This window comes from Heterodontus francisci, chromosome 7 (genome assembly GCF_036365525.1).
Source record: "Heterodontus francisci isolate sHetFra1 chromosome 7, sHetFra1.hap1, whole genome shotgun sequence".
Taxonomy (NCBI): Eukaryota; Metazoa; Chordata; class Chondrichthyes; order Heterodontiformes; family Heterodontidae; genus Heterodontus; species Heterodontus francisci.
Window position 1 is genome coordinate 47,505,810 of NC_090377.1, and position 144,179 is coordinate 47,649,988.

The following is a 144,179-nucleotide window of genomic DNA, read 5'->3' on the forward strand; positions in this document are numbered from 1 at the left end:
CTGACTGAGAAACAAGTACTAGCGTTAAGTTGACTGACATTATTAGGCACAATGTTAAGTCATTATGCATCAGCCAGCAGTGATTAGAATGATCAGAAACAGGAAATGGTAAAGCAAATGCACAGATCCAGATTCTTTTGAAACAATGTAGAGAAGTTGAAGAATGTTAGATAAAATATAACTAACTAGCCAATATTAAATCACAACTTTTCTTCAAAGGCACAGTCATTTCACAAAAAAGCAGCGCATGATAAAAGTCTTTATAAAAACTTTACATATGGGCACATTTCCCATCTGTGACAATTCAGATGCCATAGGTTACCCAGTGCAAAATTCTGCATCATAATATAATAAAGGCAGTGTACAGAAAAAACTCCAAGATCAGAAAATGCTAGAGTCACAATAGTAATTAACCTTTGAATGAACTTACCCAATTAGATTTTGCAGCTGTAAAGCAACACCAACATTTTGGCGGGAAAACATGCTCCTGCCACATAAGTGTACCCTTTGACTTACTACAAGCAGCAGCACAGGTGACTTGAAAACATCATTTCAGTTTTAGTAGTCAAGAACTTTGTAATTTGAAGTCCAGGAGACATTTTATCATTTTTATTACACGAGATTGGTTTACAACTGTAATACAATATGATCTACACAAACCCATTGCATCATTGACAAACAAATCTGTTAACTTTTCATTTGATCAAATTACACTTGAACAAAAGGTGAAGAAAATGCATTCAGTTCTATGCTCCCATTCCTTTAGTTTTTATTGGACAATAAACTCAGGCTATTCACTGGAAGAACATAGCAAGTCCACTTTTGGATCCTTGGTGAATTCATTCAGGAAGCCCCTTTTGCTCTCATTTTGGTCAATAACATTTCATTTTTACGACATTCCTGCAGATTAAAAGCAAATTAAACATTAGAACTACTCTGCTAGAAAGGAAATGCATGATTTTATATTTACAGAATTAGACAGCTTGAAAAGCAATTGTTTGAAACTGATGGTCAAAAACTACCATTTTGTGAGTAGCATAATAATCAAGAATTGTGTAAGATTAAATACTGCAGTGCCCTAACACTGATTGGAACATGGCGGTAGTCAGGTGATAGCAAACATGCTTGTTAAAATTAATTTTTCACTTATTTTCCAAACATTCCCCTTTCACCTCCCCATGACACACTTATAATTTACCAAGGTATTTTGTTCATTCTGCACAGCCTTTGATCCCTCATAGGCCTCTAACTCCATTTTCTCTCACCAAGACCCAACTGGAATTTCAGTTCAAACTCTGCACTACTTCCTTTTCAGCTACTGGCTCAGCCCCACTCAACTGTCTCAATGCAGCTAGCCTCTCCAGTCCCACCTGAATCAGAAGGTGGGTGGATGGGGAGTTTATAAAATGGTATTAAATTGTTTGCATTGTTTTGTGTATTCATCAATCACTTTTTTTGGTTTTGGGTGACAATTTATTTAGGACACCTGTAATTTAAGTTAGTAATTTGTAATGATTTATTATGCAATTTACTTAAATTTAGAATATTCCATTAATTTTGCTGACCATTACGACCCACAGATCAAATTATTCTGCGCTAAACAGTCACTATTTCTCCTGCAACTACCACGAACCCACACTTCTGGCCAAACCATCACTGTATATCCAAGCCCTACTTTCCCCTGTACTAAAGATGCGCTCGGGTCTGCAAATGAAATCCGACCGGAGCCCGACCTGGCCAGAGTCCTTTGATTTATTCCTGCGCCTGGCCCGACCACCAGAATAAAGTTGATTATATTAAAAGAGGTTGTGCTCTACCTTGGATGGAATCGCTCACTGCAGACTAGTGCGGAGTGTTTCCCGCCTTGACGTTCTGGCCGTCACTATGGCCAACCCGACCCGAACGCCGGACCCAGAAGAGCGACCCGACCCCAAAACGTCATTGGGTCCTGTCGGGTTTGGGTCAGGTAGCCATGCTCTACCCTGTACCTCCCATGTTTGAGTTCCTTGTTCCAGCCACCCTACTCTCAGACTTGGAGCCCACTCTCCACACTATACCAGTTTACATCCAACCTACCCTGGTAACCAAGATACATCTCATTCCCAGTGAGAGAAAAAAGGGTGGGAAGAAAGGGCAGACAGAAAAATCTACAGGAAACAATGAGATTAAATGAAGGGAGAGCGAGAAGTTGTAAATTAAAAATACAGAAGCTAAAATGAAGACAAAATAACAAAGGAAGAAGTGAAAAGACAGGTTAGGAATAGACTTAATTTTTGTCAGTGAGGAATGCTATAATGTCATTTTAGTGCTTTTAAATTAAAGCATTCTTCTGATTCCATGTAATTATTGAAATAGTTACCCCTATAATTTATGCAAATAGCCATTACAGGATTATCACTGAAGATTTGACCAAGGCTGATTTAGATTTCTACAATATGTTCCCCTTGTTCCTTTGGTCAATCACCCACTTGGAGGTGAAGTAATCAGGTCTTAGACGGGCTGGGTGACCGAGTGCTTTGGTTTTATCTCAATGTCCCTTCCAGATGGTACAACAGCGTTTAGTTTACCATACAAGAACCCCTGGGCACAGACCTGTGCCTACTGCTCTACCATTGCACAGCAGTGCAGCAAAATACCGTTTAACTAGGATTTGTACTACTAAAATACATTTGAAGCATGCTAAAAGCTTGTATTGATAGGCCCCAAAATATTCTGTCACCCCCACCTCCTCATTTATACTTTCCTCCTCATAATTCCCAAAACATAGCACTTAAAATTACATGCATAATTACAGATTATGTCCTAAAATTTTTTTTATATTATACAAGGTGATACAATGCATTACCTCTTTAAATTCTTTGACAGTTTTGAAGTACAGACGCTGTTTCTCCAGAAGTTCAAGGTACTCATCATTCAGCTGGTCACGTCTCATTTTGTTTTCTTGCTTTTTCTTCTCCAACTTGGATGAGGGGAGGAAAGAAAGAGGACAAAAAAGAAGAATTTTAAAATCATCAGTCACTAACGAGTAATGTGGATGTTTCACAACATTTATGTCTACATCAAATAAATATGAATATTAAGAATGTAAAGAACATGCTGCTTTACATTTTTGGTTGTTGGAGGTGATGTATTTTGGATAAGATGTTAAATAAAAGGCTAGCCTCTGTTCGCTGGATAAAGATCTTATAACACTATTTGAAGAGCAAGGAATTCTCCCAGTCTCCTGGCCAATATCTGTGCCTCAAACGCCATTACCAAACACGTTAACTGGTTATTCATCATTTGCTGTTTGTAGGATCTTGCCATGTGCAAACTGGCTGCCTCATTAACCTACATAGCATCACTGCTGGCACTTGAATACTCATGTTTCTTCTACCAAAAAGGCAGAGAACTCTGATTAGAAGCCTAAAGTAAAACGGCAGCTCAGTAACGTCATTGCAGCCCGACACTAAGGATCAGCAAATCCTTTTATGCTGGGCTGCAAGACTTGAAACCCACAGACAGCACAGCCTCCCAGTCCTTCCTGTCCTCGATCATGGAGGTCTTAGAAAACAGTATGCAGGGGAGTTGGGACAAACTGCTAACTCTGGACGCACTGAAAGACCGTCAGGTCCTTTGAGACAAGTAAAACTCCCGGAAGCAACTGCTTACCGGCTGGGTTGTATTCGACCTCATGGAGCTGGATCGACCCAGACCTGCTGGAAGTGTATAAGAGTATGCTTCTGGTTGGTGATGTCTCAGAATCCATGAAGAAAGGCATCATCATCCACATCTACAAACAGAAGGGGGAATAGGGAGGAAACAAGAATTTGGCAGCCCATTTCACTGCTCAACATGGACTACAAAATTCTGTCCAAGGTAATTGCCAATTGGGTCAAGTCTGCTCTGGAACTGATGATTTACCCAAAAGCCTGGCTCGGATATAAAATTAAAACCCAACCACAGCTAACTGGGCCAGAGTCCTTCAATTTTTTTTCATGCCCGACCCGAAAATATCAAACATGTTATTAGTACAGAAAAAAAAATCACGTCAAAATATAGTGTCTTGCAGATCCCCACCTGCTAAGAGCGAGGCATATTAATTTTGTCATATGAACATTGATTTTAAATTGTTGCTGGAGTGTAGAAATGACTTGTTTGAAGATCACCAGACACTGGGCTGGAAGGATATTTGCATACTAAGACGCTGCTTGTGGAGACAAAGGACTATCCCTGCTCCAATTAACCCAAATGGATTTTGATCACCAGACATCGAAGGTGTAAGGAAGCGCATTCCAGAGACTGCTAAGGTAATACAATTCGCAAACCTCACAGGGGAGGCTGTTCCAAATGAGGAGCTAGTCACATGGCTAACCTGCTGGGCAACCTGGGGTTTTTTGAATTGTGCCACAAAGAAAGGCAGAAGGCAGTGCGCAACTGAAGCTGGAACAAGGAAGCCTCTCTCGCTTTCTCCCAAGCCACTGGACCCACCGAAGACACGTAAACCTCAAGAGAGAACAGACTCCCACATCAGAACAAGTTGAAGCGTGAACTGGGCCCCAACGAATTGGCACGATTTACCAGCAACCAAAGACTCCCATTGAACTTAAAGGACTGTAACTACCAGATATTGCCTCACACTTTTCCCGTTTATTCCTTCTACTTTTTCTGTCCGTGTGTTTATCACGTATGCATGCTAGCGTGGTCACATTGCATATTCGTAGTTGTTAACCGGATTAGAGTTTAAGATTAATACACTTCTACCTTTCTTGTTTAAATCTAAGGAAACCGGTTTGATTTCTTTGCCTTACAATTGGAGTGGTGAACAAGAACTCACTAAGGGGGAGCTAAAAACAGTGTTTTAAAATTAAATCTGGTTACGGTTAAACCAGGCAAAGACAGAGGGAACCCCTAGACCCCTTCTCACCTGGTCGTAACAGATTAAAAAGAAAACAATACAAAATAAAACCTGACCACAGCCAACCCGAACCCGACCTCGAATGCTGGACACCGAATATAGACCCAACCCGAACCAGACACATGTAGTCGGGTTCGGATCGGGTAGCCAGACTTTAATTCACCCCGATCAGACAGGAAGACTGCAGCATTGTGCTACTCAGGGATACAATCACCTATGTTCGGGGCAGAGGTTGGGCACCTGCCTCAAAAGCTTGAATCAGGAGAAGGTGCCTTTGACAGGATACTTACATGATGAACTTACTCTTCAAAATGGGGTTTGGGGAGGGAATCTGCAATTGGATCCTGCTGCCGTACACAATCAGTAGCACAGTTTCAATGGGTGGGAACCAGTAAGTTTTTTGATCACATCTGGAGTCAGACAGGGCTGTCCTCACTCCTATCTTGTTCGTGTGCTGTACCAACCCTTTTGCTGAGTCCATCAGGAAGGATCCAGGTAAAAGGAGGGCGACAATCCCAGGGAACGGAGGCACTCAAGTCAAAGCCTCCCTGTCTGTGGATAATGCCACCGTCTTCTGCTTAGATCTGCTGTTGGCTCGCAGACTAATGAGTGTCTGCAACCAGTCTGAACTGGCTTCAGAAGCCAAAGTAGATCGCAAAGTAAAGAGCGAGACCACATTCTTGAGGAACTGGGACAACCAATCCTTTGTCCCCTTCACTATCAGGTCAGACTGCATGAAGCTGCTGGGGAATTGGCATGGAGGGGCAAGGGCATGCACCAAAAACTGGAATGAACATATAGCCATGGTGAACCAGAAACTGGGCATGTGGACCTTTGTGTGCAGCTGCATCAAGCTGTGTGTAGACCCATGGCAGGCAAACATCAAGCATCACTACACACTGAGGTAGTATCTGTCCCCAGTGTTGTGAAGGATGGGTCTGGCACAGAACACTCCATTCAGCTGGACCATGCCATGCCACCTGTCCCTCGTGGAAACGTTTGTACAGAAAAACACCTATGACCACAAGTCCAACAGGCAGTAGTCTGCAAGCAACTCCCGAGGCTCTGTGGGAAAAGGAGATGGTGGATCCTGTTGGATGGTTCACTGAGCAGACTGTCAGTCATTTGGCAGAATGCCTCATCACCAGAACTTTTCAAACTAGAACCAAGACAGTTTGGCTTTTGATGAAAAGAGCCCTCCCAGTCAGATCCTTCTTGTACACCTGGAGTCTCACCGCCTCCTCATGCTGTCCTCGAGGCGATTGTGGTGGGGAAGAGGCCATTGCCCACCTCCTTCTGGAATGTGCCTTTGCAGAGCAAGTCTGGAAAGTGATGTAGTGTTTTTTGTTGAGGTTCATCCTGAGCAGCTCTGTAACACAAGAGTGCTCTATGAGCTGTTCCCAGGGACGCACATCGAAACAGCAACTGCTGCTGAAGGACCTACAACTAGGTGAAGGATGCTCTTTGGTCTGCCCAATATCTGCTGGTCTTCCAGTTCAGAGCTGTCTATGACCAAGTGTTTCAGACTGGCACATTTCAAGATCCAGGCCTGCATACTAAGGGACGTGTTAATGCTTGGGGCAGCCACTGCAAAGGCTCAATGGGGAAAGGCCCCTCCCCGCCACAGTATACGGAGGGGCTGAAACCCGTGTAAACCCCCTCAGACTATATGCACCAGAGCATGTTTGACATGAAATGCAAATGTCCAGTGTAAATACAAGCTGCAATGGCAAGTGTAGTGAGGAATCTCATGTACTGTATTGAAAAGAAACTGATCTGTACAGAACTTTATGTAATGTCAAATTTGAACTGTTATGTAATGTACTTCTATAAATTTAGGAATAAAGGATATTGTTGGAAAAATCCAGCACTTCAGAAAGTAATTACTTGGTGATGAAGCACTTTGGGACATTGATAATAAAGCATATATAAAATGCAAACTTTCTTCCTTTCCAACAACTATTTTCAAGTTTTCAAAAACAAACCTATAATTTATAGAACTGTCGAAAAAAAAAGTTTCATATACTCCTTAAGTTGCATCTTGTTGGAGTCAAATATTCTGTAGAGTTATAGTGTTTTGTTTATGTGAAGGACTAATCTTGTTAGTTTAAAATACAGTCTCTGCTCTGCACTGGAGTTTTGGCTCATGACCTATATCCCTGCCTTTAACATTCTTAAAATCTTTGTCAATTGTACCATGACACCCCACTCTAAATGACTTTGGTTTCCCCCTTTTCCTTTCATCTCACTTTCCAACACTCTCAATTAAAATTATGTTGACCAATAGTTTCACAGTTATCCTGCCAAATCCAATATATCTGAATTAAATGGATTATTACCTTCATACGATTCTGCTTAATACCTTCCACAATCTGTTCCATCTGGCGCAAGAACTGATCTCGAGCAGCAGTAGTGGACATAGCTCTGAAACATATTTCAAGATACAAGTTTACTAGAACATTCCACAGTGCAAAACTAGAAACAAATCAGATCCCATAAGCAGGTTATATTTTGTTAGTGCTAATTTGACATTATTACAACCAGGTGAGAAAGGGGCCTAGGAGTTCCCTCTCAGCCTTTGCCTGGCTTAACCGTAACAGGGTGTAATTTTTAAAAACACTGTTTTTAGCTCCCCCTAAGTAAACCCTTGTTCACTGCTTTCCAATTGCAAGTCAAATAAATCAGACAGGTTTTCTTAGATTCAAACAAGAAAGGTGGAAGTTTATTAACCTTAACTCTAATTCGGTTAACTACAAATACACAACGCGACCATGGTAGCATGCATATGTGATAAACACACGCAGATAGAGACAGAAAAGTAGATAGAATAAAAGGGGAAAAGTTTGAGGCAATAGCTGGGATTTATTTACTGTCCTTTGAGTTCAATGCAGAGATTTTGATTGCAGGTACGTCTTGCCGTTTCATTGGGGCCCAGTGCACGCTTTAAAACTTGTTTCGATGTAGGAGTCTTCTCGCGAGGTTTAAGTGACTTCAGTGGATCCGGAGATTCGAGAGAGAGAGCGAGCTAGACAGGAGAGAAGCTCTCTTCTTCCAAGTTCAGTTGCAATCTGACCCAAACTGTGCTGTGAGCAGTTCAAACAAAAACCTGGGCCAGCATGTTATTCATGTCATAGAGTCAGAGTTATACAGCGCAGAAACAGGCCCTTCGGCCCATCATGTCTGTGCCGGCCATCAAGCACCTATCTATTCTAATTCCTTTTTCCAGCACTTGGCCCATAGCCTTGTATGCTATGGTGTTTCAAGTGCTCATCTAAATACTACTTAAATGTTGTCAGGGTTCCTGTCTTTATCACCTCTTCAGGCAGTGCGTTCCAGATTCCAACCACCCTCTGGGCGAAAAGTTTTTCCCTCCTGCCCTTTACCTTAAATCTATGCCCCCTGGTTATTGACCCCTCCGCTAAGAGAAAATGTTTCTTCCTATCTAACCTATCAATGCCCCTCAATTTTGTATACCTCAATCGTTTCACCCCCTCAGCCTCCTCTGTTCTAAGGAAACAACCCTAGCTGTTCTAACAAACTCCTGCATGTGGATTTTCCATCTTATCAGACACTCTGAAATGCTGGCTTTCTTACACATTCAATGTCTGGTGATCAAAATCCATTTGGATTAATTGGATTAGAGAGCCATTCTATTGTCTCTATGCACTATCTTAGATGCAAATGTTTTCCAACCACTGTTGATCTCTTTAGCAAGTCACTTCTTCCTTCCAGCAACAGTTTAAAATTAATGTTCATATGACAAAATTAATATGCCTCATTCATGGCAAGTGGGGTCTTCATGACAACATACTTCCGTGTTGAAAGGGAAAGAATTAAGGTATATTCTTAGCCATCCTTCTCCGAATGCATATTTTATTCTCCACCCATCATTGGATTTGGTTTGTGCAGCCGAAGAACATAGGCACATAAGAGTCAGAGTTATCACATCGTGTCTGTGCCGGCCATCAAGTACCTATCTATTTTAATCCCATTTTCCATGATGCCCATCTTCCTGCATTGGTAATAACAAACACCAAACTCACAAAGACATTATCCTACAGCTTCTCCAAATTATGGTATATTCCTTATGTTTAGATCAGAAATATTCCAAAGGCAGAATACATATGTTAAGAAAGAATTTTAGATTTCAAGAGGGGCAGAAAAAGCTGAGTGACAATGATGAAGACCACAGCCAATACTTTCTTCACATTCTTCCAAACACACAAGAAAGCAAACTGTGTTAAAAGACCAAAGAGAAAGAGATCAGGAGTGGTACAAAGTACAGTATGGAAATTAAGGGTGATGATTGTACAGCACTGGCATGACCAAGTTTGCAAGTCTTAGTCCTTGCAATTATTCCATTGTTGAGAAAGATATAACTAAATGAAAAGAATGCCCCACTTACAGCCACAAGTCAAAGGGGATCAACTTTATCACATTGATGATTAATTGGATCATTCTTCTGATTCAAAATTGATACAAGCTCAAATGCCCAATTAAAAGAACCCATGTACACCTTACATGCACTAATCATGTATGAAAACTTCATTATTTTGATGATCTTATAGGATTTTGCATTTGATTATAAAAATGCATATGGAGGACATTTTAATGGAGGATAAACAACTGCAAGATATCTAAGAACTATAAAATAATTTCCCTAATTAGGACATACTAATATGGGCAAGATACCAGTTTAAAATGCTTGTGTTTTTAGAAACAAATTTCTTTAAAGCTTGCATACAGTGGGCACATAGGAAGCACATAGCCCAAGCAGGCCTGCTGACCATAGACAAAAAGATGCTGCTGAATTATGTGGCGTGATTAATAAATGAACATTTATAGTCTCAGTGAAGGTACAAACACTGGGTGTGACTAACTCTGTCCCTCCCCAGTGTACATTTAAACAATATATCCAAATTGCATGGTACTTACTGTTGAAAGTTATCATGAATTGAATTCAACAGGTTAACCTGGCAACAAAAAGCTGAATTAGTCCTTTGGAAAAGCATTGATAAAATATTCAGTGCTCATAGTTTGATTTTTGATTTTGATATACAGCACTGAAACAGGCCCTTCGGCCCACCGAGTCTGTGCCGACCATTAACCACCCATTTATACTAATCCTACACTAATCCCACATCCTCACCTGTCCCTATATTCCCCTACCACCTACCTATACTAGTGACAATTTATAATGGCCAATTTACCTATCATCCTGCAAGTCTTTTGGCTGTGGGAGGAAACCGGAGCACCCGGAGGAAACACACGCAGACACAGGGAGAACTTGCAAACTCCACACAGGCAGTACCCAGAATTGAACTCGGGTCGCTGGAGCTGTGAGGCTGTGGTGCTAACCACTGCGCCACCCGTCTACTAAAGTTCTACTAAAGCTTTAGTCCTATCCAAAACATTTTACTCTACTCAGACATTTTATATCTTGCAATAAACATGCTTACATATTAATATCAAAAACATTGGTTTAGCCAATGCTCATTAAAATACTCAGGAAGTGAGGTGTTTATTAAATAGCCTGTCAGTCCATTCAAGTGTTCGGGACTGTTCACAGACCTGCAAATGTTGCAAAACAAAAACATAACATTGCACTAATGCAAATCTCAATATTTTTCTGTAAAAATATTAGTTTTCATATTTCCATAATTAAAAAGCATGCATTTGCAGTTGTGATAAATGAGCAACTTTAACAAGCTATAAATATAATGGGATGTTAGGCTATTGGGTCCAGTACACCAGAGGAAAGTGCCATTGTTCATAAAAGTATCATCTTCCAAAAATTAGCTTTCCTCACACAAGGGTTAGTGCACCAAAGTAAAGGCCTGCTCGGGTATGCAATTAAAACCCGCCCCAGGCCCGACCCGACCACATCCAACCCAAACCCAGGCCAGAGTCCTTTGATTTTTTCCCACGCCCCAACCGACTACTGGAATAAAGTTAATTATATCAAAGAGGTTGCGCCAAAAGGTAGCACTGTGTCTGACCCGACCTGATCCCGAATGCCAGAGCTGGAAGAGAGACCCGACCTGACCCCGACATGTTGTCGGGTCTGATCGGGTCGGGTAGCCATGCTCTGCACCAAAGAGTTTAATCACAGAAACCTACTGCACACAAGGAGGCCATTTGGCCCATTCACTGTGTGTTGGCTCTTAAGAGTGGTTGTGCTTGGTTCCACACCCATGCTTGCGTCTGTAACTAAGTTCCTCATCAAGTGCTTGCTCAACTTGTTTAAAATTTGTGGAACCAGCTTCCACCTTTTCAGGCAGTGTTCTAGATCCTGACAAGTCAGTGAAAACAATTCTCATCTCCCCTCTACATTTTTCGCCGATGATTTAAAATTTGTGACCTCTGGTTATTGAACCACTTGCCAGTTAAAATAGAGTAGATAGAGAAAAAAAAAACATTAAAACCGCTCATCCTCTTGAAAATCTCTTCGGTCACCTCTACCCTCCTCTGTTCCAAGGAGAATAGTCTTAACTTTTCTAACTTCATCTCATAACTGAAGTTCCTCATCCCTGGTAACATCCTGATAAACCTCCTCTGTACTCCAAGACCTTGACATTTTTCCTGACATGTGCCGCCCAGATTTGTCTACAAATTCCCAGCTGAGGTCTAACCAGTGATTTATGAATTTCTAGCATGATAATTTTGCTTTTATAATCCATTCCACTATTTATAAACCCAAGTAACCCATATGCATTTTGAACCTCATCAACTTGCCCTGCCATCTTGAAAGGATTTGTGTGAATGGACAAAGTTTCTCTGCTCATCTACACTTTTCAAAATCATGCCAGTTATTAGTATAGAGTCTTTCCATATTGGTCCTCCCAAAATGCAACACTTCACCCTCTTACACATTGACCTGCATCCACCATGTTTCTGCCCATTTCACCATCCTGAAGTCTATAACAACCCTCATCATGATCTACTTTGACAAGTTAAATCATCTGCAAACTTTATAATTCTGCTCGTGTCAAGGTTATTTATAAAAAAATTGAGTAATTGGCCCAAAAGTGACTCTTGGGAAACCACTGCAAACCATCTCCCAGTCTGAAAAACATCCATCCACCACCATGCTTTGCTTCCAGTCACTGAACAAATTCTGTATCCATATCACCACTTTCTCTAATTCCATGGGCTTCCATCTTCTTACCAAGCCTCCTGTGTGGTACTTTGTTCAATACCTTCCAAATGTCCATACATACACAAGATCTACTACACTACCTTGATCAGCCTTTCCGGTTACCTCAAAGGATTCAATTAACTTTGTCAGATACAATTTGCCTTTAACAAATTCATGCTCTCCTTGATTCACCTATGCCTTTCCAACTGAAAGTTTATTTTTTCCCTGATAAAAATTTCTAATAACTTCCCACCACCGATGTTAGGCTGACTGGCCTGTAGTTTCTTGGATTAACACTTTCCCTTTCTTGAATAGCGGGCCATTAGCAACCTTCTAGTTTTCCGGCACTACTCCTGTATCTAATGAGGATTGAAAGATTGTGACCAATGCCTCTGCTATTTCAACCTTTGCTTCTGTTAACAACGTAGGATGCATTCCATCCAGACCAGGTGACTTACCAATTTTCAGTAACCCTAACTTTTTAGTACATCTTCTCTATTACTATCCTATCCATAAATTCTCACACCTCTTTTGGTGTAACCTTCACAGCACCTGTTTCCTTTGTGAAGTCAGATGCAAAGTACTCATTTAATACTTTAGTTATATCTTCTGTCTATACATGAAGACTTTGCTTTGAATCCTCAATAGGTAAAACCTTTCCCTTAGTTAACTGCTTAAATTTATGCTTTATGGTTCAATTTAATATTGCCTGCTAATCTTCTTGTAACTTCTTTGCCTACTGTATTAAGTTTCTCAATTGTCTCCTGTACTTTTCATAATCTTCCTGGTTATTAATTGAATCTTGCACCTGGCATTCATAAGCCTTCTTTTCTGTTTTATTAACCTTCCATTTTCTGCGTCTTCCAGGGGGCATTAGCTTTGGACTCTTTTTCCTTCAATGGAATATGCTTAATCTGTAGTAAAACTTTCCTTCTAAATGCGTTCCATTGCTCAGTTACCACTTTACCCTGCAATTGTCTTTTCCAACCTACATGCATTAAGTTCCTCCTCAAAAATCACCGAAATTAGCTGTTTCCACTTCAGCATTTTTACCTTTGATATTTTCGGATCTGTGCACTCTAAGCCAAATTTTGTTGTGGCCACTGTTTGCTAGTTGATTAATGTTCAATTTAGATTTAAATGGCATCTGGAAAATTGGCAAGATTTATTTGAGGGAATCTGATCAATCTAATTTACAATAATTACCATTTCACTAGCTTACACAACCAAACTTCGGACTCATTAAAATCTAATTTATGATGAGAAGGCGGAGAGGTGATTTGATAGAGGTATTCAAAATCATGAGGGGTCTGGACAGAGTTGAGAGAGAGAAACTGTTCCCACTCATGAAAGGATCAAGAACAAGAGGGCACAGATTTAAAGTATTTGTTAAGAGAAGCAAACGTGACATGAGGAAAAACCTTTTCACGCAGCGAGTGGCTAAGGTCTCGAATGCACTTCCAGAGAACGCGGTGGAGGCAGGTTCAATCGAAGCACTCAAAAGGCACTTGGACAGTGACATATAAAGGAAGAATGTGCAGAGTTATGGGGAGAAGGCAAGGGAATGGAACTGAGGGAATTGCTCTTTCAGAGAGCCAGTGTGGAGACAATGTTCTCCACTGTAATGATTCTGCGATGAAAGCAAAATCAAAAAGTAAAGGATCTCACATTATTGGTACAATTAGAACTATTTCTCAAAAAGAGAATTAATTGTCTTTGCATTTATTTCCAATTAAAATGGTGCATCACTATATTTTTGTTGTAAAAGAACCTTTAGGGATGAGTGACCAAATGATAGAATTTTACATTATGTTTAAAAATGAGGTAGTTCAATCTGAAGCCAGGGTGTTAAATTTGAACACAGGAAATTATGAAGCTATGGAGGGGTAAATTGGCCGAGGTGGATTGGGAAAATACATTAGAAGGTATGACAGTGCATAGACAATGAATAGTCTTTAAATAATTATTACATTGTTTACAGCAACTATACATTCCTTCAAAGCACAAAAATCCCAAAAGTAAAGGCAGTCAATCATGGCTTACAAAGGAAGTTAAGGATTGTATATAATTAAAAGAAAAGGCCTATAAAGTTGCCAGAAATAGTAGTAAACCCGAGGATTGGGAGTTTAAGAATACAGTAAAAGGAGGACCGAGAATCTAAAAGGAAAATAGAATATGAATGTAAACAAGCAAAAAACAAAAACAGACTGTAAAAGCTTCTTATAGGTATGTAAAAAGGGAACATTTGGCCAAGACAAATGTGGGTCCATACAGGCAGAGTCAGGAGAATTTATAATGGGGAAGAGAGAAATGGTAGAGAAGCTAAATTACTTTGTGTCTGTCTTCACTGAGGAAGATAGAAGAAATCTCCCAGAATTAGAGATCCAAGGGATTGGGAGAATGAGGAATTGAAGGACATTAGTATTAGTAGAGAGGTTGTACTGGAAAAAATAATGGGGTGGAAGGTTGATAAGTCCCCAAGACTTATTGGTTCTATTGTAGCTATGGAGATAGTGGATGCATTGGTGATCATCGTCCAAAATTCTATAGATTCTGGGACGGTTCCTGCGGATTGGAAGGTACCAAATGTCACCCCACTATTTGAGAAGGGAGAGGGAAAGAAAACGGGGAACTACAGACCTTACATCAGTAATCGGGAAAATGTTAGAATCTATTCTAAAGGATGTTATAAATGGACACTTCGAAAATAGTGATCTGATTGGGCAAAGTCAACATGGATTTATGAATGGGAAATCATGTTTGACGAACCTGTTGGAGTTCTTTGAGGATGTTATTGACAGACTGAAAGGGGAGTTGGTGGACATAGTATACTTGGATTTTCAGAAGGCTTTGATAAAGACCCCCACAGGAGGTTGGTTAGCAAAATTAAAGCACATGGGATAGGAGGTATTACATTGGTATGGATTAAGGATTGGTTAACAGGCAGAAAACAGGAGTAGGAATAAACAGGTCATTGTCGCGTTGGCAGGCTGTGACAAGTGGGGTACCGCAAGGATCAGTACTTGGGCCCCAGCTGTTCACATTTCTATCAATAATGTGGATGTGGGGGCCAAATGTAATATTTTCAAGTTGGTGGATGACACAAAACTAAGTGGGAATGTGTGTTGTGAGGAAGATGCAAAGCAGCTTCAAAGGGGATTTGGACAGACTTTGTGAATGAGCAAGAACGTGGCAGATGGAATATAATGTGGAAAAATGCGAGGTTATCCATTTTGGTAGGAGGAAGAGTTGTGCAGAGTATTTCTTAAATGGTAAGAGATTAGAAAGATATACAAAAGGGGCCTGGGTGCCCAAGTCAATAAGTTACTGAAAGCCAACATGCAGATGCAACAAGCAATTAAGACTAATGGTATGTTAGCCTTCATCACAAGAGGATTTGAGTACAGGAGTAGTGAAGTCTTGCTTTAATTGTACAGAACCTTGGTTAGACTGCACCTGAAGTACTGTGTGCAGTTTTGATCGCCTTACCTTAGGCAGGATATTTATTACCACAGAGGGAGTGCAATGAAGGTTCACCAGACTTGTTCCCGGGATGGCAGGACTGTTCTATGAAAATAGATTGGGGACACTGGGCCTGTATTTTCTAGAGTTTCGAAGAATAGGTGGTGATCTCATTGAAACCCACAAAATACTTAAAAGGGATAGACAGGGTACATGCAGGTAAGACATTTCTCCTGGTTGGGGAGTCTAGAACCAGTGGACACAATTTCAAAATAAGGGGGAGCCACTTAGGACAAAGATGAGGAGAAATTTCTTTACTCAGAGGGTTGTGAATCTTTGGAATTCTCTACCCGAGGGCTGTAGAAGCTCAGTCATTGAGTATGTTTAAAGCAGAGATTGACAGATTTCTAAATACAAATGACAAAGGGATATGGGGATACGGTGGGAAAAAGGCACTGAAGTCAATGATCAATGATGATCATACTGATCGGCAGAGCAGGCTCGATGGGCTGCAAGGAACACAGGAGCAGGAGTGGGCCAATGTTCACTTTATTAAAAAGTTTTTTTGGGCTTCAAAAATACTCAACTATAGGCAGACTTCTTTGTCAAGTTATCTTTTATTGTTTGAAGGAATTCTCTTTTCTAGTTACAAACATTCATAGGAAACTATGGTGTTTTAATGTTTGGTCTGTGACCTTCCATCAGCTCTGCTTCTCTGCACAGATGCTGCCAGACCTGAATATTTCCAGCACTTTGTTTTCATTCATAGAAAACTAATTTGCTATCTCTCAACAGCTTTAGGTGAAACCACCACTTGCTCTCGTTACATATAATTTACACACACATGGTCAAATTCATCACCTCTGCTTGACTGACTAAAATTTCCAGTTATGTATGCATGTGTGTGAGACAGCAAGCAATACAAATACAAAAAGGGCTGCATCACAAAAAAAGATGTAGACATAAAAAAAACCTAATTCAGGTTCAATTATGAACATTTCAACTACTTGAATTGTTGAATTAATTTTCCTAAATTCATGGGATTTCCTCCCCACCGTCCTACTCGGAGGAGGGGGTAAAGGGATGAATGGAGTATTGAAAACTCCATAATTTAACATTCCAGTGACTTAGTTGGTAAACGTAGCACTTGTATGCTACTGAGCAACTTGGATCAGAAGGTCCAAGTTGATGCCTGATCTTGGAAAGGTATCAGTTCGGCACGACAACTGAGCTTAGCATCACTGGACCAAGAAGGGGAATTAAAAAAGGCCAGTTAGGATTTCTGTAACTGATGGCTATCCACGTTAGAAAGTGTACATGATTGGATGCTGAACAAGGACAGGAATGGATTCAGCGGTGATGGCTACAAGTCTGCCAAAACACATTGTCAGGCAAGTTGATGTACCATAGAACTAGCAGTGTTTCAGGTGATGAATGAAAATTGGATGGGGTGGGAAAAGAGAACATATAGTAACTATGATCATATACTGTCTTACCCAGTTAATTAACATCTTATTTTTCCTTAATTGTCTGTCATGCAGAGAGGTAACCTGCTTCCCAGCTTTGGGGGAGATAGGAATTTCCATGCGGGCTTGTGTACATATTTCACTTGGTGATATTAGATGTCTTCTGCATATGTAACCATAATTTGGCAATTTTTGTGTTCATGGCATGTGGGTGTCGTTAGCAAGGCCAGCATTTATTGCCCATTCTTAATTGCCCTGGAGAAGGAGGGGGGTGAGCCATCTTCTTGAACCATGGCAGTCCATTGGTGTAGGTACAACCACAATGTTGTTAAGGAGGGAGGTTCCAGTATTTGACGCAGTGATAGCGAAGGAACAATGATTTATTTTCAAGTCAGGATAGAGGGTGACTTGGAGGGGAACTTGCGGGTGTTGCCATGCACCAAGGCCCTTGTATTTCAAAGTGGTAGAGGTCATGGGTTTGGTCGGTCCTGCCAAAGGAGACTTGGTGAGTTGCTGCACTGGATCTTTTAGATTGTACACACTGTTGCCTCTATGCTCTTGCGGAAGAGAATGTGGTGCCAATTAGAAGGATGCAATTCCACACCCCCCCCCACCATAACTTACCCTCAAACTAACCAAAATACCAGTTTTTGTTTTCAGTTCTGAAGGGCACAGACTCAAAACATTGTTTTTACAGATTTTGACTTCTGAGCATTTCCATCCCAATGTCTAGCTTTTGCAGTTTTAAAAAAAATTTTATGAATAGTTTGCAGAAACTTTGAATTAGCTTTGGATGAGCCTATTTGCCACAATTATTTCAAGTGTTAAAAATTAAGCTAGGATATAAACCAAAAGGTTGGCTTTGATTTCCTTACCTCTTTTTCCAAATACACTTTTTTATCATCAAGTGTATTATAGAGTGTGAAGAATTGTTTTGTTTCCTTGTGAGTTGCTGCAACTGCAGTAGAACATATGGATGTCAGTAGTAGCTTAAAGGCTAATCGAGTCAAACTCTACACTTCAGAGGAAGTCACAATAGACTCAAAAGATCTAAGTGTTAAATGCATACAACTATAAAAATTTAATCTACAATTGGGGTACTTTTAACATGTTACAGGAAATTTTCACTTAAAAAATATAGAAAGCAATGTTAAAGTTAAGTAGGCAAGAGTCAGGGGATAGATCAATGCTACAAAAATACTAAATTAACATTTATTCCGTTTTAAATCTTACATAAAGCATTTGAAACAAACCAACTGAATTTTAGAATTGCTGGAAGTAGAGACATGCTGTCGAAGCTTTTCGTCTTGCACTCATCAGGACAATACGCAAGAATAACCAAAGGGAAAACAACAACTTACACTGCATGAGAAGAGAGTGCTGATTGGTTGGCAAGTGAACTCTGATTGGTAGAGACATTGCCATAAAGAATGCACCAGTTTACTGTGACAGTTAACTGCCAAGTTTTGTTTGAAATTTAAACCTGTAGGGCCCTGTTTGCAGACAGAACATGTACACACATTGCGCCTGTTTCAGCTGAACAAAATAAGTGACCGCCATTCGCTGGTTCATTCCTCAGGGCAATGTCTTGACCATAGTCAAGCTGCCTGGTTTAAATTTCAAATAAAGCTTAGCAGTTAACTATCACCGTAAACTGGTGCATTCTTTATGGCAACGTCTCTGCCAGAGTTCACTTGCCAACCAATCAGCACTCTCTTCTCATGCAGTACAAGTTGTTGTTTTCCCTTAAATTGGTTATTCTTGCGTATTGTCGTGATGAGTGCAAGACAAAAAGCTTCAACATGTCTCTATTTTCAGCAATTCTCAAGTTCTGTACTACCAAATGACTATTCGACAACTGAATTTTCTTTAAAAAGCAACTAAGGTTGTACTGCTCAATTATTATTTTTTTTTTTTTATTAGGATGAACAGGCTTTTACACCCACCTCTTTACTCTACAACCTTTTCACCTCTTTTCCTCTCCCCATCTAAACTCATCTCTTCTATGAGACTCATGACCTGCTCCCTTGACCACTGCCCTCCCAACCCCTACTCCAGTTTCTGACCAAACATCTTCCCCTCTGTCCCACCACCATCCTCCACCTTTCGTCGTGAATTGGCTTTGCTCCATAGCTTTCAAAAAACATAACTTACTTTCAATGCCCCCTCCCCACCATCTTCTCCAAATACCCCGTAATCTTCAACCGTTCCTTTCTTTCTCAAGCTATGGAATATTGCTGCCTTGCAACTACACTCCCATCTTTTTATTTTGAGGTCCTCCAAATCAGATGCCTGCCCTTCGTGTAGTACAGAAACCAGATTGGTAAAATTCAACAGTACCTTCTGTGACTACAACCATAATACAGAGAGCTTTCATTGTCCTGGACCCCTTGGCTGTCTTCAAATAGTAGTAAATCGCTCCATCCTTTTTTGAACATCTCTCCACTACAGTCCAACACCAAAGCACTGCTCCTTCCCAGTTCCATTTCTAACTGCCATTCCAAAGAAACTACACTTTCTCAAATAGTGTCCCCTTGAAAGATCACCTATGATATACCCCAGTGTTCCGGTCTTGACTCCTTCTTGCAGGTTTCTGACCTGCTTGCATCTCAGCTGGATTCAAAGCTAGTGCTTCTGAGATAGATTTTTGAAGCCCATAGCACTGCAACTGGGAGTTAAAAACAATGTTTACAATAATTTGCATTTCCATAAGTACACATGCGCAAAGAGATGTAAAGCCCTCCAAGACATCTCTATGCATTTTTCTAACATTGTCATGTGCAAGTTATTGCAAATTTTTATTTTTTTAATCATTAGTTGTTGGGTACTGCCGTGCACTGGCCCTCAGCACTTACAAGAGCTAATGGACATATATGCATGCCCGTTAATGGACCTCTGGTCATTTGGAAATGATGCACATTATTCTAAGAGGTTAAAAATGTGGTAGGTTAAATACACACCTTGATTGTAAAGCTCAACAAATCGTCTCTGATATTGGGTCAATTCCGCCCTGCTTGGTACTTCGTCAATTTTTCTTTGCAGAACAGCAATTTCTCTATTTCGGCGGGCCTGAAAGCAAGATACATTTGTAAACTACCTTGGTTTCCAAAACCTCAAAACTAGATACCCCATACAGCAACTCAGTATACTTCCATCGATTTTCTATTTTAAACAGTGCTTTCATGCTTGCACTGACAGATATCAATGCTAAGTGATGGAAAACTTAAAAAGTAATCCAGCAGTCTACTTTATTGAATTCCTAAAATGTTCATCCTGAATCCTTTGATTATACATCCAAACTTTAAAACCCCAATTTGGAACTCAAACTTTGAGATATCATTCAAGGTTAATATTAGTTTTGGCAGATACCAAAGTTTATGATAGCATTCAAATGCCCCAGGATCCAACAATTGGTCAGTTCAACAGCTGGATCCTTGAGTCAATCAAATCTACTTTGTACAGTTGGCGAATGCTGTAATTATTTAAAAAGGACCATACAGTGAAGCTTCTCGTAGTGAATTGCTCCAATTTAGGAAGAACCAACATCACAATTTTTGGTCACTGTTGAGATAAAACATGAAACAGAGCCTGGTAAGTGAAAGAGGAATGAGAACTTGTTTTATGCTGTATTCCTCAAGAATCACCATTCATCTCTGCTTTTTCTGGGATAATGCTGTGTATAAATAGATGCTGTATTTACATACAGTGGTCTCTGCATTTCAAAATTATTCACTGTGTATGAAGCACAGATGTTTGAGACATGCAATTCAAAATCTGTATTTTTTGACTCCCTTACAATACACCTCCCCTGCTTGGTAACAGGTATGCTGAAGATGAAAGTTTCACTTCAACCATCATAGCTAAATGGATGACATGGAAAATCTTTAAGTTATTATAGAATAACGGAGTGTATTGTTAAAGGGATTGTTAATTTAACTACCAAATGGTCAATGCCAAGAACAAAAATAAACTGAAAACAATTGTGCTCTGGGACAGAAAATTGGTCAACTATCAAATCAGGGATGAAGTAAAGAAAATTTCTTGCTAGATGTGATGCAATCAGCCAAATAAATATCTACAGGAGGGGAAGATCTTGGTTAGTTTTCATAAGTTAGGTCTTACAATATAAGTAATATTTGTAGTAGCAGAATGTGCTAAATTAGTTTATACAAATTAAAATTTTTTGGGGGGGGTGAAAGAAAGATTATGGTACAAAGTGTTATCCCATGTAGGAATTGAGAAAACAGAATAATTTATGGGACATATACATATTTAATCAATTACCAGCTCGAAAGAGAGTAGCTATTTTTGGTGTCTTAGCCACAGAACTGCACTGCAAACAAGCAACTCCATAATCAGCATCTAGGCACAAAAGGTCTTTAGTTTTGGATACTGATGTGCATTTGGAAAGTATGGTTTCTCAGTTTGTGCATTTTCAGACTTTTTTTCAATCTATGGATTATATGCCAGTGAAATGCTTCTCTAATGAGAGCATTCAAAAGAAATGTACAGTAATAGATTGGAGATTTGTTTAACTACACTAATACTTGCTTTCAACTGTGATGTAGGCAAGAGTACTATATGCATAACTTGATTTTATCCAGATTATACAAACCAGACTAAAATGCTACACGTAAATTGGCTGCCACGTTTCCTACATTAGAGCAGTGACTACACTTCCAAAGTAGTTAATTGGCTGTAAAGTACTTTGGCCCAACCTGTGGTCATGAAAAACTGTGCACCAGTGGTGAGGAGGAAGTAGATGGTGAATGGAGTGGCAATCAAGGGGGCTGCTTTCGCCTGGATGGTGTCCACCTGCTGGACTGTTGTTGACACTGCACTCATCCAGGCAAGTGGAGAGTATTCAATCACTCTCCTGACATGTGCCTTGTAGATGGTGGAAAGGATTGGGAGTCAGGAGGAGAGTTACTTGCCACATAATACCCAGCATTTGATCTGCTGTTGTAACCACAGTGGGCTGGATTTTACATCCCCCCTGACGTCAGGGGTCATCGTCGGCGGAGCCAGAAAATGCCTCCAGCAAAGGCCGACCACAACGCTGGGAAGGCCCAGCCCCATACTGCCGGCGGCAGCATGGCCGCGTGGCAGTCCACCCTGCTGCTCAGCGACAGGAGCCAAATCTAAATATTTAAATAAATGTAAATTAATGAATAAATGTCATACCCGCTCCTGCCGTCCGTCCACCTCTGATATTAGGGCCGGTGGCCAGCACTCCCGCGCCTTCAGATCTCCATTCGGAGATCTGAGGCGGGACATTGGCGGTGGGGGGAGGGGGCAGAGCAGGTAAGTTTATCTGTGCGGGACGGTGGGGGGAGCGGTGTCAAACTCATCCGATTGGTTTAGGGGATGGTGGGAAGGGGTAAAGTGCATAGTTTGTGAACTTTGGACAGAGGAAGGTCAGATGCACAAGTATTTCCGGGGTGGGGGAGAAAAATGGGCAAGGAATGAATTATATGGTTATTGGGGGGGGGGGGGGGGGGGGGTGCGTAAGAGGGGCTAGAAACATTAATTTAATTTTTCCAAGTCAATTTCAAATCACTTTCTTTAAATATTACAATTGTAACAATAGGGCTTGAAGCCCTTTAAAAATGGCGTCGGCACCTGTGCAGTGACGCCTTATGCCATTGCCGGGGATAGACCGCACGCCCCTTCCATGTCATCGGGAGGGGCAGTCTACTCCAGCCATTTAAATGAGCTGCCATGTTTAATATCGCGGCAGCTCCACTAATGTTTACGGCCCCAATGTGTGTTGCTGGTCCAGTTATGTTCCTGATCAATGATGACTCCCAGGATGTTGATGGTGGGGGATTCAGCAACAGTATTGCTTTTGCATGTCAGGGTATGTGGTTAGATTCTCTCTTGTTGGAGGTGGTCATTGCCCACCACTTGTGTGGCACAAATATTACTTACCAACAACAGTCGTATTTTCTGTAGTTTTTCTCTGTCTCCTTTATACTGTTTCTCTATTAATTCATTGTGTTCCTAGTTAAAATTAAAACAGATTGCCTTAGAACAAATTAAACAAATCTGAACAGCTTTAATACACAGATCATCCTGACACACCGTACCCTGCAAATTACTTCAAAATCCTTTTCGCAATTCAAAGTATTAAAACTGCTAGAAGAAAATTGAGACCACTGAGGTATTCATTGTAGCAACAATCTACACATTTCCAGAACTAACAAGTCACCCTCATTATGTATAGAAATCATCCCATGGATTCCTTGTTTGGGGAATTGAATTCTACCCTCCTAGGGGAAACTTTTTTCCTTTTGAATCTGCTAACCAACAGAAAAGAATTTCAAAATATGCCAATGACACCAAATTTGGAGCTAGCAAAATGGGCACAGGTGGCAGATGGAATTTAATACTGAAAAGTGTGAGGTGATGCATTTTGGCAGAAGGAATTGGGAGAGGCTATACAGAATGTCACAATTCTGAAGAGTGTATAGGAACAGAGGGATTTGGGGGTGCACTGATCTTTGAAGGTGGCAGGACATATTGAGAGTGGTTAGCAAAACATACGGGATTTTAGGCTTCATAAATAGAGGCAGAGTACTGTTATGATGGTACTGCTATTTTCTGTTAAGTTTTTTTTTAAAAAGAGGACTCATTTTAGAATTATGGACATTGTTGTGTGCAAAAACGGAAAAAGGATTCCATGGATTTTTTTTTTAAAAAACTGGGTCACTGAAGGGACACAGAGGTCTTGTTTGAAAACAGGATTTGCTGGAAGTCACCTGTCTTCAGATAAACACCCAGCAGGGGGCTTTTTTGACCTGGGGAAGATATTTACAGAGAAGTGACAGGTCAAGATTTATAGGGATCAGGATACTTGACTCGAGATGTTTTTGGTTTCGCTTTGTACAGTGAATTGGGGTGTGAAGTGTTTTGAAAGTATTTTTTAGAAACCAGACAAGAGAGCAGTCACCCCAGCTCAGCCTTTCCCAACTCTGAGAAGCTCTTTGAAGTGAGTGTTAAGAAAGAAAAACTGATGCTGCATTCCTCCTGAAAGGCCTGCCAGAAACCTCTGATGCCACATTTCACCCGAAAAACCTGCCAAACTGATCTTCAAATTCGTCAGAAAAGAACTGTTCTAGAAAAATCCCAGTCCCTGTGTATTTGGGACGCCAAACCAAAAAAGGGACAGTGGCGCAGTGGTTAGCACCGCAGCCTCACAGCTCCAGCGATCCGGGTTCAATTCTGGGTACTGCCTGTGTGGAGTTTGCAAGTTCTCCCTGTGTCTGCGTGAGTTTCCTCCGGGTGCTCCGGTTTCCTCCCACAGCCAAAAAGACTTGCAGGTTGATAGGTAAATTGGCCATTAGAAATTGCCCCTAGTATAGGTAGGTGGTAGGGGAATATAGGGACAGGTGAGGATGTGATAGGAATATGGGATTAGTGTAGGATTAGTATAAATGGGTGGTTAATGGTCGGCACAGACTCGGTGGGCCGCAGGGCCTGTTTCAGTGCTGTATCTCTAAATCTAAAAAAAATCTAAATCTAACATCTTTCCATATATTCTCTATTTTCTTGAATAATTAGTAAGTATTTGGCCAAAGTACTCTTTTTTGTAAGAGTACTGAAAAAAAAAATCTCTATTATTCCCATAATTTCTTTCTTTTGGGCCTCCTTATCTCGAGAGACAATGGATACACGCCTGGAGGTGGTCAGTGGTTTGTGAAGCAGCGCCTGGAGTGGCTATAAAGGCCAATTCTGGAGTGACAGGCTCTTCCACAGGTGCTGCAGAGAAATTTGTTTGTTGGGGCTGTTGCACAGTTGGCTCTCCCCTTGCGCCTCTGTCTTTTTTCCTGCCAACTACTAAGTCTCTTCGACTCGCCACAATTTAGCCCTGTCTTTATGGCTGCCCGCCAGCTCTGGCGAATGCTGGCAACTGACTCCCACGACTTGTGATCAATGTCACACGATTTCATGTCGCGTTTGCAGACGTCTTTATAACGGAGACATGGACGGCCGGTGGGTCTGATACCAGTGGCGAGCTCGCTGTACAATGTGTCTTTGGGGATCCTGCCATCTTCCATGCGGCTCACATGGCCAAGCCATTTCCATAATAATAAATGCAAAATACTGCAGCTGCTGGAAATCTGAAATAAAAACAAGAAATGCTGGAGATACTCAGCAGGTCTGGCAGCATCTGTGGAGAGAGAAGCAGAGTTTACGTTTCAGGTTCCAATTCAGGGAGTTAGGCAGTAGACTAAAAAGCAGGACCTCTCTGGTTGTAATTTCTGGATTACTCCCAGTGCCACGTGCTAGCGAGTATAGAAATAGGAGAATAGCACAGATGAATGCATGGCTTAAGAGTTGGTGCAGGAGGGAGGGTTTTAGATTCCTGGACCACTGGGACTGTTTCTGGGGAAGGTGGGACCTGTATAAGCGGGACGGTCTACATCTGAACCAGAGGGGGACTAACATCCTTGCTGGCGGGTTTGCTAGTGCTGTTGGGGGGAGTTTAAACTAATTTGGCTGGGGAAGGAGATGCAGACTCCTAGCAGAATAGGAACACAGCTAAACACAGGAAAGCGAACAAGTCAGAGGGAATACAGCAGAAGTGAGTTTCAAGGGAGTAAGACCAGGATGGAAGGCCTCTACTTTAATGTCAGGAGTACTGCAGGTAAAACGGATGAGTTAAGGGTAATGATTGACACGTGGAATTGTGATATAGTAGCCATCACAGAGACATGGTTGAGGGAGGGGCAGGATTGGCAGCTCAATATCCCGGGATATAGAATCTTCAGGCGAGACAGAGGAGGGGGCATTGCAATATTAGTTAAAGAGTCAGTTACTGCAGTGAGGAGAGATGATATCTTGGAGGGGGCATCAAATGAAGCTTTATGGGTAGAGTTTAGAAATAAAAAAAGGGACAGCCATATTGCTAGGTGTTTATTGTAGACCCCCAGATAGTCAGCGGGAAATTGAGGAGCAAATGTGTGTGCAATTTGCAGAGGTGTGCAAAAATAGGATAATTATATTAGGTGATTTCAACTTTCCCAACATTAATTGGGATAGTCATCGTGTTAAGGGCTTAGATGGAGTGGGTTCTTAAAATGTATACAGGAGAACTTGTTAGCTCAATATGTAGAGGATCCAACAAGGGAGGGTGCAGTGCTGGACCTAATTCTGGGGAATGAAGCCAGACAGGTGGTTGATGTGTTGGTGGGGGAGCATTTTGGTGATAGCGACCACAACATGGTACAATTTAAGCTTGTTAAGGAGAAAGAAATAGACAAGTTGCAAAATAAAAAAAAAAAGGTTTTGGATTGGGGGAGAGCAAATTTTAGTAAAATAAGGCAAGATTTGGCCAAGGTAGACTGGAAAGAGTTACTTGTCGGGAAATCTATAGAACAGCAGTGGGGGGCATTCAAAAAGGAAATGGGGAGGGTACAGGCCCAACATGTTCCCTCTAGGGTAATAGGTAGGAGCAACAAGCCCAGAGAACCATGGATGACCAGAAACATTCAGGGTACAATGAGAAGGAAAAGAGGCATTTAGCAAATACAAAGAGAGCAAATCAACGGAAGCATTAGTGGAGTACAGAAAGTGTAGGATGGAATTTAAGAAAGCAATAAGGAGAGCAAAGAGGGGATATGAGAAAGCTCTGGCTGGCAAAAGTAGGGAAAATCCCAAGATATTCTATAAGTATATCAATGGGAAGAGGATAACCAGGGAAAGAGTAGGACCCATTAGGGACCAAGGGGGAAATTTGTAGGTGGAGCCAGAAGACATTGGTAGGGTATTGAACAAATATTTCACATCTGTCTTCACCCAAGAGAAAAAGAGGATGTAGATATGGAAGTTAGAGAGAGAGACTGTGAGGTTCTTGAGCAAATTGTCATAGGGAGTGACAAGGTATTGGAGGTTTTGGAAGGCTTAAAAGTGGACAAATCTCCAGGTCCGGACGATATGTGTCCCAGGATGCTGTGGGAGGTGAGGGTGGAGATTGCAGGGGCTCTGACCCTAATTTTTAATTCCTCTCTGGCCACGGGGGAGGTGCCAGAGGAATGGAGAACAGCGAACGTGGTCTCACTATTTAAGAAAGGTTGTAGAGATAAGCCAGGGAACTATAGACCAGTGAGTCTCAAGTCAGTAGTAGAAAAACTATTGGAGAAAATTCTGAAGGAGAGAATCTATCACCACTTGGAGAGGCTAAATTTGATTAGGAATAGTCAGCATGGCTTTGTCAGAGGGAGGTCATGCCTAACAAATTTGATTGAATTTTTTAAGCATGTGACCAGGTGTGTAGATGAGGGTAGTGCAGTTGATGTAGTTTACATGGATTTCAGCAAAGCCTTTGACAAGGTCCCACATGGGAGACTTATCAAGAAAGCAAATGCACATGGGATACAAGGTAACTTGATGAGGTGGATTCAAAATTGGCTTAGCTGTAGGAGACAAAGTGATGACAGATGGATGTTTTAGTGACTGGAAGCCAGTGTCCAGTGGCGTACCACAGGGATCAGTGCTGGGTTTGTCATTTATATAAACGACATAGATGACTATGTGGGGGGTAGGATCAGTAAGTTCGCGGATGACACAAAGATTGGCCGAGTGGTTAACAGCGAGATGGAGTGTCTTAGGTTACAGGAAGATATAGACAGAATGGTCAAATGGGCAGAAAAGTGGCAGATGGAATTTAACGCTGAAAAGTGTGAGGTGATACACTTTGGAAGGAGTAATGTGACATGGAAGTATTCAATGAATGGCCTGACACTGGGAAGTTCCGAGGAACAAAGGGACCTTGGCGTGTTTGTCCATAGATCTCTGAAGGCAGAAGGGCAGGTTAATAGGGTGGTGAAAAAAGCATATGGGACACTTGCCTTTATCAATCGAGGCATAGATTACAAAAGCAGGGAGGTCATGTTGGAGCTGTACAGAACTTTGGTAAGGCCACAGCTGGAGTACTGTGTGCAATTCTGGTCGCCACATTATAAGAAGGATGTGATTGCATTGGAGGGGGTGCAGAGGCGATTCACCAGGATGTTGCCTGGGATGGAACATTTAAGCTATGAAGAGAGGTTGGATAGGCTTGGGTTGTTTTCACTGGAGCAGAGAAGACTGAGGGGTGACCTGATCGAGGTGAACAAGATTATGAGGGGCATGGACAGGGTGGATAGGGAGCAGCTGTGCCCCTTAGTTGAAGGGTCAGTTACGAGGGGTCATAAGTTTAAGGTGAGAGGCGGGAGGTTTAAGGGGGATTTGAGGAAGAACTTTTTTTACCCAGAGGGTAGTGACAGTCTGGAATGCCCTGCCTGGGCGGGTTGCCTCACATCCTTTAAAAAGTACCTGAATGAGCACTTGGCACGTCATAACATTCAAGACTATGGGCCAAGTGCTGGCAAATAGGATTAAGTAGACAGGTCAGGTGTTTTAATACATCAGTGCAGACTCGATGGGCCTTTTCTGCACTGTATTATTCTGTGAAGAAGGGTCACTGACCTGAAACGTTAACTCTGCTACTCTATTATTTCCAGTTTATTGGGCTGGGTGTGTGTAGGGGACTAAAGTAAAAGGGAACTTTCATATTTCACTGTGTTAATGCTTTGCTTCGTTACTGGTTATGTGTTGTTTTATAATAAACTGACAATTTTGTTGTTTATTAAAGAAACCTGGTTGGTGTATTTTTTTCTGGGATAAAGGGTACATGATTGACCAAATTGGTAACTGGGACAAATTCAAATATATGTTGTGACCTGTGGAGAAGTGGAACTAGAAAGGACAGTGCACTCCTCCCACCATGGTCTTAGACATACAAAAGCAGGGAAGTTATGCTGAACCTCCATAAAGTTCTGGTTAGGCCCCAACTGGAATAGTGTGTCCAGTTCTGGTCACTGTAGTTTAGGAAGGATGCAAGGGCCCTTGAGAGGGTGCCCTCGAGATCTACCAGAATGGTTCTGGGGTGGGGGATTTTAGTTACAAGGTCAGGTTGGAAAAGCTGGGTTTGTTCTCCTTACAGCAAAGGAGATTGTGGAGAGATTTAATAGAGATGTACAAGATTATGACAGGCTTAGATAAGTTAGACAAGGAAAAACTGTTTCCATTAACTAGTGGTACAAGGACTAAGGGATGCAGGGGGAGAGATGCAGGGGGAATGTGAGCAAGAACTTTTTTAACCCAGTGGGTGGTAATGACCTGGAACTCACTGCCTCCAAGGGTGGTGGAAGCAGAGTCAATGATTTCATGATTTCAAAAGGAAATTGGATGTGCACTTGAAGGAAATAAACTTGCAGGACTACAGGGATTAAGCGGCGGCGTGGGACTGACTCGTTGTATCGTGGAGAACCGGCATGGATTCACTGGGCCGAATGGCCTCTATGCTGTAAATGACTGACTCTCAAAGTCTGCCAGGAGAAATGCCCATAACCAGTATATGACTATTAGAAATACAATTTAACTGGGAGAGGGGGAAATGTTGACTAGCACTTGGATCTCAATTCTTGCGCCAGTGATAAGGTATCAGGAATTTGAAGTAACCTGAAAACAAACTACAGAGGAGAATTAAACAATCCTGAATTGGCAGATTAGCATCAAGACCTCATTTACTTTATATTGGCGCTACTAATGAAATATAAGAAAAAAGTGTTTGTGTGGCTAACAACTGAAATCTGCCACAATACAACTGTGGAGATCAAAAGGTATTAACTTCAGGTTCTGATGGAGAATCGCTGGCCCAGTATTCTAATTGCCAAATCAACATGCAGCTAATGCATAGTTTGACCAAAGTGACCACTTTGGAGACTTTAATAGTTGAAGTTTAAGTGATATTAAACCTTTTGTCAGGAAAACACAATATGCCAAATGAAAAGTATTAATTCATCAGTTGGAAACTTACATTAGACTTTTAATTGAAAAAAAGTCCTGCAGTAACTTTTAAAAAAAAACTGGCAGCCAAGATGGCCACTGAAATTTGCATCTGAAATACCTCTGCACATAGATCAACTGCAGACACCAGTCTGAGAAGCCCTGGACCCAGAACATGTTGCTCCAAGTAATTGAATTACCTAGGATTGCTTCATTAGCACGACCGTCAAGGCCATCCTGACGCATTGACTTTGAAAAAGCAAACCACTCGTGGCGAAAAAAATTGCCATCCTGGAACCTGTGGAATTAATTCTGAACCTTACATCTCATTAAAAACAAAGGGGATTGAGACACCCATATGACCGTCTGTCCATCTCTGAAAAAACAGGAGTTCTGTTACACTTACAGAAGACAAGTACAAACTGAGACTGCAGCAGAGAAAGCTGCATGCTTCCTTTTCTCTCTCCCCAGAAAACATCAAGTCTGAAAACTGTCGGCAACTGTGGACCCCCCCCAAGCCTATAAATTGCTACAGCCAGCGACCAGGGGAAGACAGCCAACTAGAATTCTGCCTTCAAAAAAACCTTAGCAAAGCAGGCCACCCACAAAGTGCACTTTGACCAGTGAGGACTTCAATACAGCTTCAGCTGAGGACTATCGGATCATCCACTTCACAGACTGTGTCTTTAAGTTCAATTTATTCTGGACTTTAATCCAACCACCAATTGTGTGTGTGCAAGTTTCTCGTGTGAATGTGTAGCGTATTTCTTTTAGTATTTTTAAATCGGGGTTAGAGTGTTAAGTACAATAAACCTACCTCTTTCTTGGTTAAACTCAAGAAAACCTGTCTGATTGGTTCTTTCGTGATCACAGTAGAAGTAAAAAGGTAAAACACTCCGAGGTGGTAAGCACAATCACTGTTTAAAAGGAATAAACTCTGCTGTAGTCAAATAAGAGGAAGAGCAAGAGGGGAGCCCGAGACCCCCTCCTCACCTGGCCGTAACACTTTTAAAAATATTAGTTAGGCTCCAACTGGAGTATTATGGCCAATTCAAGACACCACACTTTATAGAAAGGATGTCAAGGCATTAGAGAGAGTGCAAAGGAGAATTAGAATGGTTCCAGAGACAAAATACTTCAATTATGAGGAAAGGGGAGAAACTGGGGTTGTTCTCCTTACAGCAGAAAAGATTCAGGAGAGATCTGATAGAAATCATGAAGAGCTTTAGTTGAGTAAATGAGAAGAAACCGTTTCCAGCGGTAGAATGGTCAGTAACCAGCAAAAGAACCACAGGTGTCATGAGGAAAATAAAATAAAAATGATCTGGAATGCATTGCCTTAAGGGGTGGTGGAAGCAGTATTAGTAAAAACTTTCAAAGGGGAATTGGATAAATATTTGAAAAGGGGAAAATTTGCAGGGATATGTGGAAAGAGCAAGCTAGCGGGACTAACTGGATAGCTCTTTCAGAGAGCTGGCACAGGTACAATGAGCCGAATAACCTCCCAGTATTGCATCATTCCATGACTCTATGATAGCAGATAAATTTAAATACTTTCATCCTTCCCATTTTTTGGATCAACATTAAACTAAGAACCCCCGCGTCTTTTCAGGTGGATGAAAAAGATCCCGTGCCTCTTTTCAAAGAAAAACAGGAGAGTTCTGCCGGTGTCTTGGATAAAATTTTTTCAATATCAAGATAGATCCAGCCATTGATAATTTATCTCATTGCTGTTAATGGGACCACACAGTCTGCCATGTTTCTACATAGCATTTCTAAAGTTCTTCACTGGTAGTGAAATGTTTGGAATGCCCCAAAGACGTGATTGTCTCTATATAAAGAGAAGTTAGCTCCTTACTTTTCTATTGTCTATTCTGATCAGTGGGAGGACCTTATGCTACAATGAAGGTAGAATAGCTACATTTTATCTTGTGCTTCTGTTAAAATGACATGCAAAGGATGTTCCCCAATGGTAGGGGAGTCCAGAACCAGGGGTCATAGTCTAAGGATACAGGGTTAAACCTTTCAGGACTGAGATGAGGAGAAATTTCTTCACCCAGAGTGTGGTGAGTCTGGAATTCGCTACCACAGAAAGCAGTTGAGGCCAAAACATTGTATGCTTTCAAGGAGGAGTTAGATATAGCTCTTGGGGCAAAAGGGATCAAAGGATATGGGGGGAGGGGGAAAGCGGGAACAGGTTACGGAGTTGGATGATCAGCCATGATCATAATAAATGGCGAAGCAGGCTCGAAGGGCCTACTCCTGCTCCTATTTTCTATGTTTCTATGAATAGGTTAGCATGACTGATATGAGGAAATGCATTTACAATGCCTTTTGACAAACTTTTCTCCATGTGAGGAAGAGAGCGATATACTGGAAGACAGCACTGAAGCATTTTAGACTCAGACCATTTTTGGATCTTCCAAGAAACTGAGTACAAAATGTTCATAATTAATTTGTAAGCAGGAAACACAGACCATGTTATCTGAGACAGAATATTTTGGGTATGGGGAGCTACTGGTTACGGTATGACTGAACAAATTAAAAAAATGAAACAAGCACATTATGATTTCTCAATGCTATATAGAGACAGTATGAAGATAAAATGCAATGATAAAACAGGGAAATGGAATTAGAATGAAATAGGATTAGTTTAGATAGCTCCAATTGAACAAGCAAAACAGATTAAATTACCATGTAGCCACCATGTGTAAATTCTGCAATTCTGTAGAAACACAACTGATTTCTTCAGTTTTTTCTACTGAAGGAGAAATACCATGAGGACAGTGTTCTTCAGAAGGGTTGATAAAGATGCTGCAACCTTCTAAAAATTCAATTACGCGCCATGTCAACTTCAGTACTCAATTATAGCATTGAGAAGTCATAACGTTTTACCCCGAGTGCTTGTTTCCTTTTTTCAATTTGTTCAGTCATAACATAACCAGTAGCTCCCCATACCCAAAATATTCTGACATCATGGAAAAGAAAATAGAAAAATCCAAATTGAACATCTCCATATTCTTATGCTCAGATTAGTACAGATAATCTGTTCAAGCCATAAATAATTTCTTAGTGCCACATACCTTTTCTTCAGCTTCCTCAGTCCCTGCTACACCCTTAAGGTTTTTTATAATCTGCTGCAAACGAGCCATTTCCTCCTGCAAACAAACAGCTCAAAAATCACAATGCAATCACCTGCAATCAAACTAAAAGTCCCTTCTTTTATTAAGTAGCCTTCTGTGACATAATAGCTAGACTGGTAATCTTAGCTAAATATTGAAATGTTATTCATATTTGCTAAAAATACAAATAAACCCATGTTAATAAAATTAAACTGTTGCAACCTGTGTCTCTTCTGTAACATATTGGCTCAGTAGTAGCTTTACTCACTAGTGGTTAGTAGGTTATGGGTTCAAGCCCCACTCCAGACAACCTTAGAGAGTGAAGATGAGTGTTTCAGTTTCTGAATAGTGGGCAGACATCCAGCAAGGCACTCATGTCAAATGGGAGTGGAACAACAACTCCTTCCTCACATCTAGTTGGTCCCCACAAGCGAGGCTACCGATATGGCCACAATGGGGAAAGAAAAAGGGGAAGTTTTGTTATGGAAGCAAGCAAGAGCATGATCCGCTGGACGTAAAAACAATGAAAGAAATGGATAGCCTCATCTGCAGCAAGGTGGAGAAGGCCTCAGCTGAAGAAATAGTACAGCTGTATAGCTGAACAGATGATCATAAACGCTGCTCAAACTTAGCATCTATTTCTCGCAAAAGAACATGAACAAGTTTGAGAATGAATGTTATATTCCTCACTTTTTGGCATCACAAGTGAACTTTACTAGAAATGTACAATGCACCGTGTGAGTTATAAATACAACAAATAAAAAAGCCAGACTTTAATAACTAAACTGTTTTCAAAGAACCATTAGTGCGGCAGGATATCCTTAATTAGACCTTTGAATCTTTAGACATTTGATACTGTTGATTAGATATTCTTGCATGCAAGGCTGCTGGAATCCTGTAGTTGCCACAGATAATTAATCTCGAGCAAGAAAATTCAGAGCTTGTAGCAAGTTGGCATTTTTTACAGTGCAATACTAAGTGATCTAGGCACACAGGTCTGAGAAAACAAAGATCAATTTTTAGATTAAAACAAAATATAAGTTGAGAGAGTCATTTGAACGATAAGCACAGTACTTGATACAGATGAGAGGTACTGAGCAGAATCACAGACCTGAAGCAACTGGAGGAATGGGACGGGGGAGGGGAAAAAAAAAAGGATTCCAGGTTTCCTGTAATACTGGAGCAAGACCAGTGGGATTGGGCCAAGATACACAATATATAAATATCAGCTTTTACAGTAAGCATCTTTAAAGGCCTCATCAGTTAAACCAATTTAAGGCTTTTGTTACGTCAATGACATGCTAAACAATATATAATCATACAAAACAAAATACTAAATATATAACATTTTTACCCTGCAATGATTCCTAAACTGTTGTTCCTGGTCCTTCAGACCTTCATTCATCGTGACCAATGCTCTCAACTTCTCCAGTATGCTAATTAGGAAACAGCGTTATATTAAATGAGTGCAAAAACAAAAACATTAAAATACTCTAGGTCAGCAAGAAAAAGAAAATGACAGCTCCTTGAATTTGAAATCACAGTTGTGGGTCTTGCAAACACAGCAATCCACAATAGCCTTTATCTGAATGAAAGGCTACCTAAAGTTATTTTAAGAAAACAAAAACATTAAATTTGTGTACTAAATTAGAACAGGAACGAGGAAAAAGGGGATATGTACCAACATTAGGCTTATTGTCTATAATTCCTGGTGTTCTATCACAATTTCTTCTTTGAAAGTTATATTATCCACTAAAACAGTGCAAGCTTTTCAGAACACAGATTATTAGGCAAAATTTATTTTGGAATATGCTGTGCATTTGTCACCTTATCTTCAAAAGGAACCAAGCCATATAGAAGACCAATAAGACCTCAGTTACAGTATGGTGTGCAGTACTGGGCTCCACAGTATAGCAGGATATTAAGGCTCTAGAGAAGGTACAACAGATTCACTAGCACGTTAAAATAGAAGCAAAAACAAAATACTGTGGATGCTGGAAATCAGAAATAAAAACAAAGTACTGGAAATACTCAGGTCTGGCAGCACCTATGGAGAAACAGAGTTAACGTTTCAGGTCAATGACCTTTCATCAGAACAGGCAAAGGTTAGAAATGTAATAGGTTTTAAGCAAGTGAGGGGGCGGGGGGGGGGGGGGGGGGGGGGGGGTGGTGGTGGTGGAAAAGAACAAAAAGGGAAGGTCTGAAATAGGGCTGGAGGGATTAAATGACAAAGATGTCATGAAAAAAAAAAGGCAAAAGAGTGATAATAGTTGTAGTAAAAGATAAAACATTGCCCAGAGAAAGTGGTAATGGCACAATAATGAACTGCTCTGTCCGAAAGCAAAAACATGAAAAACAAGTTTAAGACCAGAATTAAGAAATTATTTATCTCAACGTGGAGTCCAGAAGGCTGTGTAGTGCCTAATCGGAAGATGAGATGCTGTTCCTCGAGCTCCTGTTGAGCTTCACTGGAACACTGCAGCAGGCAGAGGACAGAAATGTGGCGTGAGAGCAAGGTGATGAATTAAAATTGCAAGCAACCGGAAGCTCGCGGTCATACTTGCGGACTGAGCAGAGGTGTTCCGCAAGTTGGTCACTTGATCTGTGTTTGGTATCCCCAATGTAGAGACAACCTCATTGTGAACAGCAAATACAGTATTACTAAAGTGAAAATACAAGTAAATTGTTGTTGCGGGCGAGGGCAAAGAGGGCGAGCAGAGAGAGAGAGAGAGGGAGAGAAGGGAGAGAGAGAGAGGGAGAGAAGGGAGAGAGATTGAGAGGGGGGGGGGAGAGAGATTGAGAGGGGGGGGAGAGAGATTGAGAGGGGGGGGGAGAGAGATTGAGAGGGGGGGGGAGAGAGATTGAGGGGGGGGGGGGAGAGAGATTGAGGGGGGGGGGGGAGAGAGATTGGGGGGGGGGGGGGGAGAGATTGAGGGGGGGGGGGAAGAGATTGAGGGGGGGGGGAAGAGATTGAGGGGGGGGGGGAAGAGATTGAGGGGGGGGGGGGGAAGAGATTGAGGGGGGGGGGGGGAAGAGATTGAGGGGGGGGGGGGAAGAGATTGAGGGGGGGGGGAAGAGATTGAGGGGGGGGGGAAGAGATTGAGGGGGGGGGGAAGAGATTGAGGGGGGGGGGAAGAGATTGAGGGGGGGGGGAAGAGATTGAGGGGGGGGGGGAAGAGATTGAGGGGGGGGGGAAGAGATTGAGGGGGGGGGGGAAGAGATTGAGGGGGGGGGGAAGAGATTGAGGGGGGGGGAAGAGATTGAGGGGGGGGGGGAAGAGATTGAGGGGGGGGGGGAAGAGATTGAGGGGGGGGGGGGAAGAGATTGAGGGGGGGGGGGAAGAGATTGAGGGGGGGGGGGGAAGAAGAGATTGAGGGGGGGGGCGGAGAAGAGATTGAGGGGGGGGGCGGAGAAGAGATTGAGGGGGGGGGGGGAGAAGAGATTGAGGGGGGGGGGGGAAGAGATTGAGGGGGGGGGGGGAAGAGATTGAGGGGGGGGGGGGGGAAGAGATTGAGGGGGGGGGGGGAAGAGATTGAGGGGGGGGGGGGAAGAGATTGAGGGGGGGGGGGAAGAGATTGAGGGGGGGGGGGAAGAGATTGAGGGGGGGGGGGGGGAAGAGATTGAGGGGGGGGGGGAAGAGATTGAGGGGGGGGGGGAAGAGATTGAGGGGGGGGGGGAAGAGATTGAGGGGGGGGGGGGAAGAGATTGAGGGGGGGGGGGGGAAGAGATTGAGGGGGGGGGGGGAAGAGATTGAGGGGGGGGGGGAAGAGATTGAGGGGGGGGGGGGGGAAGAGATTGAGGGGGGGGGGGGAAGAGATTGAGGGGGGGGGGAAGAGATTGAGGGGGGGGGGGAAGAGATTGAGAGGGGGGGGGGGAAGAGATTGAGAGGGGGGGGGGAAGAGATTGAGAGGGGGGGGGGAAGAGATTGAGAGGGGGGGGGGGAAGAGATTGAGAGGGGGGGGGGGAAGAGATTGAGAGGGGGGGGGGGGGGGAAGAGATTGAGAGGGGGGGGGGAAGAGATTGAGAGGGGGGGGGAGAGAGATTGAGAGATATAGAGAGAGAGAGAGAGAGAGGGGGGGCAGGCGTTGCAGCTCCTGTGATTGCATGGGAAGGTGCCAACGTGTTGGGGGTGATTCAGGAAACGGTCCTTAGGAACGCTGACAGATTCATTTGGTGGTGGCATCATACAGGAGGTGGCATAAACAGTGGAGGATGATCTTTTGGATGTGGAGGTTGGTGGGATGGAAAGTGAGGTTCTGGGAGGGAGGGAGAAGGGGCGAGGGTAGAAGTGCAGGAAATGGGTCAGACATGGTTGAGGGCCCTATGAACCACACTGGGGAGGAATCCTCAGCTGAGGAAAAAGGAAGACATATCAGAAGTGTTGTTGCAGAAGGTTGCGTCATCAGAACACCTGCCTTTTATTCCACGACATGTGTCATTTAATCTCTCCAGCCCCAACATAGGCCTTCCCTTTTGTTGTTCTTCCACCCCTCCTCCCTCCACTTGTTCAAAATTGATGACCTTTCATCAGAACTGTCGATGGCTAGAAATGTAATCGACTTGAAACGTTAACTTTTTCTCTCCAGATGCTGCCAGACCTGATTATTTCCAGCACTTATTTTTAGGATGTTGCCTGATACAAGTAAATACAAATATGAAGACAGACTTGAAAATCGACTTTTGTTCGAAAACTGATTGCAGAGCGATATGAATAGAAGTTTTTAAAATTGAGACAGGATGGGACAGGCTAGATAGATGCAGACTGTTTGCATAGATACAAGAAAGAGATTTAGAAGCAGGCAGAAGTATCTTCATACAATTTTGAGGCTATGAAATTCACTTCCAAGATTAATGTCAGACAGAAACCATGCCAACATTCAAAACTAAATTGAATAGCTGGAAGAAAAAGCGATTTGCTCATACGGACAGTAAATGCTGATACGGGCTGGTTGGGTCAATGGCTTGCTTGTGTTGTAATTTCTATGCAAGAATGATTCTGAAGACAAGTTATCATTTGAGAATAGAATTAGTTTGAGGAAAAAAATATCAAAGTACTCATTCTAATGAAATAATTTTATAGCTTAGTCTGCTTAATACTAGAGTACATGAATAGAAAATTAAATATCAATCATGATGATTAGACGAAATTCACCTTTCTCTAACAAAGTGGTGTACATATGAAATAGACAGATGGAACATTATAATTCTGCATCAACAACTTGCATTTATATAGCAAGATATAACATAACAAAATGCATCAAGGTGCATAAAATAATTTTGCTTCTATCTTTTAGAAGATAGATGCGTATGTGCTTAAGAGCAGAAATGATGTCCATGAGAATTGAAGACAGATAGTTGAATGTGACAGCTAATCAGAGTTCTGATGAAAGGTCATCAACCTGAAACGTCAAGTTTCTTTCCACAGGTGCTGCCTGACCTGTTCAATGTTTTCTAGCTTTCTGTTCTTATTTCCAGCATTCACAGTATTTTGCTTTCCAGATAATTGAATGCTCTGTAGAAACAAAATTCCTGAACTGCTAGGACTATGAAAATATACCAAACATTTCTCTTGCAATCTACAACCCATGTTTCTATTTTCTTACCTTTTACCATTCTCATTTATTTCCATGACTCCCATCTTATTTAACTATTATCCCCAGTGTCCCTGAAGTTATATTTATATTTAGCAACTGAAACACATTGTTAGCACTTGAAGACACCACTAGGCTTCTCTGTTATGTTACGTTACATGAACTCAAAATTATGGTCGACAGGAAAACAACTTAACTGTTTAGTTGCAAAATTTAAGACTAAAATTAATATTTTAAAATGAGACTATCACCTACCTGGAATCAGCTTGGGATTCTGTAGCTTCAACAGTAGATAACTCTTTATCCAATTTCTGCCCATAATTCACAACCTGTAAATAAAAATCCAAGGGAGACAATGATATAAAAACTAAATGCTCAAAAAGCAGATGCTGTAAGTTCTCAGGTCAGGCATATTTGTGAAGCGCGTTATGAAAGTACTTCAATTTTTTGTTTAATTTTGAGGACTTAGGTTTTAAAACTAAAAAAGGATTCCACAGATGCTGGACTTGTATTTTTTTTTTTAAAAAAAGGTCACTGCAAAACAGCCCTTACTGGTAGTCACCTGTCTTCAGATAATTACCCAGCAAGGATTGCTTTTTGACTTGGAGAAGATGTTTACCAAGAAGTGACAGGTCAAGAGGCTTGATTCTTGAGAATGTTTTTGGTTTCACTTTGGACAGAGTTGGAGTTTAAAAAAAAAATCAACCTGAAGGACAAAACCCCAGCTCAGCCTGTTGCATCTCTTCGAAAAGCTTACCAGTTTTTCCATCTCTGAGAAGCTCTTAGAAGCAAGTGTAGGAAAGAGAAACTGATGCTACATGCATCCTGAAAGGCCAGCTTGAAACCCTTGCCACATTTCTCCTGAGACACTGGAAAAACCTGTTGGAGAAATCTTCAATGCTGCCTGAATGAATTGCTCCAGAAAAGGATCCCAGTAACTACTGTCTACGCATATTTGGGACGCCAAACCACAAAAAGGGACAACTGACATCTTTCCATATCTTGTCTTTTTCTTCAAGAATTAGCAAGTATTTGGCCAAAATATTCCTTTTTGTCTTTTTTCTGAGAGAGTGTTCTAAAAAGAAAATCTCTTATTTCCAGTTAACTGGCCCAGGGAAGGTGTGCGCAAGAGCACAGGCTAAGGTAAAAGGGAACAATCATATTTCACTGTTAATGCTTTGTTACTGGTTATGTCTTGTTTTATAATAAGCTGATAATTTTGTTGTTTATTAAAGAAACCTGGTTGGTGTATTTTATTCTGGGATAAAGAGTCGAATCTATGATTGGCCATTTCAGTAACTGGGTAAACATTTCTATATATGTTGTTATCTGTGGAAAAGTGGAACTAGAAAAGACAGAGCACTCCTCCCACCTCAGTCGTAACGAGAGAGGACATTGAGCTGAAACCTTAAACTTTAGTTTTCACAGATGCTGCTTGACTTGAGTACTTATAGCATTGTTTTTATTTGTATATATAAACTTTATCTAGTCTATACAGCATTCCAGCTTAATATTTTATTTTTTGAAATATCAAATAGTGACAAATCAGTACATAAAACATTTTAAATCATCAGTTTCACAGCTGTAAAATATGTTACACACCATGGTATGAATTAAAAAAAAAACAAAACTTGAAAACAAGTTTTCAGTTTGGGCAATGGAAAGTCAAATTCTCTGCACTCCTTCCCAAAAGGCTACCAAAATCATAAGGCTCTAGTTATGATGAGAAACGAGAGAAACTGGGATTCTTCTCATTACAGCATAGAAGGATAAAAGAAATATGGTAGAGTTGTTTAAGAAGGATTTTGATAAGGTCAATAAACTATTTCTGGTCAGCAAGTTATGAGAGAACATAAACTTAAGATCCTTATGAACAGCGCAGTATGGAAGGGGAGAGAGAGCGCAGCTTTTAGAAGAGTATGGGATAGGGACTAAGTGTTTTTGTTTTAAGTGTGTGGGTATAGATGCGATATAATTTTTGAGAATAGGAGACCAACAAATTAGCTGCATGCTAACGTTTTTCTCCTAAAAACCTGCATTAGCCCTGGGTGACATTTTGCTAATTTCGATGAGTACATGAGATATCAATTGCAGATGTGCTAATTAGAAGAACTATTAAACATACAATTAAACTAAACTAATATAAAATTGGATTTGAATTCAAAAAGCAACAATTCCTTAAAAAAAGAGCAGCATGGGATATTTACCAGAATCCCTACATTATAATAGCAACTACACTTCAATAATACTTCCTTGGCTGTGAAGCGCTTAGCATGGTTGAAGTTTATGAAAGACAATATATAAAACAAGGTCTTTGTCTTTATAGCCTTTGTGGAGCATAAACAAAAATAGTACTAAACTGCAATTATGATAGCAGTTAGGGATACTAGAAGACTGAAAACAAACAAAAAGAACTTATATTTATATAGTGCCAAAAGTGCCTTACAGCCAATTATATACATCTTTCACTGGTGCAGGGAAATGGGGCAGCCAATTTGTACATAGCCAGGTACCACAAACAAAATCATAAATCAGACAGTACATTTTAATGTTATTGCTTGAGGGATAAATATTGGCCAGGACACCAGAAAGAACTCCTCTTCTCTGAATAGTGTTGTACATCCACCTCAGAAGACAGCCAGGGCCTGTTTTACATCTTGCCTGAAAAACAGCAACTCCAACAACATAGCACTCCATCCTCTGTGGGGAGACTATACTCCAAAAAGTAACTTTGGTGGCATTCAATTAATTTAATAAGCAACTAGACTTCTGAACTGAGATGACCCCGTTTGAGGCCAGAGCCATGTCACTGTGTGCTGTCCTATTGGAGGGAATCAGGTGTAGTCTGCTCTCAATATGTGGAATTCAGTACCAGTTAGCATTGTCTGATGTGAGCAGGTCCCTGCTGTTGGAAGCCCTTGCTGTTCAAAGCCTCCAGTACCAATTGATGCTAATATGTGATTAATTCAACTGGAACTCTTAGGTTTATTTGGTTCATCTATTTCCTTGTTTAATTTTAATCCAGACAATATGGATCAGTGAAGGGTACATCATGTGACAATACTCCAACTGGGCTACACTCTTGTGCTAAATGTAAAGTTACAATTTGTTCCTAAAACCCCATATTGTGCTATTGGTTTTATTTCTTAACACTATTTAAAGGAGCAAATGATTGGTCAATGACATTATCATATCAGCTGCAGCAATTGTGCTCTCTTGTCGACTTGTCCTTACTTACAAGGAAAACCCAAGCTCATTTAGTTAAATGATAAAGTTAATACTCCCATCAGTCTCATTTAATGTATTTCCATAGAGGCAAAAGATTTTACCCCCAAGTTTGGTAAAAAAAAAAAGGCCCTTTAACTGGAGAAACAAACTAGCACAATTCTTGGGGCTTTATATGACATGAAAGTAGACAACCATGTACAGCACTATTTAATACATGCAATAATTGTCATTTCCCAGAACCCATCAACTTCAGGGTGTGTGTGTTATATATAGGATGCAGAATGGAGAATCAATACTTTTTAAATATCAAAACATTTTGAATGTCAAGCCTGCAAAATAATTGAGAAAAATAGTCTTCAATAGTTTTAGAACTTTCATGATAATGATACAGTAATTGACTGCAACTTTGAGTTCCATTTGCCCAACAGAAATGTTAATAAAGTTAACATAGTATCCAAAATTCTTCAGTCTCTCCCCTTCACTTCCCCAGCCAGATTACCCACAAGGAGATTCTTTATTTGTAACCTTTGTTTTGGCAATCGTAGCTGTTTCCAGAAGTATTATCGTTAAATTTACCATTTATCTAAATGGGCTTAGTTTTTCCTAGGAACTAAGGACAAGTATGCAAAAGAGGGGAGATACATTTTGCTAGTTTGAATGGAGGAATGACAAAACAAGCTAATGGTACAATTTTTTTAAAAAGCTGTATGAACAGAGACCTGGGGGTATCTGTACACAAATCAATGAAGGTGGCAGGACAGGATAACAAAGCAGTTAATAAAGCATTAAAGATTCTTGGCTTTAAATAGAAGCATAGAATACAAAAGCCAGGAAGTTATCCTAAACCTACATAAAACACTAATTCAGCCTCAGCTGGAGTAGTATGTCTAATTTAGGGATTTGTCACTTAAAATGCAGTAATCTTACCTCCACCAGTTTCTTCTTTGCTTCCTCACATGTAGTCTGAATCTCACTATTTTTAACTTGAAGCTATTAAAGAAATGAGTATAAAAATTCATTTTCATTGCATCCATTTGGTCACCATCCATTTTTGATCTAGACAACATCCTGGCTTGGGCTAAGTGGCAAGTAACATTCACGCCACACAAGTGGCGGGTAATGACCAACTCAAATGAGAGAATCTAACCATTTCCCCTTAATGTTCAATGGCATTACCATCACTGAATCCCCACCATCAACATCCTGGGGGTGGTCACCATTGACCAGGAACTGAACTGGACCAGCCACTTAAATACTGTGGCTACAAAAGCAGGTCAGAGGCTGGGAATTCTGCGGTGAATAACTCACCTAACTCCCCAATGCCTGTCCACCATCTACAAGTTAGAAGTGCGATGGAATACTCTCCACTTACCTGGATGGGTGCAGCTCCGACAATGAAGCTCGACACCACCCAGGACAAAGCAGCCTGTTTGGCTGGCACCCCATCCATCACCTTCAACATTCACTCCCTCCACCACTGACGCACAGTGGCAGCAGTATGTACCATCTGCAAGATGCACTGCAACAATGCACCAAGGCTCCTTAGACAGCACCTTCCAAACCTGCGACCTCTACCAACTAGAAGGACAAGGACAGCAGATGCATGGGACCACAGCCTGCAAGTTGCCTTCCAAGCCACACAACATCCTGACTTGGAACTATACCATTCCTTCACTGTCGCTGGGTCAAAATCCTGGAACTCGCTTCTTAACAGCACTGTTGGTGTACCTACTCCACAAGGACTGCAGTGGTTCAAGGCAGCAGCTCACCACCACCTTCAAGGGCAATTAGGGATGGGCAATAAATGCTGGTATAGCCAGCGATGCCCACATCCCCGAACAAATAAATAAAAAAACTCCAGTAACACTAGGGTTAACAGCTCTGTTTTGAATGTCTGTAGTGAATGCACGCACAACTCATTTTAAGATGTCAACAGGCCTTGTGAAAAGTACCCAACATCTAACCTAATTTTGTGCCTTATACTGTGCTTTATACTTATGTCCCCTGGTTTACCCTAACCCACCTAGCTCACACAGTCTATACATTTGGACTATCTACTCCTTCCATTATTTTCAAGACCTAATTGTCCTGGCAACACACTCCGACACCCTCTTCACTTTCCCAACAGCCTTGCTGCATTGATCATGAAACTTCAATTACTCATTCAGTAGAATCCCAGGCCCTTCTCCAACTCAGCAGCCTTGAGCATACAATTCTGCTTAGAGTTGTACCCACTAAAGTGCATCATGTTATATTTGTCTATATTGATGAAATATTTACTAGACACTGGCCTATTTCTTCAATTGTATCTATCTTCAGCTGTCTGCAATCTATTCTACTACCTCCCCACCCAAGGTCCTTCTAACCACAGATATACCTTTGCTATTCACAAACTCACGAGAGCTCGCCAATGCCTCTGTCCAGATTGTTGACCAAGCTATGGTGAGTCTCGGCTAGTGACCACCCCACTTCCCATGCTGAGCTGACTTTATGTAGCTAGATTCATATCCAACCAAAAAATCAAAACTCAACTTTGTTTAGCAATGTTTTGCGCGGCATTTTTGGAACAGGTATTTTGGAATTCTAGACCAACAGTCAATTGGGCTATCAGCCACAAACTTTGATTCTACCGTTTAATGTGATACCTACTTCCCATTACACCCAAGTAATGGGTATGCCAGGACTTTTGCAGATCAACAATCGCAAAGTAGAAACCATCTTTCAGACCTTATCAAAATTTCACACTTGTCACTATTTCCCTAGATGCCTGCACAAATTCAATACATGTTGGGCAACCTCAAATGCCGAATAAAGCTCAGCTCAGTTGAGTCAAAGACCATCACCGAGAAAATTTACTTCCATCTCAAATTATGAGCCATCATTCCTACCTGAGGCTGTTGAAACCCTCATTCCTGCCTTTGTCACCTCCAGATTCAATTATTCCAATGTCATGCTGGGCTCCCGAGCTCCACCATTTATAAAATCCAACTCATTCAGACCTCTTCCATCTGCAACCTATTCAAGACAAACTCTTGCTCACCAATCTTCTCTTCCTTTCCTGATCTCTAATAGCTGCCCATCCTTCAATGCATGGACTTCAAAATCCTCACCCTGGTCTTAAAACCCTCCTCAGCCTTACTCCTTCCCATCTCTGAAATGTTCTTGCTTGCACATTCTGTGCTTTTCCTTCATTCTATGATTGATGGCAGAGCAATCGGGAGCATTCCCTAAATCTCCGACTTGCCACATCTCCTCCCATCTACTCCAATAGAGCTTTGTATCACATGGCCTAATTTTCATGCTATTCCTGCTCAAGTCTGATGCCAACTGTAAAACAATTGAATAATTTTATTACATTGAGGGAAAGGTACTATATAAAATATAATTAAGTGTTGAGTCTTACTTTATCCTGCTACAACATGTCAATTTAAATGGTTTTGATTTCTGAAAACACAAAAAAAAACTGATGCCAGAAAATAGAAAACCAACTAGATCCTCTGGTCAAGATACGTACACTTGCTTAATTTAAAACAATCCAAATTCTAATACACTTAATATGACCCAAAGCAGCTTCCGTAATCCTCACAGGACAGCAAACGTTATGAACCGAAATAGTGTTTTCAAAATACAGGAACATTTCATGCCAAGATTTCGTTCCAGAAACCTACCTCTTCCAATTGCTTCGATTTTTGTAAGATTTGCTTGTTTAGAGATGCAACTTGTCTTCGATGCTGCTGAGCAGCACCAAGCCGCTCAGGGCGATCCTCAGCTGAAAACTCAGATTGCTGCAATTATAAAAATTGCCACTTTACCTCAATACCCAATACCAATGACTACTTGCTGGTGAGGCACAGAAGAGCTGCATACATGCATTGAGACAACTATTGTCAAACGAAGTAACTATGACTAGAAGAATGGAACTGAAAGAAAACTGCCCCCCCCCACCCCCAATTCTGTAATCTCCTCCAGCACTACAACACTCAGGTATTTGTGCTCCTCCAATTCTGGTCTCGAGCACCCGATTTTAACCTCTCAACCATTTGTGGTCATGCCTTCAGCTGCCAGGGTCCCAAGCATCTCCACTGCTCTATCCCTCTTTAAGATGCTCCTTAAAACCTACCAAACCTTTGGTCATCTGCCCCAATATCACGTGTCAAATTTTGTCTGATAATGCTCCTGCGAGTCCCTTGGGGCATTTTACTATGCTGAAGGCACTATATAAATACAGATTGTTGCTGTTGATAGAGAAAATTTCAACTTCCCTGTTAGGGACCTTTGGTGAGGTATGTATTTTGCTTTGATTTCAGTCAGAAAGTAGACAGGAGTAAAATTAATTTCATTACAAAAGTTCAGTACCAGCTTGGTGATGGTTATTTTTCCTGGCTCAAATATATATCAACTGGCATCCGAAACTAGCCCAGAGTTTTAGATTTCTGGAGAGACAACTGAATGATACTTGTTGACTATGCAACAATGTGCAAAGGTCCAGAACTATGCAGACAAGTCCCTTTAGTGACATTAGCAGAGCAAGATCCAAATTCCCATCTACACCACCCACACCAATTTATTTTAGCGCAGTACCTTCCCAAACGTACAAGTGGTCAAGAGTGTGGGCCAGCTGAACAGTTAGCACATGACTGCAATCAAGAGGCAGCATGTAGTTGGGAAACACGCAGCTCAATTTGGAAATGTGGCACTATGGGACTTCTTGCATCTTTCTAGTATGTGATAGTGTAGTTAGATGTGGGAGTAAATGGAGAAGTTCATACATTACAGTGCTCCAGGCAATAATTTACTTAAACAAGAAACTATTGCACAAGTGCAACTTTTTATTTTCCACAGTAGATATCCTCCTCGCCAGACATGTCATGCAAAATTACTGTGTATTCAGCTGCTAGAAACTCAATTGAGACTGCCAAAACACATTTCACTTAGCACCTTGATAGGGCAGGCAGGCAGACTTCATTTCATTAATTTGGTTGACAAGAACTGTTCAATCATCAAACCCAGTCTACTCTTAGATTCATTTCATATTCAACTTCCCTCAAATTGCATACCCCAAGTGCTTAACTCCAATCGTGGAGTAAAATATCAGAATTATTTCTTGAGCTCCTCCACATCCTTAAAAGAAAAATCCTGCTACTTTATTACATGCTCCAGCACTTAAAACGCAAGCCGAAATTGTTAAAGTGCCATACTGTGGGGGTGTTGCATTCGCAGAAATGCTGTATTTCACATTTTAATGTTAACGTTTCAGTTTGAGGGTGAGAAACTGGAGTCCCACACTAGCGTTCTGGAGTTAAACATAGGTAATTACATAGGCATGAGGACAGATTTGGCCCTAGTGGACTGGGCAGGAAGACTAAAAGATAGGACAGTTGATGAGCAGTGGCAGATGTTTGAGGAGATCTTCAATTCCTCCCAAATAAAATATATTCCGGAGAGGAAGAAAGATTCTAAGAAGGGGAAAAACATCCATGGTTAAGCAAGGAAGTTAAGGATAACATAAAGACAAAAACTAAGGCATACCATATTGTAAAGGCCAGTGGCAGGCTGGAAGATTGGGAAACTTTTAAAGATCAACAAAAGGTTACTAAAAAAGTAATAAAAAAGGTAAATTATCAAAGAAAACTAGCGCAAATATAAAAACGGATAGCAAAAGCTTCTATAAAGTATATAAAAGGTGAGAGTAGCTAAAGTGAATGTTGGTCCTTTGGAGGATGAGACAGGGGAGTTAATAGAGAGGTTCACAGAAATGGTAGAGACACTAAATCAGTATTTTGCCTCAGTTTTCACGGTGGAGGACAATAGTAACATCCCAATAGTAACAGGAAATGCAGAGGTTACAGAAAGAGAGGAACTTAGAAAAATCATCACTAGGGAAAAAGTACTGAGCAAACTATTAGGATTGAAGGCAGACAAGTCCTCAGGGCCTGATGGCCTACATCCTAGGATCTTAAAAGAAAGTGGCAGCGGAGATAGTGGATCCATTGGTTATAATATTCCAAAATTCCCTGCATGCGGGAAAGGTTCCAGTGGATTGGACAAAAGCTAATATAACGCCCTTATTCAAAAAGGGAGGGAGGCAGAAAGTAGGAAACTACAGACCAGTTAGTCTAACATGTGTCGTTGGGAAATTGCTAGAATCCATTATTAAGGAAGCAAGAACAGGACATTTAGAAAGTCAAAACAAATTCCATCAGAGTCAGCATGGTTTTATGACGGGTAAATCATGTTTGACCAATTTGCTAGAGTTCTTTGAAGCTGTAACAAGCAAAGTGGATAATGGGGATCCTGTAGATGCCTTCTGGACTTCCAGAAGGCGTTTCATAAGGTGCCGCACAAAAGGTTAATGCACAAGACAAGATCACATGGGGTTAGGGGCAAATTATTAGCTTGGATAGAGGATTGGCTAACCAACAGAAAAGAGAATCAGGATAAATGGGTCTTTTTCTGGTTGGCAAGATGTAACCAGTGGGGTGCCACAGGGTGCGGTCCTTGGGCCCCAGCTATTTACAATATATATATTAATGACTTGGATGCAGGGATAAAAGGTACTATAGCCAAATTTGCAGATGACACTAAAAATAGGTGGGATAGTAAGTTGCAATAAAGAAACAAGAAGCTTACAAATGGATATGGATAGGTTAGGTGAATGGGCCAAAATTTGGCAGATGGAGTTTAAACGTGGATAAGTGTGAGGTTATCCACTTTGGTCGGAAGAATAGAAAGGCAAGTTATCTAAATGGAGAGAAACTTCAGAATGCTTTGGTGCAGAGGGATCTGGGTGTCCTCATGCATGAATCGCAGAAAGCTAGTATGCAGGTACAGCAGGCAATAAGGAAGGCAAATGGAATTTTGGCATTTATTGCTAAAGGAATAGAATATAAAAGTAGGGAAGTGTTGCTGTAACTGCACAAGGTATTAGTGAGACCGCACCTGGAGCATTGCGTACAGTTTTGGTCCCCTTACTTGAGGAGGGATGTAGTTGCTTTGGAGGCAGTTCAGAGGAGGTTCACTAGATTGATTCCAGAGATGAAGGGTTTGTCTTATGAAGAGAGATTGAGCAGTTTAGCCCTTTACTCTCTGGAGTTTAGAAGAATGAGAGGAGATCTAATTGAGGTATACAAGATGATTAAGGGGACTGACAAAGTAGACGTAGAGAGGATGTTTCCTGTTGTGGGGCAATCTAGAACGAGAGGTCATAGTTTTAAATCTGCTACCCCTTATCCTAAAACTGAGATGAGGAGAAATTACTTCTCTCAAAGGGTCACGAGTCTGTGGAATTCACTACCCCAGAGTGCGGTGGATGCCGGGACACTGAGTAAATTTGAGGAGATAGACAGATTTTTAATTAGTAATGGGTTGAAGGGTTATGGAGAACAGGCAGGAAAGGAGTTGAGGCTGAGAGGAGATCAGCTATGATCATATTGAATGGCGGAGCAGACTCGAGGGGCTGAATTGCCTACTCCTAGTTCTTATGACCTTATAACCAAATCCTCGTCTGTCTGTACACACAGGCATAAATATCTCATGACACTAGCTAGCAGAGTTCTTCCAGCATCCTGACCCAACAATGCCATCAAAAAAAATGATCAGGTCATTGATCTAATTTGCCATTTATTAATACCTTGCAGAGCATAAATTGCTTATACAAGCAACATAATTTTAAGTAGTCTCTTATTGGCTGTGGAATGCCCATAGGATGTGATAAGATACCTTACCTTTTCAGCATATTCTGATGCAATCTGCTTAATTTCTTCTGACTGCAATCCTACTATGTGACCCACTGTACTGGCAGTCAGTTTCCCCTGAAAATCAAAAACAATGCAAATGTCAAGCCACAAGTTGTAAAGGTTCATAAAATCAGAATGAATCAGTTTAAAGTTGTGTTTGACAGTGTAATGTCCATTGTTGATTCTTGTGATAGCAAAACTGTTCAATCTCAAATGGTGTTACTAAACTACATTTAAGCATGCAAGTTTGCCTTTATGATTAACACAATAATTGCACTGTCAGGATGAGCAAAAGGATGTAATATTTTCATTTCTAAGGTAACTATCACTTTAATATAGGATATCTTGACGGGGCAAAGTGAGTGCTTAGTCATGTTGGGCAGGTGCATTCGTCCATTTAACCTGTTGTTTAATGGCATTGCTTTCCTGTTTTTTTTTCCTGGCTTTTGTCAAGGTTCACCCCGGGCAGCTCTAACACAGAACTCTACGCTTTACAATCTGTACCCAGGGACGTACACAGAGATAAACACCAACTGCTACTGGAAGACCATCAACTCAGTGAAAGATGCTCTTTCGTCTGCCCGAAAACGGTTCTGATGAAAAAGGTCACTGACCTGAAACGTTAACTCTGCTGCTTTCTCCACAGATGCTTCCAGACCTGCTGAGTATTTCCAGCACTTTTTGTTTTTATTTAAGAATATATTATCGTGGAGTAAGTATTTTAATCCATTGTGATATATTAGAACAAATAGATCTGAATTGAATTTATGATCCACCTCTATTCACAACAACAAATGGGAGAAGCAAATAAAAGCCAACTTAAAAGGAACACTTTTTGGTGGGTACCAAGGCAGCAGGAAATATCACTACTTTTTGTTTTGTTAAATGTCTTACATTGCTGTCACTTTGTAGGAAATGAGAACTGTCTCCAAATACCTGTGTGAATGAGCCCTTGCATTTCAAATTTGCATATGCACAAAAATCCACATTACTGGTAGTTTTCTATAAAATTCTGAATTCTTCTGCTTCAAGATCATAAAAACATGGAAATTTCTACACTCATTTGATCTCAGATTTTGCAAGAACTAATAGCTATTTGGAAGAAAATACACAACTCAATCTTATTTCTGGATATGGTATAGAATTCTATTTAGTCCCTAAACCTCTAGCTTTTATTTACACATACAAGCTTGAGAAACACAGTAATAATCAGTTTTATTCTTGCAGCTTATCAGTAAAAATCAAATGCAACAAAGTCATGCACAAAGTCTTAAAATCTAGAATCCAATGCTTTAAAAAGTCAGAGCTTAATCTCTCATTAATTATATGTATGCATTTTTATATGGACTTTTCAACATTTACAATTACCTCTTCAGTTGCCATCACAGCCATTCCAGTCATCAGCTTTTTAATGCGAAGCTGAAATCAAAGAAAACCAATTTTCAATCTTTAACAGTCAAAAACTTGAGGCTAAACTATTCTAACTTAAAACAGTCACGAAGCTACAAAGTCAAGCGAATGATTCATTTGGAAATTAATCTAATATTCTGAGCAAGATTATTTGTTTCATTTGAAGATAATTCAATTCATTGACTATTCTCAAGCAGTTTGCCAAAATGTTTATCCTGACATAGCAAATAGTGTTTCTCAGATGGAGTTTAATTATATATAACTTGGAGTTGCCATGAAATAACTTTAAAATACTTTATATCTTGTATAGGTAGAACACTGATGAGCACTGCATTGTCAATACATCCCTATTAAAATGTTTGCATCACACCCATGCATTTGTTTCAATCAATAAACATTTAGTTAAAACTTCAGTTGAAACCAAAATCATAACTGTTATACAATTCCTTAAAAAAAAGTTCTGTAGTAATTTAGTTGCTGCACAAAGACAATAGTGTACATGAAACTAAATGATTGGAACGTCTGGCAACATCTGTGGAAACAGTTGACGTTGGAGTTGGATATGAATCTTAAGAGTCATATCTGACTTATCTGACTCTTGAAATGTTAACTCTGCTGCTCTCTCCACAGATGCTGCCAGACCTGCTATTTCCAGCACGGTTTTTATTTCAGATTTCCAGCATCCACAGTATTTTGCTTTTATTAAACTAAATGGCCACTTTGGCAAGAGACACTAAATTTGGTAAGTAAGAAACCTAAATACCGATGCATTGAAGCGAAGGCTCCCAGACTTATAAAAGGACACGAGGAGAATGGGCTGGATTATTAGACACAAAATGTGATTTTTGCTTCAATCTCGATTGGTTCTTTTATTTTATTTGAAGTTAACTTCACCGAAAGCATGAGGAATACTGGGGTGATTGGAAAACAGAAGGAGTGCTGCAATAATATTAATTACGGACAGTAGCCAGTGAGGGCATGGCAGCCAATAAAAAAAAAAGTGAGTGCACACAGGACACAGATGAAGTAGACTCCAAGACACTGATCAGCAGCACATTGCAGATAGAAGCCAGAAAATATGTATCCATTGATGTAACTGCAAACTCAGGCAAGCAAATAGACAGTCAACAAATTTTGGAAGAAAAATCAACCCTAGTAAGATGATCAGCACACTGCCCAGACTGCAATTGAGAAAAATGGTCATTTGAGCAAGGTAGGGGAGGACAGGTGGTGCCTGTGGAACAGTTCCCCAGTGACAGTTGCTACTGTCAGGAGGCAAGGAGAGAAAACTGAAAAGGGAAAGGGATATTAAGAGGAATTAAACACCAGCCATCATTGAATTACATTTCATATGCTGTAGTTTTATGTGAATAAGTTTACGCAGTTGTGAATCTACAAACACTTGTAATAATGGACAATAACTGTTTTTTGAAATAGTGATTGAGAATGTATCTGTGACTATGATGTTGCACATTTGAGTTTTTGAGTCATTTTCACATTGTGTAGTAATGACAGTTTGTTTTCTGGCCTGCAGAAAGAAATGTTTCTGTTGAATTATAGAACACACTCCTTTCCAGAATGCAATTAATATTTTGGCACTGGATTATTCTGGAGGATTAAAACATTTTTGTGCTTTAACGCCCTTAGCTGAGTGCAGTGCTAGGAGAACAGATTTTGGAGGGAATAGGTTTTTGTTAAAGCATTGTGAACAAATGAGGGGAACATATGTTGCCCAAGAAAATAAATCTTGTTCTATACTAAAAATGCTACTTAACTAATCTATTTGGCAAAAATCATAGGGACCTGAACCTCACGTTTCACCCAGAAATGTGAACAGTAGTCAGTTTTAAAATAAGAAAATATCAGTCACCTTGAGAAGAGTCACAATTTTGCAGATATCCACCATTCAGCCCACTGCACCAAGTGTTGAAAGAACTCCACATAGTTCAATTCCCATGCTATCAGTAAAAGTGACTGAAGTTGCTGTAGCGTCTTAAAAACCTAACTGGTTCGCTAGCATTCTTTAGGAAAGGAAACCCAACATCTTTACTCAGTGATGCCAATCCCGCACCAATGTACTTGACTTCTGACGTGACGTAGCAAACCATTCTGTACAAACGTGGATAATTCGGGATAAGCAAAGTCAGTTTTGTCAATGATGCTTACAGACCAAGTGAAAGAAAAAATGTTTAAAAGCTCTTCAAAATAAAAGCTGGGGAACGAGAACATGAATCTGTAAGGTGGTTTGCTGGGCCTGGGCAGCTCCAGAGATGTCAGCCTGGATTGAGTTTTCATTCCCTGCTGCTTGGAATGGACCCCTCCATTAAAATCCTCACAATGGACATCAGTGGATATACTGGAGGGTATCCATGACATGACTTTCTTTTTAAAAAAAAAAATTAATTTTCTTCCATAGATTTGAAATTAAAATTCAAAGTTCTAAATTAAGTACTCTAGATTTTCCTTTTCTTTTATGCTGAGAATAATTGTGAAGTTCGCCATCATTTTGGTGTGTAACAAATGCAACGTCTCAATTCTATTAACAGTCTTCATCGCATTTACATTTTAGTGCAAGTTACTGACTACAAATTGTTTGTTTACTTGCATTAAATCTGGTTTAATCAGCTAAAAGACATTAACAGTGAGCTAATGTAATTTTACTTTTCTAAGTCAAGAGGCCAGGCAATCTGTCCTTCAAATTCCAGACAACTCAGTCAAATATGCACTTGTAATTTCCTGGTTTGTCTTATTTGAATTGCAGGGTTCCAGATGTTTGAAAAGGACTATTTTTAGCAAAACTTAGTATCCCTCACAATGTGAAATAGATGCAAATTAAAACATGGATTTATGTTTTATATGTGGCCCCCTGCTTTTAACTGGTAGTCTATATACAAGCTGAAGAATTATACAGGGTGTGAGGGATGGATGAAAAGGCAAATGCTTCAAGATATATCATTTCTCATTACAAAAATTGTACAATGTACCTCTTCAACAGCCTGCAGATCATCCTCCTCAGACAATTCAGTCACCCCAGTTGCCAGCCCTGTTCCCAGGGCCCCTTTTTTGTCTTCACTCTGTAAAGCCATTTTGAAACAATCAAAAATTATTGCACAAATGAGTAATGTATCTCCTTAAAGTGACAGTGGCGTTGGAAAGCATTACAATCTGGACATACTGAAGATAAAATTAAACCTTTTGAATAAATGAGATTTGAAGTTAATTCTTACCTTTTCAGTTTTTGACTGTTTGCTGAAACCATACTTACTGCAGAAAGAGAAAAAAAATCTGTACTTGAGCAAGACATTCAAAAGATCAAAAGTATCTTTATTAATCTGATTGCATCACATACAGAATATACTAGTTTTGGAACAAATATGGATATGAGTACCCAGTTATTCCCTCATCATTTGAAAACTAAGCATGATTAATTTCAAGTACTAAAACAGGAGAGACTTAATACTTGCAGCTAATTACCATACCATTACGTTACTGCTTTTGCAAAGCAATCCTGAGATACACATCAACGAAATGAGCGTGCATCAACAAAATGAGTGGGTAACTAGAGTCAAGACAATGATCGGACTCAAAATTAGAGCTTAAAACAGCTGTATGCCATCTTGACCCAGTGCAGTCAAGGTTAAAAAGATCTCCAGTGGTCCACTGAATGAAAACTTAAGGCATTTAATGTACTGCAAACACTAAAAATTTAACTGGCCAGCAAGCAGAGCTCTGTGCATACATAGACGCATGCATGCATCAAAATACCTCTGCACAGTTCATTGGCAGACAGTGCAAATGTCAAATATAACTCAGGTCCGCTGCTGTGCATCCCACACAATACTAGTCTGAGACCAGCACATGTTGTATAAAGACACAAGTTATTTCAATTCGAAATTTACAACTGGAGAGAGTTGGAAATCTATTTTAAAATGTATCTATATGGTATGTTTCATCTTTGCGTAGTAAATATATTCCCTACACCCCCAGATGTAGCAGAAAATCTGTTAATTTTAGAATTTGAGAATTTAAAAGTATCTTTGTAAACGAAGTCTGGATGCAGCTTTATTATTCAAAAGTCAGTTTCCAAATTGAACAAAATGCACGAATAGTTCAAATTAAGGAAAAAACAGCCCTGATCAAAAGTCACAATGACATCCACTGGTGACTGTGACCCATGGTCCTCTGTCCCTCCTCAACCCCTCTGCAGCCTTTGACATGCTAGGCCATGCCATCCTCCAACGCCTCTCCTCCGCTGTACAACGAAGTAGGACTGCCTTGCCTGGTTCCACTCACTTGCTCAGTGGCAGCCAAGGAATCTCCTGCTTTGGATTCTCTTCAAGCCCAGTTACCTAGAGCCCAGAATCTCTCCTTGGCGCCCTATTTCTCATTTACATGATGCCTCTCAAAGACATCACCCAAAGACATGGCTTCAGGTTCCACACGCATGAGGAAGATACCCTATTCTACCTCTCTACCGCCTCTCTCAACCTCTCTACTGCTTATGTCCTGTCTGCTTGCCTGAGATCCGGTGTTGGATGAGCCATAATTTTGTCCAATTAAATTAATATTGGGAGGAACAAAGCCAACGCATTCAGCTTCCACCACAAACTTTGTTCTCTCGCCACCGGCTCCATTCTACTCTCTGGCCACTGTCTCAAACTGAACTTAATCGTTAACATCGGCGTCTTATTTGACTGAGCTAAGCTTCTGCCCCAATATCCCCTTCACCACAAAGACTACCTACTTCCATCTCTATCACCACCTGCACGATCCCTGCCTTGGCACATCTACTGCTGATACCCACATTCATGTTTTTGTTACTTCCAGCCTAGACTATTCAAATGCTCTCCTGGCCAGCCTCCCATCTTCCACCCTCCATAAGTTTGAGCTCATCCAAACTCTGCTGCTAGAATCCCAAGTTCTGATCACCCATCAATCCAATCCTTGCTGACCTATCGAAAAGTACTGGAAATACTCAACAGGTCAGGCAGCATCTGCGGAGAGAGAAGCAGAGTTAACGTTACAGGACTGTGACCTTTCTGAAAGGTCACAGACCTGAAACATCAACTCTGCCTCTCTCTCCACAGATACTGCCTGACTTGCTGAGTATTTCCAGCACTTTCAGATTTCCAGCATCTGCAGTATTTTGTTTTCATCTTGCTGACCTACGTTGGGTCTTAGTCACGAATGCCTCGATTATAAAGTTCTCAGACTCAGTGTTCAAATTCCTTCGTGGCACCATCCTTCCTTATTCCTGTAAATTCTTCCACCCTTAAAACCATCCAAAAACGCTTCTTCCAACTCTAACCTCTTGTGCATCCCTCGCTCCAACAATGGCAGCCATACCTTCAGCCATTTAGGCCCTAAGTCACAACATTTCTTCGGTCTCTCCTCCTAATCCACTTCTGACCAAGTTTCTAGATACCCTTCTCAATATCTACTTCAGCTCATGTCAATTTTTGTCCGATTACACTCCTGTGAAGCACGGTGGGACATTTGAGTTAAAGGTGCTATATAAAAGTAAGTTGCTGTTGGATTCTTAATTATGATACATCTACAATACTAAATTCAGGTATCAATAATGAAGTGTAAAACTTTAAAAAGTGTATTAGCTTTTTAAACTTGTGCTTTAGATAGCTTTGAAGTTAAAATTAAGACTAAATACTCACATGAAGGAATCGGGAAAGCTAATGAAAATGAAGAATGTAAGAAAACAACAAAAGGAGTGAGAAAGGAATAAGAGTTTTAACATAAAACAGGAAGAATAAATTGCAAGTAATTGAAAGATTTGATAGCCATTAAAGTCAGCAGTATTTGAAATACAAAAAAAAAGCAGTGGCAAAGAAAGAAAATACCTAGACATGTGTAGATAAATTATAGTATAAAGTGACACAATCATTCCAATTATCGAGGGAAAAATCACTTTGGCTTTGACAATTGATGTACATTAGTCATTCTCAAACTATGCAACCTTATAATTTAGTTACAAGTTTAGCTGCAGTTAAGGGATCACATCCCTTCCCTCAGAGTTAACCAGGTAGTCATTTTGATACAAGTTATATTTCAGTCACACCTTGCATTATTAAATTGGATTTTGCAATGAGAAATAAAATCCCTTTCATACAGCAGGAGAGGGAGGTAAAAGTGCAGTAGTGAATGTCAAATCGATTTAAACAGTGCACAATAAAAAATTCAACTGATTTGAATCTCAAACTTTCATCTCAGAAGTGCCACCAATTCCAAGCAGACCCTGCATTTCCTGTACTTCCCCAGTGGAGATCAATTTTCAAACTCATGGTTAAAATATGCAGATTTACAAAACATTTTCACCAGTTCACATGCAACTAAATTTAATAAAGGGTTTAGTACTTAAAGTGCTAAAATTCAGACACCTGCAATTTTAAACCTCAGATCTGTCCAAGAGTTTTAAATTAAAATCAAATGCTGGATGGGTGTCTTATGGTGGGCATGTTTTCTCAGAAAAAGAGGCAGAATTCTTGATGTACAAACTGAAAGTATATTGTATTCATCATTGTTAAAATTGTATAATGCTTTCCAAAGGAGAAAACAAAGTCTATACTGGAAACACCAGCTTGACTGTTCTCTCCATAGATGCAACTTGGCCTGACTAATTCCTGCATGTTTTGTTTTCAAACAACATTTTTATTTGTGTGGTAATCACAAACATTTTGCTCCAAAATCAATGAATACTGCAACTAGGGATAAATCAAATCAAATCCCAGTTGAGACAATTAAGCAAAAAAAAATTCAGTCATTAGATGGATGGTAAACTGCATTGAAAAAGCTTGTGTTTCTGGAATACATGTATAAATCCAACCCACACCAAACGGAATAAAGCCACCTCCATATGGGGCAGGATGTCAGAAATGCTCCATCCATCAATATTGGCGACCACGCTCTGGAAGTGGTTCAAGAGTTCACCTACCTAGGCTCAACTATCACCAGTAACCTGTCTCTAGATGCAGAAATCAACAAGCGCATGGGTAAGGCTTCCACTGCTATGTCCAGACTGGCCAAGAGAGTGTGGGAAAATGGCGCACTGACACGGAACACAAAAGTCCGAGTGTATCAGGCCTGTGTCCTCAGTACCTTGCTCTACGGCAGCGAGGCCTGGACAACGTATGCCAGCCAAGAGCGACGTCTCAATTCATTCCATCTTCGCTGCCTTCGGAGAATACTTGGCATCAGGTGGCAGGACTATATCTCCAACACAGAAGTCCTTGAAGCGGCCAACATCCCCAGCTTATACACACTACTGAGTCAGCGGCGCTTGAGATGGCTTGGCCATGTGAGCCGCATGGAAGATGGCAGGATCCCCAAAGACACATTGTACAGCGAGCTCGCCACTGGTATCAGACCCACCGGCCGTCTATGTCTCCGTTATAAAGACGTCTGCAAACGCGACATGAAATCGTGTGACACTGATCACAAGTCGTGGGAGTCAGTTGCCAGCATTCGCCAGAGCTGGTGGGCAGCCATAAAGACAGGGCTAAATTGTGGTGAGTCGAAGAGACTTAGTAGTTGGCAGGAAAAAAGACAGAGGCGCAAGGGGAGAGCCAACTGTGCAACAGCCCCAACAAACAAATTTCTCTGCAGCACCTGTGGAAGAGCCTGTCACTCCAGAATTGGCCTTTATAGCCACTCCAGGCGCTGCTTCACAAACCACTGACCACCTCCAGGCGCGTATCCATTGTCTCTCGAGATAAGGAGGCCCAAAAGAAAGATATATTACAAGTTCTGAACTAAAAGGAATTTGCACCTCAACCCAATTTGTAATGGGTAGAGACTTGCTCAAAAGGATAGCAGAGGTTGAACACAGTAGAGGGTGCTTATATATCCTTCCTATATCTTCAAAGAAAGCTTTTCCCTTCTTATACAAAAGCAAAATACTGTGCATGCTGGAAATCAAACTAAAACAAAATTGCTGGAAATATTCAAGTCAGGCAGCATCTGTGGAGAGAAAAACAAAGTTAACGTTTCAACTTTACTGTTTTTCTGTCTGTCTGATCTGTTAAGTATTTCCAGCATTTTCAGTTTTTTGTCTTTATGCTGCCCAGGTAGTCTGTAGCATATGCCTTAAGTTGTTTTTGCATTAGTAAAGTCTAACCCCAGTAGCTTTGCACCCCTCATTGATTCATCTTCAAGGCATCCCCGACATTTTGACTGTACCAGCACCTCTAGCATCACTGACAGCAACTTCTGGAGACTGCACCTACACAGTTAAACACGGAAATCCAAATGTTGCTGTCATTTTCAGAGGAGGAGAGATGGCAAATGCTGACAGCTTTGAATTTGCATCCTTTGACTCCAGAATCTGCTTTTCCTAGTCTCCAGTTCATGAATTTGAATTTTCCATATCACTTGTTGACTACCATTCTATAATTATCATCTGGATCCAGTTTTTCTGTCTCTCTACTTTGATTCAGTAGCTGCATCATTACTTCCTGCATGTCTCATTGTTGGTTTTGCACAGAATATTTCTCCTGCGCTAGTCCTTTTTGTTCTGATGAAAGTGGCTTTTGTATCCACACAAGTCTCTTATTTACATCCTCAACTGTCTTACTGAATTCCCATCCTTTCCAAAAAGGCCAGAGTATACCAGAGAACAATTTCTGCCTCTCACCCTACTGCTACAAAAACAGATCATCTGCCTGGCAGGAGTTTTATCAAGTGACATGCACTCTTCACACATTGTAGCAGTGCAATCTAGCTCAATAAGTTTAGAGAAACCAGCTGCTGAGAATGAAAATATGGTGACATAGAACTGATGCTGCCTTCTATTTCAGCACTGTATAAAGGCCTGGAATATGGAACATTTCAAAAGGAACTGGTACAGCTACCAAACTAAGCTCAAAAAACCAAACCCCTAAATGTCCACTTGAACTAAAGAGATTGTAGATACATATCATTTAAAAAATAAGGAAAAATTTCTTCACTCAGAGGGTAGTGAACCTGTGGAATTCTCTACTGAAGGCGGTGCAGGCCACGTCATTAAATATATTCAAGAAGGAGATAGATATATTTCTTAATGCCAAAGGGATCAAGGGATATGGGGAGAAAATGGGAACTGGGTACTGAATTAGACAATCAGCCATTATCTTTTTTTGAATGGCGGAGCAGGCCTGAAGGGCCGAATGGCCTACTCCTGCTCCTATTTTTTATGTTTCTAAAATAGCAATATGTAGCTAATCGTCCTGTATCAACTACATTTCATAGGAGTGATCAGAGTAGTATAAAATTAGGAGGGCAGTAAGGAGCTGTAAGACATCAGGTTTGGAGGGGCAGGGGGCTGAGAGAAGGGTGACTGGTAGCATGTGGAAAATCCAGAAGTCTGGGTTTCCTTGCATGCTATGGATTTCTAACAGTCCAACCTCAGAATCCCAGATGGTGGCGAGTTACAATCCTGGGGCGGGGAAAAGAAAAGATGCTTGGGGTGGGGACACCAGGAAGAAACACGCCTGTACCTCCTGGTTCACAAGTAGTGCTGTGAAGGCACTTATCTTCTCCCCAAGGGTGTCGTCTCCTTGCTGCAGCTGCCGGTTTTCCCAAAGTCTGGAAAACCCAGGTCGGCCACAGTTAAACTGAAGGCTTCCAGCCTCATTAGCATACATAAGTGCCTTTTTCGCCTCATGCCCAACTCTTGTTTCATGCTTCCATCTGATGACCCACCCCCACCACTCACGTTAAAATTGCCTGCCCCCCTCCCAGCAGTCAGAACATAATTGCCAAAGGCACGATCATGCATTGCAGTTAAACCTTGGCAGCAACGATTAGTAAATATGGGCGGAATCTTCACTTCAAAAATGTTTTTTTTTTAAAAAAAAAAGGCGTTGGGGCCATTTGCGGGTGCTGATCCAGCTTACGTCAGAGCTGCGCCTTGCAGTGCGATCTTAGGGAAGGCAGTAAGTTAACAGGTCGCCTCCACGTTCGCAGTGCAGTTAAGAACAATGGGAAGGACAGATGCTGGAGGCCCAATGGGAGGGCCCACAGGCCTGGCAGACCAGCAGCTCCACTGGGAGACACCAATGGTGCCCCAAAATGGAAGTGGTGTTGAAAGCTTCTAAGGGTTTATTACAAATAAAAGGACTAGGAGTTGTCAGGGTCAGTGTGGAGGGGGAACTTCCACAAGAATGCTTTTGGCCACAGCTCTGCCAGTTTCAGCCTTGCGACTGTGATCGCAGCACGGCCAGCAGCCTCAGGGGTCCCTGACCTCTTACTGAGACTGCCTCTGCTGCCCTGTCGGGCTCCCCGATACAGAAGTCACGTGAGCCCTGCACTGCAAGATTACATTGCTGCGCACAATTCAGGGCTTACTGCCCTTTTACCTACCTCGATATTCTACACACTGCGGACTGGCGGGCAGCGACTACTGCAGGGAGCCCACCTCTGGGAGAATCACCTGAAGGTGGGAACATGTGGGGGGGGGGGGGGAAGCAAACCAGACATGCCTCAGACCGGTTTTCTGTGCCACCCCTGCCTCCACAGTGCCAAGAGGATTCCGCCCTGTGTGAACATTGAATTTCTCAATACTTTATCATGGATTTCTTTATCATGGGATGTGGGTATCTCTAGCAAGCCCAGCATTTACAGCCCATCCCCAAATGCCCTTGAAACTGCCCTTGAGGTGGTGGTGGTGAGCCGCCTTTTGACAACTGAGTGGCTTGCTAGGCCATTTCAGAGGGCAGTTAAGAACTAGCCGCATTGCTGAGGGCTTGGAGTCAAGATGTAGGCCAGACTGTGTAAGGAGTACAGATTCTTTTCCCCTCTACAGACATTAGCGAACTTGATGGGTTTTCCGATAATCCGGTAGTTACATGGTAACCATTATTTATACTAGCTTTCGATTCCAGTTTTATTTAATTAACTCAATTCTCCAGCTGCTGCGCAGGGAATTGAACTAGTCTCCAGATATCACTCCAGGGTTATTAGTCTTGTAAAATAATCATTATGTCACCGTGCCCAATATTCAACCATCCACAGTGCTGTCTACTGCTACTCATGGTTTTGTACCACATGAAGTGCGGTGACTGTCAGATGTTATAATTTCTATATGTGAAAGTGATAATTTAGGCCTCTTTAATGTAATTACACAGATACTCAATGTTGCACTTTAGATTTGAATAGCAGTAAACAGGACAAAAATTTCTTGACTGAAATAAAACTAGGACACGAGATTGGGTATTAAAAACTCCAAGACAGACCCAAGGACTACTCATGTCAAATATAATACAGACAATCCATAACAAGTCCCAGAGTTCACCAACGTCACAAATGGTTTTCCATTCGTTACGACCGTGGTGGGAGGAGTGCACTCTTTGCTAGTTCCACTTCTCCACAGATACGTTTACCAGTTACCGATGTGGTCAAATATATTCTACTTTTTATCCCAAATTTAATTAACAAAATCAGTTTATTATAAAACAAGACATAACCAGTAACAAAGCAAAACATTAACAGAGACACACACACACACACACGAGATTCTCTTTTTAGAGCTCTGTTACAAAAAGACAAAAAATAATATTTTGGTCAAATAATTGCTAATTCTTGAAAAAAAAAGATACACAAAGATGTCAGTTGTCCCTTTTTGGTTTGGCATCCCAAATAAGTGTAGACGGCCATCACTGTGATCTTTCTGGAATAGTTCTTTTCAGGCGACATTGAAAGTTAGTTTGGCAGGCTTTCCAGCAGAAATGCAGCATAAGTTTCTCCATTTCTTACACTGAATTCTCAGGAAGTTCTCCAAGAGATGGAAGAAGGTGCTGATGGTGAATGCTCTCCAACTGCCTTCAAAACAGTTCACATCCCAACACACTGTCCAAAGCGAAACCAAAAATATCTTCAGAGTCAAGCCTCCGACCCCCTATAAATCTTGACCGGTCACTTCTCTATAAACATATCCCCAAAGTCAAAAAGCCCCTGCAGGCTGTTTATTTGAAGAAAGGGGACTTCCAGTAAATGCTGTTTTCAAACAAGACCTCTATGTCCTTTCAATGATCCCAATGAAAAAACATCCATGGAATCCTTTTCAGTTTTCCCAAATAGAACAATGTCCATATTTCTAAAATACATGAGTTCTCAAAAAAAACCTTTAAAAATGGAAGCACTTTTGTAGCACATTTTAAAAGGAATTTTGAAACAATGGTAAAATAACCTTAACTAAAGCTCAAGTGGGAACCTTTGAAGAACTGAAGTAGGTACAACTTCCAAATATCTTGTATACAATGAAATAACAACTAGTAGTGATCCAACAATCTAACTGCAAATGGGCTAAGAAAGACTGAAATATTAACTCAAACAGAACTAGGTTCAAACCAAAGTTGAATCAAAATATGGGAGATACTCCAGAATATACTGAAGATCGGACTAACAGATGCATTCTATTTTGTGTAATAAGCTTTATTAGTGGATTCTCTGTAGGAACTAACCAAAGTATCCAATCATGTTTTCAGTGACAGATTTATCAATCTCATTGTTTCAGTTTTGAATGCAGTATTTGGCATTCCAATTGAGAGCAGATTTCGCCTGCAAAGCAATGGGATCATCTAGTCATGACTGAAAAGTAAGGTCTGCAAGGCCAAGCTTAACTTTTGCTTGGTTTTCATATCTTAGAATCGTTACAGCGCAGGAGGCCTCCATTCATCCCATTGTGTCAGTACCAGCTCTATGAATGAGCAATTGGCCTAATGCCATTTCCCCAGCTTTCCCGTGTAACCCTGCACATTCTTTGTTTTCAGATAACAGTCTAATTTCCTTTTAAATGCCTCGATTGAATCTGCCTCCACCAAAGTCAGGCAGTGCATTTCAGACCCTAACCACTCACTGCGTCAAAAAGTTTTTCCTCATATCATTCTTGCTTCTCTTGCCAATTACTTTAAATCAGTGCCCTCTCACGAGTGGGAACAGTTTCTCCCCATCTACTCGGTCCAGACAACTCATGATTTGAATGCCTCTATCAAATCTCCCCTCAGCCTTCTCTTCTCCAATCTATCTTCATAACTGAAGTTACTCATCCCAGAAACCATTCTCATGAATCTTTTTTACACTCTCTCGCCAATGCCTTCACACCCTTCTCATGTAACTGAGCGACAGTAGTAGGGCATAAAACTGTCCAACCAATAAATACAAAAGGGTACTCAGTATAATCTGTTTTCTGCACCAGTGGGAATGAGCATACCCAACTGGCTATAGCTTGATTTCTTACCTATGAAAGCACTCTGAATAATGTTGCTTTTCCTTTTTGAAACCAAGGCAAATTTGTTGTATGTGGAACTGTGCTCTCCAAATTGGCTGTATATAATTACATAACAAATGTGACTGCAGTTAATAGAAAGTAGCCATTGCCTGCCAAGAGCTATACAGCACTGAGGTTGTGACACTATACAAATAAAAATATGTTCTTTTGAACCATTTTCTAGCTCGGGAAACACGGACTGACCTCAATTCTGGTTAGGCCACAACTAGAGTATTGCGTCCAGTTCTTGTCACAACACTTTAGGAAGGATGTGAAGGTCCTCGAGATGGTGCAGAAGAGATTTAACAGAATGGTTCCAGGGATGAGGGATTTTAGCTACAAGGTCAGGTTGGAGAAGCTGGGGTTGTTCTCCTTGAAGTAAAGGAGATTGAGGGGAGATTTGATAGGTGTACAGGATTATGACAGGTTTAGATAAAGGTAGACAAAGAAAAGCTGTTTCCATTAGCTGATGGCACAAGGACTAGGGGGCACAGATTTAAGGTACTGAGCAAGAGATACAGGGGGGAATGTGAGGAAAAACTTAAAAAAAATACAGCAAGTGGTAATGACCTGGGAGTGGTGGAAGCGGAGACTATCAATGATTTCAAAAGGAAATTGGAAGGACACTAGGAGGGAAATAAACTGGCAGAGCTATGGAAATAAAGCAGGAGAATGGGACTGACTGGGATTACTTTACAGAGAGCAGTCATGGACTTGATGGGCACCTTCTGTGCCGTAATGACTGATTCATTGCTGAAGCAGAGATGCCCATTTCTTCTCTGCATCTCCTGTAAACATTTATAGTTTCTGATAATCCCAGATTAAACATGGGACTTTTGTCATGCGTCTCCATCAAGGAAAGAAAGGTGACTTGAATTTGTCTATCAACTCAGGTATAACTCCCATCTCAATGAAATTCATTTGACCCATACTGGCTGCAAGCAGTTCATAGAAACAGATGGCCAATAAATCACATTTAAAAAGATACAACCAGTATTATTGGACTTGACAGCACCCTTCAGAACTTCTACTTAAAAAGGTTCAAGTAAATATCGTCACATTGAGGGCAAGAGATTATGACCAAAGTAATTTAAATAACCTGGAGTTGCAACTTCTCAAATGTAGAGCCCAAATTAACTGCACAAATACCCAATTGCTTCAAAACTAACACTGTAAAAACAGATTATCTATTAAACACTTCTTAAAGTTAGGAGATATTATACTCTTCAAAATCTTACCGGCCAAACTCCAAAAGGGTAGAATGGACTCTGGATTCTTCATCCATCAACTCTCCTGCTGTAACCAACCGTTTGTACTTGCGTTGTGGTTTATAAACATCCTTTGAAAGCAAAAAAGAAATAAACAATCTTGTGAACATGAAATCAACTCAACTTGCATTTATAAAAAAAATCTTTAATGTAGCAAAATATCACAAGGCACTTTGCAGGAACTTTATCAGACAAATTTTTAACACCGAGGCACATAAGGAAATATTAGGGTAGGCGACTAAAAATTTGGTCAAGAGGTAGCATTTAAAGTGCGTCTTAAAATAGGAAAGACAGGCAGAGAGATTTAGGAAGGAAATTCCAAAACGTTAGGGCCTTGGCAGCTAAAAGCACGGTGAGCAATGGTGGAATAATTAAAATTGGGGATGCACAGGAGGCCAGAATTGGAGGAGAGTAGATATTGGAGGGTTGCAGGGCTGGAGAAGGTGTCAGGGATAAAGGAGGAACAAGGCCAAGGAGAAATTTTAAAGGATGAGAATTTTTTTTTTTTTTTTAAATGAAGACATCGTTTAAATGGGAGCCAATGAGACTTGGCTGTTAGGATCTGAAATTCTGTTAACGGATGATAAATACCTGGCAGTTCAAGATAATAGGATGAACAGGTGTTGGGTGTTAATTGGAGAGCAGAAGTAAGCTCTGTGACAAGCAATAAACAATCTCCACCAAAGCATTGTCTTCACATCGTCTGTGTCGTCTTCACAAACAGGCTTGGAGATTTCTCTAACATTGCTAAGAGTTGGGATATAGGCAGTGGAGTTTTGGGTGAGCATAAATTTATGGAAAGTAGAAGATGAGGTAGGCCAGGAGTGTGTTGGAATAGGTAAGTTTAGAAGTACAAAGGCAAGGCTTTCAGATGAGTTGAGGCAGGGTGGAAGTAGGCAGTCTTAGCGATGGCACAGATGTGTGGTCAGAGACTCAGCTCGGGGTCAGAAATAACACCAAGCTTGCTAACAGTCTGCTTCAGTCTCAAACAGTTGCCAGGGAACAGAGTCTGTCGCAGAACTAACATGAAGGAATGAATTCTGAAATTTGAAAGGGAGAAAATATGTTGTAGTGATATACTGATTGCACAATACATTTTTGTTTTATATATAGTGTGCTGGAACTGGGAGTGAAAAAAAGATGCAAGTAAATTTCGCAATTTCTACTCACAGAAACTTCTACAACTGTTTTCATAGCCTTGTCTTTCCGCTGCTTGAAATCATCATCCTATTACGGATAAAAGTTGAAAGTACACTTAATTTATTGAAAAAAAGCATCACTTTTAGTTCTGAAAAAATACAAAGTTCACCAGTTATTCCTAATGATAGAAGCAAATTAAAACATTATTTTGATGGTGAAGTGTTTATTTGCCTCTTCTTTTCCAAACAAATAAACAAAGAAGAAATCCTTGCAGACACTGCTTATACTGTTCACTGATCAAGCCACCAGGAGCATACTTAATCCTTAAAGCATCAATAGCTCTACTTCTTGGAGTTTTAAGATTTTTGCAAACACCCCATGAGACTGAAAAATTAAATGTAGTAGTGATAGTGAAATGTCAGCAAGATTGAGTGTACAGTCACTGCAATATAATCGGCTTCAAAAGATTCCAAAATGTTATTTCCGTTCTACTGCTCATCTTCCTGGCCAACCGCACCCCCATTTTTTCCTTAACATTTAATTTTTCTATTATCGCTCACCTAGATTACTTTTGTTTCATCTGCAATAACATACATACATACACAACATATAATACATAAAGATAAATAGGTCTTCCATAGTGCAATAGATTAAGAATTAGTTTCAAACTGATTTACCAGCAAAATACTGAAGATACACAACTTAGTTTCACATTTCAAATAAATTTGTATTTTGGATGGAGATCAACTACATGGTCAGGTTAGGAGCTCTTTCCAGAACTGTCTGAAATAGCTATTAAAAGTTCCATTACTTGATTACATTAGATTCAACAATCTAGCTGTCAGATATCACTCATCTATTAAAATTTTCAGCATTCATTACCTTATTTCTGCTTTTTAATTGTTGAGATATTAACATCCTACCATCACTACTGCTGGGCTTTTTTTTTTAATACACTGTCCATTACCATTTACAGAATGTTTAAATTATTTAAATGTTAAATATTAACTACAATTTTGAAATATAACTTGCAATCTATTTTTTTTTTTGAAAAAAATAGAACATTTATTCCTGGCCAAAAAAATAATGTTGGGGGGAAAAAATATCCTAGACTTAGGCTCAACAATTCCAAAACTAACTTTATTCCGATAAGATGATTCTAATCACATGACTAAATTGATTCAAATATTTTAGACTACATTAAAATTAAAATGTGAAAATTCAACTTATGCATTAAAATATTAAGAGTCCCAAAATTCAAATTAGTTTCAATTATTTTCAACAATTGCTATTTCAACTTCCTTGTCAAGTGTCAGAACTTAAATTGGAAAATAGCTAAAGCAAAATCCAAACTTTATATAAATATTTCCATACGTTGCCTGTAGAGGTCAAGTACCACACTGAACATTCCTATAATACCTATTTCTATATTGAAGCATTTATAATACTTTATAATTTAGACATACTGGGAAACTCACCTCAAGTAGACTGTGGGTTTTCTGAAATTGAGATACTGAAAAAGATCGAATGTAATCTCCCATCTCTTCTCTGGTCTCAATTGCACGTTTTACCAACCACTTAAAAATAACAATGGAGTTGAGGTGTCACTGGATAATAAGTGCCAAGATTTGTAATTTGCCCTAAAATTTACTCAAGATCACAAAGTCACAAAAGTAAATTTACAACAGCCACCTGAAAGATTTCAGACATGGAAGTCTGGCTTCAAAATAATTGATCTAAGAGTGGGGAAAATTGGGAAGGCAACAGGAAAATCTAGTCTGCAACTCGTGACTCATCAAGAAAATGATAAAATAATGATTTCTTCCTGCTAATATTGAATACATCTACAGATTTTCACATAATATAGGCCTTTACAACAGTGTCCTAAAGAACAAAATAGCTTTACAGTTCTCTGGGAGGAAATAGCTCGTTAAGGCAAGCAAAGGCTGGATAGGAGGAAAAAAACCTCAAAATGTGACAAAAAAATTTTTTTCCGAAGACCAACTAGGGCAAATTAGGGATTTCTGTTCGATCCGATAAAGCAGACATTGTGCAATAGGATACTTTCAAGGTTTCTCAAATCTTGCGTACACCTAATAAATAAATTTATTAACTGGTGGCTCAAGACAACTAAAGCAAAATTGAGTGATTTGGTCAACTGTGGAAGAAAAATGTTCCCTTTCATGCTGGCTTTTCTGGATTGATAGCTAATTAGTACTTAAAAGTTCTTTTAATTCATGAGATTACTTGAGTTCATGTATTTTATACCCACCTGATGCATGTTAAACACAAGTCAATTGTGGAATCACTTGAAATTTCCTTCTGTGAAAAATAGCTGTTAATCTTCAAATGATCTTAAGTACACTTGTGTAGGGAATAGCAGGAATAGTTACATTGTTAAACATTTTAAGTGACAAAATTTACATATTCTTAAGCATTAAGTTGCAGGAATACTGTAATATTCAGAAAAATGAAATCCAGTTCAAGTCCAAAGATGTTAGAGATTCAAATTAATTTTGCTATGACAATTTTTCAGAAACAAAATCCTTACCTGTACAACAGGGAATATGTGTATGAAATCCAGACCCTGGATCTGATGTGGTTCTAAGCGATGAGGACACTTCATATTTGGCAAAACAGATACAATTTTTTCTGTCAATGCTCTGTGTAAAAAAAAAAAACATTTTTCAGGAGGCAAAACATTTTATTGGCTACAAAATATTACTAAAAACCTTCCTGTAAAATCAAGGCTATTTCAAGGTTGGGGGGTGGGGGCAGAAGGAGAATCCTATGCAATACTTGCCATACGTAAGGTTTGTATTGCTCAAATTTAAAGAACTACAAAGGAATTATGGTCATTGAAGTTAAAATACTCTCACGCAATCTGTCAAAGCTCAAAAGTGCAGTGTTACCTCCTGAAGCCCTATATTCTAGTCCACAGCCCTCCAACACTGACCAATCCAGTTCCAGCATTTCTCACTAGTTGGCAGATCCTACTTTCAAAGTCCATTGCTAAACTTGCTGCATCCTGCCTTACCTTTAAAAGCATCCTCAAAATCCCACTAACAATTGTACTTCTATTCAACTCTCAATTGTTCTAGGATTGCTTGGTACATTCTCACCTATGCAAAGCATCTTGAAGTATTATGTCAAAAGGTGTTCCACTAACGCAAGTAATTGTTAGTCATTACATTTTAAACTATTAATTTCCATTCAACCATAAAGATCAAAATTTCACGTAAACAGGAAAAAAAGTTAAGCCACTTACATTTTCTGACCAATTGTAGAATTTTCTTGAAAAAGCAAATCAACGTCAATATCAAAGTTGCATGTTGTAATACACCATGTCATACCACCCACTACCTGTGGAGAAAATTAAAGTCTTTTTCTTCCCAAAGTTTAAAAGTGAACACTAACAAATTGTTGGCTTATACTGATTTAATAAGCAACATTATTCATTTGATATGAAACAATTACTTTGTTCCACTTTATATTTTTGTACATCATACAAAAATCTACAAAGTGGCAACAGCAATTTTGAATGAAAATTGGGAGATAAAGGTACACAACTTAAAAAAAAAACAGTGGCGCAGTGGTAGGGCGGCACAGTGGTTAGCACCGCAGCCTCACAGCTCCAGCGACCCGGGTTAGGTTCTGGGTACTGCCTGTGCGGAGTTTGCAAGTTCTCCCTGTGACCGCGTGGGTTTCTGCCGGGTGCTCCGGTTTCCTCCCAAAGACTTGCAGGTTGATAGGTAAATTAGCCATTGTAAATTTCCCCTAGTGTAGGTAGGTGGGGATGTTGTAGAGGACATGGGGTGAATGTAGGATTAGTATAAATGAGTGGTTGATGGTTGGCACAGACTCGGTGGGCCAAAGGGCCTGTTCCAATGCTGTATCTCTCCATGGCTCTGACTCTAAATATTGCAGCTCCAATTTTTCCTCCCATACAAGCTTGTCTTATGATCTCATTCATCTGTTGCTCAGACTTTTCTTTGGTGACTTTTCCCACTCTACAAACCTCTTCAGATAGATATCTCTAAAATACTGCAAACTAGGTATGCAAAAATTTTCTATACCCAGCAAGATAGCTGTAAGTTCTCAAGACAGCTGCCTGTCATATTAAAAACCTTCATTTTGCACAAGTCACACCATTTCTTAAATTATGATCTCCAAATTTCAGGCGCAACTGATCATCTGGCACAAAAATCAGATTTAATTCTTACATCAGTCAAGCATTGCTTTATAATAAGTGCCAAAGGTATAACGTTAATGTAATATATTTGCTACCAAATTATTAACCTGGTAGTGTGATACAAAGGAATTGCATTTGCAGTTCTCACCTTGTCAAATGGTGACAGTCCCTTAATTCGTGCTCTAAAGTATCCAGCAGCAACCAGCAATTCTAAAATTTCTGTCAATTTGATATTTTGTTCTTCATCTTCGCGAGTTTCAACCTTTAAGTAGAAAAAAAATTATACACCTGGTTACTACAAAGGATTGGAGTCAGTTCCATTACTTCACAAAGTATGGAAACGAAAAAAAGAAATTTGCGCACAACAGACCAAGTGCAGTGTAGGGCACGGCGTAAATTAGTAACCTGATGACCAATCTATTCAATCTCATCCCACATAAATGCTTGCTCAATCGTGGGATTGTGTCTCACTAACATTATTGATACATTTGGAAATGAAAACTGGCACAACCTTAGGTTTAATACACTCTTGGAGAAATTCGATAGATAACTTACCTGCAAGTTAAACTTTGTTGTTAATATCCCGAATTTGGTCTTGGTTGTACCCCTGATTCAAGTATACAAATAGTTGTTTGGTAGTACAGAACTTGAATATTGCCAAAAATAGAGACATGTTTTCGAAGCTTTTCGTCTTGCACTCATCAGGACAATACGCAAGAATAACCAATGTAAGGGAAAACAACTTATACTGCATGAGAAGAGTGTGCTGATTGGTAGAGGTATTGCCGTGGAGAATGCACCAGTTTACAATGACTGACAGTTAACTGTCAAGCTTTGTTTGAAATTTAAACCAGGCAACTTGACTCTGGTCAAGGCATTGCCCTGAGGACTGAACTAGCGAATGGCTGTCACTTATTTTGTTCAACTGAAACAGGCTCAATGTTCTGTCTGCAAAGAACAGGGGCTTGCGTTATCAATACATGTAGCTTCCAGCACACGCAAATGCGCCACACTGAGCCCTACTGACAATCTTAAATTGGTAGTCAGCGTAGTTCCTAGCACACTGCAGATTATTTAGCAAATGTTGTCCAATCGCAGAATTGCATCTAATTTTGAACACTTTTGAGTTTTGCAAGCACGGGCTGGTTGGGTACGGATTGTACCTTGCCCGTTGCCAACAGCGGAAGGGACATGTTTGATACAATCCACCAGCCTTTGGGACGTACAGCCAATATGCCTAGCATCGCGCTGGCATTGAAATTCATATAATCGCAGTGTGCTAAGAACTACGCTGATGACCAATTTAAGATTGCCAGTAGAGCTTGCAGTGTGGCGCATCGGTGTACTAGAAGTTGCATATATTAATATGCAGGGCCCTGTTCTTTGCAGACAGAAAAAACATGCACACACACTGCGCCTGTTTCAGCTGAACAAAATAAGTGAGTGCCATTAGCTCGTCTATTCCTCAAGGGCGGCACAGTGGCGCAGTGGTTAGCACCGCAGCCTCACAGCTCCAGCGACCCGGGTTCAATCCTGGGTACTGCCCGTGTAGAGTTTGCAAGTTCTCCCTGTGTCTGCGTGGGTTTTCTCCGGGTGCTCCGGTTTCCTCCCACATGCCAAAGACTTGCAGGCTGATAGGTAAATTGGCCTGTATAAATTGTCCCCAGTCTTGGTAGGGAAGTATAGGGATAGGTGGGGATGTGGTAGGAATATGGGATTAGTGTAGGATTAGTATAAATGGGTGGTTGATGGTCGGCACAGACTCGGTGGGCCGAAGGGCCTGTTTCAGCGCTGTATCTGTAATCTAATCTAATCAATGTCTTGACCAAATCAGAGTCAAGCTGCCTGGTTTAAATTTCAAACCAAGCTTGGCAGTTAATGGTCACAGTAAACTGGTGCATTCTTTATGGCAACGTCTCTACCAGAGTTCACTTGCCAACCAATCAGCACTCTCTTCTCATGCAGTACAAGTTGTTGTTTTACCTTACATTGGTTATTCTTGTGTATTGTCCTGATGAGTGCAAGACGAAAAGTTTCAACATGGCTCTATTTTCAGCAATACTCTAGTTCTGTACTACCAAATGACTATTTGCATACATGAGACAGAGGTACAAGGAGGACCAAATTCGGGATATTAACATAGTTCAACTTACAGGTAAGTTAAGAACAGCTAAGCTGTCTATTGAATTTCTCCAAGAGTGTAAGGTTGCCAGTTTTCATTTCCGAACGTATCAATAATGCTAAAGTGAGACAGTCCCATGATTGAGCGAGCAGTTATGCGAGATGAGACTGAACAGATTGGTAACAGGGTTACTAATTTACACCATGACACATGCTGTGCTTGGTCTGTTGTGCGCAAATTTCTTTCATTTTTTGATTTTATCAGTTTATGCCACTATATTGCTTTCAAGTATGGAATATTAGTGACAAATGAAATTAATGTATTTGACAAATATTTAACAGTCACAATTAACATTAGAATTTCAGGGAGGTATGTGACATTAATTTGTACATACAATCACCTGAACAGTTCTTGAGCATTGTTTTTTTCAATACTTCAGCATCACAGGGTCTTCCTTTACTGCTTATTTAGACAGGTGATTTGAACGGTCATTGAGGGAATGTAAGAAGCACTAAAAATTAATGGCTTTTTTGAGGCAATTCATTTAAGCTTTATGTTAACCTCTTTGCTTTGATCTGGTCAATAGCAAAGCCACCAATAGCTGGAACAGTTTCAGGATTTCAAGGTGCTCTTATGAACCAAGAGATAAGCCTATGTAAATTAGTCCCAATAGGATGAAGACAACTGGCATTGCTCCAAAGCAATGATAAATGATCTTTTGGGAGGAGATCTTTGAAAGAGTGTCTCCTGATGACAAACATCGTTGAGGTTCTTGATAGCCCAACTTTGACAGCAGGCCCGGACAGTGTATTAATTTCAAGGGTGAGACTCTGCTCAATTGTCATTGACACCGAGCAACAGAATAGCTGACAGTTTCAATTCATCCAAAAATCACAAATCTCCTTGCCCAATCTCACAAAATTCCAGCAAAGAACTCCCAGCCATGTGTTGCAGCAACCGAGGAGGCAGAAATTGTTCAAATCGTCTCAAATCTGATCACTGAAAATTCAAAAAATTGGAAAGTAAAGAATCTATTCCTCCCCCCCCCCCACCCCCCAAGGATCTCAGCAATTAAGGCAGAAAACAAGTAAAAATGTTGTTTTCGTCTCAAGTAATGCTCTGCAGTCATGCCATATCCAGTCGTGAATGGTAGTGGACAATTAAACAACTAACTGGAGGAGGCAGTTCCGCAAATATCCCCATCCTCAGTGATGGGGGGAGCCCAGCACATCAATGCAAAAGATAATGCTGAAGCATTTGCAACAATCTTCAGCCAGAAGTGCTGAGTGCATGATCCATCTCGGCCTCCTGAAGTCCCCAGCATCACAGATGCCAGTCTTCAGCCAATTCAATTCACTCCACAATATCAAGAAACGGCTGAAGGCACTTGCTACAGCGATAGCTATGGGCCTCGACAACATCCCGACAAGAGAACTGAAGACCTGTGCACCAGAATTTGCCACGCCCCTAGCCAAGCTGTTCCAATACAATGACAACACTGGCATCTACCCAGCAATGTGGAAAATTGCCCAGGTATATCCTGTACACAAAAAAAAACAGGACAAGGCCAACCCAGCCAATTACCACCCACCAGTCTACTCTCAATCAGTAAAGTGATGGAAGGTGTCGTCGACAGTGCCATCAAGCAGCACTTGCTTAGCAATAACCTGCTCAGTGACACTCAATTTAGGTTCTGCCAGAACCACTCAGCTCTTGACCCCATTACAGCCTTGGTTCAAACATGGACAAAAGAGCTGAGCTCCAGAGGCAAGGTGAGAGAATGACTGCCCTTGACATCAAGGTAGCATTTGACTGAGTATGGCATCAAGGGCCCTAACAAAACTGGAGTCAATGGGAATCAGGGGGAAAACTCTCTGCTGATTGGACTCATACCAAATGCAAAGGAAGGTGGTTGTTGGAGGTCAATCATTTCAGCTACAGGATATCACTGCAGGAGTTCCTCAGGGTAGTGTCCAAGGCTCAACCATCTTCAGCTGCTTCATCAATGACTTTCCTTCAATCATAAGGTCAGAAGTGGGATGTTCGCTGCTGATTGCACAATGCTCAGCACCATTTGCGACTCCTCAGATACTGAAGCAATCCATGCCCATATGCAGCAAGACCTGGACAATATCCAGGCTTGGGCTAAGTGGCAAGCAACATTAAAATAAAAGCAAAATACTGCGGATGCTGGAAATCTGAAACAAAAACAAGAAATGCTGGAATCACTCAGCAGGTCTGGCAGCATCTGTGGAAAGAGAAGCAGAGTTAACGTTTCGGGTTAGTGACCCTTCTTCGGAACTGACAAATATTAGAAAAGTCACAGATTATAAACAAGTGAGGTGGGGGTGGGGCAAGCGATAACAAAGGAGAAGGTGCAGATTGGACCAGGCCACATAGCTGACCAAAAGGTCACGGAGCAAAGGCAAACAATATGTTAATGGTGTGTTGAAAGACAAAGCATTAGTACAGATTAGGTGTGAATACACTGAATATTGAACAGCAGCAAGTGCAAACCTGAAGAAAAACAACCTGAAAAAAAGTGGGTAAGCAAACTGAACAAACTAAGATGAAATGAAATAAATGCAAAAAAAGATTGTAAAAAATGTAAAAAGGAATGTAAAAAAAAAGAAAAAATAATTAAAAATGAAAGTAAAATGGGGGGCTGTCATGCTCTGAAATTATTGAACTCAATGTTCAGTCCGGCAGGATGTAGTGTGCCTAATCGGTAGATGAGATGCTGTTCCTCGAGCTTGCGTTGATGTTCACTGGAACACTGCAGCAATCCCAGGACAGAGATGTGAGCATGAGAGCAGGGGGGGGGGCGGGGAAAAAAGTGTTGAAATGGCAAGCAACCGGAAGCTCAGGGTCCTGCTTGCGGACTGAGCGGAGATGTTCCGCAAAGCGGTCACCCAGTCTGCGCTTGGTCTCCCCAATGTAGAGGAGACCACACTGTGAGCAGCGAATACAGTATACTACATTGAAAGAAGTACAAGTAAATCGCTGCTTCACCTGAAAGGAGTGTTTGGGGCCTGGGATAGTGAGGAGAGAGGAGGTAGATGGGCAGGTATTACACCTCCTGCGATTGCAGGGGAAGGTGCCCTGGGACGGGGACGAGGTGGTGGGGGTAATGGAGGAGTGGACCAGGGTGTCGCGGAGGGAACGATCCCTTCGGAATGCTGACAGGGGAAGGGAGGGGAAGATGCGACTGGTAGTGGCATCACGCTGGAGGTGGCGCAAATGGCGGAGGATGATCCTTTGGATATGGAGGCTGGTGGGATGAAAAGTGAGGACAAGGGGAACCCTGTCACGGCTCTGGGAGGGAGGGGAAGGGGTGAGGGTAGAGGTGCGGGGAATGGGTCGGACACGGTTGAGGGCCCTGTCAACCACAGTGGGGGGAAATCCTCGGTTGAGGAAAAAGGAGGTCATATCAGAAGCACCATCATGGAAGGTAGCATCATCAGAGCAGATGCGTCGGAGACGGAGAAACTGGGAGAATGGAATGGAGTCCTTACAGGAGGTAGGGTGTGAAGAAGTGTAGTCGAGGTAGCTGTGGGAGTCAGTGGGCTTATAATGGATATTGGTAGACAACCTATCCCCAGAGATGGAGACAGAGAAGTCGAGGAAGGGAAGGGAAGTGTCAGAGATGGACCATGTAAAGGTGAGAGAAGGGTGGAAATTGGAACGCTTTGCGGAACATCTCCGCTCAGTCCGCAAGCAGGACCCTGAGCTTCCGGTTGCTTGCCATTTCAACACTCCCCCCTGCTCTCATGCTCACATCTCTGTCCTGGGATTGCTGCAGTGTTCCAGTGAACATCAACGCAAGCTCGAGGAACAGCATCTCATCTACCGATTAGGCACACTACATCCTGCCGGACTGAACATTGAGTTCAATAATTTCAGAGCATGACAGCCCCCCATTTTACTTTCATTTTTAATTATTTTTTCTTTTTTTTTAAACATTCCTTTTTACATTTTTTACAATCTTTTTTTGCATTTATTTCATTTCATCTTAGTTTGTTCAGTTTGCTTACCCACTGTTTTTTTTCAGGTTGTTTTTCTTCAGGTTTGCACTTGCTGCTGTTCAATATTCAGTGTATTCACACCTAATCTGTACTAATGCTTTGTCTTTCAACACACCATTAACATATTGTTTGCCTTTGCTCCGTGACCTTTTGGTCAGCTATGTGGCCTGGTCCAATCTGCACCTTCTCCTTTGTTATCTCTTGCCCCACCCCCACCTCACTTGTTTATAATCTGTGACTTTTCTAATATTTGTCAGTTCCGAAGAAGGGTCACTGACCCGAAACGTTAACTCTGCTTCTCTTTCCACAGATGCTGCCAGACCTGCTGAGTGATTCCAGCATTTCTTGTTTTTGTGGCACGCAACATTGCCTGGCACTTGTGTGGCACAAATGACCATCCCCAACAAGGGAATATCTAACCATCTCTCCTTGACATTCAATGGCATTACGATCGCTGAATCCTCCATTATCAACATCCTGGAGGTTACCATTGACCAGCAACTGAACTGCAGCGACTAACTCACCTCCTGACTCCCCAAAGCCTGTCCACCATCTACAAGGCACAAGTTAGGAGTGTGATGGAATTCTCTTCACTTGCCTGGATGGGTGCAGCCCCAAAGACTCAAGAAGCTCGAAACCATCCAGGACAAAGCAGTCACTTTATTGGCACCCCATCCACAAACATTCATCCCTCCACCAACACACAGTGGCAACAGTGTGTACCATCAACAAGACGCACTGCAGCAATGCACCAAGGCTCCTTAGACAACACCTTCCAAACCCATGACCTCTACCACCTAGAAGGACAAGGGCAGGAGATGCATGGGAACACCACCACCTGCAAGTTCCCCTCAAAGTCACACACCATCCTGACTTGGAACTATAATCACTGTTCCTTCACTGTCGCTAGGTCAAAATCCTGGAACATCCTTCCCAACAGCACTTTGGGTGCACCTACCCCACATGGACTGCAGCAGTTCAAGAAGGCAGCTCACCACTAGCTTTTCAAGGGCAATTAGGGATGGGTAATAAATGCTGGCTTAGCCAGCAATGCCCACATTCCATGAACAAATAAAAAAAGCTTCCCAAATTAATTACCCAAAGCTATAAGCCACAAATAATTTACATTAAGCAAATTAGTGAAAGCAATAACTTAATCTGCAATGCTAAAAAAAAAAAGAGGGAATTAGATTAAGTACCATTTATAGCACCTCATCATCGTTGTCTAATGCTGCAGTGTACTTGCTTTGCTCCAGTTGGTCAAAAGACAATTTGCAGCTGGTCTGATAGTGGCCTAAAGCATAGGATGACTAAAATGTGCAATGTTTTAATAAAACAAATTTGTAGTATTTTCTTACTGACATATTACTAGTAACAGTTTCCCCATAATGTATAGTTTCTCTTGGCTTTCTGAAGAGCTCTAACTAAGCATGTAATGTATATTACCAAGGGGCTTGCAGAGTCCTCTGGAGTGAACTTCCCCAGCCACCCATAAGCAAAGCAATTACAATTCATCCCTGCTATAGCGCCCAAATTTACCATCTACTTCAGCACATTCAGTGTCACAACCAAAAATGACCTAAAGTTGGCTTCAAATGGTGACTGAAACTAATGTTCTAGCAAGCTTTGTTTTGAAGTGGGACCAGCAGGGCAATATTAGTAGATTATTTAGCATTAGGATACATTAACAGTCTTAGAGGGAATATGGAAAAACACTGCAGCTGTGGGAAACCAAGGCATGATGGGATAAGTGGCCACGACAAAAAAAGTTTTACAACTGGAGCCCAACTGCCTCCACATCCGTGTAATCATGCTGTCCTTACTTCACTAATCAAGGAGATAAGGGTGCGACAACAAATGGAACAGGAGGCCATAAACTGTGCCAACTTCAAGGCTGGGAAAGGAGACGACAGGAGAATGTTAGTGGGGCAGTACAATCCAGTTTATTCAGCAAGCTGCAGACCTGGAATGTGTCTGTGTAGTGTGAACAAATGAGTAATGGTTATTATATTCTATAAATTTGCGCTACTGGCTCTGTTTCACTGAGAGTCCTCTGGATGCTTCACCAGACACTTCTCCCTTGCATCTTGCTCGAATAAACTTTTATTTATTTTAATCCGGTGGACTCAAACGTGGTTATTTTCTCCACAACAACTGGCATAGTTGGCCAGATCCTCAGGGGTCAGTCGCCAGTGCCCAGTTGAATGTTGGCCTGAGAGAGTAGGTGAGTACATTTACTTTACCACCCATTAGATAGGGAGGTCGGCATTTGGGATGGGAAGCTGGGGGCCCAACTGAGGATCCGAACCAAAGGACGGGCCCGTGGGTGGTGTAACTAAAGACAGCGCAGCACCAGGATCGCGGTTCCTTGGGTAAATGAGGAGGTAATATAGTTCTCGGCATTAACTGGGTAGTAGGAGCGATCGGAGTGGAACAATCAGTGGGTAGCAAGGTCCATACCCACACAAATAGTAACAATAGTCAGACTATAAAACATCAGCATGGCAAATAAAGATCCTGAGTGGGGACCCGAAAGGTCACGCACTGAATTTTTGGCAGCCAATAACAAGAACAACTTTAGATAAAATGATCAGGAAGGTTGGGATCCCTCGAGTACCCTGGCTAAGCATAAAGAACAGTGGAAAGAACAACAAAAGGGAATAATTATATTATGCAAGTACTATCTTACCACGTGTCAGTCTGGAAAGTCTGAATTAGCGAGGCTAACTCAAGAAAAGAGACAAGTTACAAGTGTTAGAAGGGAGAGAGCCGAAGTAGGAAAGTGAGAGGTATCAGGCTGAGGTATGAAGGACAATTTAAACAAGATGAACAAGTGAAATTTTAAAAAATGAGTAAAAACAAGTTACTGTGTCTTTGTTAGAGTCTGTATGAATGTTGGAAGCTTCCACGACTTTATGTCCTTGTCTGTGTAGCTTGTGTGCTGTAGAGCTGACAGTAGTTAAAACTTTGTTGTCTGGCTTTAATGTTGAAAGCATGAATCTGTTACTTGTTCTATTCTTGCACATGTATATTTCTGTGGGAACCTCGAGTCATGTGTGAACTAGTTGAACCTGTGTTTGTGTTCCTTGGGCTTGGGACTGGGGAACTTAATGCAGATTTTTGGTACTTTGAATTCATAAGCCATTACAGGAATCAATATTTCTAAGTTGTTTGAAATTAAGAATGTGATTGCTGAATGTCTTCATTTCAATTTAAGATTGTGTACCCAGAAATGTGATATAAAAACTGAATATTTTAAATTAAAAATGGTGGCACAGCGTTTTAGTTTTATTTTAAAAGGCAGTTTTGAAACTGTGAAAAGGCAATGCACAATTTTGTAAGAGATAAGCTTCAGCCTTGAAGGTTTGGAAATGACTGGCAGAAATTCAAGCTGAAGTTCTTAAATGCTTTGCTTTAACTGGACCAAAGTTTAAAATCTACTATTGCCTTTTTGCAGTTTAAAGACCTATCTTATTGACTGTGAAAGGATAAATAAAAGAGATATTGAAAAGATTTTAAAATTAGTTTAAGAGGCTGGTGTTAAGTCTTCATTGTAAGAATGTTAAATAACCTTTTCTTTAGTTTTCGGTTTATTACAGTCATTTGAAAAGGCACAAGAACATAAAAAAATGACAATTTACCTTTTCTTTTAAAAGAGCATGCGTCATTCTGTTCTATGTGTAGTTAATATGCATTGTTTTAAATTACGTTTAAATTATTAAGGTTAACTGTCCTGTTACGTTGGGAAACCCAGAATTTCATTCGTGACCCCAGCAAACTTAGAAGTTATTATCTCATCGTATGAGGGAGTATTTAATTCCAGATATAAGGCTCTCTCATATACAACATTTAAAAGTCAAAACTGCCAATGTTTAGTGCTATGAATTGGAATCATCTTATATTTAAAAAATTCCTCGAGTTAGGAAACGCTTACAAAATCTTAAAAGTTTGGAAACAATTGGAGTTTAATCTAGAATGCTGTCTTCCCCAAGAGATGCTTAGAAGTTTAAGTGGGAAAATCAAATTTAGATAAACTAAAAAAAAAAACAAGCATTCTTGGTGGTTTCTATGAGTATAGAGAAATGTTTCTTTTGGGAAGAAATCAATGGAATATTAACAAAACCTGTCACCCCAGCAACACTTGTTTGAATTTGGGACAGCTTTGAGATGCAAAAAGTCCAGTGTAATTTAGCAAGTTACTATTAAAAAACTAAAATGTCATCTAAGATAAAGAACAAACAAATAGACGAAGGATACAAAAGAAAAATGTAGCTTGGTGTCATGGGCACATAAGGCCAAGAGAGTGGGTGTGTGATGTGCAGCAGTCATGAGGAAAGATAAATGCTCTAAGAAGGTCAGCAGTAAATAACTTGGGGTTGTTTTATCATTTTAGGGAACTGTCCTGAACAGACTTAGACAGGAGTCAGAGAAGAGTTAGGAAGAATTAAGTTGGAAGCACCACAGTAAATTAAAATGCTGTCTGAAAAGATATGTGTGTGCATAAGTTTCTGTTTGTGTATTAGATTAGTGTACTGTGATTTCCTTGTCTGTCTGTGTCAGCTCTGTCTGGGTCACCAAACTAATGGCTTATTAACCCTCAGTGGCCTGATCCCACATGATGTTCTAAAGTTTTGATAGCTGTATAAAATGATGAGAAGCTGTTACAGTACACACTTTGTTTTGGCAAGGGGAGAGAGAAGGGTTCCTTTATGGGGAGGGGGGGGGGGGGGGGGGTGGGGGGAAGAAACGATAGGTAATGATACTCGTCACTGTCAATTCGATTGTTCCTGTGGGTAAAAAACACAAAGACTACCCTTTCCTTCCCCCATGCCTGTGAGTGGCTGCTGTTTGAAGTTTGGCAGATCTAAATGAAGGACCAAGACCACTGATTCACTTTATTTCCTTTGTTTTCTTTCTTTCATCTCAAGTTAAGTTGAATGAGTGTTGTAGAAATTGTGTGCAAGTTTTAATATGCTTTCTTCCCTCAAGGGTGGTTGCACAAAAGGGGTGTCAGCACATTTTTAAAGAATTTCACAACGAGGAATATGAGTGGGATCAAAAGGAAGGTGTAAACAAACTAAACATTTAAGTTATAAAGATACGAGTTGCAATTTCTGGCCAAGAAACACAACCCGACTGTATTTTGATAAACATAGGAATTTTAATCCCGATATGAATTCATGCATGTGAGAACAGGACAATTTTTAATGTTGGATACTGCTAATTGGAACTTGAAAAATAGTCGGAGTCTGAAACAGTCCATGTGTTTTAAGTTCAAATTGTTAAAAGGAACAGAAATTTGACAAAAGGATCTAAAAGGCTTGGAATTTTGAAACATTGTCAGAGGAAAGAGTTCTGAAATACATATTTCTCATTTGTTTGAAAAGTATGTGTTTAGACTATTCCATAGCTGATGGTTTGTTCTGTCTTCATAGGAAGAGGGGTGGTGACATCATCACTAGTCCATCTGAGAACATTTGCCCCACCCCCTTTCAGACCAGCAGAAAGTTAACCCTTTCCACTAGCAGTTTAAGCTAACCATACAACTTTCAAAATTTATTGCAACAGATTGTTGACAGCTTCAGGAACTTGATCATATATCTATAATGAATTGAAGATGATGAATTAAATTAAATTAGAGAGTTGTATTCTAACCTGAAATTATGAGATTCTAGGAAAACAATAAAACCACACATTGTCTCGGTGGTTTCTGCTTGGACAACAATATTGGACTAAATATGAAAACAACATCACTGTGTCAGCTCAGAGGTTTGGTACAGGTATATCCTGAACAGACAGATTGAAAAGAAAAAATCTTAGTGATGGGATTGGTATTTTATTTTCCAGGAATGCCACACGCGATGACACCACTCCCAATGGTCTCAAGTCAAACTACGTGACTCACATCTGTTTCTGCCAACATGAGGGCCAGCAGCAGATCTCTTAACTATTTTGTTTCAGGTAAACCACTAGAGCAATGGCAGCGCAGTGGGTAGCAGTAACGGTGATCATCCGCCTGGTAACTGTGGCAACACGGGAGGCACCCACCATAAATAGCAACAGAACCACTTGCCTGCATCCAGGACAGTACGAGCAACTATCGAAAGGATGGAGCACCTCGAGGGCATCTAACACCGGAATGAACATCACGGCAGGAAGGACTAATCTGCCTCTGTTTGTTTGAGAACTCAAAGGGAAAGGCCTGTGACATGCTGGGTCGGAACTTGGTAGATAACATTGTTTCACACATTGAAGATAAGATTTGGTACAGCCCCCCGACACATACATCAGGCTGTGAAAAAAGTAAACCTTATTAATTTGCACGAGGAAAGACAGGAACTGGTAGTTACACAACCTACAACGAGGGGAGTGGAGACCACAATCAAATTCCTGATGATTATACCGCGAATGTGCCAATGGAACTTATTCAGGGGGATACAAATTCATATCCATGGCAGTGGTGAGGGGCGAGCTAGTGTATCAGGTGGGATCCCGGGGCTATATAGCTACAGGTTTAAAATGTTACTCTTTTGATGACAACACAAGAATGTTGTACTGAGTCGCAGCATTACATCATCTGCTCTTGTAATACTCTGAGACCGATCAGTAATGATTCTGCCATAGTGGTATTGGTCAGCGCTCTCGAGAAAGCCTTTAAGGCAGTGCAAACCTCTCCTACACAGAGGTGTTTTTGATGGACGGGACGAGGTTCTTATATGGAGGATTGGATTGTGAAAATAACCACACTTTCTGCTTACAGATCACTGACTCTTGTACGTTGGGGGGGTGGAGTTCCACCTTGCAGGCAGGGCCCTCACGGGGTATGTTTTCAGCCCCTGGTGGGATAGTTCGTTAGACATTGATGACGTCCCAGGAACAATAGCCCGGGAAGCAGTGCAAAGGGCCCTAGCCACCACAAGGAGGTTTATGGAGCAAATCTGTCAAGCAATCATGAGAAAGGGCTAATTAATAATCTTGCTGTAAAGGAGCCTTTGGGAAATTGTGACCCTAATATGATAGAATTTCACATTAAGTTTGAATGCGAGAGTTCATTCTGAAACTAGGGTCTTAAATCTGAACAATGGAAACTATGAAGATATGAAGGGCAAGGTGGCTATGGTGGATTGGGAAAATACAATGCAAGATTTGACAGCAAACAGGCAATGGCTTGTATTTAAAGTACTACATTGTCTACAGCAGATCTATATTCCTCCAAGGCACAAGCACCCAGTGGGAAAAGTAAATCAACCATGGCTAACAAAAGTTAAAGATTGCATTAGATCAAAGGAAATGGTTTATACAGATGCCAGAATTCATGGTAAGCCTGAGGATTGGGAGCAATTTAGAACCCAAAGGATGACCAAGAAACTGATAAAGGAGGGAAAAGAATATGAATACAAGCTAGCAAGAAACATGAAGGTGGACTATAAAAGCTTCTTTAGGTATGTGAAAAGGAAAAGATTAGCTAGGACAAATGTGGGCCCTTTACAGGTGGAGACAGGAGAATTTATAGTGGAGAACAGGGAAATGGCGGAGAAACTAAACAATTACTTTGTGTTTGTCTTCACGGAAGATACAGAACATCTCCCAGAAATACTAGGCAACCAAGGGACTTGTGAAACTGAGGAAATTAAAGAAATTAGTATTAATAAAGAGGTAGTACTTGAAAAACTAACTGGATTAAAGGTTGATACTTGGACCAGATGAGATACATCCCAAAGTGTTGAAGGAAGTGGCTATAAAGATAGTAGATGCATTGGTGGCTAACTTTCAAAATTCTACAGATTCTGGAAAGGTTCCTGCAGACTGGAAAGCAGCACATGTAACCCACTATTTAATGTCCTATAGGGAAGGAAATCTGCCGTCCTTATCTGATCTGGCCTACATGTGACTGCCAATCCACAGCAATGTGGTTCACTCCTAGATGCCTGCTGAAATGGCCTAGCAAGCCACTCAGTTGTATCAAACTGCTACAAGGACTGCAGCAGTTCAAGAGGACAGCTCACCACCACCTTCTCAAGGGTATTTAGGGATGGGCAATAAATGCTGGCCTGGGCAGCAACATCCATATCCCCCGAATGAATAAAAAAGGGAGGCAGAGGAAAAATTGAGAACTACAGACATGTTAGTTTGATGTCAGTAGTAGGGAAAATGTTCGAATCTATTATAAAAGGATGCGACAACTGAACATTTAGAAAATAATGGTAAAACTGGGCAGTCATAATGGATTTATGAAAGGGAAATCATGTTTGACAAACCTGGGGAGTTTTTAATGAGGATGTTACTTGTAGCATAGATAAAAGGAGATCCAGTGGATGTTGTATATTTGGATTTTCAGAAGGTTTTTGATAAGGTGCCACACAGGACATTAACAAACAAAATTAGAGCACATGGGATTAGGGGTTATATACTAGCATGGATTCAGAATTGGTTAACAGACAAAGCAGAGAGTAGGAATAAACGGGTCATTCTCAGGATGGCAGGCTATTACTGGTGGGGTACCACAAGGATTAGGGCTACTTCTTTGGCCTCCTTATCTCGAGAGACAATGGGTAAGCGCCTGGAGGTGGTCAGTGGTGTATGCAGCAGCGCCTGGAGTGGCTATAAAGGCCAATTCTCGAGTGACAGGCTCTTCCACAGGTGCTGCAGAAAAATTTGTTTGTCGGGGCTGTTACACAGTTGGCTCTCCCCTTGCGCTTCTGTCTTTTTTCCTGCCAACTGCTAAGTCTCTTCGACTCGCCACACTTTAGCCCTGCCTTTATGGCTGCCCACCAGCCATAAGGATCAGTGCTAGGGCTACAAGCTGTTGACAATCTATATAAGTGATTTGGATGTGGGGACCAATTGTAATATTTCCAAATTTGCTGATGACACAAAACTAGGTTGGAATGCATGTTGTAAGGAAGATGCAAACGTAGGGGAGACTGGCATAGGGAACCATAGGATACACCGCATAACTTAGGTCCCTGTACTTGAGAAAGCTTGCCTGTTAGACACACGAATTATGAATACCTAATCAGTAAGAGACAAGCTCAGGAGGGAGACACCCAAATCCTATGAATAATCTAAGAATCCTATGAATAGGGTAATCAAGAGGTTGACGAGGTGAATAATATAACCAAGGCAGAATGAGATCAGGGAAGGCAATAGATGGGAGATGATGTAATTCAGAAACAGTTTATCAAGTAAACCTCCTGTAAAACTGTATAAAATGACTACTGGAACAATGTACTAGCAGAACCCCTACAATCAATCATTCGTGAGCCTAGGACCTCTCCTTGTAAGCTCGTAAATAAAGATCGCTCGTTTGTGCAAGACATCTGACTTTCGAGATGTTTTTGGGTACTGGGGCAAGGTCTCACCACGACACAAGGAAGCTTCAAGGAGACTTGGCCAGGCTAAGTGAATGGGCAAGACCACAGCAGATGGAACATAATGTGAAGAAGTGTGAAGTTAAATACTTTGGTAGAAAAAAAAGACAGAATATTTCTTAAATGGACAGAGGTTGCAAAGTGTTGTCATCCATAGGGACCTGGGTGTCCTTGTCCACGAGTCACTAAAAGTGAGCAAGCTGATGCAGCAAGCAATTAGGAAGGCAAATGGTATGTTGGCCTTCATCACAAGGGGATTTGAGTACAGGAGTAAAAATGTCTTTCTACAATTGTAGAGAGCCTTGGTGAGACTGCACCTGGAGCATTGTGCATAGTTTTGGTCTCCTTATCCAAGGAATAATATACATGCAGTGGAGAGTGTGCAATGGAAGTTCACCAGACTAATCCCTGGGATGCCAGGATTGTCTTATGGAGGAGAGATTAAAGAAACTGGGCCGGTATTCTCTAGAGTTTCAAAGAATGAGAAGCAATCTCATTGAAACTTACAAAATTCTTACAGGGCGGGACATGTGGATGTAGATAGGATGTTTCCCCTGGCCGGTGAGTCTAGAACCAGTGACAGTCTCAGAATAAGGGGTAGGCCATTTAACGCTGAGATGAAGAGGAATTTCTGCACTCAGAGGGTGGTGAATCTTTGGCACTTTCTACCCCAGAGGACAGTGGAAGCTCACTGAGCATGTTCAAGACAGAAATCGACAAATTTCTGGAGACTAATGACATCAAAGGATATGGTGATAGCACAGGGTAATGGCATTGAGGTAGATTATCTAACTGAATGGCAGAGCAGGCTCGATAAACTGAATGGCCTACTCCTGTTCCTATGATTCTACTGCCTCACATATAGTCAATGCCTTTTCTTAATAAGGAGACACTAGGTTGCCAGGTCAAACAAAAAGTGCCTCTTTTTAAAAGTAGTACTATTTACAGACACAGAATGTCTCAAGCATACCAGCAAATACCTTCACCAGGGCTACTTGGTTGCAGACAAACCCAGAGAGGCAGGAAAAGCAACCACCGCCATGGGTGATATCCAACTTAGAGCAGTGGATAGCCACCTTAACAGGCCCAGATAGACAAGGCTGTTCAACATTGGTATGCAGGGCCCAGTAAAATAAATCTACCTAATTTTCAGAATCAACATATAATTCATTCAGCAAGTTAACGGTGTTTCACCTAATTTCTGTTCGACAATCAACTGACAATATTACTTCCAATTAAAATTATGGCTGATGTTACTAACAAATTCAAAACATCAGCTAAACAGCCATACAACCAGGTACATAAATCTAAAAATCTATACTGCATCAAGCCTACTATCCTCTACACCCAAAAGTGTTCATACGAGGATTCACAGGGAGGAGTCAGAGAAAAGTGGCGCTAAGGCTTTTAAAAAAAAAATACAAGGCCACCTATGGAAGTATGGGATTCAGGAACTACAGCAAATAGGAGCCAAGTGCAATAGCGCCACCAGTTAACAAATAACATACACCATAGGTGTATAATACCAAAGATGAGAAACCATGGTTATAAAGAGAAACGGGAATACTTCCAACGGAGTACAGACAATTGATGTGATAGGTAGATAACATTATGTAGGGTTCTGATAGACTATTTGACTGTCTGGGGAGTTATGACAAGTGGCAACTAATTTAAAAGTATCACTAAGAGCAACAGGAAGGCGGGGATAAATTTCTTCTCAGAGGAGTGAGGCCTAGGATGCTTTCCCGGCGAGTGGTTAAGACAGAGCCAATGCATAATTGAAGCAAAGATAAAAGTAGAGCGCCGGGCAGCAGGGACTAGTTTTGGGCCGCTTTAATTTATACGTTTCCTCTTGAACATGAGCAGAAGTGACTTGTTGTCCACACCCATCGCAAAGCAGCATCAGATGCCGTGACATTAACCCAGAAGGGAAGACCGCTGCTTTAGTCAACTGACACATCAACCTCCTCTCTGGAGAGCAGCCTAGCTGCATTACCTCAATTATATTGCCCTCTTGGTCATACTGCGGCCCCAATTTCGAACCTGTGCGGAGTCGATGAAAAACTGAAGCAGCCGCCATCATGCCGCCGCGCTGTACCGTGGGATAGGGGTCACGTGAGCTTTTAACAGTCCAGAGTGCGGTGAGCGCGCGGGAGGCGGGGCCTGAGCGACCGCTGTGAGCGCGCAACGTTATAGGTCACTAGGTAAGCATCAATGGTGGAGTTAGCAGTAGGTCAATTCTGTTTCCCTCAACACTTCACCTTAGCTCCTTCCGGCGCAGACATGATGGGCCATGTGACCTCTTTCTGTGCCTTAAACTTTCTATGATTCTAAGTGTTGCTGGAGGGCATAGGGTGTGAAGAAGGGAGTTTTGTAAGTGAGGAAGTTCTGTAAGGAGGGGAACTATAAATTAATTAAGAAAATAAATTTATCTGCACTGAGAGGTACTTTGAGTGCACAGAATGTAAAGTGGGAATTTGGTGAGTGAAGGAGGTCCATCTTTCTTATTCTACCCTTTTCAGCCTCTAGTCGCTGCCTCTCTCCGGTACAGGGGATGAAACTCATTGATGAGTAACTGGTAAGTAATTCTACTTCTCATTGTAATAGTTTTTAAAATTATGGTATGGCAGGACAAGTGGAATGTGGGAAGTCATGGACGCACCACGTGTCCTAGACGACCACATCTGCAGGAAGTGTCACCGACTGCAGAAGCTTGAGCTCTGGGTTTCAGAACTTGAGCGGCGGCTGAAGTCACTTGTGCATCCGTGAGCCTGAGAACTACGTGGATAGCACATTTAGGGAGGTGGTCACACTGCAAGTTAGGAGCATGCAGGCAGAGAGGGAATGGGTGACCACCTGGCAGCCTTCGAGAACCAAGCAGGCAGTGCAGGAGTCCCTTGAGTCTATCTTGCTTGCTAATCAGTTTTCCATTTTTGGATACTGGTGAGGACAATGGTTCCTCAGGGGTGTGTAGCCAGACCAAAGTCCGTGGCATCACTGGTGGCTCAGCTGCACAGAAAGGGAGGAAGAAGAGTGGAAGAGCAATAGTGATAGGGGATTCGATAGTCAGGGGATCAGACAGGCATTTCTGCGGCAGTAAATGTGACTCCAGGATGGTATGTTGCTTCCCTCGTGCCAGGGTCAAGGATATCATGGAGCGGCTGCAGGACATCCTTCTGGGGAGGGTGACCAGCCAGAGGTCATGGTTCACATTAGTACCAATGACATAGGTAGGAAGAGGGATGAGGTCCTGAAAGCAGAATTTAGGGAGTTAGGAAGGAGATTAAAAAGCAGGACCTCGAGAGCAATAATCTCAGGATTACTCCCAGTGCCATGTGTTAGTGAGCATAGGAATAGGAGGATTGATCAATTGAATTGATTGTACACGTGGTTAGAGAATTGGTGTAGGAGGAAGGGCATCAGATTTCTGAGGCATTGGGACCGGTCTGGGGCAGGTGGGACCTGTACGAGATGGACGGGCTACCCCTTAACAGGACCGGAACTAATATTCTCGCAGGGTTTAAACTAGCTTGTCAGGGGGATGGGAACCTGAGGGGTAGCTCAAATTGGAAGGAGGCAAAGCTGGTAACAGGAAGTAGAAAAGTAGCAAGCGACATTAGAAGGCAGGCGAAACAAAGGCAAGCATCAACTAGGTTTAGAATGCAGAATAATGGCAAGATGACAAGGTTAAGGGCACTCTACCTCAATGCATGCAGCATTTTCAACAAGTTAGATGATTTAAAGGCACAAATAGAGGTAAATGGTTATGATCTAATTGCAATTACGAAAACGTGGCTAAAGGGTGACCAAGACTGGGAACTGAATATTCGAGGATATTCGACATTTAGGAAGGACAGGAACAAAGCAAAAGGCGGTGGTGTTGTGCTGAAATTCAATTTGGAGATCCCTGGTTCAGTCCCAGCATTTAAATTGCTAGATTGAGGTAGGGTGTCGCATATGGACAGGCTCCTCATTCTAACTGGGGTTCGGTTCTTGGACAAAGACTCCCTCCTGGATCAAATGTCAGCTGCTTTAAAGAAATTCCTGGGGTAACAGTCATTTCCTGCAGTCCAGCCTTGGTAGAACAAACAGGGCATTCTGCAGTGACAAAACGAATGAGGACTTCAATGTTTACTAGATTTCAAAATGGTCCAGATACTGGAAGCATGCATAAGTGACCTAGCAAGCTACTCAGTTGTATTAAGCTGCTACAAAGTCTAAGAAAAGGAATGAAACCAGATAAACCACCCGGCATTGACCTAGGCACCGGAAATGACAATGGCAAACCCAGCCCTGTCGATCCTGCAAAGTCCTCCTTACTAACATCTGGGGGCATGTACCATAATTGGGAGTGATGTCCCACAAACTAATCAAGCAACGGCCTGACATAGTCATACTCACGGATCATACTCTGCAGACAATGTCCCAGTCACCACCATCACCATCCTTGGGTATGTCCTGTCTCACCGGCAGAAAGGACCCAGCAGAGGCGGCGGCACAGTGGTATATAGTCGGGAGGGAGTTGCCTTGGGAGTCCTCAACATTGAATCCAGACCCCATGAAGTCTTATGGCATCAGGTCAAACATGGCTAAGAAAACCACCTACTGCCACCCCCCACCCCTCTCAGATGCTGAATTAGTCCTTATCCATGTTGAACACCAATTGGAAGAAGCATTAAGGGTAGCAAGGGCACAAAATGTACTCTGAGTGGGGGACTTCAATGTTCATCACCAAGAGTGGCTCAGTAGCACCACTACTGACTGAGCTGGCCGAGTCCTAAAGGACATAGCTGCTAGACTGGGTCTGCGGCAGGTGGTGAGGGAACCAACAAGAGGAAAAAACCTACTTGATCGTCGTCACCATTCTACCTATTGCAGATGCATCTGCCTGTGACATTATTGGTAGGAGTGACCACCGCACAGTCTTTGTAGAGACAAAATCCCGTCTTTACACTGAGGGTACCCATCATCGTGTTATGTGGCACTACCACTGTGCTAACTGGGATAGATTTCAAACAAATCTGGCAACTCAAAACTGGGCATCCATGAGGTGCTGTGAGCCATTATCAGCAACAGAATTGTATTCAACCACAATCTGTAACCTCATGGCTGGGCATATCCCCCACTCTACCATTACCATCAAGCCGGGGGCCAACCCTGGTTCAATGAAGAGTGCAGGAGGGCTTGCCAGGAGCAGCACAGCCATACCTCAAAATGAGGTGTCCGCATGGTGAAGTTACAACACAGGACTGCTTGTATGCCAAACAGTGGAAGCAGCATGCAAAAGACAGGGCTAAGCGATCCCACATCGATGGATCAGATCTAAGCTCTGCAGTCTTGCCACATCCAGTCGTGAATGGTAGTGGACAATTAAACAACTGACAGGAGGAGGAGGCTCCACAAACATCCCCATCCTCGTGCGATACCCTCGTCCACTCCTCCATTACCCCCACCACCTTGTCCCCTTCCCACGGCACCTTCCCCTGCAATCGCAGGAGGTGCAATACCTGCCCATTTACCTCCTCTCTCCTCACTATCTAAAGCCCCAAACACTCCTTTCAGGTGAAGAAACGATTTACTTGTACTTCTTTCAATTTAGTTTACTGTATTTGCTGCTCACAATGTGATCTCCTCTACATTGGGGAGACAAAACGCAGATTGGGTGACCGCTTTGTGGAACACCTCCGCTCAGTCCGTAAGTATGACCCTGAGCTTCCAGTTGCTGGCCATTTCAACACCCCCATCTGCTCTCATGCTCACATCTCTTTCCTGGGATTGCTGCAGTGTTCTAGCGAATATCAACGCAAGCTCAAGGAACAGCATTTCATTTACCAATTAGGCACGCTACAGCCTGCCGGACTGAACATTGAATTCAATAATTTCAGAGCATGACAGGCCCCCCTTTTTATGTTTAGTTATTTTTTCTTTTTTATTTAATTATTTTAGTTTAGTTTTTTTAGTTTGTTTCTACTGTACCTACCCACTGTTTCTGTTTTAAATTTTTTTTTTAATGTTTGTGTTTGGAGTGCTTTGTGCTTTACAGTCAATTCACACCCTCTCTGTATTAACGCTTTGTCTTTCAGCACACCATTAACATACTGTTTGCCTTTGCTCCATGACCTTCTGGTCAGTTATTCTCTGCGACCTTGTCCTATCAACACCTCTTTTGTTACCTCTTGCCCCACCCCCTACTTTACTTGCTTAAAACCTTTTACATTTCTAATATTTGTCAGTTCTGAAGAAGGGTCACTGACCTGAAACGTCAACTCTGCTTCTCTTTCCACAGATGCTGCCAGACCTGTTGCGTATTTCCAGCGTTTCTTGTTTTTATTTCAGATTTCCAGTATTTCAGATCTACAGTATTTTGCTTTTATTATTCCCATCCTCAATGATGGGGGAGCCCAGCACATCAGTGCAAAAGACAAGGCTGAAGCATTCGCATCCATCTTCAGTCAGAAATGCCGATTTTCCCCAGGGGATTCTCAGGGACAAGTGCTACCCACTGAAGGCATGGCTCCTGACAGCTGTTAATCTGTTAATTGTGTATCAATTGTTTGATTATATGCAGGTGGAGGGTGTTAATTGGGGTCTTACTTGAGCACTTTTAAGCAGACACTTACTGAGACTGGGGAAGGGTTTGAGTGAGGAGCTACATGTTTGTAATCCTTTTATTCTCTACAATAAATGTGAAACTGAGTAAAGATAGGCTCCAGCATTATCCTTCCATAACAAACTTTCTGGAGTTTTACACTCCTATGAGGAACCCTCACACTGCGGCAGAGGAGAGGTATAACACTTGCCACTGCTCCACCTTAGTGACAATCGAGCAGGCCATTGGGCTGCTGAAGATGAGATTCCAGTGCCTCGATTGATCCGTTGGAGCCCTGCCTGATGTTTCAGCAAGGGGCTCGCATATCATGCTGGTGTGCTATGCACTGCAGAATCCAGAATTGCAGAGGGGGAGGCCTTGCATGAACAGGACATGATTGATCGCCAGTCCTCAACCGACGAGGAGGACATGGAGGAGGCCGATGAGCAGGCAGCACTGGATCTTGAACCCCTTGCACCGGAGGCCCGGCACAATGAGCAATGGGCCAAGGAGGCAAGAGATAAGTCATACTTACCCGCTTCCAGCCACCCTGATAGTTTCTCAAAGTGAACTCAATAAAGACTCACCTCAATAGCTTCAGTCTGTCGTCTCCTTTTCTATCTGGATTCATCATAGCCACACACTCTGGCACATCTGAGATGCTTTACAAAGGAGGGCTGTGCTTACACTGGCAGCCCATTGATGTAGGAAAGATGAAGACAGCATCTCACAATTAAGACATGAAAGAATAAGTATTTTTCAACAGTGAATGTGAACTGTAATAACGATATATATTAATAACACAAAACAAATGGCAAATGTCAAACACCCATGAAACCACAAGTGTGTCGCGGTGCTTTTCTTAATATGTTTGAGTGCTTCTGAGAGGTGTGACTTCCTGCAAAGACAGCGGGGCTGGAGGCAGGCTGCTGTTCAGGTTGCTCCTTGGCCTGTGATGACTTCGGCAGATGTACCCTGGTTGTCTGAGGCCTGGAGGGCCCCGGCTGCATAGGGGTGTCCTGGACTGGTGCAGGACTCTCCTCTGGTGTCGATGCTACTGGAGCTGGGCTCACTAGTGGATGGGGCTGAGGGGCTGCTGTCCACACTCAGAGCACCCTGAGGAGAGCCCCCAGCTGTGGAGGTCAGCATATCCTCCTCCCTTTCAAGGCTCACTTGAACCTCCCAGCTGACCTCAGAAGGACATGGACCTAGACAAGACTCCAGGCACCTTCTCCTTCTCTCACCTTATGCTGCTGTGTTGAGCTCATGACCAAGGTGATGGTGTGCGGGTTTGCATACATCTGTGGGATCTGGCTCTCGATGAGGGCCACCAACCTCTCGATGGTGGAAGCCATGTGCTCACATCTGAAATGTGGCAGCACTCATGGCATAGATGGACTCCTCCATCATCAGCTTATGGCTCTGCATGGCCTCTGGCAGCTCGGCCATACGTAACCTTACCTCTTGGTGCAACTCAAGCATGCCCTGTGCTGTCGAGACCAGAAGCTCATCATCAGCCTGGGGCCTCTGACTGTCAGTGGCCTCAGCTGTCACAGCCCCAGCCAGTTGCTCGAGTGCATGTGCAGTGCTCTCACCAGCTTGTGACCCTGATTCTAAGGCCAAGCGCAAACCTACCGAGGTGAAAATATCTGCGCTGGTGGTAGGTGCAAGAGAGCCAAATGTTGGTGCATCCTCTGACTGCTCCTCCTCAGAGGTTGACGGCTTGTTCCCCTTCATTTGGAGCCTCCTGTGGGTGCCGACCTGCATAAGAGAACGAAAACGTGGGGATTAGGCAGTGCAGATCTTGACATGTGACCCATGCGTGATCTGGATTTCCAGAATACAATCCTCACTTTCTTGCATGGAGATTCCATTCTTATCATCTGGTATTGAGTGGCCACCCTGGGTCCCCGCTGGCTCCAGTGCCGCCTCCTCAGCTATTGACAAGGGTGTATATCTGGAATTCTTTCGGAAGCCCTTGAGGTCTCCCTGTTGTAATGGTCCTGCTTGTCTGCAAGTGGAAAGAAGGAGATAGTAAGAGCTCGCAGGAAAAGTGAGAGAACAGTTCTACTAGTGGCAGCCCCTCGTCCACTGCTGGGGTTTCATACCTGGCTTTCCCCACATGTAATGGGGGTGAGCTGTGAAAGAAGGTGGTCTGTGGACGAGCTACTGCCATGCATCTGGCAGGATGTGGTGATACCTATCCCCCTTTGACAATGTCTTTTGTGGTAACTCCCTTCCCATCTTACACTGCCTACCGCATAGCCACATGCAAGCCTCAAAGAGGACAGAGGTATGGAGTACTGACCTTGGCAGAACGAAGGAGGTTGTTGCCACTTTTCCTGCATTCCACATATGTTTGGGGGTGGGGGTGACCCCATGACTGCTTACCTCCTCTGTGATCTCCATCCAGGCTTGCTTGGTCAAGAGAGAACCTCTTCTTGCCATCCCTGAGGAAGAGGATCTCCCCCCTTTCCTTGCAGCCTGGAGGAGAAACTCCAGAGAGGCATCGCTAAACCATGGGACCACCCTGTGTCTTACCTCTGCCATTGTGCGCTGTCCTTCTCTGGGAGTGTGGGAGGCAGGGTCAGGAGTTGTAACACTGGTTCCAGCAGCAATCCAGAATTAGTAAATCTCTCAAAGACAGCAATGCAAGCAGGGCTGGCAATGTTTTAAATATTGTGCCAGCACCTGCTCTGGAGTCATGTGATGCCGCAATCAATGCCTCAGAGCCCACCCCCATCACATAATTGGACAGGCCCCGTGCCTCCATTATGATAAGTTGCCACCCGTCGCTTAATCATGGTTGGCTGACTGCACACGTCGGGTGGCGACGGCACCTGCTTCCGGGTCTGTCACCAGGACCCGCAACAGGAACACTAAATTCAGCTCAGTAAGTCTGACAATATAGGTTCGTTCTTGTCTGTCTTCACTGTTTGCTGACGTCACCCAACTCTACCTTTTAAAAAATTTGTTCATGGGATGTGAGCGTTGCTGGCAGGTTAGCATTTGTTGCCCATCTCTAATTGCCCTTGAGCAGGTGGTGGTATAGAATCATAGAATGGTTACAGCACAGAAGGAGGCCCGTCGTGTCTGTGCCAGCTCTCTTGAACAGCAACTCCCCCAGTTCCACTCTTCTGCCTTTTCCCTGTGGCCCTGCAAATTTGTTCGCTTCAGATAATTATCCAATTCTCTTTTGAAGATCTCCATTGAATCTGCCTCCATCACACTCTCAGGCAAAACATTCCAGATCCTAACCATGCGATGTGTAAAAAGAAAAAAAGTTTTTCCTCATGTTGGCATTGCTTCTTCTGCAAATCACCTTAAATTGGTGTCCTCTGGTTCTCAACCTTTCTGCCAATGGGAACAATTTATCCCTATCTATTCTGTCCCAACCCCTCAAGATTTTGAACACCTCTATCAAATCTCCTCTTAATCTTCCCCTAAGGAGAACAGCCCCAACTTCTCCAATCTGTCCATATAACCGAAGTTCCTCACCCCGGAACCATTCCCGTGAATCTTTTCTGCACCCTTTCTCATGCCTTCACAACCTTCCTAAAGTGTGTTGCCCAGAATTGGACGCAATACTCCAGATGAGGCCGAACCAGGGTTTTTTCAGGTTCATCATAACTTCCTTGCTTTTGTGCACTATGTCCCAAATGATAAAGCCCAGGATCCTGTATGCTTTATCAACTGCTTTCTCAATGTGCCCTGCCACCATCATTGATTTGTGCACATGTCCCTCTGCTGCTGCACCCCCCTTAGAACTGTACCCTTTATTGTATATTACCACTCCTCGTTCTTCCTACCAAAATGAATCACTTCATGCTTCTCTGCATTAAATTTAATCTGCCACTTGTCTGCCCATGCCACCAGCCTGTCTAAGTCCTCTTGAAGTTTATCACCATCCTCATCACAGTTCACAATACTTCCAAGTTTTGTGTCATCCACAACTTTTGAAATTGTACCAAAGTCTAGGTCATTAATATAGATCAAGAAAAGCAGTGATCCTAACACCGCCTCCTGGGAAACCCCACTATATATCTTCCTCCAGTCCGAAAAACAACCATTCACCACTATCTATTTCCTGTTGCTCTGCCTACCTCGTATTCATGCTGCGACTGTCCCTTTTATTCCATGGGCTTTAACTTTGTTGCTATGCCTCTTATGTCAAATATCTTATGGAAATCCATGCACACCACATCAACCGCATGACCCTCATCAACCCTCTCTGTTACCTCATCAAAAAACTCAAGCAAGTTAGTTAAACACAATTTGCCCTTAGCAAATCCATGCTGGCTTTCCTTAATTAATCCACATTTGTCCAAGTGACTGTTAATTTTGTCCCGAATTATCATTTCTAAAAGCTTTCCCACCACTGAGGTTAAACTGACTCACCTGTAGTTGCTGGGCTTATCCTTTTTTTGAACAAAGTTGTAACATTTGCAATTCTCCAGTCCTCTGGCACTACCCCTGTATCTAAGGGGGATGGTAAGATTAGGGCCAGTGCGTCCACAATTTCCACCCTTACCCTTCCACTCAGTATCCTTGGATGCAGTTCATCTGGCCTGGTGTCTTATCAGCTTTAAGCATAGCCAGCCTATCCAATACCTCTTTATCAATTTTTAACCCATCCAATGTCTCAACTACCTCCTCTTTCACTATGACTTGGGCAGCATCTTCTTCTTCAGTAAAGACAGATGCAAATTACTCATTTAGTATTTCAGCCATGCTACCTACCTCCATGTATATATCCCCTTTTTGGTCCCTAATTGGCCCCACTTCTCTTTTTACCACCTTTTTACTATTATATGCCGATAGAAGACTTTGGGATTCCCTTTTATGTTTGCTGCCAGTCTCTTCTCATAACCTCTTTTTGCTTCTCTTGAGCTCTGGATTTGTTTGTCCTACTTTTCCCCCTCATGGGAATGTACCTTGACTGTACCCGAATATCTTCTCTTGAAAGGCAGCCCTGGTTTTGTTACATTTTGGCAGCCAATCTTGGATTCAGCTCTTTTGTCCATGTTTGGACCAAGGCTGTAATGAAAACTGGAGCTGTTTCCCCGGTGGAAGCCAAACTGAGCATTGGTAAGCAGGTTATTTCTGAGTAAGTGCCGCTTGATAGCACTGTCAATGACATTTTCCAACACTCTCCTGATCATTGAGAGTAGACTGATGATGCAGTAATTGGCCAAATAGATTTGTCCTGGTTTTGGTGGGCAATTTCTGACATTGTTGGGTAGATGCCTATATTTTAGTGGTACTGGGACAGCTTGGCTAGGGGCGCGGCTTGTTCAGGAGCACACATCTTCAGTAGTACAGCCGGGATATGTCAGGGCCCATAATGATGATGATGGCAGATTTTTTGCAGGCGAAGATCATGGGAAGACTTGTCTCTGTGGTAGTTGGCATGATCATTGGTGACTGCAGAGGCCAATTCTCAATCTGCAGGCTCTTAAGTAGGTGGGGCACAAGAACTCCTGCTTTGGAGGGGCTCTGGTGTAAGCAAAGTGCTTCCATTGTGACTTTTTTCAGCAGCCTCGCACCGGTTTGTTTCAAACTTGTAGGCTACTTTCCTAGTTGTTAGGCACCATCTTTCTCCGTCAGCAACCTCCTGCTGCTAGACCCGTTGGTCAGTGTCGGGCAGAGAGAGCTCTTTTCACCTTTCAAGCGCTTACGTGGTGCACCTCAATCTTGCTTAGCGGAGTATAGTTTACCATAAAGCACTGATTTTGGCATTCTGGAATCCTCCATGCATGATACATGTCCTGCCCAGCACAATTGGCATTGTAAGAGAATGTATTCAATGCTGGGCAGATTGGCTATGTTGAGGACCTGATTGTTGTGCTGTAGTCCTGCCAGTCATTGTTCATGATGGATTGAAGACAGCGTTAATGGAAGCACTCCAGCAGTCCCATTTGTTTTCTGTACAGAACCCATGATTCCAATCTATACAAGATGACAACCACTCTGTATACTTGAATTTTGCTAGTGCTGTATCATGAATGTTTTCGCCAGACAAGCTTTGAGAGGTGTTCAAAGGAGCTGTTGGCCTTGAATAGTTGAATGTCTATGTCCTTGTTGACAGTGGCATCTTTTGAGATAATGCTACCTAGATACGTAGCCTGCTCTACTGCATTGAGGTTGCTGCTGTCAATGATGATCTGAGGTGGATCGTAACTTCCTTGGGACTGTAGTTGGTACAGCCCTTCTGTTCTCTTTAGGCTAATAATAAGGCCAAAGACTTGCAACTTCAGGCACAGTCATCAGCAAATAGCAGCTCCACAATAAGCTGTTCTGTGGTTTTGGTACTTGCCAAGAGTCATCGCAGGTTGACGTCATCGCAAGTTGAAGACATCACCGTCTGTTCGGAAGCAGATGTATGTGCCCTCTGTCAAGCCTGTTTTTGTCTCTTGAATCGCCATCTGAAGAACACACCCTTGCTTAACACCATAGCTGTGATGTTGTCAGGGCTCATAGTCTTTTCTGTATCCAGTGCCTCCAGCTGTTTCTTCATAGAATAGAATGATTACAGCACAGAAGGAGGCTTTTTTTTTTATTTAATGGGAAGTGGGTGTTGCTGGCCAGGGCAGCATTTATTGCCCATCCCTAATTGCCCTTGAGAAGCTGGTGGTGAGCTGCCTTCTTGAACCGCTGCAGTCCATTTGGGGTAGGTATACCCACAGTGCTGTTAGGAAGGGAGTTCCAGGATGTTGACCCAGCAACAGTGAAGGGACAGCGATATAATTCCAAGTCAGGATGGTCTGTGGCTTGGAGGGAAATTTGCAGGTGGTGGCATTCCCATACATCTGCTGTCCTTGTCCTTCTAGGTGGTAGAGGTCACGGGTTTGGAAGGAGCCTTGGTGAGTTGCTACAGCACATCTTGTAGATGGTATGCACTGCTGCCGCTGTGCGTCGGTGGTAGAGGTAGTGAATGTTGAAGGTGGTGGATGGCATGCTAATCAAGCAGGCTGTTTTGTCCTGGATGGTGTCGAGCTTCTTGACTGTTGTTGGAGCTGCACCCATCCAGGCAAGTGGAGAGTATTCCATCACACTCCTGACTTGTGCCTTGTAGATGGTGGACAGGCACTGGGGAGTCAGGAGGTGACTTCCTTGCAGCAAAATTTGTAGCCTCTGACCTGCTCTTGTAGCCACAGTATTTATCTGGCTGGTCCAGTTCAGTTTCTGGTGAATGGTGACCCCTAGGATGTTGGTGGTGGGGGATCCAGCGATGGTAATGCCATTGAACATCAAGGGGAAATGGTTCTATTCTCTTGTTTGAGATCATCATTGCCTGGCACGTGTGTGGTGCGAATGTCATTTGCCACTTATCAGCCCAAGGCTGAATGATGCCCAAGTCTTGCTGCATATGGACACTGACTGCTTCAGCATCTGAGGAGACGCGAATGGTGCTGGATATTGTGCTATCAGCGAACATCCCCACGTTTTTAAAAATTCTTTCATGGAATATGGGTGTTACTGGCAAGGCCAGCATTTGTTGCCCATCCAAATTGCCCTTGACAATTGAGTAGCCTGCTAGGCCATTTCAGAGGGCAGTTAAGAGTCAACCACATTGCTGTGGGTCTGGAGTCTCATGTAGGCCAGACAAGGTAAGGACAGCAAATTTCCTGTCCTAAAGGCCTTAGTGAACCAGGTAGGTTTTTACGACGATCGATGATGGTTTCATGGCAATATTACTGAGACGAGTTTTCAATTCCAGATTTTTTAATTAACTGAACTTATTAATTAATTGAATTTAAATTCCACCAGCTGCTATGGTGGGATTTGAACCTGTGCCTCAGGGCACAGTGTTTACTTGCATGCTGGATTACTAGTTCAGTGACATTCCTACTGCGCCATTGTCTCCCCTTGACCTTATGATGGAGGCAAGGTCATTGATGAAGCAGCATAGGGTGGTAATTGGCCGTGTTAGATTTGTCCTGCTTTTTGTGGACAGGACATACCTGGGCAATTTTCCACATTGCTAGGTAGATGCCAGTGTTGTAACTGTACCGGAATAACTTGGCTAGGGGCGCGGCTCGTTCTGGAGCACAAGACTTCAGTACTATTGCTGGAATGTTGTCAGGGCCCATAGCCTTTGCAGTATCCAGTGTCCTCAGCGTTTTTTGATATCACATGGAGTGAATCAGATTGGCTGAAGACTGGCATCTGTAATACTGGGGACCTCAGGAGAAGGCCGAGATGGATCATCCACTCGAAGATGGATGCAAATGCTTCAGCCTTATCTTTTGCACTGATGTGCTGGGCTCCCCCGTCGTTGAGGATGGGGATATTTGTGGATCCATATCCTCCAGTTAGTTGCTTAATTGTCCACCACCATTCACGACTGGACGTAGCAGGTCTGGAGAGCTTAGATCTGATCCGTTAGTTGTGGGATCACTTAGCCCTGTATATCACATGCTGCTTCATCTGTTTGGCATGCAAGTAAACATTGTTCAGCACGTGTTATAGCTTCACCAGGCTGACACCTCATTTTTAGGTGCTGCTCCTGGCATGCCCTCCTTCACTCTTCATTGAACCAGTGTTGGTCCCCTGGCTTGATGGCTGAGTGAGAGATATGCTGGGCCATGAGGTTACAGATTGTGGTTGAATACAATTCTGTTGCTAATGATGGCCCACAGCCCCTCATGGATGCCCAGTTTTGATTTGCTAGATCTGTTCGAAATCTTATCCCATTTAGCACAATTCAATGGTGGGTATCCCCAATGTAAAGACAGGACTTTATCTCCACAAGGACTGTACGATGGTTACTCCTACCAATACTGTCATGGACAGATGTATCTGCAACAGGTAGATTGGTGACGGTGAGGTCAAGTAGGTTTTCCCCTCCTTATTGGTTCCCTCACCACCTGCTGCAGACCCAAGTCTAGCAGCTATGTCCTTTAGGATTCAGCCAGCTCAGTCTGTAGTGGTGCTACCGATGCACTCTTGCTGATGAACGTTGAAGTGCCCCAGAGTACATTCCGTGCCCTTGCTACCCTCAGTGCTTCTTCCAGTTGGTGTTGAACATGGAGAAGCACTGATTCATCAGCTGAGGGGGGGAGGGCGGTAGGTGGTAATCAGCAGGAGATTTCTTTGCCCCTGTTTGACCTGATGCCATGAGACTTCCTGGGGGTCCAGAGTCAATGTTTGAGGATAACTCCCTTCTGTATACCACTGTGCCACCACCACCAGTAGGTCTGCCCTGCCAGTGGGACAGGACATACCCAGAGATGGTGGTGTATGGGACATTGTAAGGTATGATTCTGTGAGTATAACTTTGTCAAGCTGTTCCTTGTCTAGTGTGTGGGATAGTTCTCCCAATTTTGGCACAAGCCCTCAGAGGTTAGTAAGGAGGACTTTACAGGATCGACAGGGCTGGGTGTGGCGGGTGGTCTGTCCAGTTTCATTCCTTTTCTTAGGCTTCATAGCGGTTTGATGCAACTAAGTGGGCATTTTAGAGGGCATTTAAGAGTCAGCCACATAGGCCAATCCAGGTAAGGATGGCAGATTTCCTTCCATTAGTGAACCAGATGGGTTTTTAACAACAATCTGGACAATGATTTCATAGTCACCCGTGGACTAGCTCTTAATTCCAGATTTATTAATTGATTTCAAATTTCACCATCTGCCGTGGTGGGATTCGAACTCATGTCCCCAGAGCATTAGCCTGGGCCTCTGGATTACTAGTTCTGAGCCATTACCACTAAGCCACTGCCTCCCCTATTTGGCCTCGAGTAAAATTCTTACTTTTCTCCATTCATGGTTTCCTCTAATGTTTCTTTTCTTTTCAATATCCCTTAACTCTCAGTAAAGCACAAGTCCATCAGAGATATGAATGCTGCTCTTATATCTGGGGTGAACTCCTCTTTCAAACCTGGGCTTGATACAAGAAAAACCTTGTAATCTAATAGGCAATCCCAGCCCTAAACCCACTCAAGGGGCTGATTTTCAGGGCCCCCATGAGTTCAGGACAGGGGGTGGGGTGGGTGGTGGTTGGTGGTTGGGGGCCAAAAATACTGCCGCTGGGCAGTGTACTAATTTTAAGATGCCACTGTCAGCTCCAGCAATAATCGCCAGGCTTCAGCTGGCTAAGGGGGCATTGTCAGATTTTGGGCCCAGTGGTGATGAGGGGTAGCGTCCTCCACAGGAAGGGCAGAACCCCAAGTATCAGGAGGGCACAGGAGAGGAAAGAAGGGCAGGAAGGCAATAGAGGTCAAACCCTCAACACAGGATCGACCGCCAAAGACAGAGCTACCTGGAGATGACTGAGATGGCTGCACGAATCTGCGACTCTCCAGGCAGATGATCACAGACATTTGTGCCCTTGTCGCCGAAGACCTCACACTTTGCACCACTGGTCACTATGCCCTGTCAGTGGCTGTCAATGTCACTGTGGCCTTGAACCTCTTCACTTCTGGCTGCTTCCAAGGATCAGTTGGGGGCCTTAGTAGTATCTCAAAAACAGCTGCACATCACTGCATCTCTCTGGTCACTGATGCCTTCTTTGCCAGTGCTGGACAGCACATTCTTGGCATCATGAAATGAATTGAATTGGCTGAAGACAGGCATCTGTGATGCTAGGGAGCTCAGGAGAAGGCTGCGATGAATCATTCACATGGCACTTCTGGCTGAAGATGGTTGCAAATGTTTCAGCTTTGTCTTTTGCAGACACGTGGGCTCTCTATCACATTTTTTGACCCCTCCACTGTTTTGGCAGACTGCTTGCCTAATGTGCAATTTTGGAAGAGCTATAATTTCTCCAGCTAAACATTGAGAAGACTGAATTCATTCTGACACAAGCTCTGTATTGATTTTATCTGACACCCCAGCCATTCTTTCTCAGAATCATAGAATGGTTACAACACAGAAGGAGGCCATTTGGCTCATTGTGTCCATGTCAGATCTCTGTAAAAGCTACTCAGCTAGTCCCATTCATCCGTCTTTTCCCCGTAGCCCTGCATTTTTTTTTTCTCTTTAGATAATTATCCAATTCCCTTTTGAAAACCACGATTGAATCTGCTTCCACTGTACTCTCAGGCAGTGCATTCCAGATCCTAACCACTTGCTGGGTAAATAAGTTTTTCCTCATGTAGCCACTGGTTCTTTTGCCAATCATCTTAGATCGGTGTTCTTTGGCTCAGATTAAACCAGTCTTGTCACAACCTACTGTCATATTCAATCCCAGACTGAACTTGCACCTCACTTCCTCTCTGTCACACAAAATGCCAATTCTCACTTCCATAACATTGTTCATTTCTACTTCTATCTCAGCCCATCTACAGCTGTAAAATGTAGCTCTAAGCTCCACTTCAGAGACTTGAGGACACTACAGTGCAGGAAAGAGGGAGTGCTGCATTGTCTGAGGTGCTGTGTTTTGGCTGAGGCTTTAAACCAAGGCCCATTCTGCATTCTCAGGTGGACATAAAAGATCCCATGGCACTTTGAAAAGAAGGGCATGGGAGTTGTCCTAGTGTCAATTTTTATCCCTCAACCAATATCACTAAAGAAACAAATTATCTGCTCATTTATCTCATTGCTGTTGGTGGAACCTTGATGTGCCCAAATAGCTGCCGTGTTATTCTACATTACAATAGTGACTGCAACTCTGAATTTTATTGGCTGATGAGAGAGATTGTACTATTTCTTATTGCCCCTATTCTCTACCTCCATTTCCAAATACTTCATCTTTTAAAACTCAGCTCATCAAAAACTCTGCTGCCCGCACCCCATCCTGCCCAGTCATTACCCCTTTTTTCAATGCCCTAAGTTAGCTTTCAGTTCTCCAATGCCTGACATTTAAAATTCTCATCCTCATACCTAAATTCCTTCATGGCTTTGCCCCTCCCCATCTCTGAAACTTACTAGAGCATCACAACCCGCACCCCCCAACCCCTGAACTCTCTGATGTGCCTGATCTTGAACATAGATTCGATGCACCATAGGCAGCACATGCACCAATCTAGATCCTAAAGTGGGCCTCAGGCCTGATTAACATTTTACGCAAGAGCCTCCTTAGAAAGCTTGTGCATTTGAGCAGCGGCCCAAAGGAGGTGGTTTGGAGTGGGCAATGGGAGCTGGAGGCAATTACTATGGAGTCAGGGAGCACACCTGCCTCTCTTGGATATACAAGAAGAATTTTGGAAATGTAATAATAAAAACTTACTTTTAGTTGCCAGCTGTAGCAGTTGCTGATGCACCCTGAGCTGGACAGGCCTGCTCGTGGAGCAGTGTTCCATATATACATATTTAAACCATGTGCCGAGTTCCGCTCATCATTGTCTGACTGTGGTAAAATGTCTGATGTTAGAAGACAGTACCAATGGTAAATATGGGCCATTAGAAATCCCAAGTTCTTCAAACCTTAATTTTAAAGTAGTGTGAGATTGTCATTGAGGTAGTCTTATGCTCATTACAGAGCAGATACTGGTTAGGCTGCAGTTGTACTGCAGTGCTTGTGGCCCCTGCAATGTTTTTGTAGCAGTGCAGAACTGCACTTGATGTCTGTTCTGCTTGCCCATATAAAGGAATAACATTGTTTAGTTAAAAATTGTATGTTTTGGGTTATACAATGTAGTTATTTTATTTCAGTAGTGTTCAATCTTTAAAAATTCTTTTTCCTCAGTTAATTTTTGTAATTATTTTATAAGAACAGTTAAGATTTGTGTGTGCTAACTTTGTACAGTGATTGACAGAAACTTGCAGTTGAATGGGTAGCAATGTCAGTCAGCATGGGATGTAACACTTCCCCCCCACTCCCTGCCCCGCCAGGATCAGAGATTATGCCCTGGCAGTGGACTGCAATGTCAATCACCTTTGAAGGCATCTTTGGATGTCACAGAATATTAAAAATAAAAGATACTGGTGGACTCTAACACAAGTTTATTTCCCAGAAAAGAGTAAGCAAAATAGTATCTTCTGTTCATTGTACTTTAAAAAAAAATACTCAGTTGTTGTAGAGGTATGATGTAAAATCAAGAAAACCTATCAAATCAGAAATTGCTTTTGATCACAGTTCCATGATAATTTGATCTCATCAGGTTTTTACTGCATGCTTTGTATATCTCTGATTATTAAAATTCATGCCTAGAGTGTCAGAGACAGGGTAGCAGTGATTGACATTTACCCACTGAGACAAAATGCTGCTAAAGAAATCGGTTTTGTTATTTGTCATGAGTGTCAGACAATTTAAAACCCCGGAGAGGAAAAGTGCTTGAGGGCAGAGTTATGAGGATCTTACAGGCTGAGTGATAAGGGATAGGGACTGCATTCAGCTCATCTTAAAATAATATGCAAATAACACAGCTGATGCATATGAGGCATAGTGTATTATGCAGACAATAATTGGAAAAGACAGACCATGTCGTGTTTTATTGCTCATCCTCCATAGCTCTGACGGAAGAGCTGCTGACACTCTGGAAAAATGGTGTAAACAAAGTTTTGGAAAACGAGCAGGACAACCTTCTGGAAATTCCCTGCCCTCCACCCACACCCCCCACCCCACAACCACCATATTCTTTTAAAATTTGGGATGATATATTCTTATTGTAATGTTATGCACAGATCCCACAATGCAGTGAATTCTTGCCAGCACACTTATAGTATCATGGAATTTTTTGTTTTCAGAAACTTTTGAAATTAAATGTTTAAAAGGGAATGCTTGTCATATCATTTTATGGTTATTCATTTTACAAAGTTATTTAAAGCAACAACATACCTTGTCAGTTATTGAATATTCATTTTCTCATCAGCTTGCATAAATTAACCTATTTGTTAGAGTTATCATTATAACCATCTGGCATAATACAACAGGGCAAAACTATGCAATTCCAACAAAGTGTTTTCTCTTCCAGTATCATTACCATGACAATGAAAGGTTCTATCAGACAATAGATCATGAACTACCTTGTAAAACTGATAGTGAAAAATATAACATAAAATGACAGTTTGTTTTACTATTTCCTATTACTTCAATTTTTGCAACAAAGGTTTAAATTTTATTTACTCTTCTATAAGCCCATTTAATGGAAAAGCTTAGCTGCTGGAGTTATGCTGATTATCTTTACAATAATAGTAATTCACGGCCGACACAAAATCCAGCCCTTGGTGTTTGCATACCGGGGGTCTACGCATAGCTTGATGGAACCATAGACAAAGGTGGCCATCAGGATGAGGGCAATGTTGGGTACTTTTTTCTCCCTTTATCTAGAGGTTTGAACATCGTGTCCCCGCGGACACCATTCATTTTCGATCTCCAAATAAAGCGGAAGATGGCTTGGGTGGCCACCATGGCGCAGGAGTGGAGTATGGGCCAGACCTGCGCTATGTACAGCAACACTAAGAGCACGTTGCACCGGATGACCAGGTTCTTATGCTCAATGGAAAGGGAGAATTGCTCCCACATGCCCAGTTTCTGTTTCACCATGGCTATACGCTCCTTCCAGTTTTTGGTGCACGCCCCAGCCCCTCCAAACCATATCCCCAGCACCTTCAAGTAGTCTGACCTGACAGTGAAGTGGATAAAAGATCGGTCGTCCCAGTTCCCAAAAACATGGCCTCACTCTTGCCGCGATTTACTTTGGCTCCCAAGGCCTACCTTGTTCAATTTTTTCTCCCAAAAATATACTTTATTCATAAAGATTTGCAAAAATACATTACAAAACAGTTCAAATTTCACATTTCGTGAAGTATAATAGAAATTTCTTTGATACAGAAAACATGAAGTGCCTCACTATTCTTGTCATTCAATTTTAAATGCAATGTACATTGGCATTACATAGCAAAAAAACATTTTGGTGCATACAGCCTGAGGGGTTTTATACGTGTTTCAGATCCTCAGTGTACTGTGGCGGGAGGACTTTACGCAGTGGCCTTTCCCCATTGAGCCTTTGCAGCAGCTGCCCCAAGCTTTAGTGCATCCCTCAGCACATAGTCCTGGACCTTGGAATGTACCTGTCTGTAACACTCGGTCGTGGACAACTCTTTGCTCTGCAAGACCAGCAAGTTTTGGGAAGCCAAAAGTGTTTTCTTCACAGAGTTGATGGCTCCTGAGAAAGGCCTACTTTGTTCATCATGCCCTGATAGGTATATTCATGCATTTCTGTATCATCCTTGTGAATCTTCTTTGCACTCTCTCCAGTGCCTCTATATCCTTGCTATAATGTGGCGAACTGCACACAGTGATGTAAGTGTAGTCCAACCAAGGTTCAATACAGGTTTAGCATAACTTCCCTACTTTTCAATTCTGTCCCTCTCGAAATAAAGCCTGGTGCTTGATTTGCTTTTATTTTATGGCTTTGCCAACCTGTGGCGTAACTTTTAGTGATTGGTGTATTTGTGCTCTGAGATCCCTTTGTTCCTCTACCCCACCTAGATTCACACCTTCCACGTAATTTGACCTCCCTATTCTTCCTACCAAAATGTCCTACCTCACATTTATCTGTATTGAACTTCATTTGTGTCGTTATGCTTAGCATCATTTATAAATTTTATGACTGGGAGGCAATATTCCAGGCAGCACATTTAATACAGTATTTGGACAAAGATGGCTAAGATGTCTAATTATGCTGATTTTTCAAGACCATAATTTTTTTTTTAAACTTATGTTGGAACATGTTCTATCTTTGATAGCAAGAGTACTCAGAGCACTATCTTTTCTTAATGACAAGTTGGGATGTGTACTGAAGGAAAGTAAATTCAACAATTATTGAACAATGGAGGAAATCAGCTTGCAATGAGACACTTGTGTTTTCTTATTTTACTATGTGTATATATGTACTGAGAAAAATTCTTTGTTCACAATCCTGAGGCTTAACAATGCTTGCCAGAGAAGGCTTGGTATGAGACAATTCCCCAGGCAAGGGAGGGGAACAGATACTGACACTGGGCACATATGAACCCCTGGACCTTAACCTTACATATATTTAATATCAAAGAAAATGATGCAGGTGTTTACTATGCCAGCATACAAGAGGAATACAAATGACATAACTCTTAAGAAAAATAACATTGGGAGCTGAGGCCTCAATTATCAAGATAATACTAAAAGAACCCAAAAATTGGCAGCGTCTACCATCTGCACTGCTTATGTGTCATATGCACTCCAACCACTTAGTGACCTCCTGCAGAGTGTGTCTAAGGCAGGAGAGCCCAAATCTTTCATACTATTACTCAAAACAATAAAAAAAATGTATTTTTTGTGAACAAGCTTTAAATGAGAAGACGAATTTATTAACTTACTTTCTCCTCACTATGTTGAACACTGATTTAGTGAGATACCTGGCATTGTTTTTGCTTGCAGCAGTAGTTAATGTCTGCCCGCCACTTGATGTAGCAATGTGAAGTAATTGGATAGATGCCCATCCGTCGGGAGTGTTCTTGATCTCTTTCTCTCCCCTCTCTATGTCTATCCCTCTCCCCTCCATCCCTCTACCCTCTCTGTGTCCATTCCTCTCCCCTCTCTGTGTCCAGCTCTCTCCCCTCTGTGTCCAGCTCTCTCCCCTCTCTCCCTCTCCACTCTGTGCCCATCTCTTCCTCCCCTCTCTCTCCCCTCTGTGATCATTTCTCGCCACTCTCTCCACTCTCTGTCCATCTCTCTCCCCGTCTAACCCTCTGTAGCTCTTTTTCTGCCCCCTCATCCCTCCCCCGCACTCTCCCCCTCTCACTCTTTCCCACCCCTCACTCCCTTCTCTCTGTGACCACCTCTCTCTCCCCCTCTATGTCCATCTCTCCCCTTTCTTTCACCCATCTCTGTGTGTGTGTCTCTCTCCCCTCTATCTCTCCCATCTCTCTCCCTCCCATCTGTCTGCCCTCTGTGTCCATCTCTTTCCCCTCGTTCACTCGCCCCCCCATCTGTGTCATCTCTCCCCTCTCTGTCCACCCTCTGCATGTCTCACTGCATCCCCTCTCTGTGCCTATTTCTGTGTTCATCTCCCTCCCCTATCTCTCTCTCTCTACGTTCTCTCTCCCCCCTTTCTCTCTCCCTCCCCACCCCCTCCTTCTCCCCCTCCCCATCTCTCCTGTCTCCTCTCTCTCCCTCCCCACCCCTCCTCTCTCTCCCTCCCCACCCTTCCCCTCTCTCCCTCCCCAGCCCTCTATCTCTCCCTCTCCCCACCCCTCTATCTCTCCCTTTGCTCCCTGGGCCAGTGCTGGTTTAAAGGGCTGCCTGACTCTCTCAGTCTGTGTGCTCCCTCAGCGCCGCACCGCGCCACACCACTGGCTGTGTGCTGGACCCCTTCCTCCTCTCCCCTCGGCTTCTCTCGCCCTCTCTCCTGTAGCAGCCATTAACATTCACTCGCTCACTCCCTGAACTACCCGAAAAAAGCAGAGAAAGCCAATCCCAACGCACCTGTGCTGCAAACCGCCAATCAGCGCTCACCCCATGCAGGCAGCCCTCTGTCAGTGACACAGGATTGGCGAGCCAGATCGAAACCTACAGTGGGCTGGATTCTGGCATGCAGGCCATGTGTTGGACAACTCTGGTTGGATGAAGATCATAAGGGGTGGTATTGGGAAAGAAGAGAAAGACTGTGCGAAGTGCCTCCTGTACCTACTGTAAGGAATCGAGGGGTTGTCATGGTGAATCCTGTTAAAAATGATTGCTGTGCTAATAGAAGTTGCCTAGCGAAGGATTTAACGTGCACTTCCTTCATCCTAGCCTTACCTTCATCCTAGCCTTACTGAACATGGCCTTGTCAGTATTCACAAAGTAGGCCATAGGGGTCCTTGAAAAGGATATTTATAAATGGAGAACAAATATGTTGCGAATACTGGTCTATGATGATTGACTTTATCCAGTTTCAATTAAATCCCACAAAAAAAGTTTACTACAGTTGGCATTAAGCCAATTTACAAATGCAATTTTTATTCAGTGGCAACAATGGTCCTCCAAGTTTAACCAGAACATTCATTTTGTATCCAAACATAATGGCCTACTGGGGCAATGGACAGCACCAAAGACTGATAACTGTTCAGAAACCGAGCATGGATATGTATGTGACTGAATTTATTCCCCTACTTTTGAATTGTTGAAAGGCGATTAATACCAGGAGAAACCCACTGAAAATTGGTCCGAGTCAGCTGTGTTCTGTACAGTGAAGTTGGCAAAATGATGACGGGTAATGGTTATGGTCACCTGCCACGTGGTAGGACAGTAACGGACAGTAACCACCAATAAGAAATATACCGATGGCCCTATCAGTTGTCAAGATGCTTTTTCCATCATATGGTAGTGACTGGGGAGATTGTCATTAACCCAATATTGGTCTACAAAAGAAAGATCATATTATATAGCAAAGATCCCATCAACTCTAAAGAGTATACCCCTAATTTTGATGTACCTATTCAGCCCCTCTCACTGGATTTACATACATTAACAAAGAAAGAGACACCTGGTTTCAATTAGAAATTACATGCGCACAACTGCTCAATGATCAAATAAACTGCTCCACAAAGGAGATTATGCTCTTTTGATAGAGGGGATATGGTTAGAATTCAGATTTAAGTTTTTTTTGGTCTTCCGGTGTGTTACATTATAATGCTACTGATTATTACTTGCTGTTGCACAGCACCCTGAGGTGGATTGATAGAAAATTACGAAGGTTGGAGTATGGAGCTTATCCACTGTTGGGAAAATAAAAGATAATTGCCATTTAACAGGGTAAAAGCAACATCAGTGGAAATAGTGTAGCTAAATAAGAGTAAATTTTGGGAAATTATTTTAAGCGACTTATTCAATTGTATTGTTCAAAGAATTTTGTTCAAATGTCATGATGACAAGATTTTTCTAACAACAATGCCTGTTGTTTTTAATGCAACTGTGATAAGCACAATTCAATTTCAAGAATGTGATCAGATTTAAAGTGAGTGTTCAATGTCTCACATTCACATGCGGGAGAACTGAAAGATTTTGAGCTTTCTGATATGGTCCATTTGGAGCCTGCTCTTAAAGGAGGACTAAGTAAGACCTATGGATGTAAAAGCGGTTTGAGTAGAGATGAAAAATGAGAAAGGCAAGAAGTCACTCGTGGGAGTGGTGTGCAGGCCCCCGAACAGTAACCACATGGTAGGACAGAGTATAAAGGAAGAAATAATGGGAGCTTGTCAGAAAGGTATGGCGATAATCATGGGGGATTTAATCTACATAAAGACTGGAAAAATCAGATGGGCAAAGGTAGCCTAGCCAAGGAGTTCATAGAATGTTTTCGGGATAGTTTTTTGGAACAGCATGTTCTGGAGCCAACCAGAGAGCAGGTTATACAGACCTAGTATTGTGCAACGAGATAGGATTAATTAATGATATCATAGTGAAGGAGTGCCTAGGTAGCAGCGATCATAATATAATTGAATATTACATTCAGTTTGAGGGAGAGTAGAATGGGTCCAAGGCTAGTATTTTAAACTTAAATAAGGGAAATTATGAGGGCATGAAAGCAGAGCTAGCTAAAGTGAACTGGCAAATTAGGTTAAGGGATAGGTCAATAGAGATGCAGTGGAGACATTCAAGGGAATATTTCAGAATACACAATAGATACATTCCACTGAGAAAGAAAAATTCCAAAGGGAGGACCCACTATGCATGGTTAACTAAAAAAGTTAAAGATAGCATCAAACTTAAAGAAAAACATATAATTGCACAAAGATGGGTGACAGGTCAGACAATTGGACAGAATATAAAGAACAGCAAAGAATGACTAAAAGATTGATCAGGAGAGAAAAATAAGATCACGAGAGAAAGCTAGCTAGAAATCTAAAAACAGTAAGAGTTTATAGATATTTTAAAAAGAAAAGAGTTAACAAAGTGAGAGTTGGTCCGACAGAAAAAGTGAGTAAGGGAAAATAAGGAGATGGCAGATGAACAGGTACTTTGCATCGGTCTTCATGATCCAGGATACAAATAACATCCCAGAAATAGCTGTAAATCAGGAAATGGAAGAGAGGGAGAAACTCAAGAAAATTACAATCACCAGGCAAGTGGTACTGAGAAAATTGTTGAAACTACGGGCTGACAAGTCCCCAGGTCCTATTGAACTTCACCCTAGGGTCCTAAAAGAAGTGGCTAGTGAGATAGTTGATGCATTGGTTTTAATTTTCCAAAATTCCCTAAATTCGGGGAAGGTTCCATTCGATTAGAAAATAGCAGATGTAACTCCTTTTTTCAAAAAAAGAGAGACAGAAAACAGGAAACTACTGGCCAGTTAGCTTAACATCTGTCTTAGGGAAAATGTTAGATGCTATTATTAAAAACGTTATAGCAGGGCACTTAGAAAAATTCAAGGTAATCAGGCAGAGTCAACATGGTTTTGTGAAAGGGAAATTATGTTTAACCAACTTATTGGAGTTCTTTGAAGAGATAACCAGTGAACGTACTATACTTAGAGTTTTAGAAGGCATTTGATAAGGTGCCACATCAAAGTTTATTGCAGAAAATAAAATCTCATGGTGCAGGGGGTAACATATTAGCATGGATAGAAGTTTGGCTAGCTAACAGGAAATGGAGTAGGCATGAATGGGTAATTTTCTGGTTGGCAAGATTAACAAGTGGTGTGCCACAGGGATCTGTGCTGGGGCCTCAACTTTTTACAATTTATATAAATGACTCGGATGAAGGGACCAAAGGTATGGTTGCTAAATTTGTTGATGACACAAGGATAGGTAGGAAAGTAAGTTGTGAAGAGGACATAAGGAGGCTACAAAGGGATATAGATAGGTTAATTGAGTGGGCAAAGATCTGGCAAATGGAGTACAATGTGGAAAATGTGAAATTGTCCATTTTGGCAGGAAGAATAAAAAAGCAGCGTATTATCTAAATGGTGAGAGATTGCAGAGCTCTGAGATGCAGAGGGATCTGTGTCCTAGTGCATGAATCGCAAAACGTTTGTATGCAGGTTCAGCAAGTAATTAGGAAAACTAATAAAATGTTATCATTTATTGCAAAGTGAATCGAATACAAAAGTAGGGAGGATACGCTTCAGTTTTACAGGGCATTGGTGAAACCACATCTGGAGTACCTTTTTTTAATTCATTCATGGGATGTGGGCATCACTGGCTAGGCCAGCATTTATTGCCCATTCCTAATTGACCTTGAGAAGGTGGTGGTGAGCTGCCTTCTTGAACCGCTGCAGTCCATTTGGGGTAGGTATACCCACAGTGCTGTTAGGGAGTACTAGGATTTTGACCCAGCGACAGTGAAGGAACGGCGATATAGTTCCAAGTCAGGATGGTGTGTGACTTGGAGGGGAACTTGCAGGTGGTGGTGTTCCCATGTATTTGCTGCCCTTGTCCTTCTAGTTAGTAGAGGTCGCGGGTTTGGAAGGTGCTGTCTAAGGAGCCTTGGTGCATTGCTGCAGTGCATCTTGTAGATGGTGCACACTGCTGCCACTGTGTGTAGGTGGTGGAGGGAGTGAATATTTGTAGATGGGGTGCCAATCAAGCGGGCTGCTTTGTCCTGGATGGTGTCGAGCTTCTTGAGTGTTGTTGGAGCTGCACCCATCCAGGCAAGTGGAGAGTATTCCATCACACTCCTGACTTGTGCCTTGTAGATGGTGGACAGGCTTTGGGGAGTCAGGAGGTAAGTTACTCGCCTCAGGATTCCTAACCTTTGACCTGCTCTTGTAGCCACAGTATTTATATGGCTACTCCAGTTCAGTTTCTGGTCAATGGTAGCCCAGTACAGTATTGGTCTCCTTATTTAAAGGAAGGATGTAAATGCATTGGAAGCAGTTCAGAGAAGGTTTACTAAACTAATACCTGAAATGGCTAGGCTTATATCCACTGGAGTTTAGGAGAGTAAGAGGCGACTTGATTGAAACATAAGATCCTGAGGGGCCTTGACAGGGTGGATGTGGAAAGGATGTTTCCCCTTGTGGGAGAATCTAGAACTAGGGGTCAATATTTAAAAATAAGGGGTCGCCCATTTAAGACAGAGATAAGGAGAATTTTTTTTCTCTCAGAGGGTTGCGAGTCTTTGGAACTCTTCCTCAGAAGGCGGTGGAAGCAGAGTCTTTAAATATTTTAGGACAGAGGTAGATAGATTCTTGATAAGCAAGGGGTGAAAGGTTATCGGGAGTAGGCGGGAATGTGGAGTCGAGATTACAATCAGATCAGCCATGATCTTATTGAATGGTAGATCGGGCTCGAGGGGCCGAGTGGCCTATTCCTGCACCTGTTTCTTATGTTCATATATACATATGAATTATCAGGACATTGCTCACATAGGACCGGTGAGTTGGATAAAGAAATCTGTCACATTTTCATGTCAATAAAATTATTTAGAGTGTCTTAAAAACCATTCTAGAGTCAGTTTCCATTGATTACATCTTTCAAGCCCTATAAAAGAGAAAATCCTACGACAGTCAAGTACATCTGTTCGTTCAGTTTTAGCATTCTGAGAAACTTTTCCTAGTCCAAATGATTTCATTGCAGCTCTTCCAACTGATAGTTGTGTACATTTCTTTTCCTTGTCAACAAAATTATCATTTGACAGGTGAAGGCATATGACAAACTTGAGCAGGATTCCTACTGTTATAGAAACAGCTGTTGAGGGGTAAAGAATACCCAAAGGATGAATTGCATCTGCTCCTGCAATGAATGTTGCATGATCTTCATTCTTTCTTACCATCTAAGATATTTGAAAAAGGGTGCAGTTTCATACAGACTTCATGTGAATCTACTTACAAAGTAGGTAGTGTATGAAAGCAAATGTTACTTTTAGATTGATGTATGTGCCACATAAAATGTACATAATGCAACAACACTATTAATTGTGCATTATAATAATAGGATGAATAAATCAGATATTGCCGAATGTAATGCAACGTTACAAAAAACCTGATCAAATCATAAGCAATCGGTCTTATCATTCAGCACGTCTGGCAGCATATGTGGACAGAGAAACAGAGTTAACAATTTCAGGTCGATGAGCTTTTATCATTTGGCATTGACCTGAAATGTTAACTTTGTTTCTTTCTCCACAGATGCTGTCAAGCCTGCTGAGTAGTTCCAACATTTTACATTTTCATTTCAGATTTCCAGCATCCACAGTATTTTGCTTTTGTATTCGTCTTCACACATTGTTCAAGCACCAAATTACACAATTTTATCTTTGGAGCATTCTGTTTGTACCACTGTTCAACTATTAAAATTGGAAAAAAAAATAAACTACGCAAAAATAAAATAGATGTTGGACTTTTTTTTCTGTACAATTGCACAATTCTGGTAATTGTTACATGTTACAGATTGTATCATTTTTATTATTTCAGGTTTATTCATCTACCAAGGTCACATGTTTTCCAGAATTTAATAATTTATATATAGGTCAAGATGTAAAACTTGTTTAAATGAAGTACATTGGAATTACAATGATGCAATAATTCTATTGGCTTAGCTGTACGTGTTGATAGAAGTTATATATGTCTGAAAACAAGTGTGTTTTGTTGGCAGTATGACGATGTCTTTGGATACCACTGGATTGTATTCTTGTAGTACTTGCCTGGGTGGTGGGATACTCCCATCTTCAGTCTTATGTTATTTATATTGTGTTTTATAGGATATTTTTAAACTAAGCTTTGACTGTAGAGTAGACTGATAGTAACAGCGCAAGATGTGGTCATGTGATATAATTCACAAGGTGGTGTAGCTCATCGCAGTCAGAACTGGTAGTAAACTTTAATGTTGCTTTCAAATGACATGGTTCTAATTTAGGAACGTGATAGATACCAATCTTTTCACACCTCAAATTCAATGATGATCTACGTATGTTTCAATCTGCGTGCTTTGTTTTGGCTACGAAGCCTGGTATTTTCCGTCTCCACAAGCTGCTTTTGGACCAGAACATATTTTCCTTCAGGAAAGGTACCTTTCTCTGCTGAAGCTTTGCAGTCGTCAAGGTGAGGATGTGTTGGCGCTAGGAAACAGAACAGTCTTCTATTTTAAGTACCTCATGCCAGGATAAAGCCTTCACAAGTAAGGTACAGGATAAATTAAATTAAATAAAGTTAAGCTCATTCTACTCTGCATCAACAATGTGCTTTTGCTGAAATTTCAGAAAGCACTGGGATCCCCATGTGGCTTTCTGAGTACTGTTGCCAATTTATTGTCAAGTTAGGGGCAGTTCTGTGCTGCAGGTCCATGCTCATGAGGGATTGGGTTGAGATTTCACCAGTAATTAGTGGAGACTTTTATCCCATTAGTTTCAGTTAGATTGACAACAGGTAACAGAGATGAAAGGAAAGTGCTAATTCACTGCAACATTATCCATACAGTCCCCATACTCTTTTTGCAGGAATACATTACACGGAAACAAAAGTCCCACATCAAATGAGAAACCAGAGTTTGAATCCCAAGCTTGATCACAGACATAGTTAACCTTGTGCTAGATTGGCCAATCAGAAAATCAGGGACCTCGGAAAGAACCACAGGACAGATAATTCCACTTTTATAAGTAGGATAAGGGATTTAGAAAATTGAGAGATTTAAATAAAAAATGCACATTTCTCATTAAATTGCCGCAATATACAAAAGATTTCAGAGTAACAAATTTTGAAGAAAAATTTAAGAAACCTGAAATAAGGCAGGTTTATAATCTTTTTAGGGTGGTATTTTAACCTTAGTTTGCCTGCATTGTAGTCATATGATATTGAAGGTAAATCCTGGGAATGGATATGGTAGAAAACAACAGGTACTAAGTTGACGAATTATCTCAGAGTTGGGGGGAGGGCAGTGAATGGGACAACTACTGTTTTTAATTTGGTAAATTATCTGTATTCAGAAACTCAATGCAAAATGGTCACATATACTAAACCAGGAGGGGCAGCTCAAATTACAGAATAAGTTGGGCAGAACAAAGATAGATGAAACTTACGACAGATGAGTATAATAAGCTATCTCTTTGGCCTCCTTATCTCGAGAGACAATGGGTAAGCGCCTGGAGGTGGTCAGTGGTGTGTGGAGCAGCGCCTGGAATGGCTGTAACGGCCAATTCTAGAGTGACAGGCTCTTCCACAGGTGCTGCAGAAAAATTTGATTGTCGGGGCTGTTACACAGTTGGCTCTTCCCTTGCGCCTCTGTCTTTTTTCCTGCCAACTGCTAAGTTTCTTCGACTCGCCACACTTTAGCCCCGCCTTTATGGCTGTCCGCCAGCTATACATAGTAATAAGCTATACATAGGAAGGAAATATGGATGTCATGTATACTCCATAATTGAAGTTGAAATACTAGAAGATGAAGCTGAAAGAGCCCTGGCATTCATAGTATATTCAACAATAAACATATCTAGCCAATGCAGAGCAGCAAACAGCAAAGCTGATAAGATATTTAACCACACAGCAAAAACAGAGGTAATGATCAAATTGTATAGTGCTCTGCTCAGACCATACCTTGAATGCTGTGTCCAGTTCTCCCCATCAAATAACAAAAGAGACAGGCATTAGTAACGAAACAGAATCTGCAAGGCTGATCCATTGGGCTGGATTTTGTGCTAGAGGTGGGCTCCTGGCGCTGGGCCGAAAAGACTTTAAAAGGACAGAGATCCCGCCTCCAAGATCTGCCAGCCAATCAGAGAGCCGACAGTGCAGCAGTATCGGCAGCGTCACTGGGAGCAGTGGCCACTGCCAGTACTGCAGAGATCTCGGACCCAGACCCAGTGCTGATAACCTGGAACAGAAGTAGGTGAGGCGGCGTTGCCTGGGCCAATCTGAAAGGCCCCGGCGGTGAGGGGGGAGGGGGCAGGTTGTGCAGTCCAGGGGGAGGGGAGTCCAATAAGTAAAGTTGTAACGAGTGGGTGTCCTCTGTAGGCCACAAATTGCCCATTAAGGAGGGTTCCCCCGCAAGCCTGCAGAGAGGGTGCCTCATTTTAAAAGGTGTCCTCCCCATGCGGTGGAGGCACGCCCCCGCCTCTGTGGCGGGAAGAGGCCCTTAAATTGTCATTAATAGATCACTTAAGGGCCTCAATTGACCTCTGGGTGGGGAGGCCATCCTTGGCCTATCCCACTCCTGGGCAGATCACTGGGTGACAGGGAGGTGACTTCACCACCTGTCGCAATTCTCCATGCCAACCCCCACCCCCTGTCCCCGCCTCAGGGGGCCACACAAAATCCCAGCCATAGTGTCATATTTCTGATTTATGAGGAAAGACTGAATAGACTCGAGCGTTTCTTGGAAACCAACAACCTATCTCTAACCTCCCTTTCCTCTTCAACATCATTGAATGTATTGTGCTGATGTGCTGACTGCTGCTAAAACTGTCATAATAAATTAATCAGCTCCAGATTCAATTATTTCAATGCCCTCCTTGCTGCTCTCCTACCCTCCACATTCTGTAAATTTCAGCTCATCCAAAGTTCTGCTGCCCATATCCTATCCACAACTAGTCCTGCTGACTAGTTCACTTCACTCCTTGCTGACCCACATTGACGCCCGGCATCCCCTGACATCGCTAATTTAAATTTCTTATCCTGATGTTTAAATCCCTATATGGTCTCACCTTTCCATATCCCTGTAACCTCCTTTAACCCCACAGCCCCCAAGAACTCTGTTTTTTGTCTCTGATCTCTTAGGCACCCCTCTTTGCCCCACCATTGTCTCTACATGTCCCTCTGCTCCTTTAAGATCATTTAGTTTATTCTTTATGGGATGTGAGCATAGCTGGCAAGGCCAGCATTTGTTGCCCTTGAGAAGTGGTGGTGAGCTTTTGGTCACCACTTCCATATTTTCTTCTCAGTGTCTATTCTTTGCTTATTACATCTCTATGAAGTGCCTTGGGATATTCTTCCAAATTAAAGATGCTATATAAATGCAAGTTGTTTGAAAAAAGGTGTCTGAGAGGTGATGTTATAGAACTATATAAATTATTAAAGGTATTGGAAAAGTTTGGAGTATTACCCTAAAATAATAGAAATAAAGCACATAGTTTCAAACTAGTAAAAGGTAATTTTCAAAATATCAGGAAATTCCTCTTCACACAAAGAGTGATTCATGTGTGGAATAAACTTTCAGATAGAGTAATGGAGGCAAGTGCCCTGTAATCACTTAAGGAACAATTGGAAGGTGCAATTAGATGTAATGTTAGGTTGTCTCTGGATGGACAAATTAAGATGGGACGAATGGCTTTCCTTAACTGTATATTGTGGCCAGGAAATATATTCCCCTTGGGTCACTTAGGTCAAACTGCACATCAAGGTTATATTAAGAGCAAAATACTGTGGATGCTGGAACTCGGAAATGAGAACAGAAAGTGCCAGAAATATTCAGCAGGTCTGGCAGCATCTGTGGAGAGAGAAACAGTTAACATTTCAGGTCTGTGACATTCAATGACTTTGAAGAGGAAAGGGAGGTTAAAGATAGGTTGTTGGTTTGCAAGGTTTCAAGTGAAATGCCTAAGTCTATTCAGTCTTGCCTCATAACTCAGAAATCTGACACTATGGATCAGCCTTGAGGATTTTGTTTTGCTACCAGTGCCTGTTTCCTTTGTTCTTTGATACTTTGATGAGCACATCAAGGTTGTTCCTTTCTGTGGCCACTAGAGGTCACTTAATTCCAGCAATAACTACATCATTTAGTTTAGAGGCTGTTAGTGTAAATTTAAATAGAATATCATTTACCAAAATGTGCTGTCTTTGTGTTTTTGTTACAGATTCGATTTTCCAAGGACAGAACCATATTACATGTAGTTATATCACAGAACAATTAAGAGTTCAATAAGAATCTAAATGGGGTAGAGGAGCAAAGGGATCTAGGGGTACAGATACACAAAATCACTAAAAGTAGCAATGCAGGTTAATAAGGCAGTAAAAAAAAAACAAAGTACTGAGGTTCATTTCTAGAGAGATAGAATTCAAAAACAGAGAATTATGTTAAACTTGAGAAGCACTTGGTTATTATAAGGAGGATATAGAAGCACTAGAGAATATACAAAAATGAAGATTTACAAGGACGATACCGAGTTGAGAGGTTATACCTATCAGGAAAGATTGAACAAACTGGGACTCTTTTCTCTAGACAAACCTACTATGAGAAATGTCTTTACACAATATACACTGAAACTATTTTTTAGTTTAACCACTTTTATACTTTCATTATTGTGTCCTTTCGTACAATATTACTATTAGTTACTAAATTAATATTGAGTACCCTATTTTTATAATAAGTAAGTCTGATTAGGATGATTTCTTTTGACCCATACTACATTGATACACAGGACACAGAACAATTTAACAGTATGGAAAATTGGAAATATGACTCCAAATAAATGAGAGGGCAGTCCTATGAGGAGAGATTGAGCAAAATGGACCGATGTTCTCTGGATTTTAAAAGAATGAGAGGTGATCTCAATGAAATATATGTAACAATAGATGCTGAGGGGCAGTTTTCCCTGGCTGAAGAGTCTGGAACCAGGGGTCATAGTTTCAGGATAAAGGTTGGCCATTTAGCACTGAGATGAAGAGAGATTTCTTCACTCAGCGGGTTGTGAATCTTTAGAATTCTCTACAGCAGAGGGTTGTGGATACTCAGTCAATGACTATATTTAAGACTGAGATCGATAGATTTTTGGTACTAAGGGGATCAAGAGATAAGGGGATAGGGCAGAAAAGTGGAGTTGGTATATAAGTTCAGCCATGATCCCATTGAATGGTGGAGCAGGCTCAGTGGGAAATATGGTCTACTCCTGCTCATATTTCTTTTGTGCTTGCGTTCTCTTTTAGATGCTTATTGACTCAAAGTGCATTTTCAACATTTTTCATTCTTATTGAAAATAGACAATGACCAATGATGGATATTGATATTTATACCATGGGTGAAAATACAGAACCGAAAAGAAACAAAACAAAGTATTTCTTTTTTTTTATTCGTGCATGGGATGTGGGTATCATTGGTTAGGCCAGCATTTATGGCCCATCCCTAATTGTCCTTGAGAAGGTGGTGGTGAGCTGCCTTCTTGACCCGCTGCAGTCCTTGGGGTGTAGGTACACCCACAGTGTGTTAGGAAGGGAGTTCCAGAATTTTGACCCAGCGACAGTGAAGGTACGGCGATATAGTTCCAAGTCAGGATGGTCTGTGGCTTGGAGGGGCACTTGCAGGTGTTCACATGCATCTACTGCACTTGTCCTTCTAGGTGGTAGAGGTCACAAATTTGGAAGGTGCTGTTGAAGGAGCCTTGGTAAGTTGCTGCAGTGCCTCTTGTAGATGGTACATACTGCTGCCACTGTGTGTCAGTGGAGGGAGTGAATGTTTAGGGTGGTGGATGGGGTGCCAGTCAAGTGGCTGCTTTGTCCTGGATGATGTTGAGCTTTTTGAGTATTGTTGGAGCTGCACCCATCCAGGCAAGTGGAGAGTATTCCATCACACTCCTGACTTGTGCCTTGTAGATGGTGGATAGGCATTGGAGAGACAGGAGGTGAGTTACTCACCGCTGAATTCCCAGTCTCTGACCTGCTCTTGTAGCCACAGCATTTATGTGACTGGTCCAGTTCAGTTTCTGGTCCATAGTAATCCCCAGGATGTTGTTTCTGGGGGATTCTGCGATGGTAATGCCATTGAATGTCAAGAAGATATGGTTAGATTCTCTTTTGTTTAAGATGGTCAACGTCTGGCACTTGTGTGGCGTGAATGTTACTTGCCACTTATCAGTCCAAACCTGGATGTTGTCCAGGTTGTGCTGCATATGGACGTCGGCTGTTTCAGTATCTGAGGAGTCGCGAATGGTGCTGAACATTGTGCAATCATCAGCGAACATGCACATGTCTGACCTTATGATGGAGGGAACCATAGAAAAGTTATGGCACAGAAAGAAGCCATTCAGCCCATCATGTCTGCGCTGGCTGAAAATGCAAGCCACCCAATCTAATCCCACCTTCCAGCACCTGGTCCGTAGCCTTGCAGGTTACAGCACTTCAGGTTCCTTTTAAATGAGTTGAGGGTTTCTGCCTCCACCACCGATCCGGATAGTGAATTCCAGACACTACCCTCTGGTTGAAAACGTTTTTCCTCATGCCTTCTCTACTCCTTCTACCCATCACCTTAAATCTGTGGACCCTGGTAATTGGCCTCTCTGCTAGGGGAAACAGGTCCTTCCTGTCTGCTCTATCTAGGCCTCTCATAATTTTGCACACCTCAATTAAGTCACCCCTTAGCCTCCTCTATTCTAAGGAAAACAACCCTATCCTATCCAATCTTTCCTCATAGCTGCAACTTTCAGGCCCTGGCAACATTTTTGTAAATTTCTTCTGTACTCTCTCCCGAGCAATTATGTCCTTCCTGTAATGTGGTGACCAGAACTGTACGCAATACTCCAGCTGTAACCTAATCGGCGCTTTATACAGTTCCAGGATTATGCCCCTGCTTTTGTATTCTGTACCTCAGCCAATAAAGGAAAGCATTCCACATATCTTCTTCACCACTTCATCTACTTGTCCTGCCACCTTCAGGGACCTGTGGACATGCACTCCAAGGTCTCTCACTTCTTCTACCCCTGTCGGTATCCTCCCTTTTATTGTGTATTTCCTTGCTTTGTTTGCCCTCCCCAATTGTATTACCTCACACTTCTCTGGATTGAATTCCATTTGCCACTTTTCCGTACACTCAACCAAACCATTGATATCATTTTGGAGTCTTACTGCTATCCTCTTCACTATCAACTACACAGCCAATTTTTGTGTTGTCTGTAAATTTTCCAATCATGCCCATCACATTTAAGTCCAAATCATTAATATATACGTCACAAACAGCAAGGGACCCAACACTAAACCCTGTGGAATGGCACTGGAAACTGTCTTCCATTCGCAAAAACATCTGTCAACCATTACCCTTTGTTTCCTGTCACTGATGAAGGTTATTGATGAAGAAAGCTGAAGATGGTTGGGGCCTAGGACACTACCCTGAGGAACTCCTGCAGTGATGTAGTTATGTATGTGACTGATATAACTATTATAAACAATTGCTGGGAATTGAAATACTATTTATATGACTTTATTAAGGTTTTCGGGTCAGTCCAGCAGAAATAAATTATTAAATCTTTCTCCTGCAGAAGTTAGTAATTTCCAACGAAATCATGTGGTATGATCTGGTTAAGGAATTGCACAGTACCTTTCAGTTTGAGAGTTTTTATTATCTATCAGTGTTATATAATTTGAACGGTGGCTGCCTTTAAGTTTGAGTTGTCAGCTGCTGTAATGCAGTGGACACCAGAATTGAACTCAGTTTTGTCTTGGTTTTTAAGCTTTAGATTTGACATTACCATCATGGAAAGTTTTTTTTAAGATTAGGAAAAGCAATACGTTGTATACTTTACAATGAGTCGGCTGAAATATAATGATCGTGTTGTATTATCCTTTTATGATTTAAAGTTAGCTGGGACTCTCAGTAACATAAAGCTGGCCCTCAAATTTTCATAGTATTACCTGTGACATTCCAGCTTCCACATGTGTAATAATGATGCAGTTATATTAATATCTTGCAGATAAAGCTTAACTCTTAATGCAGTTTTACACTGCTTTGATGCTGTTTTATGGAATTATGTCAACAAGAGATTCGTATTGATGTAGCAGAACAAACCAAATTTTGCTGCGTTTGATTCCCAAATAGTTTGTTATGCATCCAGTAACACTTAAAACCTAGAAGCACATTTTTCAATCATTAATAATCATTGCTTAAGGATTGGTTAATGTTGAATGAATAGATTATATTTCATTATATGTTTAATTTCATGTCATATTGGGGTTAATTTTAACCTTCCCACCATCCCACCCCCAACCCCAAGCAGGAACAGTGCATTGAGATGGGACGAGTGGTTAAATTTAGCCAAGTCCACTTATTAGATGAGGTCATTCCATTCCTACTTGTCGCCATTTTATCTTTGGCGACTTTCAAATGGTCAAAGCTCCCATTACTGGCAGGGACCTAATTAAAATGCACAATTCATGGCCCATGATGTCCTTGTGCCACAGTGGTGTTTATACTATAACTCCGGGGAGGCTCAACCGTCAAGAAGCAGCAGAATGGCCAGAAGAAGACCAGGTCATTTTTTGTTTTGCTGTTTAGAAGGATTCCTCAAGGGTTAGGAGGAACAAGCATGCACTTGTGGGCCCTGGAAAAAATCCTTGGGCCTTTCCTGCCTCTGCCTTCTCTCTTCTTCCCTCCCCACACACAAGATGTATATTAAACAAAAACAAGAAATGCTGGAATCACTCAGCAGGTCTGGCAGCATCTGTGGAAAGAGAAGCAGAGTTAACGTTTCGGGTCAGTGACCCTTCTTCCGAAGAAGGGTCACTGACCTGAAACGTTAACTCTGCTTCTCTTTCCACAGATGCTGCCAGACCTGCTGAGTGATTCCAGCATTTCTTGTTTTTGTTTCAGATTTCCAGCATCTGCAGTATTTTGCTTTTATTATAGATGTATATTAACCCCCTCTCTCCTCCACTCAGCATATTGGTCCCACCTGTCAACTCTGTCATAATTCTTGCCTGCTTTTGGCAGGAGATAGATTTGAAAAATTTAAATGATGCCCAACCATTATATGCAGTCAGGCCACACTTTCTTCATGACTTCTACCTGCTTTGAGCTGTCCATGTGTTGATCCAGCCCCAAGTTAAAATTGACCCCTATGTGGCTAGTCAGTGCAGATTTTTGTATGGTATATGTACAATAAAAGAAAGTATAATTCATGTATAATTCATGGTTAATGCCATCATCTCCAAATAACATACGACAACTAAAACAAAATAATCAGTGATGCATGAATTTTTGAGTTAGCAACCAATTCTACGCAACCTGGAATTTAATGTATTTGTAAAGCTTATCTTTTAAGGAGTCAAAGATTATAGCTTTGAGGTATTATCAGTATTTGAGAACAGCATCTCAGCAGGCAATAGTTAAAAAGCTTAAATTTTTTAAATAACAATTTAAATATTTGATGTTTTGTTAATTGCTCCCATGGTTACTAGTTTACGTGATCACCAACTGGTTCAATACTTGTGAGGACTGTTTGTGATTACACCTCAAAGAACTACGAAGCACACCAACAGAGAAAGTAGTGTCGTGACTGCTAATCAGTTATCTAATGCATCTATTTATCATGAGGTATAATTTTTATGTAGTGTACAAACATTAAATATTGTTATTTCTATTATAATTACTAACCCTAACCCTAACTATATGAATTTTAAATACTTGAGCCAGCTGTGGTTATTTGCTTATAATAATTCATTATGCAACTACAGTTTTTGCACTTCACCTGAACTTTCTTTTAGCTGGCTCCACCTTTCCTTTTGCATAGAGAACAGATAAACTACAGATAGATCCTCTGGCCTTGTCACCAGCTTTAACTGATGATTTAACTTGCCAGCCGCTGTTGTATTTTGCCTTGTCTAATGTCTCTGGGCTTCATCACTTGCAGGCCAAAACCAAATGGACTGCGGTGTGGTGTGCAGTCTACCTGACGCCATAACCTGTGACAAATCCACACCTTTTTTCAACCTTGACATTGAACAGAGTACTAATCTCAAGGGTTTGATGACATGCCTGTCAATGTGAAGTGGTAATAAATCAGTGCATAGAAGAAAGTTAAACAAAAAAAAGCAAATCTGATATCAGAATGTTGATAGTACTCTGGCAGGTAATTGAATTTCAAATCCATCTGTTGGAGTTGCAGCTTACTAATTGTAACAATTGCGTATGCTTATTTTAGATTTCAGTCTCTACACAGTGAACTTCAACAAGTGTTCAAAGTTAGATCATCATTACAAGCATTACTTCCTTCTATTTTCTGTCCCAGCACTGACAAAACCTTCCTTTGCTAATTACTTATACTATAATTCAGTGAACTTTTGGGTGCAGAGAAATACAGGAATATTTATTATACAGACCATTGTATGTAACTTGGTTTAATAACTCGATGGTACATATTCCGTGTGGCAATAGCTGCAATTAATTTTATAGGATGTTATTTAAACAATGACTGTAATTTGATCAGTTATTCCACCAGTTTGAATAGATGGTGTTTATCCATATTTTACAAACAAATACATATCAGAATAATAGTTCTGTTTGTGCATTTCAAATTAACACGCAATCTCTGGCAATTTTTTTGATCATAATTATACTGAAACAGAAAATAATCATGAAATATTTGTCAAGTTTCAAAATGTATTTTGTAATACTTGCCAATCAATTACATCTTCCTTAGGCATCAGTCATGTCAATACCTTCTTGTAATAGAGGTTGCTTAAAAGTGGCATTTGAGCCTTATACATATACATTGTTTTACTTGTTGAAAACAAGTGATTCCTTTTTGATTTATAATTTGAATCTTTCATGCTTCTGTTGCATGCTTGTTTTACCACTAAAAGAAGCAATATTAAAGGAGGAAAAAGTATAATAAATGTTGAAAGGATTGAAGTATATGTGTTATAATCCCAACATTTCCTATGCAGTCAAATCATTTTTAAAATTATGTATTTGTATAGGGTGAGCCAAATTTGAAATGTTTTACATGGTAATAATACAGCAAAGGGGTTGAAATGACACTACGAACTGAAAATCAAATTGTGAGCAGTTTCATAACATTCCCTCAACTCCACGATGTATTACTTCCTTGGAATACACATAAGAATGTCTTACTTCTTATAATGTGCAGAAACAACAGTGATTTCTTGCTGTATGCTTTTCTTTGTCAGCATAATTGTGCAAATTATGAGATGTAGGCTGTTACAATTGAATCAAATGATTTGATAATGATATTTGTGCAATGATATTTGGCATCTATGACATTTGGGCTTTGTGTTTGATACAAGAGGTTATCAAAGGCTGTACATATTACTTTGCATTCATGTAATTGAAAAGTTCAAATATAGATAAGCAATGCAAGTCAGCAGTACTACCCTTCCAGTAAGTAGGATTGCGCCTGGAGGGACAAGAACTGGACTTTGTTACAGGTAGATAATTGGGCCTTCACCTACCAAAGGCTGTAGCCATAGGGAAGAAAGTCATACCAGATAATGCTAGATAAAAATAATTGATCACAGATTATAAGGTTACATTCAGAGTAATGCACACACTATAAATTATCATAAGAATATTTGGTCTAGACTTTAAGACTACATTTTGACATAAAATGGTGCTCTGTTATAGAAGTTCTTTGGACTAGGAAACAGGTAAATTATATAGTACTGTGTGCTTGTTCTGTGTCTTCCATACCAATTATTATGTGGAAATTAAAGGGTTTAATCAAAACAACAAGATACTTGCTTTTATCTTTATCAACACTTCCAATATTACATTAAATATCACACCATTAGAGTTCAACTAAAGTAGCTACAAGGCAGAAATGCAAATACTCTTGGTATCTTGATTTGTTCTAAATCTAGGATGTTGGTATAGTTTGCATTCACTTGTTTTTATTAGCTTTGAAAGGTGCAAAGAAAAAACTTACTTTACAATGCAAAAGAAAAAATGTAAAATAACAAAATTCACTATTGTCGTGAGAAATCTTTCCGGCACCATAATAGCATAAAACCTCTTACATAAAGTGCATTATGTGTTTAATGTTTATTTTATATTTTCTGAATCTTCAACAATTTTCTGGATTTTAAGCTGATTCCTGATCATTTTTTGCATGTGTCAACATTTTTCAAAAGATACAATTTTTGACTTTCAGAAGACTGAATTTTTTAGCTGCACATAGAGATAGCATCTGCTGTTGTCAGTAATAGTTTATCTAATTTTTTCTCCAATACACCATCAAAAAGTAAGTCTCATAGTTATAATTTTATTTATGTCTCTGCTGATCAATCGTGTGGGCCCCTGTCCTTCCACTGAAATTTGCATTATGTTTGTGGTCTTGACTGTCTTTCTCTTTGATCCATTTTTTGTTGATTTCTCGGTCTGTTGTCTTTCTGAGGTCTTTGGATTTTAGCTGCATCTTTCCTCTGCTTTATCTAATTTAAATGTTATAGAATTCAAAGCAAGCACTGCTGAGTTTGAACTGTTTTCTCTACCGTTAAGCACATTTTGAATCCGATATTAAAATGATCAAAGTATTTGAAGACTTCTTAATACTTTGCATCCCAGTAGTGGAAGTACAAAGGCTAATCAAGTGATGGTTGTAATGAAAACAAGAAATTTTGGAAATACTCAGCAGGTCTGGCAGCATCTGTGGAGAGAGAAGCAGAGTTAACGTTTCAGGTCAGTGACCCTTCATCAGAAGTGATGGTTGTGTCAGGCTTCTCTATGCTGCATGTCCTGTTTCTCCCACAATGCAATGGTGCAAAAGACCATAAAGTAGATATTACTGCTGGCGATGATATGCATTCAACTAAATTACACTCTCTTTTTATGGAAACATTCAACTGTTAAAAATATATGTTTATTATAGCAGTAAGAGGAATTTGGTACAAACTTGTTATCACATGAACACCTAGCATCAGTAGTAATTTATAGCATTTGTTCTAAAAATAAGATACCTATGGTTTTTAAAATCTGTTTTATTATTTTTTCTGTGTGAGCCAGTACTTAAACCAGAGAGGCAAGGCAGGGTGGTCACAAACCTATCTATGAACACCATTTGTGTCATTCCATGCTCAGTCAACCAGTGTGACCTATGCTCGTATCTTTACTGAGAAACACCATGACCCAATGCACCAAGGCCCTCTCATTAGCAGCCTTGAGCTAAAAACTGATGAAAGTTGTTTCTGACAGTGGCAGATGGGATGGATTGACAGGTAGCCCTGGAATTTGCAGGTAATCATTCTACCACTTGTGCTAGTGCGCTGCCCACACCTGCTGCAAAAGTAGTTTTGAAAACAAGTGTAAATCAACTATAAGAACAGGAAGTAACTTTAATAATGGGCTTGAACGAATGAGTTAACTCACACATCCGTGTACAATTAAGGAGGCTTGCCCTGTAACGAAAAAAGAATGTTGCATATGTTAACATGTAAAGGTCAGGGAAGATTGTGAAATAGTTTCCCAGAGGCTAGTAAGATTCATAAGGTTTTCTGGGAAAATAATTCAGTTCACATCAGTATGTTTTTTTCTAGCGGTGAAGTTAAAGTATCCATTTCACAACCTTCCACTCAATTGCTGATCAGCTTCATCAATTCTACATCAATTGTTAACCCATCAACCACCCCCCCCCCCGAGGAAGGAAGAATGTGCAGGATTGTGGGGAGAAGGCGGGGGACTAAGTGAATTGCTCACTTGGAGAGCCCATGCAGATACGATGGGCCGAATGGCCTCCTTCTGTGCTGTAACTATTCTGTGATTCTGAAGAAAAACACCTTTGACCCCTCCGTCCTTGGAAACTACTGCCCCATCTCCAACCTCCCTTTCCTCTTAAAGTTCTTGAACATGTTCTTGTCTTCCAAATCCATGCCCATCTTTACCACAACTCCAAAACCCAGAGTCTCCTCAGAGCTGCTCTCACTTTGCTCAAAATGAAACAGAAACTTTGCTTATGTGTGTTAATAGAAGTTATGGCAGTGGAGCAGGGGCAACTCTGAGGAAATTCCAGCCCATATTTGAATCTCTTCAATCACTTTTCTCTTCCTACTACAGCACTAAAGTGATGCTAATCAAACTCACAGCTATCAACTGTGACTGTGGCGTACATTTCCTCCTCATTCTCAACCTCTCTGCCACCTTTGACATAATTGATCATGTTATCTTCCTCCAATGCCTGTCCTCGCTTGGTTCTACTCTTACTTATCCAATGCGCCTGCCGTGTTGGCTCTAGAGTCTATACCCTTGTCAACATCTAGACTTGACTTATGCCAATATTGTCCTGGCCATCCTTCACACTTCGTAAACTTCAACTCATCGAAAACTGTTTCCTCCTGCACCAAGTTCCACTCATCCCTTATTTCTGTCTTTGCTGTTCTATATTGGCTCCTGATCCACCAACACCTTCAAAATGACCTTGCACTCCCAATATCCCCTTCTTTGATTCAACTTCTATTTTTGTCTGATTACACCTCTGTGAAAGGCTATGCAATATTTTTCTATTTTAAAGGTGCGACATAGATGTGATTTGTGTACATGGATACTTAAATCCCTTTGCTGCTCCACAGCTACTAGTCTCTCACCATTAAGAAAATATTTTCAATTTGTCTCTCTCAGATCCAACATGGAAGACCTCATTCTTGCCAACATTGAACGCCACCTGCCATAGTTTTACCTATTCACTTAGTCGGTCTGTGTCCCTTTGTAGCTTCCTGCTTTGGTGATCATAGCACCCATTTTGCAGGTGGGAGTAGCATCCAAAAAAATGACAGCTTATTGACTAAACTCAGGCTCCAAAAGCAAATTACTGAGGCAATGTAGAACCGGAACTGTAAAGATTGGCTTGCTTGTATCTGTAATCACTGATATGAATTTTTCATGTCAAGTACTCGAGTCTGACAGTAGATGTGATATCTTGTCTGTGTTGCCATTTGCCTAATCATGCCGAAGTGAGATGCCTATGTGTGTAGTAACTGTTAAAAGTGGCCTTTACTTTTAAAGTGATAAGCCTAACAAAATCCATGGGCTCATTGGGGCTGTGCTTTTTCCCTCCATGATAAAGAGATTCTGTATATCTTCTTTGTCCCCTGAAAAGTACCTTCTAATGGTGAAAGATTCACTTATGCAGTCCATTCTGTTTTCTTGTTGTGGAAAAATTTCACCTTTTTGTATGTTGTTGAGATACTGGCAGCAGTCTTTTAATTCATCAAAGTTTGCAAGATTGCATTTATATTAAGGTATATTTTTCTGAAATGCTGCACAATGTTCCACGGAAGTGGGTGCTGTTTCTGGATGCCAAAGATAGCCTGTTGCCTTTTTAATACCTCTTTGGTGTGAAACTCTATTTCAGTCTTCCTCAAGCATAGCTTGCCAGTTGCTTTGTAGCATGCCATTTTTGAGCCTTCACTGCCAATAGAAAAAGTGTCCACTCATTGAGAAAGGTTAACTGACTCATTTCCAGATTTTTAAGCAGATTAATTTGCATGTTACCAATTTTGATTTAAATAAATGGCTTAACTTATGCCAGCAGCATTACTACTGTAGCGAAAGCAGATTATACAGTGTTCGTGCTTTGTCAGTAAATCAGTAGTAATACTATTGATTTCCTGTCAAAGTGGCTTTAGTGCATGGCAGGTACATAACCTAGCTTTGTGGTGAGTGCACAAAAAAGTTGTGCCACAATGCACCAGCAGATGGTGTCCATGTAACACTGAAGAGGGGGTAATTTTAATTCATATTGTCGAGCAAAAAATGCGTAATAGTAAATTGGCAGCTTGTTTTACACATGGCCTGATTGTGTTTACCATTGAAGTTACCCATTTTTTGTTCAGGACTAAAAATTAAATTAGAATTCTGGTTTTAGAGAAAGACCAGTGCTACTGATCATTTTTATGGCATATTAAACCTTCTAATAAGTATAATGACTTTAAATAATCAAATAATTTTTACATTTTAATTGTGAATTACAGAAAAGAATTAGAGTAATTATCCACATGGCCATCATAATCCTATATAATTAAGGTGCTTCGATAGTTTAAGCCATAATTCATTAATATATAAAACATTTGATCACAAATGTTAATTGTAAAAAAGCTTGTATGATTTTCTACATTATAGCAAATTAATTTTCTTTCCTTAATTCTGTTTTTTATGGATAAAGCTGACTTATGTTCTGTTGTAACGATATCACTAAATTGAATATATTTTCAATCCCTTTTCCTCTAATAGAGTCATAGAGTTATACAGCACAGAAACAGGCCCTTCGGCCCAATGTGTCTGCACCGACCATCAAGCACCCATCCAATCTAATCCCATTTTACCGCATTTGGCCCGTAGCCTTGTATGCTATGGTGTTTCAAATGCTCATCTAAATACTTCTTAAATGCTGTGAGGGTTCCTGCCTCTATCATCCCTTCAGGCAGTGTGTTCCAGATTCCAACCATCCTCTGGGTGAAAAGTTTTTTTCCTCATCTCCCCTCTAAACCTCCTGCCCCTTACCTTAACTCTATGCCCCCTGGTTATTGACCCCTCCGCTAAGGGGAAAAGTTTCTTCCTATCTATCCTATCAATGCCCCTCATAATTTTGTATACTTCAATCAGGTCCCCCCTCAGCCTTCTCCGCTCCAAGGAAAACAACCCTGGCCTATCCAGTCTCTCTTCATAGCTGAAATGCTCCAGCCCAAGCAACATCCTGGTGAATCTCCTCTGCACCCTCTCCAGTGCAATCACATCCTTCCTATAGTGTGGTGACCAGAACTGTACACAGTACTCCAGCTGTGGCCTAACCTGCATTTTATACAGCTCCATCATAACCTTCCTGCTCTTATATTCTTTGCCTCTGCTAATAAAGGCAAGTATCCTGTATGCCTTCCTAACCACCTTATCTACCTGTGCTGCTGCCTTCAGTGATCTATGGACAAGCACCCCAAGGTCCCTCTGACCCTCTGCACTCCCTGGGGTCCTACAATCCATTGTATATTCCCTTGCCTTGTTAGTCCTCCCAAAGTGCATCACCTCACACTTCTCAGGATTAAATTCCATCTGCCACTGCTCCGCCCATCTTATTAGCCCAACTATATCGTCCTGTAATCTAAGGCTTTCCTCCTCACTATTTACGACATCACCAATTTTTGTGTCATCTGCGAATTTACTGATCATACCTTCTATATTCATGTCTAAATCATTAATGTACACTACAAACAGCAAGGGTCCCAGCACTGATTCCTGCGGTACCCCACTGGTCACAGGCCTCCATTCACAAAAACAAGCCTCGACCATCACCCTCTGCCTCCTTCGAATAAGCCAATTTTGGATTCAATTTGCCAAATTGCCCTGGATCCCATGGGCTTTTACCTTCTTAACCAATCTCCCATGCGGGACCTTATCAAAAGCCTTACTGACGTCCATGTAAACTACATCAACTGCTTTACCCTCATCTACACATCTGGTCACCTCCTCGAAAAATTCAATCAAATTTATTAGACACGATCTCCCCCTGACAAAGCCATGCTGACTAACCCTGATTAACCCCCCTCCATGATAAACAACTCACCTCTTTGTTAAAATTGAAAAAACATGTCTTCACAATTGCAGACTATAATCCCACTCTGTACTAGCAAAGGAATAGTTGCTGCAAGGTAAAATAAAGGGACTGAAATAGATTAGCCAGTTGCTCCTATTTTCTGGTTGAAAAACGGAGACAAATATTACCAATTTCTCACAGTTATGCTGTGCACTCTTAAGTTGGTTGGCATCCTTCCATCTACGAAGGATGATGGACGCGCAGCAAACAATCCATTTAGGTGGGGTGTCTTCTCTTTGTGCACCTTTGCTGTTGGCTGTGAAGGCCAATCCTTGAGAGACAGGTTCTGCCACAAGTGACACACATGAAGCTGCCAAGAGACGCTATGAGTTGTTGTTTTTGACATTGTCGCTTTTTGCCAGGCTACTATAGCAACTGGTCATCGTGGTAGTGCACACCAGTCCACAGGATGTGTCATCATTTTCCTCTTTCGCAAGCTCTTGACTCCCAGGTGCGATAGGGCCTTCATGTCACGCTTGCAAGCATCCTTGATCCATCCCACTGGTCTGGCCCCAGCTACCTCACCATACAGAAGGTCTTTGTGTATGCAACCATCTTCCATCCTGCTAATGTGTCTGATCCACCAAAGCCACTTCTGTTTGATTAATGCCAGCACACTTGGGAGCCCTGCCTTTGAGAGGACTGCTGCATTGTGATTTTGCCTTGCCAGGATATGTCTATAATGTGCTGCAGACAGCCAAGATAGAAATTATTGAGTTTCTTTTCCTAGTAGCTGTAAGTTGCCCATGTTTCACAGCCATAGAGTAAAGTGCTAAGAACACAGGCTTGAAGGGCGCCTGAGCAATGTCAGATGCCATATTGGCCATGGGCAATTTTCAGGCATTCACAACGACTGTCTTAAAACAGGCATTAAGACCCTTGTAATTGCTAATGAGAGATCCAATGCATGTTTTGAGTTCCCTCTGTGAAACTGGGCAGCTCTGAGTGAGAAGGTGTCAGTGTTGCTCAATTCACTTTTTCTGAGCATAAGTGGCTCCTCCTGGATCCACAACGTTTTTGAGGGCAGTTGTCAATCCACGATCTGCCTCCTCCCAGTTCTCCTTCCCCAGGACTTACCGGAGAGCTGCAACTGGTGAGACAAGTGGCTTGAAATTTATCTACGGAAATGCATGAGCTGCCTCAAATATAATTAAAACTCCAATTTTCCAAGCCTTTCGTTGACTTGGTGATCGTATAATTCATGGAGGAAGAGACTTCATTACTTTCAAGTCAAACAACCAAATGAGCAATCATGTTCCAATTTTGGACAAAGTTAACTATAAATCATTGTTTACAGTAAGTTCTATTTTAACCATCACCTTTTGAGAATTGAACATTTTTGATACTATTATATATCGACAAAAATTATTTCCCTTCCTGTAAATTTCAAATTCTGAAATAGAATCAATTTTTAAAAGTTAGATAATTCCTTCAATTGCAGTATTTCAGAAATAACCTACAAATTTAAATCTTGAATAACCCATCACATTGAAATCAAGATATTTATGAGGAAAGGCAGATATCCCTATGTCAGATGTAGAGTCAATTTTTGCACAGTTCTAGTTTATTATGGATCACCACTGGCAGAGGACTGAAAACAGATTGTCTGTTCACTTGTTCAGGGAATGTTGCATAATATGTGGGGTGGGAGGAGTGGAGGAAGAAGACCAATGGACAGAAGTATGAAAGTCAAAGTTTGAGTCACCTGACACTACTTCCTAGATAATCACTCAAGAGTGGCATTCGCAGAGATCTGCGACAAGATCATCTAATCAGCATTTCTGTTAAGGAATATTATGTCATGCAAAGGTCCCTAAAAAGGGAGGTGGGTAACAATTTTTAGTATTTTTTGGTGGGGGGAGCGGGGGAGGAGGAGGAGAAGATGAAGTGAAGTTAGTACTCTAAGTAAATCAGGACTGGTGGGTGTGTTGTCCCATGGTCAGCCATACATGGCAAGTGAGCAGTAGTAGGTATTGGAGACAAGGACAGCAGTGGAGAGGCCCCGACAGAGGGCTCGGGACCCTCCAAGCTGGATGCAGATGCTGAGCCTCTGGGGCCATCGATGAAGGGAACTAATCTGGAGAAGCAGTAGGAAATGTGAGGTTCTGTCAGCATTTCCAGAGACAATGTACATGATTAAAAAGACATTGGAGGAGTCCATCTCTATCATGAGCGCCATGTCTCAGATCTTTGTGCTGATGTCTAACCCCATGGAAAGAGTGGCCACCTGTATGGAACATTAGATATGGCAGGCAACTGTAAGTGCAGCAAAGTGCTCTGCAGCTCTTGCATAGCAGGGAAGTGCAGGTGGGACATGAAAGGAAAGACAGAGAAAGGGGAGGTGGAAGTGGGGACTCTGCTCAAAGTGCTCCCACTCCTCCCCCGGCCCCCCAAACCACCGCCCCCCCCCACCCCAAATCAGAGCCCCCACATGCTGCTTCTAGTCCCAATGGCTGAGTCTGCCCCTCCACGGGTGCAGGTGGGGCAGTCTTTGGTAGGGCCCTCCAAAACACAGAGGGCATCAGTCATAAGCATCTCAACAGTTGGAGCAGAGGAATGAACGGCCTACCTCTAGCTTTGTTAAAGCAATAGGAGTAGCACCATACCATACAAAAAGGAAGAGAAAGACTTTGTAGTTTCACAAGGGAAATCATTTAAGTGTTTAAAAGTTTGTTAAATTGTCACTTTTATTATCAATGTTTATGCACCATAAACTTTATTTTAATGCTCCATTGTCCAGTCAACCCCACTGTTGCCTGCCAAGTGGCCATCAGCCTTGAGGAAAACAATGCGGCAAATAGTATTCGAACAATGGCTGTCAGTGAAAGGGATGGATTGTTGACTGTGGGATTGCTTTGTGCTGGGAGGGTTGGGGGTGGCACAATACATTCAGCATTAGTGTGCCAGATGGCTGCAGTGCCTCAGATTAGCTGAAGCATGCCTGAATGAGTCCATCCCGTGCCTCCCTGGCAGCTGAATGAGTGGCTGCGGGTACCTTGGGCACAGCAGGCTTGTCCTGCTCCTCCTCTTCCTCCTCTTCCTCCTCTTCCTCCTTCTCCAAAGATGCAGAGCAGTTATCATCTTCCTCCTCCTGCAGCTCCAGCTGAACATTAATGGAGCAGAGTCCTTTTGTATACTGCTGGTGATTTAAATGTACCTTGATTGCCACATGTGTGCATTCTATGACTCCCTGTACCGGTGGTAGCTTCCTGGGTATCTTGCACACACATGCATGATAATCTCCCTGTATTTACAAGCCAGCTGAACATTAATGGAGTGAAATTCCATTCAATTGATGAATACTGCTGGTTGATCTGAAGGAGCCTTGATTGCCACGTATTCAGTCTGTGACTCCCTGCACCTGTGAGAATCCAACCAGAAGAGCAAATCCTAGAGCCTCTGATTCTGACTGACTTCATCAGTAGCGAAGTGGACATATGTGGCTGACCTGACAAACATGGCATCCATAATCTGGGAGATGGAGCTGGAGGTGAAGAAATTCTGGGCTGTGGTGGCCTTGACTGGCACTGACAATACATGCCCACCTGGCCCACTTCACAGAATCACGGAATTGTTACAGCGCAGAAGGAGGCCATTCGGCCCATCATGTTTGCACCGACTCTCCTAATGAGCATTTCACCTAGTGCCACCCCCTGTAACCCTGCACATTCTTCCTTTTCATATAACAGTCTAATTCCCTTTTGAATGCTTCAATTGAACATGTCTCCACCACACCTTCAGGTAGTGCATTCCAGATCTTAACTGTTACAACCGAGGTGGGAGTAATGCACTGTCAATTCAGTCCCATTACTCCACAAGCCGCAGCTTATTATTAAAGTTTCCCACCTACTGGAAATTAGCCAAATTAAATATTTTATTAACCCCCCCCAGAATAAAACACACCATACAAGGTATCTTTAAACAACAACAAAGTAACTATTTATTAATAAACTAAATCTTAAACAATATTGAGATAAATCTATGTTTAAAAAGACTTTATAACTTCTTATTCCTCCTAACCCTCATGCACACACACATACATTCAAAAAACAACGGTTAACTGGTTCTAAAATGATATTTTAAAAATGAGAGATGTTTCTTGGGAATAATAAAACAACTGGGTTGTAAGTCCTGCTTGGTTACGTTCCTGGTTCAGTGAGGTGTCGCAGAGTCAAATAGTCAGATGCCAATCGAAGTCTCCAGGCGAGTTTGATGAACCATCTGTAATGGACCAGCATTCACGGTACTTCGGCTACAGAAGGCATCACACAGATCTTTCAACAAGGAGTATAACATCAGGTCTATTTAGATTTTTGAATTAGCAGTCTATCAGTAGAAACTTTACTGAGAATTGCAGAACTCCCAGAAGCATGAAAGACAACAGAAAGTCACTCCTGAGGTAGAGACTTCTTAGAGACTGGAAGTAAAAATGAATTTGCTACCTCCAACAATGCAAATATTCCTTTCCAGGGGTTTTTTCCACTTTAGGTGAAACACAGCCTGGTAGGCCAATGTAAATTTTCTGCTGAGAGAGACAAATCTTTCCTTCCTTCAAGAGAGCACACTTCGCCGGTTTGCCAGTTCAAACTGGTTCTAGCCAATCTTGACACACAGTTAAACTGATACAATACGACATGTGACCTCTCTCTCTTGCTGTTGCATAGGAAACAGGCTTGCAGTTCGCACACATTGTCTTCAGAGAGACAAACAACTCTCAGTATTAAAGGCACACAGACCCCCCTTAGTTTTTAAACAGAAGAAAAAACACTTCTATGTCACTCGCTGTGAGAAAAAGTTTTTCCTAATGTCGTTTTTTGCTTCTTTTACCAATTACATTAAACCTGTGCCCTCTCGTTTTCGAGTGGGAACAATTTCTCCTTATCTACTCTCTCCAGACCCCTCATGATTTTGAATATCTCGATCAAATCTCCTCTCAGCCTTCTCTTCTCCAAGGAAAACAGTCCCAACTTCTCCAATCTATCACTGAGCAGGAGGTCTTCTTCCAGGAGGCTGTAAATCTCAGCAACCACCTGACATAAATGTCTGAGCCTTCTGAGACAATGATGCTCAGCCATGTCAAGACAACTCATCCCCTTCCTGTATATCCTGTGCTGGGGGTATCGCCTCTTGTGAAGTGGAGATCTGTGTCCATCCCTTCTGCCCTGTGGAGCAGCAGGTGGCTGAGGAGAAGGTTGCTGTTACTCCTGCTGGTGCTACTCATGCTGTTGGTGGTGTTGCTGGTGCTGCTCCTCTTGTTCCTCATCAGAGGTCCAATGTACAGCTGCAGGAAATGCAGATCAAAGTCAAAAGACTCCAATGTAGCAGCAATGATTTCCAAGTCTTGGAAATCATCTCCAAAGCAGTGAAAGCACAATCTCAGAAGAAGTCCTGTAAGCAAATGCCGTTCATCTCGGCAAAGAAGCAGCTGCAATATCTTTGTATCTAAAGGCTTTGCAGCTTGTCAATTGCTCAGCCCCGTCAGTCTCTGCTGTCCTCTCACTTTGTTCTATCTGGTGAGTTCCAGGAAGTCTGGAAAACCCGTACACTGGCAATTAAAGTCAGAATTATAGTTAAAGATGTACTCAACTCGGCTGTTAGCATATGCTAAAAGAAAACCCACATGTCCCACTGGGGTTTCTCATGCGCTCACAAACATACTCCAGTTAAATGTGGATCATTACCCGACATGCGGGCATCTTTTGATGTTTTAATCTCTCACACACACTGACATTGCCCACCCTGGCAGGTTAAAGTTCCCCTCACAGTTCTAGAGAGAGCTGGAATTTGGCATCTGTTGGAAAGCAATAATCTGGCTCCTGCCAAAAAGTTGGCCAACTCAAGTGATGCCTTTCTCTAGTAAGGTTAAGAATCCATCAGTGTGATTGCATCTGAGAATTCTCCATTGTGTCAGATTTGAGAAAGGCAAAATAGGCCTTGCAGGATTTCCAGGGAGGCACAGGCTTTTCTCTAAACTGATGGGAGTTTCTGGACTTCTGTTGGCCTTCTCTATGAGTCCATGAAGGGCAGTATGTTGGGGTGGGGTGTTGGAAGCACTTGCTTCTATGCCCAGCCACCAGACATATGAGTTGATGAGATTCCAGGGCATAACTCTCTGGAGTTGTGACATCCAGTAATAGTGCTAGAGATTGGGAAGCCCTCATGTTTGGGAAGCTGAAAGCATTTGAGGCACATTCATGGTTTCTTACTTAGCATGCCCTCAGAATTGTTAAGCTAGTGTCCTGGCGAGTCGAATTTGAGAAAAGTTGAGGAGGCGGTGAGAGAATAGTCATTTTTATTATGCTTGCTCTCCCTGGGATGGATATGGGCAGATTGTTGGTTCTGTCCAAGTCAACATATATGCTGGCTGGGGAGGGTGGGTTGCTTTTTTGTACTGGCCACTGAGCTTGAGAGTTACTGTTATCCTTTTGGTATTTGAGGCCAGATCCTAACCACACAAAGGGGCATAATTTGCAAATTTGTGTGGAGATGCCCTAGGTGAGGGATAGGCCCTTGGTTTTGGAATAGTTGTGCTTGTATGCTAAGAGTTGACTAAACTCCTGATTTTTTTCAAAGATGTTCTAGAGTGAGGTGGAAGTGTTAGTTATGCAAAGTAGGATGTCATCAGCATACAGTGTTACTTTAGGTTTGGCTTTTCCAGCACTCACTCCATGAATGTATTACCTAACCAGCCATGCTATGCTGTCCACAAGAGCCTTAATGCCCAGGCATAGAAGATAAGGGGTAAAGACCATTTTTGTCTGGTCCTCTGAACATTTACAATAAATATAACAACCACAGAAAGTGCGTTGGGGGTTCTTGCACTGCAGGAAGTTACAGTGATAAGGAAGGTCGAAACCATGGAGAGATTTAAAATCAAGGATGCAGATTTTAAATTTGAGCTGTTGGGGGGACAGGAGCAGTAGGTCATCAAGAACAGGGGTAATGGTAGAGTAGGACTTTAGTAGTGCAGTATAGGATATAGGCCGTAAAGTAGTGGAGCAGCTGAAGCTTTCAGAGGATGATCTATGGAAGCACAGCCAGGACAGTAATGGAATATTCAAATCTGGAAGTGGCAAAGGCATGGATGAGGGTTTTATTGGAAGATAGGCTGAGGTAGGGACAAAGGAGGGTGATGTCACAGAGGTAAAACAGTAGATCCTTGTGATAGAGAGGATATGTGGACAAAAGCTTAGTTTGGGTAAAATATAATGCCAAAGTTGCGAGCAGTCTCGTTTATCCTAAGGTAGTGGCTGAAGAGGGAACTGAAATAGATGGCAACAATATAGAGTTGTCCCAGAGCTAGTGGCTTTCTTCTTCGCAATGCAGTGAGAGAAAATTGCAGTTCATTCAAGACTGAATACCAATCAGGTAGTCTGAAAGCACAGAGGCAGAGAGCTGATGGAGACAGTTCTGTGTGGCAACAGTTTACATGTGGAAGTTCACCCCATTTCAGCTAGTATGAAGGCCAGAAACAATATTTACATGGTAAGTAGTTTCATGGAACTAGGGCCAAGGGAGAGTGGGAGATGGGTCACATGGATGAGAACATAAGGAGGAGAAGCAGGGGTAGACCATTTAGCTCTCTGAGCTTGCCCCATCATTGAATATCATGACTGATCTATCTACATTTACTTTTGCTAATCTCTTCCTTTTCACATACCTATAGTAGCCTTTACTATCTTTTATATCTCTTACTAGTTTACTCTCTATTTTCTCTCTATCAATTTCTTGGTCATCGGTTGCTGAATTCTAAAATTCTCCCAATCCTCAGGCTTACTGCTCTTCTTGGCAGCATTTGGCAGCCACTTCCTTTAATCTAATACTAATCTAACACTATCTTTCATTTCTCTTGTTAGCCATGGTTGGACCACCTTTCCCATGGAGTTTTTATTCCTTAAGGGAATGTACATTGCAAATTCTATTTTATTTCTTTGCCATTTTCTATCTACCACCATATCTATTAATCTACTTTCCCAATTTACGTTGACCAAATTACATCTCATACCTACATAGTTTTCTTTGTTCAGATTTAAGATCCTAGTTTTGGACTTAAGTAACTCAGTCTCAAACTCAATATCAAATTTTATCATACCATGATCACTGTTCCCCCAGAAGATCCTTTACCACAAGGTATTAATTAATCCTGCCTCATTTCACAATACTAGATTTAAAACAGCCTGTTTCTAGTTGGTTCCTCGACATAAATATCTAGAAAATGCTCTTGAATGCATTCCTTGAACTCATCCTCTACACTTACTGCAAATTTGGTCTGGCCAATCTATATGAAGACTAAAGTCCCCCATGATTATTGTATTACCCTTGTTACATGCACCTCTAATTTCCTGATTTATCCTCTGCCCAACACTACAACTGCTATTAGGCAGCACATAATCTACTCCCACCAGTTTTTTCTACTTATTGTTCCTTAGCTCCACCCAAACAGATTCTACATCTTGATTTTTCAAGCTTGAATTCTTTATCCCATTCTTTATTATGAGATTTATCCTCCATCATCTTTTCGCATTTTGCCTTTCTCATCTAAATGTCAGGTATCCTGAATAATTAGTTCTCAACCTAGGTCACTCTGCAACAGTGGGCAGGATTTTTCGATCATGCCAGGGGTGTGCACAACGGAGGGTGCAGGGGGGATGCAAATACCAGTGCTGGCTGGTGTGCCAGTTTCCCGTCACCATAACTGGCCCTGGCAAGTTTCACCAGGGCGGGGGAGGGTGGCCCTGAGAATCCACCCGATCTAGCAGTAACAGTAATTAAGCTTGGGAAGAGCTCATTAAGAGCTCATTGAGGGCCATGTTTAGACTTTGCTTGGGGTGCATGGGCTGTATGCTGGGTCTGGGGCAGACCAGGTGCATGAAGATGGATACGTAGCAGTCATGGGTGGCCCAAAGAATTAGCTGGGCCCCATGAAAGGCAGAACAGTGCAGAGAGGCCTTGGCCATTGGCACACACAAGTGCCATCGGGTCAGCGCAGGTTGCAAGGAGGGTGGTAAGTTCTGGGACAGTGAAGGAGTTGTTACCCTGCTGGCGTCGTGGGGCATAAAAGGAGGGGCCAAAGCTTCCAAACACTATTGGGAGGCCACCTGAGCACAAGCAAAGCAGCAGCTGGCAATGGGATCGTGACTCTCAGATTTTGGGTCCAGTTGCGATGAGGTGCAACATCCTCCACAGGAAGGGCATAGCCCTGCACATGAGGAGGGCAGGGGACAGGGACGAGGGTCTTTGGAACTCTCTTCCTCAAAAGGTGATGGAAGCAGAGTCTTTACATATTTTTAAGGCAGAGGTAGATAAATTCTTGATAAGCAAGGGGGTGAAAGGTTATCAGGGGTAGGTGGGAATGTGGATTCAAGGTTGCAGTCAGATCAGCAGGCTTGAGGGGCCAAGAGGCCTACTCCTGCTCCTAATTTGTATGTTTGCATGTATGCCTTATCCCCTAGAATCCATCCGCATAGTTTGGAGGGAGGAATAAAGTACTGCACAGCCTGGATTATCAGAGATGAAGGAGTCATAACAACTTCCAGGAAAGCAAGCGCATATGCAGGAAGCGCTTGTTGTGGTCGCAGCCTAGTTGAACATTGAGGGAGTGGAAGACCTTCCTGTTGATTAATCACAGTGGGTGCTCAGTCAGTGCCTTGATGGCCACATGAGTGCAATAGATGATGCCTTGCTCCTGGGGGAATCCGCTATGCAGGCAAAACCCCACTGCCTTCTGTGCCTGCAAGATTCCATCTGTCTGGAATTGAATGTATTTCCCAGCTTTTGAAAAAAGCATATTAGTGACCTGCTTGATGCAGTGGTGTGCAGCCGTTTGTGTGATGCCACCAAGGTCCACAGGAAGGAAACGGAGGCCATACCCTCAGCATAGGATCTACCGCCGAAGATGGAGCTAACTCGGAAGACCTCATGCCACGCATCATTGCTTACCATGCCCTGCCAGTGGCCATAAAAGTCACTGTGGCCTTCAACTTCTTCGGCACTGTAAGATCAGTCTCATCGTATTCCATCTGCTATTAATTCACTTGTTTTGTTGTGAGTTCAGATATAGTACCTTGAACTTTAATTTTTTTTCTCTCTTTCCCTGATGTTATCTTTGGCACTAATTCCCTCTTACCTCCTCTGTCCCTTCCTGACCCACTCCGATCATTTTTACCCAAATTGCTGCTCTGCTGTACAGCCTCGACATTTCTCTTACTGTTTTTGATGGGATGTGCTTGGACAGATCATGGGGAAGATAAGAGAGAAACTAGAGA

The 144,179-nt window shown here is 41.7% G+C and overlaps 1 protein-coding gene across 2 annotated transcripts; it reads right to left on the minus strand.

Annotated features, from left to right (window-relative positions):
* Positions 1 to 587: 587 nt before the first annotated feature.
* On the minus strand, positions 588 to 88,354 carry ccdc93 (coiled-coil domain containing 93). 2 transcript variants are annotated; one of them, XM_068035122.1, is made up of 24 exons: positions 88,254 to 88,342; positions 78,086 to 78,196; positions 70,888 to 71,001; positions 69,816 to 69,910; positions 69,099 to 69,210; positions 68,026 to 68,124; positions 66,578 to 66,634; positions 65,378 to 65,478; positions 54,112 to 54,148; positions 53,869 to 53,958; positions 50,843 to 50,893; positions 49,463 to 49,549; positions 45,407 to 45,523; positions 42,666 to 42,728; positions 38,766 to 38,839; positions 34,274 to 34,355; positions 32,881 to 32,955; positions 22,895 to 22,966; positions 19,924 to 20,032; positions 17,839 to 17,921; positions 9,833 to 9,870; positions 7,237 to 7,321; positions 2,846 to 2,959; positions 588 to 900 (listed from the first exon to the last, which is right to left on the minus strand). In XM_068035122.1, the coding sequence occupies exons 2-24, from the start codon at positions 78,086 to 78,088 to the stop codon at positions 844 to 846; spliced, it is 1,815 nt and encodes a 604-aa protein (XP_067891223.1). In that variant the 5' UTR covers positions 78,089 to 78,196; positions 88,254 to 88,342; the 3' UTR covers positions 588 to 843. The 2 variants fall into 2 exon arrangements, with proteins under 2 accessions (XP_067891223.1, XP_067891222.1); XM_068035121.1 differs by lacking the exon at positions 78,086 to 78,196 and having other exon boundaries at positions 88,254 to 88,354.
* Positions 88,355 to 144,179: the final 55,825 nt, after the last annotated feature.

Coding starts and splice junctions, on each gene's coding strand:
- ccdc93 (XM_068035121.1), bottom strand. CDS start 88,340: ATGATGGCGGCTGCTTCAGTTTTTCATCGACTCCGCACAGGTTCGAAA. Junction 53,959..54,111: donor AACAGTCAAAAACTGAAAAG/GTAAGAATTAAC, acceptor ATGGCTTTACAG/AGTGAAGACAAAAAAGGGGC. Junction 45,524..49,462: donor CATCAGAATATGCTGAAAAG/GTAAGGTATCTT, acceptor TTATAATTGCAG/CAATCTGAGTTTTCAGCTGA.